Source organism: Meles meles, chromosome 17 (assembly GCF_922984935.1).
Source record: "Meles meles chromosome 17, mMelMel3.1 paternal haplotype, whole genome shotgun sequence".
NCBI classification, from domain to species: Eukaryota; Metazoa; Chordata; class Mammalia; order Carnivora; family Mustelidae; genus Meles; species Meles meles.
This window is the reverse complement of record NC_060082.1, coordinates 29,512,882-29,651,701: the sequence shown is the minus strand read 5'-3', so window position 1 is coordinate 29,651,701 and position 138,820 is coordinate 29,512,882. Positions and strand designations below refer to the sequence as shown.

The following is a 138,820-nucleotide window of genomic DNA, read 5'->3' as shown; positions in this document are numbered from 1 at the left end:
AAGAAATAACAAGCGTTGGTGAGGATGTGGTAGACGGGCAACCTCTGGGTTCTGCTGGCGGGAACAGAAATAGACGTAACCACTGTGGAAAGCAGTATGGAGGTTTCTCAATAAAAACAGAAATATTGGGGCGCCTAGGTGGCTCCACCTAGGTTAAGCCTCTGCCTTCGGCTCTGGTATCGAGCCTCAAATCGGCTCTCTGCTCAGTAGGGGTCTGCGTCCCTCTCTCTCTGCCTGTCTCTCTGCCTAATTGTGATCTCTGGCTACCAAATAAATAAAATTTAAAACAAACAAACAAATATCATACATTTGGGTATCTACCCAAAGAAAATGAAAACACTAATTCAAAAACACATCTGCCCCCCTATGTTCGTTACAGAATTTTTTTTTAAAGATTTTATTTATTTGAGAGAAAGACAAAGATAACAAGAGAGAGCAGGAGTTGGGAGAAGAGAGAGAAGCAGGCTCCCCACCGAATAGGGAGCCGGATTCCAGGATCCTGGGGTCATGACCTTAGCCGAAGGCAGACGCTTAACTGACTGTGCCACGCAGGTGCCCCCATTACATCATTATTTACAATAGCCGAGATATGGACACAACCTGTGTTCACTGATAGACAAACAGACAAAGGAAATGTGGTGTGTCTATGTGTTCTCTACATATTCTATATATGCTCTAACTATATATATATGAAATGAAATATTAATCAGTCATATAAAAGAACCAAGATCCTGCCAAATGAAATTTTCAGAAAAAGGCAAATGCCATTTGATTTCACTCATATACATAAAACCTAAAAATGGGGCACCTGGGTGGTTCAGTGGGTTGAGCCTCTGCCTTCAGCTCAAGTCATGATCTCAAGGTCCTGGGATTGAGCCCCTCATAGGGCTCTCTGCTCAGCACGGAGCCTGCTTCCACACACCAGCCCCCACCGCCGCCTCTCTGCCTACTTGTGATCTCTGTCTGTCAAATACATAAATAAAATCTTTAAAAAAAAATAAAAACCTAAAAAAAATGAACAAATAAACAACAAAAATAGAGTCATAAATACAGAGACCTGGTAGTTGCCAGAGAGGAGGAGAGTTGGAGGGTGGGCAAAATAGGTGTAGGGGATTAAGAGGGACCAACTTCCAGCTATAAAATAAGGAATATAGTAATACTGTAGCAACATTGCCCAGTATCATGCAGACGGCAACTACACTTAACAGTGGTAAGCACTGCGTAATGTGTAGAATTGTCAAATCCCTATTTAATACACCTGAAACTAATATAATATTGTACGTCAGTACTTTAATATGTAACATTTTTTAAAAATTAAAAAAAAAAAAAAAGGATCTGGACCTAACTAGAGTTGCCCAGAATCCTTGCTGAAGAAACAGCACACCAAACTAAAAGGCTTTTGCACAGCAATGGAAACCATCGACACAACGAAAAGGCAACCTACCGAATGCGAGAAGAAAGGATACCTCCTGCAGAAAGGGCAAGCTTTCCTTCACCTCCCATTTTCTCCTCCTGGGGGGCCACCACCCCCTTCAAGGTCAGGCGTCATTCCCACCCTTTCATCAGTCCTCCCCTGACTCCGACCATGAGGGCTCTCACCCTCCTATAAACTTCTGAGTCCTAATCTGCTGCTACATTAGGTACCATCTTGAGTCATCTTTTGTCCTAAATTTACATCTGTGTTTGGCTTAATAGGGAGATTTGACCAGATGACGGCAGATACAGATAAACAAGGGCTGGGATTAAATCCCAGGCCCCTCTCCTTTTCTGTCTGGATACCTCTTCCTTTCTAGCTTAAAACCTTCCCGTGTGGCTCCATAAGGAGCTGATTTGGTCGGAAAAAGCCACTCTTTGAGTTAGGACATTTAGCCTGGTGCCTCAGGAGGCTAAAAACAGCTGGAGAGCTCTGGTGGCCAATTCCTGATTAGGAGGTGGGCTCCCAAGTGGAGGCCTCCCTTCACCCCGACCCCATTGTGCACCAGACACCAGAACCCCTTTTTCCTAGAGAACACATGAACCCGCAGCAGACTGCCGCAACGCCGCCCCCTTACAAAACCGTCAGCCGGGGTTCTAGCCCCTCACCTCTAATAAAACTAGAGGAAACCACAGAGCCGAGCACCGACGGGAACGAAGTGGGAGATGAAAACAGATGAGGGCTCTCCGGCACCCGCCAACTCTTGCAAGCTGACGTCAGACCAGAGGGCTCCCACTGGGAGGGACCTTTCCTCCAAGAACCCTCTCGAAGTCTCCTCTGCCGGGTTCCCTGCACTTCCCCTGGGGGCAGCCCCAAATCGTAGGCCTCTACCCAGGAGCCTGCCCCTCCCACGCCCCCCCCCCTCCTCCCTCACCTTCCTGCCCACCCACCTGCCTCGGTCTGGGTGGCAGGAAGGGAGGTGCTGGGCACCGGCCGTGAAGAACAACCCCCCCCCCCCCCACACACACACACACAACCTCTCGCTCAGAGCTGCCGCCGCCCACACCCAGGCTGCATCCCCCACGGGCCTAGCGGTCCTCCCCGCTATGCCGTTCACCGAGCCCTGGATCTCCAGCCCGGGGACGCCGTCCTGGGACTACTCGGGGTCGGGCGACCTGGAGGACCTGGAGCCGTGCCGGTTCCGGGACCTGCCCTACAGCTACGCCTACGTGCCCGTGCTCTACCTGGCGGCCTTCGTGGTGGGCCTGCTGGGCAACTCCTTCGTGGTGTGGCTGCTGGCCGGGCGGCGTGGCCCGCGGCGGCTCGTGGACACCTTCGTGCTGCACCTGGCCGCCGCCGACCTGGGCCTCGTGCTCACGCTGCCGCTGTGGGCGGTGGCGACGGCGCGCGGCGGCCGCTGGCCCTTCGGCGAGGGCCTGTGCAAGCTCAGCGGCTTCGCGCTGGCCTGCACGCGCTGCGCAGGCGCGCTGCTGCTGGCGGGGCTCAGCGTGGACCGCTACCTGGCGGTGGTGAAGCTGCTCGACGCGCGGCCGCTGCGCACCCCGCGCTGCGCGCTGACCGCCTGCTGTGGCGTCTGGGCCACGGCGCTCCTGGCCGGCCTGCCCTCCCTGGCCTACCGCGAGCTGCAGCCCCTCCGCGGCGGCCCGGGCAGCCAGTGCGGGGAGGAGCCCTCCGACGCCTTCCAGGCGCTGAGCCTGCTGCTGCTGCTGCTCACCTGCGCGCTGCCCCTGGGCGTCAGCCTGGCCTGCTACTGCCTCATCTCACGCCGCCTGCGCCGGCCGCCGCACCTGGGCCGGGCCCGGAGGAACTCGCTGCGCATCATCTTCGCCGTCGAGGGCGCGTTCGTGGGCTCCTGGCTGCCCTTCGGCGCCCTGCGGGCCGTCTTCCATCTGGCGCGCCTGGGGGCGCTGCCGCTGCCCTGCGGCCTGCTGCTGGCGCTGCGCTGGGGCCTCAGCATCGCCACCTGCCTGGCCTTCGTCAACAGCTGCGCCAACCCGCTCATCTACCTGCTGCTGGACCGCTCGTTCCGCGCCCGCGCCTGGCGCGGGGTCTGCGGGCGCCCCGACCGCCCGGCGCGCGGGGGCAGCTCGGCGTCCTCGCTCTCCAGGGACGACAGCTCGGTGTTCCGGAGCCCGGCCGGCAGCTGGGAGCGAGCGCGGACGGCGAACGCTGGCCCGGCCCTGCTGTAGCTTGTCCCCCGCCGGGCGGAGGTGGCGGCCCCGGAGCCCGCAGGGGAGGGAGGCCCGGGGGACCGAGGGGGAGAGACTCCCCAGACGAGCCTTCTCTGCTGCCGGCAGCGCGCTCGGACCAGCACTGCCTGGACTCCCAGGGCCTCCTTCATCAGCTTTCTCAAGACCTCAGCGCTTTTGGAACTCCCGCCCCCAAGCCAGCCTGCTGAGAGCAGCCGTTCTCTCAGCCCGGTGGGCAATGGGGCTGACTTTCTTCAGTCCAATAAAGGGCTAAGGAGATGAAGCAGTCTGGACACCCACAGGTTCGCCAAGTAGAAGAAAGGGAAGTGGTTTCCTTCTCTGCCCCATTGGGAATGGCGCTGGCCAGAATACCAGACACAGCCCACCAACCCCCAAAAGCTACTGCTGTCTCCGGCTATGCTTTCTCTGAACCCCTACAATAGCCACTGCCCTCTGAGAAATACCTTCTGGAAGTCAGATCCTCTGGCCCTCTCACTCTCCAAAAATTTCTATAGAATATGGGAATTGACAGCCCTTTTGCCTTTAGTCATTTTTGTAGCTGTCTATGCTGTATCATTAGTCACTATCAGTTCAGGTTTGCATTTTCAAAGCTCACCAAAGCCGTGGGGACCAGCCTCAGTGTGCACTGTTCACTTAATTCTTCCTGACAATTTCCCCGAAAGTGCTAGTGCTGCCCTAGTTTTGTATCCTCTCCCCATCCCCATGAAGCAGATGGACCTACCCTGGAAATTATCTTGGCCCTTCCTTCTGGACAGAAGATTCTGAAATCTTTCACCAGACATTCAAATTCTCTATCACTCAGCCTGGGACACCAGAATCATCCGCGTCAGTTACCTTTCTCAATAAAAACTCGCTTGCCTGAGCTTGACAGTCGTGTCTTTCTTTACTTGAGCAGTGGGAGTGAAATGAGTGTCAGGAGGAAAATCCAATCCCGGGTCAGACAAAATTCAACCCAGTAGTTGAGGTTAACCTCAGATGATCAGGATTTAGTGCAATGTCAGGAACCTAGACAGTTAGCTGCACCATTGCGGGTGCAGTAATCCTACAGAAAGGCAGCAAATCCTTTGCTTTTATCATTTTAAAGGACGTTTCACATTTTGAAGGTTACCAAAAAAAGATGTGAGGGCATCTGCTAGCCAGGTGTCACTTCAAAGAGGAAATGAGTCACTGTGATTTTTTTTGAATGTGTACTGGGCATTTTTCCCTATCCTTTTTGAGACCGTCTATCCATTTTCTGACTCCGACCTACCCTTTGAGGTTTCTGGAGGGTTTGGGAATTCGGTGTTTATACTTTTGATTTAAGAGGATTTGACCTGGGGCGCCTGGGTGGCTCAATGGATTAAGCCGCTGCCTTCGGCTCAGGTCATGATCTCAGGGTCCTGGGATTGAGCCCCACATCGGGCTCTCTGCTCCGTGGGGATCCTGCTTCCTCATCTCTCTCTGCCTGCTTGTGATCTCTCTCTCTCTGTCAAATAAATTAAAAAAAAAAAAAAAGGATTTGACCTAAAGGAATGTCAGTGCAGGGCAAGGAAGGTAATTCTTGAGAACCGCCTCCCACCCAGCTCTCCATCAGGCCAGATCATAAAGCTGCAGGCTTCCGGGGCGGCACCCCCTGAGATCAGTGCTAGGTTGGGTCTGAATCCTGGGCATTCATTCTCAAGCTACCTAATACCACTGCATTTGTCTTTAGCATTTAGGGGTGTTGGGTTAAAATGAATTGAACGTCACAGCCCACCGTGACCCCACCTGTCAGCTGCCCCTCAGTAGGTGAGGCTGTTAAGAAGGATTAAGCACATTCTTCCCACACACCCAGAGCAAGTCTGTGGGGTCCCTGGTGCCAGTAGGACAAATTCAGACACTCTCACAGTTTAAGAGCTGAAGTCTCCCATGGATGGGTCTTCTATGCTCCCCATTGCTCTCAGAGGCAAGAAATTATTGTTCGTCCGGGTGTCTGGCTGGCTCAGTCCAAGAAGCATGGGACTCCTGTTCTCAGGATCATGGGCTCAAGCCCCACCTTGGGTGTAGAGATTACTTAAGTAAATAAATAAATCTTCAAAAGAAAGAAAGAAATTATTCTATGCCATACGGTGGGCTTGCAGGATAGGGAAAGTAGCTCTCATGTGCGTTGGGATGTGGCGAAACCTCAGCTCACAGCCTTGGCTGTTCTAAGGTTCCACTTCTACTCCTACCAATTTACTTCTCCTGACTTCCTGACTCATTGAGCTCCCTCAACATTTCCCTCCCAATGCAGAACTCCAGCTGAGGGGGGTGCAGGGTAGGGGGGCTGGGGAACACAGACACACACGATACAGATATGACATGGAAAGTTCCCTCCCTTTGTTTGCGAAGGTCACTGAATTAGCCTGCCTTGGGGGCCCTTGGAAATTTTCTTTTATACTCACACAAGAGTGAAAGAGGACCAGTAAACTTCCAGTTTTCACAGAGGAAGACAAGGTGCTGGTTCAGGAAAGAGCTGGTTCGATGAGCACTCTTGTATATATTGCCAACAGGAATGCTAAAGGGCAGATTCTTTTATTTTCTTTATCTTTTTAAGATTTTATTTATTTATTTGACAGAGAGAGAGAGAAAAAGTGTGTGCACAAGCAGGCGGAGCTGCAGGCAAAGGGAGAGGAAGAAGCAGGCTCCCCGCTGAGCAGGGAGCCTGAGGCGGGGCTTGATCCCAAGACCTGAGCCCCAGGCAGACACTTAAGGGACTGAGCCAGCCAGGCACCCAAAGGGCAGATTCTTTTAGAAAGCAATTGGTTGGGGCACTGGGTGGCTCAGTGGGTTAAAGCCGCTGCCTTCAGCTCAGGTCATGATCTCAGGGTCCTGGGATCCAGCCCCACATCAGGCTCTCAGCTCAGCAGGGAGCCTGCTTCCTCCTCTCTCTCTGCCTGCCTCTCTGCCTACTTATGATCTCTATTTGTCAAATAAATAAATAAAATCTTAAAAAAAAAAAAAGAAAGCAATTTGTCAATCAATATGCAGAGCTTTAAAAAATATTCATTATCTCATCCCTCCAAAATCTTCATTCTCTGTGACCCTGTGATTTCATGTTCACCATTCTCTACTAAGACAATAATACTAAATAAGAAAATTTGATGCACTAAGTTCTAAAACATTCTTAAAGACTGAGCCTGAAAGGGAACAACTTCAATGTCTGGTGGTGTGAGGCCCTCCTTAAAGTAACTGTTATGCAGATTTTTAAGATGGTGCTTAAAGGAGAGATCGGAAAATGTGGACCATAGAAGAAAAGAAGGCAACAAGGTTTCGTGTGTTGAACACCCACTCACTTCAAGTTCAATAACTGTTCAAGGGGTTTGGGTAAAGCAAAACATTACATGCCACGAAATCAAAGTCGCGTGGACAAAAACTACCTTTTGCTTTTTGCTTTCTCTCCCGCAAGTCTGAAGCATCCCAGGTATGTTGCTTTTCTTGTGGTGCTAAGGAAGGAAATGCCATCTGTCTTACTTCTTTGTTCATTGTTTGTCTCTCCCATCAGAATAAGGGCTCCCTAAGTGAAGGGAGTTTGCTTTATTCAGTGCCGTGTCCCCATTGCCGGGCACACTGCCAGCATGCTGGGGGCACTCGGGAACCCCCTGTCGAAGGAATGATCATCAGAACCACACCACAATATAAAATAAGAGGATATATTGTGAAGAGCAGGAGGAATGTATGTCATTTTATGTATGTGTGATAAAAGGACACAGAAGAAAGTCTAGAGGAAACTCAATAAATGTTAGCAGTGATTGTGTTAGAGTACGGGGATTACGGATCCCTCCCTCCATCTCTTTATTCCTGAAATTTGTATAACTTTTCTTTTAAGGGCAATTCTCCAAGGGCTGTGAAACTGCCAAACTTGGGGGGGGGGGAGGCTAACATCGTCCTGGGTCCTGCCTCCCACTGCCACAATGAGCTGCCTGCCCTGGGGTGTCTCCCTGCCTGTGAGCCTCACTTTCTTCATCTTGAAGGATGGAGATGATTATGTCTGCTTGGGCTGCCTGGTAGATCAAAGCAAATCATGTTCTTGAAAGTACTTTGTGAGCTGTGGTGTTTTAGACAAACAAACCACAGGAGCCCCACCTCAGGATTATCTGGTTCCCAGCCTGGCTGCACACCCCCCCCCCCCCCCGCCCCATCATCCCCATCCCCACCCCCTCCCCTCCCTGCCCTGGCCTTCCGTGTGCCCTTCCCACCCTGCCCTCACAGCAGTGGAGGTGAGAAGGGTGGAGCAGCTCTGGGGTTTGAAAAGGTCAGCATCCACTCGACTCAAATTAAAAAAATAGATTAAAAAAGAAAAAAAGGTCAGTGCCTGGTCAAAGCCTGGGCACATTTGCCATGTGTGACTCTGACTTCATTCTTGTGACTAATTCTGGGCCTTTTTTCTCACCTCCCTTGACCTCCAGGGTTCTTTCTCAGGGCACAGTGTGGGAACCCAGGGCCCCCCCCCGGGGGTGATGAGTGATCTGAGGAGTTCAGAAGAATGGCAGAGCTGGCAAAGTTGCCCTTGATGATATGACTCAGTCCCCGTGTCGCTCTGGGGGTAAAGTGAAGACTGTGGACACTCGTGAGGGCTTCTGATGTGGCAGACCTTACCACGTCTAAATCCCTCCCTTACTGGGGTGGAGAGACCCAAAGGAAGCTCCTGACCACCCCCTGCCTGGTTCGAGCCCCCCAGCCTCAGGAGAAAGGGGCAAATGATGGAAAGACCCATAGCCAACAGACCAGGGGATGCTTGGAAAGGGAGAGGAAAAGAGGAATATGCCATCGCTCTTCCTCTTCATGATCACCAAAGTTAAAAGTGTGTCCTGGTGTGTGATGGTATCTTGCATGAAAGCAGACACCGCTCGAGATTCACTACCTCACAGATTTACTACCTCGCAGCACTTGTGAGAGCTAGAAACCCATTCTGACTGTTCTAAGAGGACCCCGAGCATCAGAGATGGGAGGTCACTTGTTTGAGGTCATAACAACACCACTTGTGTCCGTGTAACACACCACAAATATTTAAAGAGCACACACACATAATTTAATCAATTCTCATGACCCTGCAGTAGGCAGGAATGATTAGCTTCATTTTAGGGATGTTGAAACTGACAGATAAAGAGTTCACAGAGAAGCAAACAATGCTGATCAAACCTTGGTGGAACCCTCCTGCCCTCTCTTCCCCTGCTGCTCCTCCCATGTGATACCCAAAGAGGTGCTCGCTCGCTCCATTCTGAACCCAGCTCACACTCAGCGACTCCCTGACCCAGGCTCTCTCTTTAAAATGTTAAGAACTTCTGGGGCGCCTGGGTGGCTCAGCGGGTTAAAGCCTCTGCCTTCGGCTCAGGTCATGGTCCCAGGGTCCTGGGATCGAGCCCCGCATCGGGCTCTCTGCTTGGCTGGGAGCCTGCTTCCTCCTCTCTCTCTCTCTGCCTGCCTTTCTGCCTACTTGCCTACTTGTAATCTCTATCTGTCAAATAAATAAATCTTTAAAAAAAAAAAAAAAGAACTTCTAAGGCACAAACTGTATAATCTCGCTTATATGTGGAATCTAAAAAAAAAAAAAAACAAAAAAAAAACAACAAGACAAATGAATAAACAGACAAAAAGCGGACTCAGACCGAGAAGTACAGAGAACAAACTGGTGGGTGCCTGAGGGAAGGGCGGGGGATGGGCAAAATGGGGGAGATCCAGGCCTCCAGTTATGGAATGAATATGCGAATAAGTCATGTGAATAAAACGTACAGTACAGGGAATCTGTCTGGAGCCAGATGGCAGCTACACCCGTGCTGGGCACAGCATAACGTAGGGTTGTTGAATCACTACGTTGTGCACCTGGAACTAAGGTCACACTCTGTGTCAACTATACTCAAATAAAAAAATTTTTTTAGTTTTTAAGAGTTTTCTTCTGATTATTAAAATAACACTGGTTGGGGTGCCTGGCTGGCTCAGTGGGTTAAAGCCTCTGCCTTCGGCTCAGGTCATGATTCCAGGGTCTTGGGATCGAGCCCCGCATCAGGCTCTCTGCTCAGCAGGGAGCCTGCTTCCTCCTCTCTCTCTGCCTGTCTCTCTGCCTAGTTGTGATCTCTGTTTGTCAAATAAACAAATAAAATCTTTTAAAAAAAAGATTCTCTCTCTCCCTCTGCCCCTTCCTGTCCTCTAAAAAAATAAAATAAATTAAATTAAAAAATTAAAAAATTAAAAAATTAAATAACGCTGGTTCTTTATTAATAAAAAGTGTAAAAAGTGAAATTAGAGGAAAATACAAAAGAAAATATGAAAAACACCCATCATTGCACCATGAAAAGATACCTTAAAATATTTTTCTATCTATAGAACAATAAACATGTGTACATTTTTTCCCCCACTAAATTGGGAATAACCTACCTGAGACCACAGACTGAGTCTGTTGTGTTCCTAATTGTATACACAGTGCCTGGCACAAAATTGGTACTCGGTAACTGTATGTTGAATAGTATATACATTATATACATTATTTTGGCACTCACTTTTTTTTTTAATTAAGTAGGCTCTGTACCCAACATGAGGCTTGAACCCGTGGCCCAAGATCAAGAGTCCCATGCTCGACCAACTGAGCCAGCCAGGTGCCCCTACATACATCATTTTGTAGCCTGCTTTCTTCATTAAGCAATATGCCATATTTTATCATATCATTAGATACTTTTCTAAAACATGTTTTTAAGGTTACAATACATCATTATATGAAATATAATCTCATTTATGAAACCAAGCCCCTAATCTTTTTTTTTAAAAGACTTTATTTATTTATTTGACAGAGAGAGATCACAAGTAGGCAGGGAGGCAGGCGGAGAGAGAGGAGGAAGCAGGCTCCCTGTTGAGCAGAGAACCTGATGTGGGGCTCGATCCCAGGATCCTGAGATCATGACCTGAGCCAAAGGCAGAGGCTTAACCCAATGAGCCATCCAGGCGCCCCCCTAAGCTTTTTTTTAAAAGCTTATTTATTTTTTAAAGTAGTCTTTATACCCAACATGGGATGTGAACTTGACCCCGAGATCAAGAACTGCACACTCTTCCAACACAGCCAGAGTCCCTAACCTTTTTCAATTTTTCCCCTTGTAAACAATTCTTTTTTTTTTTTTTAGGTTTTTATTTATTTATTTGACACAGAGAGAGAGATCACAAGTAGGCAGAGAGGCAGGTAGAGAGACAGGAGGAAGTAGGCTCCCTGCTGAGCAGAGAGTCCCTTGCGGGGCTTGATCCCAGGACCCTGAGATCATGACCTGAGCTGAAGGCAGAGGCTTAACCCGCTGAGCCACCCAGGTGCCCCCCCCTTGTAAACAATTCTATGATGAACATCCTTGTACAAAGATTTTTGTAACCATTCCTAATTCATTTTTAGGGCAAATTCCTAGTAGTGAAAATATTCATCAAAAATTATAAACGGTTGAAGACTTTTGGTACATTGTGCCAAATTGTTGGAAAATCTGTATTCTCTCTAGAGGTGTATGTGAGTGCCCATTCACCACACTCTTAACAAACACCACCAGGCATTATTATTTTTAAAAATATTAATCAATTTGGTATCTGCCCAACTTAAAAAGAATGCAAGATTACCACCTTATTATATTATTCCAAAGACTTGTAACTTGTGTGAAGATATTCACTAAAGAACTTGTATTATTATCCCCATTTTATGGATGAAGGAGCTAAAATACCTCCCAAGAGCTCTACTGACTTGCCAGAGGTCACACACACATGTGGCAGAATTTAAAACCTGCACACCCTGGCCCACGGCTCAAGCCAGCTTCCATCTCCCATCAGTTTCTAGCACCTGCCTTACCCTGTGTATCACTCATTAGTCCTAAACCCAGTCGCACACTGAGATCAAGACCATTACTGGCCCTGCCTAGAATTACTGTACTTCTGTTCTCAAAAGATCAATAATTAAATAATGGCTAATTTTTTGTGTCCACTTGATGGAGGGTAGGGGACACAGGGTGCCTAGATACTTGATCAGATGTTATTTTGAGTGTGTCCATAGGCGCACATGAGATTCACATGTCAATCAGTAGACTGAGGAAAGAACTCACGTGGCGGGTTGTGGAGAGAGGGGAGGGAGGCAGGGGCTCGTCCAAACCATCAGAGGCCTGAACACAACCAAAGGCTGTGTAAGAGGGAATCTGCTCTCAACCTGACTGTCTGAGCTGTGACATCAGTCTTCTTCCTTTGGACTCAGACTGGAACTGGAATTTCCAACCTCAACTCTCTCCTGGGTCTCCAGCTTACCAACTGGAGATTTGGGGACTTTTCAACTTCCATAATGGTGTGGGCCAATTTCTTATAATACATGTCTTTAGATAGAGAGATGGTTGGATTTAGATGGGTATATAAATATATAATAATCTATATAATATATATATTTATAAAATAGATATATTTATCTCTATTCTATTGGTTCTGTTTCTTTGGAGAACCCAGACTAATACAATCAGGGTCTCCTCACTGAGGAGAGCTTGGGCATCAGAATGAGACGATGAATGGGGCACATTGCAGGTGTGTTAAACTAAGGGATCAAAATGGGGAGAACTGGTGCAAACCACGCCCCCTCCCCCACACTGCCTGGCTAGTCCTAACTGGCAACTTAGGCAGTGAAAGCAGAGGCGCTTGGCTTTGGTGGGCAGCAAAGCCTGAAGTACAGATCTGAGACAACGCCTGCTCATGTCTGGGTGGAGGCTGTGGTTTGCCCCAGGGAGATGTGCTAGACACAGGGTGATTAATCTCGCGCACCCCGCTCTGAAAATGACTGTCTTCGTGATGCACAAACTTGCATCGCAGCTCTAATCCAGTATGTCTCTGCCTCAGCCCTCAGCCGGCCGAAAACAAGGTTTGTGCTGTCCCCATACTGGATCCTATGCCCAAGAAGCCACAGTAGAGTAGGGGACACAAGACTTGCTGAATTCTTTCTATCTCTTTAAGCAAAATCTTGGGTCCTTTCCTTTCCTTTTTTCTTTTCTTTTCTTTTCTTCTTCCTTCCTTCCTTCCTTTCCTTCTTTCTTTCTAACAAATTGTTCCAAATCTTCACAGGTTTCATTTTTTAAAATTCTGATTACCATGAAGAGAGAAAAATGTCACTATAAGAGTAAACTAACTCCAGACCCTCCACCCTAATAGCACTAATTGTCACGTTGGCACATTCTCTTTCCAACCCTTCTCTATCATGGTCACATCTTACACCGCTGTCATTAGGAGATGTTCTCTTTTGTCTTGTTCGGTTTTCTGGAATATACCAGAAACATTTTTCTTTGCCACTATATAGATTTCCTAACGGTCACTTCTGAAGGCTTCCCTCTCCCTGTGGATGAACCAGAATGTAGGTAAGCGATCTCCCTGTTAGACACTCAGCTTGCTCCGGAGCTTTCGCTGTGATAAACACGCAGCAGTAAGCATTCTTTTTTTTTTTTTTTTTAAGATTTTGTTTTTTATTTGTCAGAGAGAGAGAGAGAGGGAGAGAGGGATCACAGGCAGACAGAGTGGCAGCAGAGTCAGAGGGAGAAGCAGGCTCCCCGCTGAGCAAGGAGCCCGATGTGGGACTCGATCCCAGGACGCTGGGATCATGACCTGAGCCGAAGGCAGCGGCTTAACCAACTGAGCCACCCAGGCGTCCCGCAGCAGTAAGCATTCTTCCCGCAGGCCTGGTTTGGGATGCCCGTTCCAAACCGAACAGCACCCCTGCCACCTGTTTCCCCTCCTGTGCGCTCTTCTCCTTCGCAGCCCTGCGTCATTCTATCACCTCTGATGCTGTCTCCTTCGAAACACCAACCCCCAGCCCCCACCTCAAAAGCAGGAGCCGTGGACTCACAAACAATGCATTTTGGAAGCACGTGAATGTCCGTAGTTATTATTATTTTAGACCCTAAGGACGGACTGTGAAAACCGCTGTAACACAGGAAGGACCTTAGTGCATAAGCTGGGGCTGTGCCCGGGTTAAGTCCCAGCTCTGCTTCTCACTTTCTCTTTCCGCTTCAAAATCCTCATCTGTAAAATGGGAATAATGCTTCTTACCTCAGGGGGCGCGTGAAAAAGTTAAATGTGAGACCACGTCAGGTGCTTTCAACTACCCGACACACAGCAAGCATTCGATGTTTGCTATAATCCTCGTGAGGACAATAAACAGACAAACTTTGTTAAGTGGAATTGGCTTATACCACGGCTTGCGATTTCTCTTCTCTGATTCCCTGATTCACCACATTTTTATTTTGCATTTGCTATGTGTCACTTAGTCAGCAGGGCCGTGGGGCTACAGAAATGAAAAAGACTCCCCGTTTGCCTGAGGAACAACCACTGACAACTTGAGACTCCATCCCCCACACACACGAAAGACGGAAAGTGTGGGTTCACGGGCATAAAAGAAATAAAAGCCACACAGATTTGGGGTAAAATGCGATTTTTCTTTTCTTCTTTTTTGAAACTCAAAATTATACAAAGAATTCTGTACTGTGTGAATAAATTACTTTTAAAATCATTGATTTCCAGAGAACTGGTTGATCACAGTGCCCCTTGAAAGTCAGGGAGTAGACCCTGGCCATTCTGTTTCTCAGTGGGGACACTGCCTTGCTGAGCCCAGAGCATTCCCTGACACGAGTGGGGCAGGCAGCCGTCCACACACAGCCTTCCAGCCGAGGGGCCGAGCCCAGCAGTGGGTGGCTGGGCTGCTGCCCCTAAAGGCCCAACAGGGTGGGGTGGGATGAGGGAACTCCTCTGGTCCACAGTCCCACGATCACAGGCCCAACCTGTTCTTCAGAGACTTATCTCATGTCTTGCTTTCAAAAATATTTTCAATATTTTATTTTTTTTAAAGATTTTATTTATGTATTTGACAGACAGAGATCACAAGTAGGCAGAGAGGTAGGCAGAGAGGGGGGGAAGCAGGCTCCCTGCTGAGCAGAGAGCCCGATAGGGGCCTCGATCCCAGGACCCTGAGATTATGACCTGAGCCGAAGGCAGAGGCTTTAACCCACTGAGCAACCCAGGCGCCCCTATTTTAAATATTTTATAAAATGCACCCACCAAAAGGCTGGAAGCATATAACCATCAATTAAAAATCAAACAATCAAGGCAAAACAATCCGCACACACGCAAAGGCAACAACTCAACCACGCTACCCATTACCACAAACGAGGCAAGACAACTAAGTAACGTCAAGTCGGAAAGTAAAATTCATTTCTCAGCCCACTTAATAAATGCTTTTTGACATTTCAGAATCTGTTTGTGGTCCGGTATCAAGAGAGACCCACGCATACAGGGTCTAGGTACTCTCGGCAGTTCAAGTCTCGAAAGACACCTGAGCAAAGCCTGTCGGGGAACCCCAGCAGGCTCTATAAACAGGGAAGTTATTTTTAAAATATAATAAATCAACAGGGACATCTTTTAGGGGGTTTTCTTATATCATAACCTGAATTTGGAAGATAGGTTAGTAAGAAGGCGATTGCCCACATCCTATGAAGTTTACTGCTTTTTAAGAAAAATTTATTTTTTAAAAAAGATTTTATTATTTATTTGACAGACAGAGATCACAAGTAGGCAGAGAGGCAGGCAGAGAGAAAGGGGAAGCAGGCTCCCCACTGAGCAGAGAGCCCGATGCAGGGCTCGACCCCAGGACCCTGACACCATGACCTGAGCCGAAAGCAGAGGCTTTAACCCACTGAGCCACACAGGTGCCCCCAAGAAAAAATTATTTTAAATAGAAACAAAAAAATCACCTTTTGCAACCTCAAAGAAAATAATTGATTCAGGCAACGGTCACTAGTGGATGCCAAAGCCACAGGGCGGGAGATGGACTATTACAAGATGCGCCCCTATTGCCCCAGGGATGAGTTCCCAGTGAGAAGGGAGAAAACACAATGTGACAAATACAAGGGTCAGGAGCAAGTTCAGGGACAATGCGAGGAGGCAAGCAGATAAAACACAGAATGTAGGTCATTTCATGAGACAGCTGACCTGATTTCAACAAGACTTGATTAAAAAAAAAAAAATCGGGTGGGGAAAGGGGACCCACCACACAAGAAAAAAGAGCCAATTTCAATGTGTAGACCTTCGTTGGATCCGATAAACACAGACCACCTTTATTTTTTTATTTTTTATTTTTTTTAAAGATTTTATTTATTTATTTGACAGAGAGAGATCACAAGCAGATGGAGAGGCAGGCAGAGAGAGAGAGGGAGCAGGCTCGCTGCTGAGCAGAGAGCCCGATGTGGGACTCGATCCCAGGACCCTGAGATCATGACCTGAGCCGAAGGCAGCGGCTTAACCCACTGAGCCACCCAGGCGCCCCCACAGACCACCTTTAAAAGACAATGGTGAGGGCACCCGGGTGGCTCAGTGGGTTGGAGCCTCTGCCTTCGGCTCAGGTCCTGGGATCAAGCCCCGCATCGGGCTCTCTGCTCAGCAGGGAGCCTGCTTCCCTTCCCCTCTCTCTGCCTGCCGCCATGCCTACTTGTGATCTCTGTCTGGCAAATAAATAAATAAAATCGTAAAAAAAAAAAAAAGACAATGGTAGAACAACTGGGAAACTTTGAACGTGACTTGGTATTAGGCAATATTAAAGGGCTATTGTGATAATGATCAAATGATTCTGTAAGAAAAGCGCCCAGTTTTGTTTTTTTTTTCCAGAGATGAGCTCTGAAACATTTTGAAGTGAGATGTCGCCATGTCTGGGACTTTCTTTAAAATATTTTGCTAAAAAAAAAAATAAACTAAGGAAAGAGAGGGAAGTGTTGACAATCATTAAGTCTAGGTGATGGCTAAATGAGGGCTCATTATACTAGACTCTCTCATTTATGTTGGAAAGTATTCATAATAAAAAGTTTTAAACTATTAACGTTAACTATTAATTTTCAATTGTAGGAATTGCATATGAATAAAGAATACACTTTCACAGCAAAGAGTCCACACGGAAATGATAAACAAAGCTCAACTCTAAACAAAGCTCAACTCCTCTTTGTCCCCAGTCCCTAGGCCAGCTGCACCCCCCCCACCCCGGAGTAAATACCATTAGCATTTGGGTGTGTAGAGATTATTTTTCAATTTCTTAGCTGCACCTGCTGGAATCCCAGCTCTTAGCAGTGGGCAAGGACAGAAAGTAGACATCGCCCAGTTGCCAGCATCCAACACATATTTGAAGTTTCTTGGGCAAACTGAGTGGCTTCTCCTCCCCGATTTCAGCTTAGGGGACTTTTGACCATCAGGAACACCCAGCTAAACTTCGCTTCAAGATCCTGCCTTGACCCTGCCTGCTGCCTTTCAGCCACTTTACAGAACTGACTCCAATCGCCAGGACCCCTCTCTCTGCCTACCCCCCACCCTGAGCTATCAAAGCACTTAGAACACTTTAGTGCATGAATTTATGAACGAACAGATGGAAAATGCCCTGACCAGTCACAGAGGGATTGGGACAAGAGCTTTGGGGTGGGAGGTGTGAAGAGGTCACACATGGCTGCGTTTATGAACCATTTCAATGGATTTTAAGAGCATCGTACCTCAAGGTAAACCATTCTCCTTTCTCTTCCTTTCTCATCACGCTGAGTATTGTAGGAGACAGAAGTGTGAGGTATGAATTTGATTCTAGTTAGCACATGCCAAGGCCCCAGACCCAGGGCTGGCCACGGGAGGAGGGCGGCCTTTCGAAGCCTCGAGCTGCTAAACCACAGGAAGTGAAACTTGGTCACCAGTAAACAGGTTTGGACCACTGAAGTCTTAATTATCATGCAGAAGTTTCTTTTTCTTTTCTTTTTTTTTTTCTTCCTGAGAGTTGGGTGTGAGGAAGAACTTATTTTTCTTTTAAGATTAGGAATGTGGAAAAAAAAGTCTTTTAAAAAAAAATCACTACCAGGGGCGCCTGGGTGGTTCAGTGGGTTAAGCCGCTGCCTTCGGCTCAGGTCATGATCTCAGGGTCCTGGGATCGAGTCCCGCATTGGGCTCTCTGCTCAGCAGGGAGCCTGCTTCCCTCTCTCTCTCTCTCTGCCTGCCTCTCCATCTGCTTGTGATCTCTCTCTGTCAAATAAATAAATAAAATCTTTTTTAAAAAAAATCACTACCAGGATGTCTGGATGGCTCAGTAAGTTAAGTGTCTGCCTTCAGCTCAAGTCATGATGTCAAAGTCCTGGGATCGAGCCCCGGATGGGGCTCCTTGCTCAGCGGGAAGCCCGCTTCTCCCTCTGTCCGATGCTCCTCCTGCTTGTCCTCTCTCTTTCTGGCACATAAGTAAATAAAATATTTTAAAAATAAATAAAAATTTTTGAAAAATCACTACACCTTTCCCAGGTGCCTGGCTGGCTCAGTCCGTGGAGCATGTGACTCTTGTTCTCGAGGTTATGAGGTTGGAGTCCAACTTTGGGTCGAGAGGGTCCTTGATAATTACATAATGCTAAAAACTATCTTATCTACATGATTTCGCTATCCTCCCCACAGCCACACCAGTGCGTCCACCATCCCCATTTTACATAGGAAGAAACTGAGGCTAGTTTGTCTGAGTCCAAAACACATACTTTTAATATCTCTCCTAAATTATGTCCCTGAGCTGCCCAATAACCACCTGCCAGGTAAAGTGAGGAAAGGCCCCAGTAGGACAGGTGCTACTTTGGAGGGCACCTCTATCTCCAGGTACTTGAGAAAAGCAAGCAGTCATCAGATTTCTAATAATCCAGCCCTGATCAGAGCAGCAGACACCCCTACCCTCACCCTCCATCTTTCCCGCCACCTCCCTTGCCAGCCCCTCGGACTCATACCTGAGGTGCAGCTCAGACAGGGACTTGGGGGCCCAGGCTCTGCTCCCAGGGACCTGGGGCTTCTCCACCACACACAACCCTGACAGGGAAGAAATGCAGTGGGGATCAGGCTGACAAAGTCTTACTACGTATGCCATCTGACTTCAAGCAGATACGGGCTTTCTCTGTGGGCACTGGGGGGGCGGGCAGGTAAGGAGAGCTGGGAGCAGAGGCGCCCTCAGGACCCACATGTCCTGTCTGTCAGAATGCTGGTCTCCACCATATCTGAAAGCCCCACAATAATCACTGCTTTCTCTGCTCTGTGGTATTTAGCTTTTAATCTTTGTAGTTGTATTGTTTTTAAACGTAATGCACTATCTTTTCTTAAAGTTTCAAAATCTCAGGGCGCCTGGGTGGCTCAGCGGGTTAAGCATTTGCCTTCGGCTCAGACTGAGATCCTAGGGGTCCTGGGATGGAGCCCCATGTGGGGCTCCCTGCTCGGCAGGGTGTCTGCTTCTTCCTCTCCCTCTGCACCTACCCCCGCCCCCAACCACCGCCTTGCTTGCCCTCTTGCTCTCTTGCTCAAATAAATAAACACATGAATAAATAATCTCTTAAAATTTTTTTTAAAAGTTTCAAATTCTCTGGGTCTCTAGACACAGAAGAGAATCCTCAGGGCCCGAGGGCATGCTAGGCAGTGATCCCAGAGCAAGGGAAGGCAGGCTGGGAGCTTGGGGCTTGCAGTGAGGGAGGGGTCCGTTCACCCGTCAGGAGAGGAAGGATCCGCGTCCTCCATCAGCTGCTCTATAGGAAGCAAGGAATTCTCAGTCTAGACCAGAAACTAGGACAACTCCACTCCACTCTCGTCACTTTCACTCTCCGGCTTTTTTCCTCCAAGGCACAGGAAGAAAGACCAGAGCATCATTGGTCCAGATCCAAGAGCGATCGACTCTCGCCCCCTGGTGGTCCCACCAGGGAGAGCACGCTATAACTGAGGCCGGCGCAATAGGGAAGAGGAGAGGATGGCGTCTCAGGGGCCAGTGCTCTGGGCAGGAGGCGCTCAGACACAGGTCTGTGGCCCCTGGAATCGGATGGGAGCCCTGGTGGCTCGGATGGAGGAGATGGAGAGGAAGGGGTAGGAAGAATGAGAGAAAGGGGAAGGAAACATGCAACGGAAGAGAGAGAAGGTGGGAAGGGTAAGCACCGTGGAGAGGATCTGATGGCATCCAGAAACCAGCTGAGAATTGCTGGCCTGCAGGATGCTGCTGTGTCTTGGCAAGGTGGGCTCCTTTTCCATCTCATGCAACTCAGGAGTCAGAGCCCCACGGATGGCTCTGTCCTGCCTTCCAAGCAGCTCTCTAAATGCAATGTCTTGGCCCTAGTTGCCCTTCCTTTGGGGCAGTTGAGTGAAACCCCCAGCCTTGGCCCCCTAAGGTGGTCGTATGCATTTCCCATAGCTACTTACCTCCTGCCGCCAGCCTGTGCCCCGTCGAGAGGGTTCTGTGCCACAGAGGCAGATGCCAACGGGCAGTGCCCCTCCTGCACCTGCCCCCCGCTTCGAGCTGCAGGATGCGGTCAGGAGAGGAAACAGGGCCTCGGGCTCCGAGTCATTCTGGGGTTTCCAAAAGGCTTCTTGCTGAGGGCATCGACAGGGCACTGTCTGCACCACTGAGAATCGACTCATTCTTTTAACCCAGCCCACGGGGGGGCGGGTAGGGTGGGCAAGGCGAGAGAGCCCAAGGACCTAGGTGAGGACACCTGAGTCAGCAGGACCAGGGCAGCTCCCATGGGCAGGGAGAGTTCTGGGGCACCCCCTCCCCACTGTATGTGGGGAAAGGCTGTTCCCAGCACAGACGGGCAACTGCTCAGCCACCACGAGGCCTTCAGAAGCTACGGAGTTTCCAGCTTGTTCCCCCTTCTCCTCTCTGGCAGGAACTCAGAAAACTTTTCTCAAGACCCCTCCACAACTTCCCAGGACTAACCATCTGATGGAAAAGAACTGTGGCCCCCTTCAGCCAGAGTGAGAAGGACAGAAACCTGTCGGGTGCTTGGTGGACTTTCCCAATGAGCACTGCCCCCCCCCCCCCCCTTCCATAGTCTGGGCTAGTCAGTTCCCTTTAAGGGCTCTGTTTTCTGCTTCCAGAACACCTGCTTCCCCAGCTCTGGCTTCTTCAGACCCTGCTCAAACCAGTCCCAGGCTCTGTGCTCAGAGCTGTGCAGCAGCAAATCAAGCTACGGCCCAAGGACTGCAGACACATTTTGCTTGACTGCTTTTAAATTTTTAATAAAAGAATCGAATACGTACGAATTAGGAGATCTCACATTTCACATAAAATCTGGATTTCCAGATTTTGTTTTAAAAATAGAAGCCCTTGGGGCGCCTGGGTGGCTCAGTGGGTTAAAGCCTCTGCCTTTGGCTCAGGTCATGATCCCAGGGTCCTGGGATGGAGTCCTGCATCAGGCTCTCTGCTCAGCAGGGAGCCTGCTTCCTCCTCTCTCTCTCTCTGCCTGCCTCTCTGCCCACTTGCGATCTCTGTCTGTCAAATAAATGAATAAAAAATCTTAAAGAAAAAAATAGAAGCCCTTTTCTTGTGACATTTGCAGTGACGGCTGCCCTGAGACAGAGCCTCAGTGTAGGAATTTGCCACAGTCTCCACCATGCCCTTCTGTTACCCCCTCCCCCACATATGCCAAGGTCAGGTCCATAAATCACTTTGATTCTGTTCTGGGCCTCTGGGGTGGCAAATACTGCTATTTTCTCAAGCAGAATCCTGAAGGTTTAGGGGAGCATCAGAGAACAGGGTAAGGGCTGGCACCTAGCTGCTCTAGCCCCCTGGGGTCTCTTGTAGCCTGAGCTCCTGCTTCCTGGGTATGTGCAGTGCACGGTTATGTTGAGGCCAGAAATTTGGGCCCGGGCACCCCACCTCCCAGCCCTGCTGAGGCCCCGCTACCACTTCCGGGCACTACATGAAGTAGTGTCCAGGGTCCTGGCTGCCCAGGCCACACACTATTTTTCTTCACATTCCCAGGTCATCACACCTCTTCTTCCTGGCCTCCAAAAGCCACATCTCTGCCCTTGAACCTCAGGACCCCTGGCATTATCTCAGGAGCCTTGGGGCTAAGGCCTTCAGGAAGGTTCTGCTTTCCTCCTAGAGAAAGGCAGTGGTGAATGGGAAGGGAGAAGGAATGCAAATCAATATTTCAACAAACTGTCCCATTCCATGAGTAATATAATAATGCTTACCTTTAAAGGCACTTTACCCTCTATCCCTAAACATTCCCAGAATTCCACGCCCCCCCCCCATGTCCTTTCTCATTTTACTCACCCTACCTCGGTGATTTCACCCACTTCCAGAGCTCCAGCTCTCTAGTGGCTCCCAAGCCTCTCTCTCCAACCTTCCTTGTGGTTTAGAGCTCTGCCCCCTGCCAACACTACTGGGCTGCTCACTAGACAACCTTCAACGTCCTCAGGTGAATACATCTTACGCTGAACCCTCAAGCTGGAAATCTGGGAAACCCTCGACTCTTCCCTCTTCCTACCTGCCATGTGTCAGTCAGTTGTGAAGTCAAGCAAGATCTACCATCCTATATGGCTGTTTCTAAACTCTCCCCAGTCCATTTGCACATTGATCTAACAATGAGTCTCCCTAGGTTCTGGATTGACAGTTTTCAATATCGTGATGGAGAATTTTACGTGTCAACTTGGCTAGGCCTGTGGTTTCCAGATATTTGGTCAAATATCCCGGATGTTTCTGGGAAGGTATTTTATTTATTTATTTATTTTTTACTTTTAAGTAGTCTCTCTACCCAACATGGAGCTCAAACTCACAAGCCAAAAGTTGCACCTGGCACCCCTCTGCAAAGGTATTTTTAAAAGGGATTAACATTTAAGGGAACAGTGGACTCTGAGTAAAATAGATTATCCTCCACAATACGTAATATGGGTGGACCTCATCCAATCAGTTGAAGGCCTTAATAGGAAAAAGACCGACCTCCTCTGATGAAGAAGGAATTCTGTAAGCAGAGTGCCTTTGGACTTGAACTGCAGTCCTCTCTGGGTCTTTGGCATGTCAGGCCACCCTGCAGATTTTGGACTTGTCAGCAATTCCCATGGCATTCCTTAAAATAAATCTCTTTTTCTCTGCATCTCTCTCTTTCTATCTATCTACACACACACACACACACACACACACACACACACACACACACACACACACACTTATACCTATTGATTATTGATTCTGTTTTTCTGGAAAACCTTGACTAGTACAAGCAGCCTCTCTTCGACTTCAGGATAAAAATGTTAAGCCTTAGCTACCACACAGCTCTTCAGTCAACTTAGTTCATATAGTGCTTTTGTACCAATGAGAGAAAGTCGCCCTCTCTAGGCAGAACAAGGACACACAGTTTGGTGGGTGGAACACGGGTGAGCCCTCCTTATTAGCATGGTGCACAACCTGGACAACTGCACAGAGCTACCCTTCTTCCTGATGAGCCTCTGCCTGCCACTTTAGGCTTGTCTTTCTTTGTTCTCATTTTTCCCCTCCGCCTCATCCTACACCCTAAGTTCCCTGTAGCTCCTAGAACCTACTGTGCTTCTTTGCCATTATGCTTTTGTATGTCCCGTCATTTCTGCCTCAAAATCCTCCTTATACCTCCCAAATTCCCCTGGCGCTGCCTTCTCCCGCTTTTGCGACCCTCCTTCTGGCCCAGCCTCTTCCCCTCTCCTCTCTGTCTCTGTCTCTCTCGACCCTGTGGATTCTAGCCCTTACTTCATTCATACTATTGCTCCTTGATTTCTCGCCTCCACTGGGGAATCATCCAGGGAAGAATTTGGACTGTGATCCACCGTGCTGAGCACTAGTAAGTGCTCAGTAAGATTCTTGGACAGACGAAAGCAGGGAAGAGTGAATGAATGATGGCTGGAGGGGCACGAGGCTAGCGGGAACAGTAGGAGGCGCTCACCAGGAGTGGGCTCCTCTCCTGGCCCGGCCGGAGTGCGGCCAGACGGCGCCCAGGAGGACTCCGTGGGGCCGGAGGAGGGGGAGGCAATTCCCGCGGCGCCAGCGCGCGGTGGCTCCGCAGCCAGCGCAGTGCACCGCGAGGGAGAAGGGGACCGGCGAGGAGGGGGAGGGGGCCTGCGAGGGAGGGACGCGGCGCCCTCTTGCCGGCTTCTCTCATTCTTTCACCCCGGGGTCTCGGGGAATGGAAACGGCCCCTGGCCAGGCCGGAGCGCGCGGATGAAAGGCAGCCTTCGGCCGGAGAGCAGAGCCTCCTCCCGCCCGGGCGGAGGAAACTGGCAGCGCTAGGGGTGTCCCGCCACGCCCGCGTCCCAAAGCGGGAGAAGGGGGCAGCCTCGCCCCCTCGAACGGGGGTCCCTCAAGAAAACCCATTCCAGCTGGCATCTTGCCACCCCGACAGAGGGCCCCGCCCCGACTCTTGGCTCGGAATCTCGAATCCCTTCTTGCGTCTTTCCCCTCTTTCCTATGGGCCTTGGTATGCCCCAGGGGACAGATGTCTTGGGATCTTTAACATTTGGGATGCTGCAAATGCCGAAGTTAAATGAAATACCTCCCGGGAGGGAAGGCCGGGGGGAGACTCGGGGAGAGAGGAGATGGCCTGGACAAGCAGGTCCTGAAGCTGCGAGGCAGGAACTGGGGGCGCGGGGACAGGCGGGCGGCGCCAGAGCTCCATGGGACAGGTAAGGGGGAAAACTTAGGGGGAAGCAGCGCGCGTGAACTGGGGGGGTTCAAGCTCCTAAACCCATGGTCTTCGGCCTTAACGGAGCTGGCCCTAAAAGGAATGGAGTAATTTACAAAAGGGGTGGGAATTTCAAGGTCCTACCCAAAGTGCACATTTCCGACTCCTCAACCCTTCTTCGACCTTCCCCATGCCTGTGGATCCCCTGGCCAGGTTCCGGGAAGCCAGAAAACAGCCAAACAAAAGGAGCAAAGTCTGGGGCCGCCTGGATGCGGAGGGCGCGGTGGGGGAGGGGAGCAGGGTGGACCGGACAAAGGGGCTTTTTAAGGAAAGCCTAGAGGTCTGATTTCAGGGCGCATTCCAGGCTAGAATGGAGTTCTCCTGTCCTAGCCCACTCCACCATCGGCTGCTGGAGGAGAACACCTTTCCCAGTGGGAAGAGAGAAGAGTACAGTAAGAAAACGGTTCAGGAGCCCTCCTCCCACCCGCCTTCGCCTAGAGGGTCCCGGGCTCCTTGGCTTTTTTCTGCTCTGTTGACTCCGGCAGCTGACCACTGCTTTGTTAATTCATTAAGTGGGATTTTCGGAGCGCCCGAGGCCGTGCTCGGCTGGGCGCTGGTGGCAATGGGAGGGTGGTAGGAGGAGGCCCTTGCTTTAACAACTTCCAATCTCATGTATTAGAAGCAACTTAAAGAAGGGACTTCAAAACAATGTTGGAGTGGATGGCTACAGAGTGTGGAAGTTTCCTGATTTGGGACTTGTCCTTGGGAACTGAAAACCAAAGGAGATGCAGTTTTTCTCCTTTCAACAATCAGATTCCAAGTCCTTTGACTCTGCTCAGGGAAACCACTTAATCCACCGCCAAGTGGTGGTCCTGGTGTGGATGCTCTGGGGCTTGGGGCAGGGCATTGATTAGTCAGTCCCCCAATCCCCTAGGCTGACTGGGAAGGTAGGCACTGAACCCCCAAATTCCCAGCCAGTTTCTGGGGTGCCCACCTCCCTTTTGGTATTTTGAGTTGACAGGCATGGCCGACAGTGAGATCTGACCCGTTGAATCTGGTGTTCTTGGGAGAGTTGGTTTGCTAGTCCCATCCCAAACCTCACGTTTTGCTGGTCAGGAAATGCTGCATGTGAATTTGAGGGAGCAAGGGGGTTTTCGAGAGTTCCAGGGGATCAGTGCAGTGAGTGGATTATCTGTGTTTTTCTCCTCTGAGCTCAGAGATGGGAGGGTCCCTGATGGTGGGGTTCTTAACTGGGTCCTGGGCACCAAAGCATCTGTGGATAGAATTCAGATGGTTTATAAACTTAGATGGGAAAAAAAAATTTTTATTTCATGCCAACCTTTAACAAAATTTAGCATTGCCTTCAATTACAAAGGCAAGAAACCACAGGCAGTACCTGTGACTTTGCCATTGATAGAATTCACAGACAGTTTTATACCCATTACAGTTGTTGTAACTGTCTTGAAGCATTGTTCATGTTCATCTACTCTATGAAATTATCCACTGCTGGATCCTGTTTAATGTTAATAAAGAAGCATATATATTACCATGTTTTTCTGTTTTTAGAACTATATTTCCATATAATTGGTTCTCTTAGTGATTCTCTTAATTTCATTTTGTAAGTTAAAATACATGCTATCAGCTAGTTCTAGAAACTTCTATCACCCCCCACCTGGAGCTGGGGGATGGGCAAGGTGGAGGAAAGGGACTGGTTACAATGAGCCAATCTCTCTCTGTTTGTCATTGAAAGAATGTGACAAGTCTATGGGGGATGGGGAGGACTAGGAGGAGAGAAGGGCTGTGGGCTCTTTGGGAGACTGAAAGCTGGCCCCACGTCACAGGAGGGGTCTGTGCCCACCCCCCCACCCCCGTTGGGGGTCCTCAGCCTCAGCCTGGAGAGAGGGAGGTGGTCAGCCTGGAGGACTCTGGGGCTAGCATTGTTTGGAAAGAAGGTGTGTATAGGAAGAGGCAGAGCAGGGTATGTGTGTAGGGACTCTGGGGACATCAGCAACAGAGCTCAGGCCCCCAGGAGCTGCTTGGTGGAGCAGACTTCCATCATCCTGGCCCTGAGGAATGGGGAGGGGGATGGGGTTTGGAGGTGGGGATGGAGGAGGGAAGCAATCCAGAGAGAGGTAGAGGTGCTGATATCCCAGGGTTGAGGGGCACAGAAAGGAAGGCAGTGGGATGACACATTGAGGGATGCAGTCCTTAACTTACAGTGTGTCTCTGTGTGGTCCATGGTGTAGCAACAGGCGGCCTTAGCCCTTGCTTCTCTCAGTGAAATGGGCTAAGTTGTGAACAGTTTTTGGTTTGCTTGAGGCTCAGTGGGGTGGGAGACCTGGAGGCGTATTTTCTGTAGAGAGCAGGTTGCATTTTGGTCTCTGGTCCCTTGATTAGATGCTGGGGTCCCAGTGGCTCTCCTGTGGAGCAGGGGACAGGGCTGGGGTTCAGCTTAGTGTTCGTGGACCCTGCTGAGGGATGGCTATAAGTAACAAATAGGCCTTGATGATCCTGGGGGGGAAATGTCTAGGATGGAAGGAGAGAACACCCTTGCTGTGTTTGGGATCCTAGCACCTTCCCATAGGGAGTTCCATAGCTACTGCCTTGCCTGAAGCTTTTTTAAACCTGATTTGGGAGAAATGAAACTCGGGCCTTGGCTTCCCATCCAGTGTACGGAAAGAGCAACAAGCTCTTCTTGTCACTTGGTGAGTTTCTTGCTGGTATCCCCATGGACTGTAGACCTTCACCCTCCTTCTGGGGGCCTTGCAGGCCTTGATTTCTGGAAAGGGAAACTGAGAGTCAGGAGGGCAGTTGTGCATGTAACAGCTCACCCTGTTGCATTAGAGTCCACTGAGGCCATGAAGACATGACCCCTGTTGCCTTCTTCTGGGGTTCCTCTTCGGGGAGCCCCTTTCTCCCCACTCCCTGCCCCCTCCCCGCCCCCGGAAGTGCAGAGGCCCAGGAGCTGCCTGCTGGCAAGAGCCACCGCAGGATTAGTTCAGGGAAGGACTTGCTCACCTGCTCCTCCCCTCTGACTCAAGTCACAACAAGTAACCTGGTTCCCCTGGCCCGGCAGGCAGCCTAGGAGGAAAGGCAGGCGGGAGGCGGAACCAGAGGGAGGGGCGGCCATCGGCAGCGAGTCGAGCGCCAGAGCCGGGTCAGAGAAAGAGGACAGGGAGGCCTGCCTGTGTCCTGGGACACCCTGAGGCGGCATGCGACACCCCTCAGCCCCCTGACCTGGGAACAGGGGCTGTTTCCGGAATCCTGGACTAAACCCCAGAAGCAGGTGAGGGAGGGGCAGGGTGGAGCAGGTCTTCGGGGCTGAAGGGCAGACGGGCCTGGGGGGAAAGGGGCGGCAGGGAGTCCCTGCGGTGGCCGGCACCAACACCCCCTTCCTCCTTGTGTCTTGGGCACAGGTTGATGGGGGGGTGCTGGTGGGCCCAGATGAGGAGCCCCTTGTTCTGCTGTAGTTCCCAGACCTCAGTCTCTACGGGAGAAAGGGAGAGGCCCAGGAGCTGGCTTTGGGGGCACATCTGTGATGCGGGAGGGTCCTCAGTGGCTCAGCCTGAGGGACGCTGGTGTCTCCCTTCCTCCGTCTTTGCCTCTTCTTTCCTTCGCCTTTTTCCGGGGACCTTGTTTGGTCAGGTGACCTGCTTCCTAGGACCCAGGACTGGGGTTTGCTGTCGGGGTGCTGAGGGTCTGGAGCGCAGGGAGGATTCCTGCCTTGGGAAGGCGTTTGGTGTGTGCCCTGAACTGCCTTCATGGGAAAGCAACGCCTGAAACATCAGGCTCCAGAGACTTCTGTCCTGCCGGTGGAGGTGGGACCCGGGCAGGGTCCATACATCGAGGAGGGCGACGTTGTCCGAGGGGTCCAGATTCAGAGCAGGGGGCTGACAGGGCCTTTCCTACACACTGTCTAATCTTTGTGCCTATGAGGAAAGCAGGCCCGGCCAGGCCAGGTCACTCTCTTGGAACAGCATGGGCAGTGGCTGAACTTGAATCTCCCAACTTCAGGTCCTGTGCTCTTTGCTCTACTTGGAGCCGCCAGTTAGCCCCAGCTGCGCCCAGCATCAGACTGGGACCACTGTGAATGCCAGGGCCAGCCTCTTGACCCTGCCAGTGAACACTGGAGGAGGGGGGTATGCCGGGAGGTGGGGGTCTCCTCTCACATCCACCCCTCTGCCCCGGTGACCCTACTACGCACGGCAACAGTCAAGGAGGGAAGCCAGGCTGTTATCACAACTTCCCAAGGCAACGCCTTCGTGGTTAAAAATTAATTAGCAAGTATGACTAATTAATGGCTTCACTTCCACATTACCTCCTTCCTTGTCCAAAGCAAAATGCGCTCATGATCCTAGCTGTGAGGGCTTTGCTTTCTAGCTCTGGCCGGGCCCTGCCCCTGGCTGCTGGGGACATTTAGAGGCTGCCTGTGGTGGGTGGGGGCTGGGTCAGCCTCCTGCCCCTCAGGCCTGCTCTCATCTTTGGGAGGGATGGGCCGTGCACGGGTGGCCCTCCCACTGCACGTCCTGTTCTGGGTTTCCAGAGCATGGGCCATTCTCTCTCTTTGGCATGTTTGCAAAGGCCCCATATAAACTTCTTTCTTTTTTTAATCCTATCATCCGTCCTCTAGACTTTCCTGGAGAATTGGAATTCCAAAGTGCAGGTACCTGCTCTTTTCAGGGCTGTGTTTTTATTGCTGTTGCTCAACGGTCCTTCGATGGGCTGAGTGGTTGATGGAGGTCAATAAAAGAGCCCCATCATCCTTCCTGCTCTTCCAGTCTCGAGAGGCAGAGGTCCTCCTGGGGACCGGGCTGCCCGCAGCCCTCTCCCTCTCGCCTTGCTTTGCGCTCAGCTTTCCCAAGGCCTGCTTGCCTCGGCCCTGGGCTGATGGTGGAGGGCGGAGCCCACCTCCTCCACCCCATGGCCCTGTGCGGTATAAGCTCCCCATGGCCCTGGCAGGATAAGCTCCAGACAGAAACTCAGAAGGACTTTTGGACTGTTGCTCAATGGGCTGACTCAGTGAGGAGGTGGCTGGGCTCTCCTTCCAGACCGCCTGCCTGGGCTCCGCCCGCCTCTCTCCTCCCCTGCTCCAGCCAACAGCTGCCAGAACCCTGGCCGGCAGGGACCCTGAGCAGGGGTGTGAACTCAGGGAGGAGAGAGGGGGCGAGCAGCAGGTGTTGTTTTGGCGACTGGAGCCCAGGGGGACGACGCATTCTGAGATTGTACCTGCGCCACTGAGTGTGCTCAAGCCCAGGGAGGCAGAGGAGTGGATGATCTCGGCTCCTCCTTGTCCTCCAGCAGCTTCCACTCTAGTCACAAATCCCACCCGACCTATGACCCTGACACACACACACACACACACACACACACACACACACTGGGTCTCCCTGGCTGTGGGGTATAGGGGATCTTGGCCGACTCCTCCTTGAGGGGTCTCCTAGGCATAGTGGCTTGTGAATTACGTCAGGGCTACCGGGTAGCTCTCTGGCACCTGCCTTTGGATGAAGACCCTGGTCCAGAGGGCTGGGCAGCACGGGCTTTGAGGGCCCTGGAGCAAGGGCTTGGCTGAGTACCCAGTGCTGTCTGTCACCCACGGGGCAGTGGGACAAGCTCATGCCTCCTGGGTTCTCAGGCTGAGGATAGTCAGCCCCATGGGGACCGCTGTGCCCCAAGAAGATTTCTTCCCCCTTCTGCTTTCCTTTCCTCCTTGCTTCGTGTTCCCACCCATTTTTGTTATCCCTTTCCTTTCCTCCTCTTACTCTTTTCCTCATCCTTCTCCCCAGGCTCAGTGGTCCCTGTGGCCACTCAGAAGGAGGCAGCAGGAGGCTAGGGTAGGTTCGGAGAGCTCCCCCCCGCCCCCCGAGAACAGGTTTGCTGGTGAGGCCTGCCGAGCCTTCTCTGCAGCACCCCCAGCACCAAGGACCTCCTGACCCCAGACTGTCCCAGAAACCTGGTCCTCCCTTCCTCTCCCCCTGCCCTCAAATACCGGATCCTTACTTAAGGTCTGTGTAGAACCAAGGGGTTTTACCTACAGCTGGTTTTAGTTTATTTATTTATCTCTTCGAAGCTGGGGAACCTGCAGGCCATCGCCACATCCTGGCTCAGGTTGGGAACAGCGTCATCCCTCCCTACTCTGTGCCCCCTCCTCCCCGAAATCCATCATGGAGAGTAAGGATGAAGTCAGCGACACGGACAGTGGCATCATCCTGCAATCTGGTGAGCGGTTTGGGGGAATCCCGCCCTTTGCGTCCCCGGCCTGACTCTCGGAGGCCCTAAGCCCCAGGGCTGGCCAGGCTGAGTGGCTGGAAGATGAGTGGGAGAAGGTGGGAGGGGTGGGAGAGGCCTCAGCTGGGGGCTGGATACCCGAGGGGCTGCCGTTTTCCCTGACGGTCTGGCCTGCAGGTCTGATCCTATCTGGAACAGGTCTCTGCAACTCTGGCCCTAGTGATTACTAAGAAGCTGAAAAATCTTATCTGGCTACTGGTAAGGTCCTGTCTCTCTGGTTGGCCTGAGTCTGTCGTCCTGACAGAAGAGAAGAAAGAAGCACATATGTGAGAGAGAGAGAGAAAGAGAGAGAGGGAAAGAGAAGGAAGAAGTAGTAGAGGCAGAAGTAAATTGTAGGGGTGGAGGGTGGGAAGGGGAAGAACAGAGGTCAGGCCTGTAGCCCGCCCGTCACTGCAGATTGCCTTGGGGTTGGGGGGCCAGCCCTTTCCTGTGAGCTGTCCTGTTGCCACCTGGGACGGCCAGGAGATGTGTTTGTGGTTATGACACAGGCCGCAGCAGCTGACCTGTCATCTGTGGGCAGGGATGAGGCTGTGTGTGTACATGAGTGTGTGTGTGCACATGGGAGCCCACCACCCCGGGGATAGTTAACAAGTGTCTGAGAGCGTCTCCCCCAGCTTGCTGAGCTGTGCCCTGCTGCCCCCTAGGCCCCGACAGCCCCGTCTCCCCCGTGAAGGAGCTGACGCACGCGGTGCGCAAGCAGCAGAGGGCCCTGGAGGAGCGGCTGGAGGCGCGGCTGGAGGAGCTGAAGCGACTCTGCCTCCGGGAGGCGGTGAGAGCCCCGGCCAGCCCCCCACCCCCTGGCAAACCTGGGGTTAATCTGAGCCACAGTGTGGGATGCTGGGGCTGTGGAAAGGGAACCCCGCTTGTGAGGGAATTCTGGAAATCAGAAGGGGGTGTGGGGCCTGGAGTCCCGTGTGCAGCACTTGGCCTGGGCACCGGACGGCTCGGGGTGGGGGGGGTCAGGAAGGAATTAGCCGAGGTGGGACCCTCGGCACAGGGAGGGTAAGACAGAAGGGCTGGAGTGGGAGTGGACAGAGGCGTGCACACGACGGGAACCAGGGCCAGAGTAGATCTCTGAAGGAGGGGGGATCTGAAGGTTGAAGGAAAAGAGGACAGAAGGTAGGGGTGCCCTGAAGAGGCCGGTGAGGGTTATGGGGTACCCTGGGTTATGGGATAAGGTGAGGCGTGGGCAGGGGTCTCCGGGGAAGGGCAGGCACAGGCCATGCAGAGCTCGTGGGATTGGTGATTCCTGGTTGGCCAAGGGCTGTGTACGTGGAGAGGGGCCTGGCTGACTTTGTTTCCCCGCAGGAGCTGACGGGTATCTTGCCAGCCGAGTATCCCCTCAAACCAGGGGAGAAGGCCCCTAAGGTCCGCCGCAGGATCGGAGCAGCTTACAAGCTGGACGAGCGGGCCTTGCACAAAGAGGTGAGGAGCCCGAGCAGGCCATCTTGCCCCCCACAAGTGTTGCTCACTGAGCCAAGGCCACGCCGTGTGGATGCGTTAGCTCCTGAGGCACAGCCGCTCAGCCAGGACCGGGCCATCTCCGGTTCACTCCAGCACACCCCGTCAGGGAGCTTGGCTCTGTGCTGATGAGGGCACTCACTAGCCTGTAGCCCGGGTGGCCGTGGGAAGGGTGCCACCACAGGGGCTGGGAGAGCTGGGACCTGGGGAGGATGCTGGGTTTGGTCGCCAGTAGGCAGATCAGTTAAGAGCTCAACCACCAGCCCAGAGAGGCAATGGCCTGTTTAAACAGGTTATTCTGGCCCCTAGGGCTGTCCTCCTTCTCCGCCCGGCAGACAGGCAGGCAGCGGGGGTGGCTCGGGCCCTAGGATCCCTTCCCTGTGGTGTGAAAGGCAGCAAGTTTCTCTGGGCCTGCCTGACCAGCCCTTGGGGTCAGGATGGAAAGTGTCCCACTTTGGTTCCCACGCTGCCTGGCTCAGGGAGCTCAGGGGGCAGGCTAGTGGGTGGGTTCCCCTGCCCTCTTCTCAGGGCCACACGACTGCTCTCGGCCACCTCCCACTACCCCACCCTCTGCCCCGTGGCCTCAGCCACAGCTGTCTGCGTCCCTGCTTCCTAGGCTTAGGGTTAGGATCCAGGGCCGGGGGTCAGGGCCGTTCTCTGGGTCCCCAAGTGAGCCCCCTGCCTCTCCCCTCTCTCCAGGACCCCCTGAGCAGCCTGGAGCGGGAGCTGGCCCTGCAGCTGCAGATCGCCGAGGCGGCCCGGCGCCTGTGCCGGGAGGAGAACCTCAGCAGGCAGGCCCGGCGGCAGCGCAAGCACGCTATGCGGCAGGAGGAGGAGAAGCTCAGGGAGCTGGAGCGCTGCCTGGGCGAGCAGCGGCGCGCCAGCGGGCCCCCTTCCACCGCTGCCCTGCCCCTGGGCCGAGGTGAGCCAGCCGCCCCCAGAGCCCCGGGCCACGCGCGAGCTGCATACGATGGCAGGGGCCGGACTCAGGCCATTGCATTTGTCTTTGTGCCCAGCACCGTGTCTAATGTTCCAGCTTGGCTTTAGCTCCAAACCCGCTTCCTTGGTCCCCCGCTGCCCGACCCTGACCTGCTGCAGCCCCAACAGGCCGTGGCAAAGGGCTTCTCCACCACGTGAGACCCTCTCCCCCCGTCTCCTTAGGAAGCAGTCCACTCCTTCCTCATCCTACTCAACGTCTCTGCCCTCAAGAAGGCCTCCTGGGCAGAAAGGTGCTCCCCAGGTGACCTCGAGCTTAGTCCTAGGGTCTGCTCCGCAACAGTGGGCAGGGCTGCCCTCCTGCCCTCCAGGCCCGGGGCTGGCGTATATGGTTTGGGAAATGGGAGGCTTCTGTGAGCTCGGGCTCCGAGCTGAGGAACTGTCCCCTGGCCAGTGTCAGGCCGCTCAGGGGCCTACTGTTGCTACTCACAGCTGCTCCCTGAATTGTTTCAGGGGCCAGAGCTGCTCGTGGGATGTGTAGGTGGAAATCCAGCCCCACAAACGCCACACCCGACCTTTGCTTAAGTATCTAGAACCACCTAGTCACGAGGAGGCCTCCACTTCTGTTCTCCGCTCTCACAGGGCCTCTGGTCTAGTCCTGAGCCCCGTGGCCCGGAGACTTGGGGCTGTGGGGATACCTCGGAAGGTGACCCTGCCCAGGGCCTGCCATTATTGGACCCCCGTGCGTCTAACTCGGGTTACCTGCCGGCAAGTGGTTCTGAGCCCTTTGGTGTGTCTGTCGCTCTCCCTGGACTGAATCCAGCTTGTTAGGCCGACTTGCAGCCCTCCCTGCCGGTTCTCAGGGCGTCCTGCCCAAGGCTTGCCCTGACCCCGGGCCTCTCGTGGGTAGCCCAGACCTCCCCAGCTCCAGGGGAAAGAACCAGGGTCGGGTGGGGAGCAGTGGCCCAGGGCAGAACTGGATGTCAACGCCTCGGTCTGGGCACGGGGAATTGTTTACTTCTCCCACCAGCAGGCTCCTACCCCTGCACTTTGGGTTGGCTTTTTGCTGAGGTTGTTCTCCTCCCCTGGTTGGGGACACTTGTATTTAGAGTCCCCCATGCCCGGTGGCCCATGCCTTGGACTAGGGGATGCTCTTGGCCCAGATCGCGGAGGTCCCCATTGCCACACATCTCCCTCTAATGTAGGGAGAAAGGGTGGGACCCAACACCTCGCAGGTCACCTCCAGTAGAAGCAGAGAAGGCAGGAGGGGCCTCCATGGGACAGCTGGCCCAGGTGCACCTGACACAGGCTCCGTCGGCCAGACGCCTCTGGTCACCTGGTTCTGGCCTGGCCTGGCTGTAAGGCAGCACTTCATGTCTCCAAGGCACAGATGGAAAAGTTCTCCATCCTCCCTCTACTCCAACAGGGTCCGCACACTTGACAGTACCTCCCACCCTCTGCCCCCTTGAAAGGAAGCTATGGACTCAGGCAGGAAGGTCCCGAGGACTCACTTACTCCGTGTCCCTGTCCTGGTTTGTCTCAGCCCCGCCTGTGTCCCCCTCCAGCTGGTACTATCCCACAGCCCCCTCTGCTCACAAGCCTGCAGGTTGGGGGTGGCGGAGAGTGGTGGCGCTGTCCCTGTGCTGCTGCCATTGCTACCCATGACGCTCCTTGTCGGGGGCGGGGAGGAGGTCAGGACTTGCCTGGGGCTTTGGTTAACCCACTGTGGGAGGCAGGACGTTCTGAAGCCTTCTCCGGGCCCCCTGCTCAGGTGAAGACGGAGCTGTAGAGAAGAAACGGGGTGAAGCGGCTGCCTTTCAGCCTCCAGACCAGAGAAAGACCCTGTGTTCTCTACCTTCAAACTCTGCCTTGACCGTGGGCATGAGGTCCTGGGCTCTAATGTCGTCCCTTGGGAGCCCAGGAGGCGGTCGGTGGCTTGAGCAAGTAATTCCTGCTCTATGGCTCCCCTGCCCAGCCCTGCTTTCCCTGGAAGGAGGAAGTAGAAAGGGATTAATAATTAGTTAGTAGCTGAAAGGTGTTTGGAATTAAAAAGAAAAAGCAAACAAACAACAAAAAAAAAAAAAAAAAAGAAAGAAAGAAAAAGCCTGCCTCCTCCCTTGGTTTCTGCTCAAGGCTCATTCAGTTTAGGATAATTACTAATTATGCCAGGTGGGAGTAATTAGCTGGTACCCTGCAGGTGGCGGGGAGCAGTCAGGTTTTAAGCTAATTTACCACGGTGAACTGGAGGAGAAATTCCCTAGGACCCAACCTCAAGTCGTAGGTGCTCTGAATGTGTTTGTTGACTGACAACACCTGCCTTCAGCCAAGCTGCCTCCTAGAATTTCCATGATGGTGGGAATGTTCTATACCTGTGCTGGCCAATATGGTAGCCGCTCGAGGGGCTCCTGAGCATTTGAAATGTGCCCGATGTGACTGAGGACCTGAATTTTTAATTTTATTTCATTTTCATTAACACAGCCCCGTGCAGCTAGGGGCAACCTGTGGAACAGTGCAGCCTTTGAGAAGGCTCACGCTGTGGGTATGATCTCCATAGTTACCGCCCCACCTGGGGAGTCCCGCGGCCACTGCTGGACCGAGGGCAGGGCGAGGTTGCTCCAGGGCTGGGTTGGGGCAGTGTGGCCAAGACAGGGAGCAGCCTTCAGCAATGGCTTGTGCTTGCAGATAGATGTGACCTTCCTGTGCCTTACCTCTACAAAGGCAATGGGTCCCCGGGGTGACCCTTGTGCACTTTTTTTTTGGCCAGTGCACTTTTTTGGCAGTGCACTTTTTTTGGCCAGTGAATCTGGCCAATGATCTGCTTGTTTTTATGAAGATTGGGGATGATGAGACATGATGTCTTTCTTTCCAGACCGTATAGTCAAACCAAAACACACGACTAACCCCAGGGGCAGCGGGGGGCCATGATAGTAACAGTCCCCCAATTTCTTCAACTTGGCATCCATGACAAATAAAACTCTTTATTCTCCAGGGTTTTGGAAAAGATCAGAGGCAGAGAACCAGAATTCAATGAAAGGGTGTCTCCTCATTTGAACCCCAAAGCAAAGGCCAGTATGAGCCAAGTGCAGCATGGGATAGCTGGCTACTTGGGAGTCGGCCCAGCTCCTTGGGCAGTATGCTCCACAGGGTTTAAGGACGACTCTCGGTAGAGTTTTTATTTCATTTAAGTTGTGGAGCAAAGGTTGACAAACTTCTGTAGAGGCTCAGAGAGTAAATATTTTATGGGCTTCATGGGCTATAAAGTCTCTGTCACAACCACTTAACTCTGCCACTGTGGCTCAAAAGCAGCCAGACATTACATAAGCAAAGCTGTAGCTGTGTTTCAATAAAACTTTATTTAACTGGATTTGGCTCAAGGACCCCCAGTTTGCCAATCCCTGTTATAAAGGATTTCAAGATAGCTGGAATTGTTTACTTTTCTTAGAACTTTCTGGAGAATGACTTACACATCAGATGCCAGCTCACAGGAGAGCCAATAAATGGTCATGGTGACGAGCCAGAGTCTGGCCAGACTGTCTGGGTATGAATTCTGACTCAGTCACCTTTTGGTGGATTCACCTAAGCCACGTTCCTCAATTCCTCCAAGCCTTGGTTTTTTAGCTGTTACATGATGATAATAGTATTTACCCTACGTTGTGGTTTTGATGATCACATGAGTTAATATATATGAAGTACTTAGAAAATATTGACACAACAGAAATTTTAGCTATTGTTTTTATTTTTTTATTTTTTTGAAGATTTTTATTTATTCATTTGACAGAGAGAGATCACAAGTAGGCAGAGAGGCAGGCAGAGAGAGGATGGGAAGCAGGCTTCCCGCTGAGCAGAGAGCCCAATGCGGGGCTCGATCCCAGGACTCTGGGATCATGACCTGAGCCAAAGGCAGAGGCTTGAATGCACTGAGCCACCCAGGCGCCCACAGAAATTTTAGCTATTGTTAACGTCCCCTCATCATTGTTATCAGAGTTGAAAATACTTTGTGAATTCCATCCGGGTCACTTTAGGAGTATTCGCAAGGTCTGAAGTTTCAGTTTGTCCAAGGGCAATGGCAAATAGACGTTCCTTCAGATTTCTTGGGTCAAGCTGCTGCTATACCATGCAGAAATGTCATACTCCCATTTCCTTCAGGTGACCTGCCATATCACCAACTGAAGAATCTTCGGTATCCGTCCAGGCCAATATGTGAATTGATCCCACAACCCCACAGCTCAGATTCCCACTTTGCACTGCTCTTGGTGCTGGTAATGCAGGATTTCTCAGATTTCTCAGATTTGGGAAAAGTTAGGAAAATGATTTTCATCCCGAGGGCCTTGCAAAATGATCCTTTGCCTTTCCCTTCCACTGTCAGGAAACCCAGAGGAAGCTCTGGCTTTTTTTTTTTTTTTTTTTTAAGATTTTATTTATTTATTTGAGAGAGAGGCAGTCAGAGAGAGCATGAGCTAGGAGAAGGTCAGAGGGAGAAGCAGAGTCCCTATGGAGCTGGGAGCCCGATGTGGGCCTCTATCCCGGCACTCTGGGATCATGACCTGAGCCGAAGGCAGTTGCTTAACCAACTGAGCCACCCAAGCACCCCGAAAACTCTGCTTTTTTGACAGATGGGGAAACCGAGGCCCAGAGCATTGAAATCATTTATTCAAGGTTGCATAGCTAATGGCAGAGCCAGGATCAAAATCAGGTTTCTTATCTTCTTGCTCCTAACTTCTGATTCTTTTTTACTTCCAAGTAATGTATTCATTTTCAATACAGTATTTAGTACGCAGTTGGTATTTCCTGATAAGGGATGTTATCAGGAGGGGGTGAGGTCCATACTGCCTGTGAATCCAGATCTATGGGTTGATTTCCTCACCTGCTTCTCTCCCGTTTGACTTTCCCAGAGCTCAGTGCCTCAGATGACAGCTCTCTATCAGATGGGCTGCTCCTGGAGGAAGGTGAGAGGGGTCGTTTAGGGATTGTTGTTAGGGCTGGGCTCCTGCTGGAAGTCGGGGACGGGGACGGGGGTGGGGGACTTTGGCAGTTCACTAGTGAGGCCTTCAAGTGGGGAGTGGAGTTGTAGTGACCTAGTGAAGGCGGGGTGCCAGACTGGGCTCAGGGTCTGCTCTTGCTTGATGCTCATTTCTGTGTGCCCCTGCGCATGTGCATTTGAGGGTGGGAATGTGCCGACTTTTTCTCATTCTAGAAGTTCAATCAGTTTGACGGGGAAGGAAAACATGAATTCTAGCAGAGCCTATAGAGTGTGGGCGGTCCCTGCCTTTGCCCTGGGACATTAATTCAATATGCACCTGCCAGACCCTAAGAGCCATCCGGCCATAATCATTGTCCCTTTTGAACAGAGGGTAGCACTGGGGATGGAAACAACAGTCAATAGATTAAAAACCCTGTTTATAAACCCTAAGGATGCTGGGGGTCAAGGTGGACCAAGAGGGTAGCACAGCCCTGCCTAGGAGAGTGCCCAGGTCAATAAGCAAATAGCACACGTGGGCACAGCATGAACAAGAAAAATCGGTACGCAGAAAGTTAGCTGCAGACAGGGTATTGGGAGCACAGGTTAGAAGGTGGAATAATGTGAGTTAAGCAGAGTCAATCCGGGGAGGCTTCTTGAAGGAGGCAGGTGTAAAACAGCTGTGAGAGAGGCAGTCCCAAAGGAGAAGAAAACATCTTCGAGCATCTGGGCCTGGAGCCACAGCCTGGAGTAGTCAGACGAGCAGCCTCGGGAGGGAGAGCAAGGCATGGGCCATGGAGGTTCTTGGGCCAATCTGCCAGCCATTGACTTCACCATGTTCTTCTACCCCTGCAGAGGAGTCCCAGGTGCCAAAAGCTCCCCCGGAGTCCCCAGCTCCACCTTCCCGGCCTCTCCCACCCCAGAGCCTCGAGGGCTTGGAGCCCGCGGGGCCTGAGACGGGGGGCCTGGAGCGGGCCCCAATCCAGAACAGCCCCTGGAAGGAGACCAGCCTGGACCACCCCTACGAGAAGCCCAGAAAGTCTTCTGAACCCAACAGCGAGTCCAGGTCAGGACGGGGAGGAAGGAGGGCAGGGAGTAGGTGGGAACTGTGCTTGGCTGGAGGAGGGGTACAACGGGGGCAGGCCCGGGAGACTGCCCCTCTCCTTAACTGTGTGATGGTGGGAGGCGTGAGTTTGGGGGATCCCCTTCCACTGTGCCCCCCTTCCTCTGCACAACTCGAGTCCCACAGTGGAGGCATTCTTGCCACTGACCTGTCTCTAATCCTTTTTCAGCAGCCCAGCCACCACGCCCCAGGATGGGCCCAGCACCTCCAGCCTCTGGCTGCCGGAGCCTGCCTCCTACCATGTGGTTCCCATCCGTAGCCTTCCTGGCCAGCGGCAGGGCCGCACCAGCGCCCCAGCCACCCCCGAGATCCAAGGCAGGAGGGGCCAGTCACAGTCTCTGAGGTAAGAGGTCACCCCAGAGACGCAGGGGGAGGGGGACCCACTCTTGAGAGCTTACATTTGGATGTCGGTGGCTTCTAGGATGTAGGTGGGACTGCGGATGGCACATGCCTCGTGCTGTGGCTTCTCCCTAGTATCCCTTCTTGGGGCACCTCTCAATAGAGGCCGTGCCACGCACAATCAGCGCGTCATTCGTGAAGCAGGCTGTTTTCTACCCAACGCAATTCGTGTTTTGTCACCTTAGCCAGATTCTCTTATGGCAAGAGAATATGGAATTTGGTAGACACTTTTGCAATTGTTTAAGATTGTTGTATTATTGGTGGCTGGCAGTGGACGATTCACTTTCTCAACTGGTGTGCAGTCGATTCTCATTATTTGCGGTAGTTTTACATCCCATGACATCACAGCAAACACTGAATGAGCAATACTGAACCATTGCTTCTAGGGCAGATAGTGTGGTAGGCTCCTGAGAGCTTCTGGTCACAACATTGTTGTCAACTGATCAGTACATAACCTCATTTCCTGTGTGCTTCTGTCTAAAGACACCTTATTTAATATATATTATTGGCCCATTAACCTTGAATTCCTGGCCAATACCACTCTAGGTCATGCCCGAATAAAGCTCAAGTAATACTTAATATTCTGCAGAAGATATATCTAGAGCCTTCCCGCACTTGGAGCCGTGTTAAACAGTAAAGTCACCAAGAAAGAGCACAAAAATATTAAACACATCGCACTAACTAGACTGTGGAGAGGATACTCATTTATAGTATAAAAGCCACAAGAAGAACTCAGAGCATTGCCTTGTTCCGCCTCAGCGGAGAACGTGCCTAGTGGGCATCCCCAAATTTTCACCATTCTCTGCACGTCCACACATGACCACAAGTGTTGTGAGTGTCGATTGGAGGTTGCAAATACATTTTTCCTGGGGGACATTTTTGCAAAGACAGAATCCGCAAATAATGACAGTCATTCGGATGTTATTTTCCAAGTGTTTTGCGGAGCTAGGACAGGCACCACACGAACGCCCTGGGCATGACTGCTGGGGTCTTCTGTGGGTTGAAACGTGCTTGTCAGGCATTGCTAGGCGGGGTGCGGCTTGGGACAACTGCTCTCAAGTCAAGCAATGAATTTTATATTTTACATACTTCCGGGGCTAGTTTACAAACGGTGCCTTTGTGCAGAGGGGTGAGAGGCGCCCTCTGTGGGCAGACATAGCCCCACTGTAGTGCCTATTAACAGTGAGGGCTGGATTTCAGACCCTGTAGGTCCTGGGCTGCTACCCTTAGTAAGGACCACGGTGAAAGCGGCTACTCTATATTCGTTTGGTAGCCCAGCCATATGGGTGGCTTAAATGAGAGAATTTTACTGTCTCACAGTTCTGGAGGCTGGAAGACCAAGATCAGGCTGGGGTTGGTTTCTTCTAAGGCTTCTCTCCTTGGCTTATGGATGGCGGGCCATTTACTTCCTTCCCATGGTCCTTGCCCCACACAGCTTTACAGGTCCACCTTAGATACCCGGCCATGTCTCCCTGCACGCTTCTGTGGGTGTCATGCCGCTGGACACAGGGTCCCTAAAGTGGCAGAAAATAGGAGACATTGCTGGGGCATCCTTGCCTCAAACAGCACAAGTGTGAATGCAGCAGGAGGGATATGGTGCATGGCACAGGAGGGCCGGGAGTGGGGCACCTGGGTGTTTATTTTGGGGAGGCTTGACCCAAGACCCCGCCTGTGAGCCATGCCTCCTGCGAGGAAGGCCTCGGCCTTGCCGTTTTATCTTCACCACCGCCCACGACCCACGGGAAGAGCCTGGGCCTCCCAGACTCAGTGGGTCTCCCCTTCCTCCCCCAGGACGGATTCCTTCCGGGCGGGCCCCGAGGGCCGAGGTCGCAGTGCCTTCCCCCGCCGCCGCCCCACTTACTACACGGTGACGGTGCCCGACTCCTGCTTCCCCTCGACCAAGCCCCCGCTGCCCCACCCCGCCTACCACTCCTGCTCGGAGGACAGCGGCTCCGACATCTCCAGCATCTCGCACCCCACGTCGCCCGGCAGCAGCAGCCCCGACATCTTCCTGCGGCCGCTGTCCCCGCCCCAGCCGCCTCGCCACCGCGGGGCCTGGGGCCCCGCTGGCGCGCTCTTCCCGAAGCTGCTGCTGCCCCCCGGGCATTTGGCGCCCGGGCGCTACGTGCTGGTGGCCGAGAGCGCCCTGCCGCCGCCGGCCGAGTGGGAGCTGAGCCGCGCCGCCTCGGGCCCCGCCTACGAGGAGGACCTGCGCTGGCAGCGCCTGGTGGCCCCCCGCGGCCGCGTGCTGCGGACCCCCTCGCTCAAGGACAACCCCGCGGGCCGCGCGCTCAGCAAAGCAGCCGTCTCCGAGGAGCTCAAGTCGTGGCACGAGCGCGCGCGCCTCCGGAGCGGCCGCCCGCACTCGCTGGACCGCCAGGGGGCCTTCCGCGTCCGGAGCCTGCCCCCTGGGAGAGAGGGCTTTGGGCGAGCCCCGGGCCCCCGGACACAGGTACGACGGCTCCGGGCTTCCGGGGAGGGGGCCTTGCGCTGGGGGAAGGGCTGCCACTCTAGCGGGTCCGGAGTAGAGCCGCGGCATGCCTGCAGCGCCACCCCCAGCCAGGAAGGACAGACCACTAAAATGTTTCCCCCTGGCTTTGCAAGGCCCTTGGTCCTCCTCTGGGGCATCTCCTAATTTTGCCTCTGCCTCCAGAACGCATACCCACCTGCGCTGGTGGAGGTAATCCTGGAAGAGAGCAGAGACTTTTACCTTAATGGCTCCATAGATGATCCGCAAAGCAGATAAGCCTCTATTCATAATCGGAAGTCCAAGCTGAATTAACCCCCAAATTTCCTGACCTGAAGGCTCAGGACAAAGGGAGTCTGAAAACGTGTTCGCAGAAGCCAGGACCTGTGATTGCCTGTGTGTCACCTTCCTCTGACAGCACTCTACACCTGGGGGCTGAGAAGCAGGGTGGCTGAAGGTTAAGGGCACAGACTGTGAAGTTAGACTTGCAGGGTGGGAGTGATAGTGATTGGCCAGGCGTCTATCTCAGAGGGCCAGGACCTTCACATGAGTTACTGTGTGTAAAATGATCAGAATCGTGTATAGTAAGTACTAGTCAGTGGTTCTCTTATCGGCCAGGGGCCGGACTGGTAGGATAGAGCACACTGACATGAGGTAAGGGTGCCCACTGTGGATTCAGTGGCCCTGACCTTCATTCCGGAAGTGGGGGTAACACAGGAGTCCTGTCTTCTTCCTCTCTGGTACGGAGGGCTCTGCAGGGGGTGTGCTCCAGAAGTCACTAACAGGCTGCTCCTTTGAGACCCACGATTCCTAGCAGGCCCAGCTGCATGTCCCTCCCCCACCCCCCAGTTCTCTGGGTTGCAGCTGGCATCCTGGCCGGGCAGCAGCCTGGCCCGGGTCCCAGGCCGCACCCTCCAGCTGACATGCTTTTGCTTTTCCCTTCCTGCCAGCTTGAACCTGCCCTCAGCCCAGGCCCAGCCCATCCCAACCTGCCCAACAGGGAGGGTGACAAGAAGTGAGCCCAGGAAAGACAGGGAGTAGGAGGTCAGGGTGCCTGTCACACCCCTGGAGTGGAAAATAGATAAAGGGTAATCAGTGGGGGACATTGAACCTCCTGAGAGGCTGGGCCCATGTTGCTGCCGGTCAGCGTCCATAGGGACCGGGATGGTGTGCCTGCATTTGCTGTTTGGACATTTCTACCTGGTTTGCTCACGGATCTCTCCTTTCTTCCTGACCCTGGCAGGTGGCCACAGTGTACGTGCCCCGGAGATCACCTGAAGGGGCCCCTGTGCAAGTCTTTGTGCCTGAGAATGGCGAGATCGTCAGCCAGGTGTAACCAAGGCCTGGTGTTACCGTGTGCCCCTCACACCCCGGCCCGGCTACCGGAAAAGACTTGTCCACAACTGGACCGGAGCCGAGCCCTCCCACCCTTGAGTGCCTTCTTCAGCTCCTTGACCCCCATCGCAGGTCGATGAGCCAGGGCTGAGCCTTTTTTTTTTTTTTTTTAATTTTTTTTCCAGAAACCTTAACTTTAGGATTTATATTTGTGATATGTCCTCAAAATCCCTATAATATGATGGCGCATTATTCTCCAGAGCTTGGTCTACTGGACTTGAGGCCTTGCCTGTCTGACTGATGGCTTCTGTCTCCTGCAAGCGGCGGGGGATGCGTGAGGCAGAGGCCATGTGGGGATTCCTCACAGATTCGGGATTCCTCACCGCTCCAAGAACGTCCCCAGGGAACGGCTCCTGTTCCTGGGACTGCAGCTGGAGGCATACTGGTGTGCCTTCCCCTCCCCACAATTTCCTAGCTCTGTGGGTACTGTAGGGGTGTCTGAGCAGGGGGCGAATCTTCTTCCCCCTTTATAATGTGCTCTGTGATGCACACACGAAGCGGCAGGTACAAGATTCTATGTCCTGGTGGAGTATTGTCTTCCTGGATGGACCCTGTCTTTTCCTTACCCCGTAACCCCCCCAACCCCCACCCTGTAGGGGCCCCAGTCATTCGCCATGTGCTGTCTGTGCCCTCTGGGCTCCCACATCGACTCAGACCTCTGAGCCTTGAATTTGAGGCTTCGCCAGATTGTAGCATTTGGAGGCCCAGGCTGGGGGCTGGCCTGTGGCGTTTGGCGGAGGGCAGCTTATACTCTGACCACCTTCTCCGGGCGTCGTGAAGACTGGCAACCCCACCCTTCCGTCTGTCACCTTTTCATTATAGTCCTAAAAAGCAGTGCCTTCCAGGTGTTTTTGGAAAGCCCCCATGTCTGTGTGTTCTTATAGGCGGGGGGTGGGGGTCCCTGCCCTGCCGCTCCCCACCCAGCTGTGCTTCTGCTCTGAGACTGGATTTCCCTGAAGGAGGGCAAGTCCGTATTTTTACCGATCTGGGAATATTCACTCTCAAGAGCATTCATTCATTGTCCCATTGCTAAGACCTGAGCAGGCCTGGAAACGACCTGTGCTAAGACCATCCTGTAGTCCCTGGGTCCTCATCCTTGGGCCTCTTTGCCCTCAGATCTCCTGCTCCAAAGAGAAAGCACAGAGCATAGGCGAGGTGAGGGAGAGCTAAGTTCAGATTCTGCCCACACAGAGCCCTTTCCCCTCTGAGTGCCCTGGACTTGGACAGAAACTACAAATACAGCTTAAACCTCCAAGAACTTTGGTGCCTGACCCCAAAGAAACCCAGTTCATTCCCCAACCCCCCACCCCAGACAGAAGGCGGTATGGCCAACAGTGCAAGGTTGCCAAGGGAGGAGCTTAGATGGTCCGTCAGGAGTCTGGGGGAGGGGAGGAGAGCCTGGGACAAGCACCTGCATACCTGTCACGACGCTCTGACCGCATCCTGCAACTCCCCCACTTTTCGGGTGGATGCTGGCCCCATGACATTTGAATCTCCTACTTTGGATTCTGTTCTCTTTTGTCTCGAATCCCCTTTCACTAATGTACAGCCATTTCCCTTCCCCGTGTCCTTCCGGGAGCCCAGAGCTCCCTAGGCTGAGCCAGGAGACATCCAAGCACCCCCCCACACATGAGCATCCTTTATGTTAACTTATTGGTCCTGTATGATGCCTGGTACTTGGCTGCAGGGCTGGAACTGTGTGGGTTTTAGTGCCAAATATGTCAATAAATTCTGTTCTTTGTGATTGGTTGAGCCGATGATGAAGGGTTCTTTTGTGCCAAGTTGTCTGAGCAGAGGATTTGCCCCAGATGCCTGCCTGGGGAGCCTGGTCTCCAGTCGGTCTGGCCAGGTTCCTGGGGAGCGGTGCGACGGCTGCGGTGGTAGAGGGAGGCTCTCCGGGTCTTTGCCTCTCGCACAGGACGGAATGGGGAACAATCCCGGCCAAAGCTCCCTAGGTCTCCAGGGCTTGAGGAGATGGACTCTGGGAGTCGCTTTCTCAAGGGCAGGGGACTTTGTGGCAGCTTCAGGAGGTCTGAAGGCTTCCCCTGAGCCAGCCTGGGCCGTGGTTAGTGATGCGTGTGACTAGGAATCTTCTGCTCCCTGAAGCTGTTCTAGGAGTTCTTGGCTGCCCAGAGTAGATGTTCCCACGAGAAGCAGCCCCTTCTTCAAAGCAGGACAGCAGGGGAGTTTCCTTGGGGTGGGGAGGAGGGGGCATTCTCCACAAGGTGTCCTCCCCGATATGGGGCAGGATCGCCCTCAGCCCCTCGTTCTACCCAGGGACCATGGGGTGGCGCAGGGGCGGAGAGTTCCAGCTTGGACCACTTCCTGGCCTGGCCTGCAGGGGCCGCTACAGGATCCGGGAGCGCAGCGCCCCCTGGAGCCACAAGGCCCAGGAGAAGCGTGAGCCCCGGATCTGAGGTGCCCGGTGTGTCAGGTAAATGGTCCCCGCCTGCCTGTCGTCCTCCACAGCAAAGGGCCCATGGCTGCGGGTAGGGGTGACTCCAGGCTGGCCCTGGGTGCTGAGCCCTGGGGCGGTGGGAATCTGTGGGCTTCAGGGGCTTGGCTTTCTTAGGCCTGTGGGGGCGGGGGGTAGTGCTGCGTTCCTGATGGAGGTGGGCTGGTGGAGGGAAGAGGACTCCAAGGGTCTCTGGAGTACAGAGCACCCCGATCACGGACCTAAGCATCTTCAACTTGGCTGAGCTGCTGATAACGGGGTTCTTGATCCTGTGCCATAGAGAGCTTGATGCCTTAGGCCCAGGGAAGCTGATCGGGTGCTGGGGGTGCCGAGGGGACCCCCTGTCAGAGGCGGAAGCTCCCCAGAACAGGGCTGGCAGAGAACAGCTAACATGTCGGGGGACAAAAGAAAGCAGGGGGCAGGGCCGTGTGTCGAGGCTCTCCTAAGAACAGCCAGCAACAGGATACGAGAGTTTGGGGACCCAAGGTGCAGGGCACTGGTCTCCTGGCCCACAAGCAGGTGTCCCTGGGCATGGTCTGGGAGGGGCCGACATTTACAGGCTCTTAGCTCCCCTGCCAGAGGGCAGAATGGGATTCGGAATTGGAGAATGGGGACAGAAGCCTCTGGTACAAGGGAGATGAAGGATTTTAGCAGCAAGATTCCCAGAGGCAATTCAGCCCAGAGGCAGACGGAGGGACACTGCAGGTCCCTGATTCTGTATTTTAGACAGTAATGAGGTCTTGGGGAGACCCTTCTGAATCTGAAATTTTCCCGTGTGGGGAGGGCCCTGAATGGAAGACTCGTAGGCAAGTCAGGGTGAATCAGGGCCCTTCCGAGGGTCCCCTATCTTCCCATGGGGAGGGAAAGGGAAGCTGATGGTGGAGCCAGGCACTGGCATCACCCCGCCAGTTCCTTTTCTCATAAATGGCCTGCCTGCTGCAGCTTCACCCGCCGGTGGCGAGGCTGCCTCCCTAGGCAGAAGCGTCTGACAACAGTCCTTCCTTCCATCCTCACCAGGAGCTGCAGGCTGCCACCCCAAGCATGCAGATGAATCCATACCCTAACAAGCAAAAGCCAAACAGGGTAACTTTTTCACAATCGACCGGCCAAGTCTCTTGGAATCCTAACTTAACGGGTGAGCAGCTGGCCCTGGACCGGGCTGTGTTTCAACTCATTTCAGTCTCAGAGGTGACGGTGATTGCCCAGCCCTGGCTTGAGGTGTCACTTCATGGACGCGAGTCAGCTCCCTTCTGGCTGCCCCCTTCACAGGTCTAGGCTCTGGGTCCTTGTCCGCTTGCAGACCTGCCTCCATGAAAAGCCAGGAGCTAGGCAGGGAAGAGGACACTGGGGCTTTGAATTAAATCTCACCCAGCTCACAGCTATTCAGGGGAGCCAAACTCCATGCCCCCTGCCACATTCTGTTTCCATGCTTACCTTTTACCAACTGAACAGCCAGAGTGATCTTGTTAAACAAAAATCAGACCATGCCACTCTTTAACGCAAAGCCTCCCCAGGGCCCCCCTCCCATTCAGAGCAAAAGCCCGAGTCCTTACAGCAGTCCTTGCCATGGGCCCTGCAAGGCCCTCATGACCTGTCCCATCACTGCTCTGCTTTTTCTGCCATTCTCCCTGCTCCTCCTGCTCCAGGTGTATACTCCTTGCTGTTCCCTGACCATGGCGGCATGATCCTGCCTCCGGGCCTTTGCATGCGCTGTTCCTTTGGCCTAGAGTGCTCTTTCCCTAGATATCTTGTATGGTTTGGTCCTCATTTGAAGGACCGGCCCTTGAAGACTACTCAGATTTAATCAATGACATTTTCTCTGACCTCCTGAGTATGTATACTAACCTATATGAACAAATGCAAAAAGAATACCTTTAGAACAATAGTAACAGTAGTTTCTGTGAAGGAACCACTTGGTATGTAAGCTCTATGTCTGTAAGCTGGCCTTAGAAGAGTGCCTTTTACATAGAAGGTGCTCAATAAATGTATGCCCAAGTATGAAGTTATTAATTTCCTGCTATGTACCATGGATTATCCTATTTTTTTACATGAGTGAATTATTATGAATGAATTAATTATAAATGAATTAATGAATGCATTAATTCAAATTAATTAATTATGAATTAATTAACTCAAACCTCATAATAATACATACATACTGTGATTATTATCGTCCCCATATTAAGGTGATAGGACTTGAGCTAGGGGACATTTAATCTGTTCAAGATTGCTCCTGACATGCATCCAGTCATTGAATTATCACAACAATAATAGATGCTATCATCATCGCCGTTGTTGAGAGACTTTACCTTGCTGAAGCTCACAGGGCCAATAAAATAGAAGAGCTGAGCTTTGAACTCAGGCAGAAGGATTTTTAATTGCTGAGCCCTCTGCTGTCTGGATGACGTGAAGGGGCCTGAACTCAGGGCTGCTCGCTTCTGTTGCTCTGGCCCTAGCATTGCTACCATCTCCGAGGTCTTGATTCATCTGCTCCTGACAGCCGTTGGGATGGACAGGCTCTGTTCTTAGCATTACTCCCCAGCCTCTGTGTCTACACCTGGGTTCCTACTCAGGGAGGCTCTCCCAGAGACCTTTACCAGCCCAGCTGACAATGAAGCTTCCAAGGCTGATTTGACGTTTCAAGTTCATTCATATTCAGGATTTTTAAAGCCTGTCTAGGACAGCTCCAATAATGTGCGGCCCCTGGGGGTGACTTAAAGTTCTCTCTCTTTACAATTGTCCTTCCGTCCCTGGCCATTCGTGATGCAGAAGAACTCTTACCTATGTTCCCACTGATTGCCTCTCCACTCAGGCTTCAGACGTCTACACTAGGTCACAGGCCTGGAGAAGCTGGTTCTTGGAGCTGGGACACACACCCAGGCTCTGATGGTTTCTGAGCCTTCCTGGTAGAGGGTAGGGGCTAGAATGGCCCTGCTTTCCTATTGCATCTGAGATAATCAGCCAAACTCCTTCCGATTACATCCCTTTGTAGGATTGCGCCAGTCAGAAAGAGATGCCTGTGAATTCATTTTGGAATTTCTAGAACAAGGACAAGTGGTAAGGAAATCCTCTGAACCGTTTTGAGAGCTGAGGAGGAAAGTAGAAAAAAGTGTGGAAGGGAGGACTCATGCTTCCTTGGGTTTTGAATACTAGCCCTGTCTTGGAATTCACCTGAAATTCAGCTTTTTCTTTTTTTTTTTTTTTATATAGAGGAGGGAAAAGAGAGAGAGTTAAAGAAGGTGGGGAAGGGCAGAAGAAGAGGAAGAGAGAGACTCTTAGGCAGGCTCCAAGCCCAGCATGGAGTCCCATGCAGGACTCCATCTCACAACCCTGAGATCTAAGCTGAAATCAAGAGTCAGATGCTAAAAAAAAAAAAAAAAAAAGAGTCAGATGCTTAACTGACGGAGTCACCTAGGCACCCCAAAATTCAGCCCTTTTTTGCCTTCTGACCGGAACAATCTTAAGTCAAGCCAGCAGACAGGATCTGTGCAAAAGAAACTTTCTTATGGACCCCTAGCTCTATAGTCCCCAGAGGGCTCTGAGGGGGCCAGGACATTGATAAGTGTTGGTCTAGACGATGTGGGAACTGATGAGGAAATCAAGTGAGCTATCCATCCCTCCATTCCGGCTGCCCTGAGGGCTGGGCTGACAGCGAGGGGCAGGGTCTGGGGGTACAAGCTGCAGGTGCCGTCCTGTAGGAGGGACTAAGGGCTGAGGCCTGGCTCATCGGCAGGCAGTTTCTGTGTTCTTTCCTAGTCCCAGTCAGACAAGCTGAAGTTCCTGAGGGCTGTGGATACCCTGAGCAGCGCTGTTCGCTCCCAGCCAAATGGCAGTATGAATGATTACTTTCCCAAATCCATTCTGGCCAAGAAAATAGAGGTGAGAAAGACCCCGAGCTCTTCTGGAAGTTGGTCATCTGGGGAGGAGGATGACCAACTCCCAGAGCCAAGAGCTGGCATCTCTCTCTGAGGGAAATTCTTGTTTCTTCCTGGCCCTTCTAGGTACTAATCCTTGAAGAGTCCACTGAGGTCTTGGTCAGCAGCGTGCGTCAGCAAGCCATGCTCTGCATCGTGGCCCTGAGGTTCTTCCTTGCTGTTTCTTCCTCTGAGCCCCTGGGTCTCTGATGCTGAGAGCATTCGGGTTGGGAGGAATGGGAAGGTTTGGGGACTTGAGTTTTAGGCTGTGGGTGGTAGGCCCCCGTGATTACCATCTCATCTACCAGCATCCAGGGGTGGTAGAGGTACCCCCGATTTCATTATTAGAAGCCTGTTAGGACACCCAGTGTAGGGAAGTCTTCCCAAGAAGACAGGGACCTCCCTCCCCGGCAAGGAGGTCATTGACAGTTGTCTGGGGGCTCAGGTCTATACTGTTTCCTGTGCCTCAGAAAAGGTAGGAGACCAGGTTCTACCATAACGACCTAGAAGCCTAACCCAGCTTGTCACTAATATCCTCCAAAGCTCTCTTGTCTTTCCTCCTCTCTCATCCCAGCCAGGTGAATCCACCATTCTACTTATCTCAGAAACTGGACCTGGTAAATTCCTGCATCTCTAGCACATTCTCTCTGCCCCTCATTGCGCCCAGTCTAGACCGAAAGGAGAGTGCTAGTCTCTACCTCCAGGTAATCCCCAGCATCGCCTCCTGGTGGAGGACTCCTCTTCCGAGGCTTGCTCTGTCCTCTGAGCTCCTGGGCCCTTCTCCCCTCCTCTCTGGTCCCTCCTTCAGGATCGGAGCCCCACAGTCCTCACTCTGCCCAGGAGTAACCCCTTGGCCTCACCACCTGTCTCCCCAGGGAGTGAAAAAATGGTCTCCCACGTGGTGTTCCCACGCTGCCTGTGTCCTCTCTCACAAAGGCTCTCGTTTCTCTGGTTCCATGGCAGATTCTGTCTTAAGAAGAGACCGTATGGTGTCAAAACCCATAGATTTTATGGAATAACTGACCAAGCAGACTGTCAAGTCTCAAGTATTTTCAGTTTTAAAAATAGAGCTTTCCTTAATCTAACAGCATGAGTCCCCCATGGTGAGAACCTCACGGGGACTGTATTTGTTGGGGACACCTGCCTGATGCCTACATTTTACGATTTGGCTCACGATTTGGGCGGGCCCCAGTCTAGTCTCCTGTGAGGTCAACGGAGGTCAGTACTTGGGAAGATCGGACTGTGGTGGCACAGCTGGACTGGTCCCCACTCTCCTTCCTCCTGAGGAGGGGTCTAAGGACCATGGGGGAGTGCCCCAGGGAGCCCATCTGGCCTGGTGGCTGTCGGTCCTCCTACACGCCACGCCTCCTCACTTGTCAGACGATCCAAGCCTTAGATGACCTGTTACAAGCTCTCATAATGGAGGGTCTGGACCCCAGCATGGCATTACTACAGGACTTCCTGGAGGTAAGTGTCTGTCAAATCAACCACACGGGAGCCCTATATTAAATCTGGCCTTTTGGGGGAAAAGACAAGGAATATTAAGACAATCGGTGTGGAGGGGTCTTTCTAGCCCAGAGGTCCTTGGTTCTCAAACTTCAGTGGTCACCACTTGGTCACCACTTCTTGTATTGCCTTTTCTCTGCCTTTAGAGCCTTTCCAATATTCTTAGTGATGACACGCTGTCATCTCGCTGGGGGGAAGCTGAATTGGGGAAATAGCTGAGTCACTTGAAACCAACTTTCCTCAACATGATGATGATGCATGAGGATAATATAATTTTGGATAAAACGTGATGTGGGACTACCAGTATGGAGACAGGATCACCTGGGTGTCTTTAAAAAAACTTTGGAGCCCCTGGGGATAAAAATACATTATATGTTTATAAAAATAAATAAATAATTAATTAATTAAAAAACAAAAAAAACCTTGGGGGCACCTGGGTGGCTCAGTCATTAAGTGTCTGCCTTTGGCTCAGGTCATGATCCCAGGGTCCTGGAATCGAGCCTCGCATTGGGCTCCCTGCTCAGCAGGGACCCCGCTTCTCGCTCTCCCACTCCCCCTGCTTGTGTTCTCTCTCTCACTGTGTCTCTCTCTGTCAAATAAAGAAAATACTTTTAAAAAGCAACCAACCAAACAAAGAAAACCCAAAAAACAAAAAACTTTGATGAGGGCCATATCTAGAGAGGAAACCTATCCATATTGGGATTAGTGACACGGTTTTTTGGAAAGGTCTCATTTCTGGAACATTTGTTGAGAAGCATTTCTGTGCTCTGTGCGTACCTGCACGGTAAGTGGACTAGGAAACGCACTATTATAATTTGAGTTTCTAGAGAACAAAGAGGCAGAGCTTTGGTTCTTCATGAGGATGGGGTACTCAGGAAATCCACTACAGGGGTCCTCATTATTCAAAAGTAAATGGTGCTCTCCAAAGGCGCCACTTGAAATCGTTTCTAAAACTTCATTTATTGATTTATCTAGATAAGTGAAATTAAAATGATGAAAGTAAGATTTTTATATGCAACAACATTTAGATTATATTTGCTACTTTGAGGTAATTCTGAAACAAAAAAATTCAGACATAATTTTTCCCACAAAAACTATATGATCGCATAATATCTCATTTATTTCATATAGACTTTGTGCAGTGGGATCAGAAAGAGGGTTAATTTTGAAAAAAATATTTAAGGTCTATTTAGTTTTTTGAAGGATGCCTCTCTCTCTCTTTTTTGCCTTGTTTTTTTTTCCCCCATATTTTTATTAAGGCATAATTTACATACAGTATAATGCCCCCTCCTAGTCTGTAGTTCCACGGTTTTTTACAAACTCAGCCATATCTACACAACTAGATTCAAGCTACAGAGCTGTTCTACCAACCCTCACATCCCCCCACAACTCTGGAGTCAACCCCTCTGTCCACCCCAACCCCTGACAGTAGATGATCTGTTCTTCTCTTCGGCATATGAGCTGCCAGAGCGAGCACCTGTTTGTCTTTCTGGCAGTTGGGAGGTAGATTCAAAGCAAGGAGGGATGAGGGCAGTTTCCCATGGAAGACACTGGTGGTGTCCCTGTGTTGCCTTTCCAGATCATCTTGCCTTGGTTAACACTGTCAGAGAAAGTGCACGAACAGACCCGAGCCTTGGGCGCCATTGCCCGGATGCTGAGGTTTATTTGCAATTTCCCTGAGCTGTCGGTGAGTGCCTGGGGTGGTGGAGGGGGCGGGGGGCGGGGGGAGGCCGACCCATGGGCCTTGCTTCTCTGAACGTGGGTCACCTGACAGAGCCCGAGCCTCGGCAGGGCTGAGTACCTTATTTATTGGTCTATTTATTTAGCGTGAGTGCCTTTTCTGCTTCTATGGGATAGTGCCCTTAGCTAGTAAACTCTATTGTGCACACATAGCTCAGTCTCAGTGGGAGACCTTGGCCTGGAGAGCTGGGTTGGGCCTGTAGCTTTCTGTTGGCTGACATATTTGAGGTGTCTGACTGCCCCATTTCTCTGGGTGTTGATTCAGATTGTTCCCCCACTCCAGGAAGGAGTGTGGAGTTGGTGGGACGAGGGGCCACACACAAGCACGTACCTTAGTGATGTGGGAAGAAAGGGGAGTTTGGAGGGGGAAGACGGTCATGGTGGGGAGGAGCTCCTTGCAGGATGGCGGAGAGGTAAGTTTCCTCTTCCTGGCAGGACATGACGGAGTTCTCGATGAGTGGGAAGCTAATCGGCATCTTAGGCCTGTTCTGCATGAACGCCAACTATGAGATCAGCACAGGGGCCTCGGAGGCATTGCATTACTTGTTCAAAATCCTTGTGCTTCATAGAAGTAAGTGATACGAGCTGGGCCGTTGCGTGGCTGCTGCTGTGGGGACCTTCTGAGTGACAGGAGCAAACCAGGACCAGTCCCTGAGTGCCCACCTTGTGTCTGGCACACCGGAGAGCAGTTCTCTCCTGCAGGGGCACTGCACTGGAGTAGACAGGCTTTATCTAAAAGAACGCCAAGGCCATGCTGATGCAACACCCTGTTTTAAAAGATTCTAGAAAATCCTTGGAAAAAAGGTTCACAGACCCCCATGAGATCCCATCACTCCTGCTGGGTGTCTGACTGAGACAACGGGCATCCTTTCACAGGGAACAAACTTGGGAATCTTTGTTCTAGACCTTCTCTGCCCCGGAAAAAAAACAAAAAACAAAGATACAGACAGCCACACACACTTAGAGAGGTGCTAGAGGGATTGGCAAGTATGCCCTAATGGGAGTTTCGGAGACCTTGGCTTTTTATGATTCATTAAAATGTGCTTCCTGTTTTGCTCAGCTGTCGGGGTGAGGGGTGGGGACAGTCTACATGGTGGCACGGGTACAGGAACAGCAGGGCCAGTGGACCAGACCGCCTCCCCAGTGACAGTCTCCCTCCACCCATCAGCCTGGCACTAGGGAGCTCTCCCCATTCTGCTGGGGAAATGTTACTCCGCCTGTTGAACCCTGTTGATCTCTGAGGTTTGGAGGGAAAGGGAGGGAGGGTGTGTTCCTTTCTCCCTGTTAAGGCCCTGCCCTGTAATTGTTGCTTTTGGACCGCAGGTGTGAAACAGAAGACAGAGGTCATCCTGAAGGACTTGCAGAAGCATTTCCGGGGAGGATGGTTTGCCAACATACAGAGTCTCACTATGGTAACCCTTGCCTTCCACCACGTGTAGGGTGCCCGGATGGGGAGCGTCCAGAGGGGAGAGAAAGATGGCTGAGTAGTGATTACAGAGGGCCTGGCTGGGACCACAGAGGACTATCGCCCCCACACAGGGAACTGCCCCTAAGTTCAAGATGTCATGGACAGCATGCTGGAGGGATAAGGCCCACTGCCCTAGCTTCCCTTGAGTTGACTGAAGTTGGAGGGTCACTGAGAGAGTTTGTAAAATAGGGGCACAGTCAACCCCATCCCCCACCTGCAGACTGTGCTCCTGGCCCTTTACCTGTGGCCTAGCTTTAATTCTATTCATTCAGCAAAGGCGTATTGCTTGTCTTAGCAACGGTGTCTCCAAGCTTAGTCTACTTCAGCCATGGCAGTTAGATATCCAAGAATCCTTCTTCCTTCTTTCCCTCCCCTCACGTTCCACATCCAGTTCCATCCCCCGTCCGTCCATTGTCATCCTGAATGGGAAGAGATTTCATCCACTCTGCCCTGACGCCACCTGACGCAGCTCTTCTGACTCTGTCCACCATCAGTCTTGGGCCTCCTGCCGGTCTGTTTCTGACCGTGCTCCTCACCACACTATTTTCCACACTGTCCTCAGAGATTTCTCAAATGCACATATCATCCTATTATTCCCCTTCGAACTTTGCCCGGATTCTCCGTTGTTCTTATCCTAAAGGCCAGACTTCACACAGCCAGGGAGGCCCGGCCCGATGTGGCTCCTGCCCAGCAACCTCTCCTCATCTTGTCTGGATTCCCCTTCCCCACCCGGTCCAGGTTCCCTGCAGGGCACAGCGACTGGACTGAACTCTTCTCTCTCCAGGACTTTGCACAGTCTGTTCCCTGCCTGGAACTCTTTCCCCCATTTTCACCAAGTATGGACGTCAGAGGTACTTCTTCTAGGAAGACTCATCTAATCTTGCAAGTCTAGCTTCGGTGTCCCCACTATGTCCCTTACTGGCATTTCTCACATGGCACCATGAATATCTATTTACCTGCCCTGATCAGACAGTAATTTCCTTGAGGGCAAAGGCAGGGGGAGTCTTCTGTGTGGGCTTCCTCCCCAGCTCTCGGCATAGAACCAGGCACAGAGTCGGGACTCTCTTGTTTAAATGAATAAGCTTCCCTGGGGTGTGTAGATCCAGAGACACAAGGCACACCTGGTATAGACCACAGTAGTCACTATTTGCCTTGGAATGCTGTCAACTCACTACACATCAGAACTTTCCAAATGGGATCACCTAATTACATTCCAAACCCAAAATAGAAATGCCTTTTGCATTGTTCTCTGTATCGTGTTGTCTGGACCCTTGTTCTTACCTGCAGATCCTGGCCTCACACCGTAGAATAACCAGATACGGGCCAGGGGCATCTCCACTGGACCCAAGTTGACTGGTCTCTTTGGAGTCCGGGGGTTTTGTGCAGTCCCAGAGTGGAATGCTGGCATTGCAGAGACAGCTGTTGTTCCTCTTTCGTCAGTTCTTCCGGAAATACCTGACCCCTGAAGAGAGAGCAGATATGCTAATGGTGTCAATGGAGGCCATGACCAGTGCCAACAGGAAAGACGCCTTCGCGGCTTCCAAGATGCTGAAGATGATCCTGAAATACTCTATGCCAGAAATTGGGAAGGTACCAGCTCTGAAGGGCTTAATGGTTCAAGGTCAATTGAAGGATTCTTCCTCTCTTTTTTGGATCTTGTTCTGTTTTATTTCCTACTGGTTGGGGTTTAAAGAATTGAAATCCTGTAGCTCAGAGAAGAAAAAGTTAAATGAGGAGTTGTTTGCAATAGTGCGAAAGGCCCTTCCATGGGAAAGGATGCCTTTCCATGGGAAAAGATACCTCCCCATCTACCAGAAAGGGAAGAATAGAGTCAAATCTATAGCAGGAGACTACTGTGGGGTCCCAGGACCAAGAGAGAACTGTTATCCCTTCTATTTCCAAACAGTATGTTAGGTCTGTGGGTGCCTTCTTCATTCAGGCGGGAGAATGTACAGTCAAGACAGAGATCGGTCTATCAATCTATTGATCAATCTATCCATCTATCTATTGATCTATCAATCTATCTCATATATCTGTATTTCATATATACATATGAATTTATGAGACACTGACATGAATCAGAGATGGAATACAGGGGCTCTTTTGTCAGAGATGGGACTGGTTCTCCGTGAAATCAAGATAGCATAGTTTATCTTTGTCCCTTAATATCCCATTTTTAAAGGTCTTATGGATTGACAGATTCACTCTCATCTCATTGGCCTAACCCACTCCTCTATCTTGGTCATGACCTCTGTACAATAGGTCTATTTTATTATCTCAGGTCTTAGCCTTGCCACCCTCTCTGGCCTGGAGAGCCATCTGAATGCCTCAGAGCAGATCAGGAGTAAACTCTTTGAGCTGAAGGCCACCCCCCATGTCAACCACTGCAACCTCCCACTCAATGCCTGTATCCCCTTCTGGAACACTCCTGACTCTTGAGTAGCCAGACTTTCCTGAAAGCATTTTTGGGAAGCTCATGACCTTAAATGATAGCTCATTCTAATTTGTGAATCACTTTCATTATTAGAAAGTTCTACCTTATTGTGAGCTGAAATCTTCATCTCCACAGTTTCTAGTCCTTGGCCCAAGTTTGATTTTTTGGACTTATGCAGAAATCAATTAATATTCAGGTTTTATTAAAACTGGGTGCCATGCACTCTGCTAGCCCTCCTTGTTCACATGTTACTCTACCGAATTCTTACAGCAGGTCTGCAAGGAAGGACGGTTTTAAAATGGGGAAAAGGGGGTGCCTGGGTGGCTCAGTGGGTTAAAGCTCTGCCTTCAGCTCGGGTCATGATCCCAGAGTCCTGGGATCGAGCCCCGCATCGGGCTCTCTGCTCCACGGGGAGCCTGCTTCCTCCTCTCTCTCTCTGCCTGCCTCTCTGCCTAGTTGTGATTTCTCTCTGTCAAATAAATAAAATATTTTTTAAAAATGGGGAAAAGACTCAAGGAGGCTAAGAGCCTTAGTAACTGAAGTTTCTTGAACACTTCTTATGTAATAGACACTGTTCCAACCAATGTAGGTGTATTAGCCCAAAGCCACTGAGGTGGGTAAAGTTGTTCTCATTTTCTGTATGAGGAAGTAACGCACAGAGAGGATGAAAAACTTGCCCAAGGCCACACAACTGGTAAGCAAGGAAGTGAAGTTCAAATTCAGGCAGTGTGACTTCGGGGCCTGTGCTGTTCACCAGTAGGCACCCTGCTGAGTCCACATGGGTTATGGTAGACCATAAGGCCTGTGCCCTGGCCTTCCCCTTTAATAGGCTTGATGTCTCCTATCCCCACATCTCCGAATTACTCATCCCCAAACACTTGCTTCATTCCTCATGACATGGTTTCCAGGCATGACTTGAGTGACCCTTCCCTGCTGCTCTTTATTTTGTCTCTCTTAAAATATGGGGGACAGGAGACCCCCCAGCCACACAGGTGTGGTCGGACCAGAGTTGGGCACTGACGGCCGGGGACTGGTTTGCATTGATGTGCGAACATACACACACTTTATACGGAAGGTGCTTGGTTACGTGCCTCTTGATGAACTGGGGCTGGGTCCAGAATGTAACTTGCTCCTCCTTCCCCCACTTCAGGTGCCAGAAATCATCCAGTACATTTACCACAATGTGAACAACATCACTGAACCCACAGCCCAAGGGACCATAGAGAAGATCCTTTACCTGCTGGCCCAGACCTACACTGATGAAGTTATCTTGACACTATTTAAGACGGAGGATCAGTCACAAAGGTAGGTGACCATCAATTCCGCCCACCATCCATCGACAGTCTTCTAATTTGCTTACTCTTAAAATGTGCCCAATTTTCAATACAAGCAAGTTCCTTACTTATCTGGGGGCAGGGTGATTGTCAAAGTAATATGCGCTTATTGCAGCAAATTTGAAAGCATGCAAAATTTTGAAAAAGTAAAAAAAAAGTCATATTGGTTATCACCAAGTATAATTTATAATGTCTACCTTTTATTTATTTTTATTTCTTAAAGATTTATTTATTTGAGAGAGAGAGAGCATGCGTGAGTGGGGGGAGGGGCAGAAGGAGAGTGAAATAGAGAATCTCAGGCCGACTCCCCACTGAGTGCAGAGCCTGATGCAGGACTTGGTCCTGTGATCCTTAGATCATGACCTGAGCTGAAATAAGAGTTGGCCACTCGACTGAACCTCCCAGGCACTCCTAATTTAGCTACCTTTTAAAAAAAATTTTTTTTAAAGATTTATTTATTTATTTATTTCACAGAGTGTGAGAGAGATTACAAGTAGGCAGAGAGGCAGACAAAGAGAGAAGGGGGGAAGTGGGCTCCCTGCTGAGCAGAGAGCCTGATGCAGGGCTTGATCCCAAGACCCTGAGATCATGATCTCAGCCGAAGGCAGAGGCTTAACCCACTGAGCCACCCAGGCACCCTTGCCCTAATTTAATTGCAGCAAATGATGTTGAGCATGATTTCTTTTTTTTTTTTTTTTAAAGATTTTATTTATTTATTTGACAGAGAGAGATCACAAGCAGGCAGAGAGGCAGGCAGAGAGAGTGAGAGGGAAGCAGGCTCCTTGCCGCGCAGAGAGCCCGATGCGGGACTCGATCCCAGGACCCCGAGATCATGACCTGAGCCGAAGGCAGCGGCTTAAACCACTGAGCCACCCAGGCGCCCGAGCATGATTTCATGTGTTTACTTGCCATCCACATAACTTCTTTGTTCAAATATCCAAATCTCATACTCATTTCTTAATTGAGATGTTTGTCTTCTTATCATTGAGTTTTGACAGTCCTTTATATATTCTGGCTATAAGTCTTTTTGCCAGTTATATGATTTTCAAATATTTCTCTCATTTTGTGGATTATTTTTCATTCTCTTGAGTGTCTTCGGCAAAGTTCTAAATTTGATGGAGTCCATTTTATCTTTTTTTTTCCTGCTATGGATTGTGTTTAAGGTCACAAATTATCTCCCATGTTTTCTTCTGGGAGGTTTGTACTTTCATGTGTTATATGTAAGTGTGTGGTTCAGTTTTGGTTAATTTAGGTGTGAGGGGGGCGCCTGGGTGGCTCCGTGGGTTAAGCCTCTGCCTTCGGCTCAGGTCATGATCCTAGGGTTCTGGGATCGAGGCCCACATCGCGCTCTCTGCTCAGCAGGGAGCCTGCTTCCCCTTCTCTCTCTGCCTGCCTCTCTGCCTACTTGTGATCTCTGTCTGTCAAATAAATAAAGAAAATCTTAAAAAAAAATTAGGTGTGAGGATCCGAGTCTAGGTTCAGCTTATTGCATATAAATATGTGAATCTAGAGTGTCATTTTTTGGAAGTTTTTAAACTATGGATTCAATTTATTCAGCAGGCATAGGGCCATTCAGATTATCTATGTCCTCTTCAGTGAGTGTTGTTAGTTCATGTATTTCAAGGAATTGGTCTATTTCATCTAAGTTATCTTATTTATGATCAAGGAGTAGGTCATAGTATTCTTTCATTAACTTTGAATGTCACGAATGATTTCCCCTCTTTCATTACTGATATTGGTACTTTGTGTCTTCTCTTTGCTTTTTGGTCAGTCTGCTGACCAAAAGCAGTTTGCTAATGTTATGGATTATTTCTAACAATCAGCTTTTATTGATCTTTCCCTCTGTTGTTTTTCTGCTTCCATTTTATTTATTTCTGCTCTTGATTATTTCCTTTGTTCTGCTTGTTTTGAATTGAATTTGTTCATCTTTTTATAGTTTCTTAAGGTGGAAACGTAGATTACTGATTTGAGAACTTTTTCTTTTTTTCTTAAAGAGTATTTATTTGACAGGCAGATCACAACTAGGCAGAGAGGCAGGCAGAGAGAGGGGAGGAAGCAGGCTCCCCACTGAGCACAGAGCCCAATGTGGAGCTCGATCCCAGGACCCTAAGATCATGACCTGAACTGAAGGCAGAGGCTTAACCCACTGAGCCACCCAGGCGCCCTGATTTGAGAACTTTTTTAAAATAAACATCTTAATATGATGAATTTCCCTCTAAGCATAGCTTTAACTGCATCCAATAATTTTTGATATGTTGTATTTTCATTTTCATTCAGTTCAAATATCTTTTCTAAGATTCTATTTAGAAGTGTTGTTTAATTTACAAATACTTGGTAATTTTCCAGATATCTTTCTGCTATTGATTTCCAGTGTAAGTCCATTATGGCTAGAAAACATATTTTCTGTGATTTCTATTCTTTAAAATCTGCTAAGGTTGCTTTTATAGCTTAGAATGACCACATATATTTTGGTGAATGGTCCATATGTGTCCCAAAAGAATATGTATCCTCTTGTTGGGGGGAGTGTTCTATAAATTAGGTCAAATTGATTGATAGAATTGTTCAAGACTTTAATATCCTTGCTGATTTTGTCTACTTAGCCTATCAATTCCTGAGAAAGGAGTGTTGAAATCTCTATGTGTAATTATGGATTTGTCTATTTGTTCTTTCAGTCCTACCACTGTTTGCTTCATATATTTTGTTAGGTGTATACACATTAGGATTGCTACATCTTGATGAATTGACTTTTAACATTAGTTACTGTCCCTCTTCAAACTAGTAGTATTCATTGTCTTTTTTTTTTTTTAAAGATTTTATTTATTTGACAGACAGAGATCACAAGCAGGCAGAGAGGCAGACAGAGAGAGAGGAGGAAGCAGGCTCCCTGCCAAGCAGAGAGCCGGATGCGGGGCTCCATCCCAGGACCCTGAGATCATGACCTGAGCCGAAGGCAGAGGCTTTAACCCACTGAGCCACCCAGGCGCCCCAGTATTCATTGTCTTAAACTTTACTTTGTTTAACATTAATATGGCTAGTTTTTCTTTCCTTTGATTTGCCTTTGCATGGAATATCTTTTTTCAGTCTTTTATTATTTTATCTATAATGGATTTTTTGTATTCAGCATATAGTTGGGTCCTGTATTTTGATCTGATTTAACTATCTCTACCTTTCAGTTGGTATGTTTAGACAATTACTTTAAATGTAATTAATAATGTGGTTAGATTTTTTAAAGTTTTATTGAAATAGAGTTGACATATATCACTGTATGAATTTCAGTTGTACAATGTAATGGTTTGACTTACATATATTTTGAAATGATTACTGCAGTAAGTTTGGTTAGCATCATCATCTCGTACAGAAAAAAAAAGAGAAAGCAAAAAAAATTTTTTTTCCTTGTAATGAGAATGGATATATAGATAGGTTGGATTTAAGTCTACCACTTTATGGTTTGTTTTCAGTTTGTCTCCTCTGTGTTTTGTCCCAGTGTTCTGGATTTTAATGGGTCTTAGGATTCTTTTTTTTTTTTTTTAAAGATTTTATTTATTTATTTGACAGAGATCACAAGTAGGCAGAGAGGCAGGCAGAGACAGAGAGGAGGAAGCAGGCTCCCTGCCAAGCAGAGAGCCCGTCTCGATCCCACGACCCTGGGAACATGACCTGAGCCGAAGGCAGAGGCTTTAACCCACTGAGCCACCCAGGTGCCCCGGGTCTTAGATTCTTAACATGCTTAAATTTTCATAGTCTATGTAAAGTTGATATTTTACAACTTCAAGAAAATGTAGAAACTTTCAGCATACCAGTTCCTTTTCCTTTCCTACTTTGTCTCTCAGTTATGATATGTATTACATCTAGCACATTAAAGAAACACACCAAAAAATGTTACAATTTTTGCTTTTAATAATCATACTTATTTTTAAACTTGGGAGAAAAACAGTCCATTACATTTACCCCAATATTTACTATTCTTTTTGCTCTTCCTTCATTATTAAAGTTCCAAGTTTCCTTCTGATAACATTTCTCCTCAACTTGAAAAATTTCTTGTAGCTTGTCATTCAGAACAGGTCTACAGGTGACAAATTCCCTTAGTTTTTTCATCTGGGAATGTCTTTGTCTTACCTTAATTTCTAAAGAATATTTTTATTGGATATAGAATTCTCAGTTGATGGCTTTTTCCCCCCTTATCACTTTAAATATGTTATTCCATTGTCTTCTGGACTGTCTGGCCCCTGATGAGAAATCTGCGATAATTCAAACAACTTTTCTGATATGCAATGTGCTGTTTTTTTCCTGGCTGCTATCAAGGTTTTTTTTTTTTTCAATCTTGGCTTTCAGAAATTTGATTATGTTGTGTCAGGGCATGGTTCCTTTGAGCTTATCCTGTTTGAGCTTCACTGAACTTCCTGAGTCTGGTAATGTTTGTCTTACACCAAATTTGGGGGCATTTTAAACCATTATTTCTTCAGATAGAATTTCTGTACCAGTATCTTTCTTCTCTGAGATTCTAATGACATGAATATTAGACTTTTTTAAAAAAGATTTTATTTATTTATTTGACAGACAGAGATCATAAGTAGGCAGAGAAGCAGGCAGAGAGAGAGAGGAGGAAGCAGGCTCCCTGCTGAGCAGAGAGCCAGATGCGGGACTTGATTCCAGGACCCTGGGACCATGACCTGAGCCAAAGGCAGAGGCTTTAACCCACTGAACCACCCAGGCGCCCTGAATATTAAACTTTTGATGGTGTCTCACAACTACCTGAAACCCTGTTAATTTTTTTTTTCAGATTGTGTAATTTTTGTTAACATAGCTGCAAGTTCGCAAACTTTTTTCTCTATCATCTCCAATTTCCTATTGGTCCCAAACAGTTAATCTTTATTTCTGGTATTTTATTTTTCAGTTCTAAAATTTCCATTTCATACTGTTTTTTCTTAATAGCTTTTAATAGCTTTGCTGAGAACATCTATCTTTTCATTCATCCCAACAGTGTTCATCTTTACCTCATGGAGTATGTTTAAAATGTCTACATAAAGTCTTTATCTGAAAAAAAAATGTCTTCAGTTGCTAATTTCATCATCTTGGTAATCTCAGAATTGGCATCTGTTGATTATTTTTTTCCTTGAGAATTGATCACATTATCCTGTTCTTTGTATGTCAAGTAAATTTGGATTGTAGTCTGGACATTTTTAATATGAGGTTTTGAGGGGCGCCTGGGTGGCTCAGTGGGTTAAAGCCTCTGCCTTTGGCTCAGGTCATGATCTCAGGGTCCTGGGATCGAGCCCCGCATCGGGCTCTCTGCTTGGCAGGGAGCCTGCTTCCTCCTCTCTCTCTCTGCCTGCCTCTCTGCCTAGTTGTGATTTCTCTCTGTCAAATTAAAAAAAAAAAATGATGTTTTGAGGCTCTTGGTCTTTTTTTTTTTTTAAAGATTTTATTTATTTATTTGACAGACAGAGATCACAAGTAGAGAGAGAAGAGGAAGCAGGCTCCCTGCTGAGCAGAGAGCCCGATGTGGGGCTCCATCCCAGGACTCTGAGATCATGACCTGAGCCGAAGGCAGAGGCTTTAACCCACTGAGCCACCCAGATGCCCCTGAGGCTCTTGGTCTTATTAAATTCTCCTGAATATATTTTTTTAAACAATCAACCTGGTGTATGGGTTAGACTGCAGGTTCTGCCTCACCTTCTCTTGGATGTAATTTCAATGTCTATTAAGTCCTTAAAATCTTTTGCTATGCTACTTTGTTTTGGGTCTACACGTAGACCCTTGCTTCTCAAGGGTCATTTAGGTCCACCCTGTGCATGTGCAGCTCAGGAGTGATCCCAGGACTTATGTGTTGGCTCATTTACAGAATTAGGAATGCCTCTGTCTCTTGCTCTTTTCTCTTTGGATTTCTCCCACCTTCTGGCATCCAGGAACACCGTTTCCAAGTCCTCTATCTAGAAAGTTGAGTTTTCTCTTACAATTTACTGCTTGTGCCAATATAATTGTACAACTGGGTCCATGTTTAGGGCAGTAACAGGAGAACAGAGGTAGAGAGAAAAGGGATTTCTCCCTTCCACACACACACATACCCTCTGGGGCATAAGTTCCCTGTGTTCTTGCAGTTGCCACCTCCATTTCCACCCCAAAGTGGGCTTCTGGAGCCATCCTCAGGACAGGGTTGGGAGAGGAAAGAGACGAAGATTCTACCTATTCTCTCATAAAGTCACAAGTCCTAGGGTCCCGTTTTCCCAGACCTTCTGCCAGAATGAGAGAATTTTACTCAGATTTTGTGTCATGTGCCTGCTGCTTAGTTTAACACCAGGACAAGCTTCAGGTCAAAGTTGGGAGATAAAAGAGAAAAGAAATCTGGGAAACTCATCCAGTAAGAGCTGCTTTTTAAATTGTTGCTTTTTGGGGCACCTGGGTGGCTCAGTCGTTAAGTGTCTGCCTTTAGTTCAGGTCATGATCCCAGGACCCTGGGATCGAGCCCCGCATTGGGCTCCCTGCTCTTCAGGGGCCCTGCTTCTCCCTCCCCCACTCCCCCTGCTTGTGTGCCCTCTCTGGTTGTCTCTCTCTGTCAAATAAATAAAAATCTTTAAAAAATTGTTGCTTTCTTCCACAGTCCACCTGCTATTAATAATTTTCAAAAACACGTAGTTGGCTTTCATAACTGGCCAGTGGTTTTTAGCATCAGTCAGGGGAAGTGAGGGAAGGGAACGTGATTGGTCTCGGCCAGCACAGCACTGAAAGAAAATCATTTCTTTGTAAAGAGATTAAGAAAATTAAGAGAACCTTAATCTTAGGGAAATTAAGATTTTAATGTCTAATAAATACCAGGTAGGTAAGGAGAGCTTGGACAAGGCAATAGAGAGGACACCACAGGAGGCTCTTCTGACTGATCTGCAGCTTTGAAGTTGGCCTGAGAGATTCTCTGTTATCAGGCTCGCAGGTCAAGTGAACATCTCCGGGTTTAGCTCTGTGTGAGAAGATAGAGGATGGGGAGGTCTGGAGATGATGATAGTGAAAGGAGAAAAAGAGAAGGGCTAGAACACTGGGCAAAGGAGCTCAGAGTCCCTTTCCCTGGAAGCCCAGTGGAATCAATGGAAGGTGACCATGTTGGTGGTGTTCTGCCTCTACAGAGTGGTTCACAAGCCCTGGGAAATCCTGGCATCATTCCCCAAAGGCTATGAAGTGATCATGGAATTTCTGATGCAGAAACTGACTCCATACCAGAAATCAAAGGGCCGGGAGCCCAGCCACAGGATGGAGATCTCTCCGTTGATTGTATAGAGGGGCCCATGGAGGGGGCTGGGTGCTGGGTGGGGAGCCTCCTGGTGTCCTGCCCCATGCTGTCTTGAGCTCTTGGGGCCTCTCCCTTTTACATATCCATGTTTGGTTGAACATCCTAATGACAGAGTCTTCTGGTGGTTGGAGGGAGGGTTTTCTAGTTGTCTCTGCCTTATAGGGTGACAGGAGAACTGGCTTCTCAGTCTCCCTGAGTGAGTTTCGGTAAGACAAACACCCAGCACTGCCCTAACTCTCCAAGTCTATGAGAGAATAAAACAACCACCACAATGATGAGACTATTCTAACATTCTAGAAATTGCTCCTTATTTTCTTGGCTCCAAATAATTTAGTTTTGATTTGCTCTGGCAGCGTGGGCTTTTCTGGGCCAGGCCATCACGGTGATAGGTCATGGGCAGGGATTTCATGGGGACAGGACCTGAGACATAAAGACGATGATGTCCCTCCTCTCCTCCCCACCGTCAGGCCACCAGGGCCATCCAAGAGCTCCTGCTTGAACCGAGTCGGCGGATGGAGATTCATACCTTCTTCTCCTCCCTGTTTATGGCCTTGCTCTTCCGGATCTCCTTTCTCGTGCTTGAAGGGGACACGGACATCCAGGATGAGCAGCATATAACCGGATGGGTGGACCCTGTCAGGTAACTTTGGCCTCTGGGCCAGAGTTCCTAGTGACCGAGCTCCAGGACCCATCCAGCGGCCATGTCTCGTTATTCCCCTACTACTTGCCTGCCCTGGTCCCAGGCTGCTGGTTTGGGACACCCTTGTCACACCTCCCGTGTAGGGTACAGAGTGTGTTCCCCATACATCATTTCAACAAGTCTTACTGGACTTTTTAGAAAAGGCTCTTTATTTCTGACTTCCTGAGCTGATGCCAAGATTCTGTACCCAAGTGAAATAAAACAGCGCCTCTGAGCTCCACTCTCCACCTTCTGCGGGCTTTCTGCACCATCTCAGGGACCCCTACATCTCTCCTGACCTTGGTTTCTCATTTGGGAAATGTTAGCCCGGGTCTCTAAGGGCTGTGCCACTACCAGTGGTTCATGATTTGCATAGACAGGCAGGTGCAGGTGAGGGAGAGGAGCACAGATGGTGGGGAGGACTTCCGGTCTGCTTTCTGCCTTTTCTCCAGTTGCAGCATAGAGGCCCTGAAGACCCTGATGCTAAGTACTGGGTATGGAGACCACGTGTCTTATGTTCAGAAACTTGGGGGCTGGGAGCTGCTCACCAGTCCCGAAAGACACTATGAGGGGGTCACTCTGCTGGCCAGGTAGGCCTCACCCCTGTCCCTGGCCAGATGACCTCCCATCCTGTTGGCTCTCTCCTGAGGCCCAGGCCTGCTCCTGAGCTCTCTGCTCTCATCGGCAGGACCATGGTCATCAAGAACTGTTGGCACAACCGCCCCATCTTCAGTTTCATCATCAGCATGCTCCAAGACCTGAACTACACGAATCACTTAACAGCCTTCGTGTTCATGACCCAGGTGAGTGGTTCTTGGTGGGAGCAGGGCGGGTGAGAGTGGTTCCTCTGGAAGGCAGCTGTACCCAAGGAACACCTCCAGGGATGGCTGGTGGAGGAAAGGTGGCCTACTTCACTGTGGCTCCCTGTCCCACAGAAGGGCCGGGGGACACAGTTAATGACAGTTAAGTACCTGAGTCACAGACTTGGAAAGTATCTGGTGTAATTCCTCCTTGAATCTTAAGGCAGCTTCGCTCTGCCCCAACCTCATGGGAAGTCCTAGCTCTTTCCTTCAGCCACCTTGAACTTCATTAGCCTTTGAAATGAATCTTTACTCAGTATTACTGATTGACTCGATGTATTTCAGCCATTTGACAGAAAAAAAGGTGTAGAAAATTTAGAACATGTGAAAAAGAACTTTAAAAATTATAAAACCATTAATGGGCACAATACCCAGGGGAAACCACTTTTAGGTTTTGGCCTGTTTGGAGGGGGGCTTTGTGTGTGTGTATGTGTTTCTGTGTGTGTGTGTATTTCATATCTAACATCATTCTCTACTAATACTGTATCTTGCTCTCTTTAAGCATCTTCAAACATAAATTGTAACGGTAATGTAATATTTCATCACAAAGATGTTCTATAATTTATTGGACATTTTGTTTCTGGTTTTACTATTTACAATTTTACTATTTACTATTATAAATAACACTGTAGGGGACATCTCTGTGCAAAAGACTTTGCCCATATTCCAGATTATTTCTTTAAATGTTGACTATAAGTAGAAGCATTGATTGAAAAAATATGAATGTCTTCTAGGATTTTTTTACATTAATGCCAAATTACTTCCCAGTAAAATTGTACCAAATTATTCTTCCACCAGCAGTGTCTGGGAAAGTTTTGGGATTTGGGGGCTCACTGTAGCTTTAAGTAGGCTCCCTTCAAGATTCAAGCCACCTGATTTTTTTTTTTTAACATGGAGCAGAACTACATTAGACCATGACAGAAGACAATGCAGGGCTGATACTAGAATCCAAGCAGATATTGCCCTGACCTGGGTTGTAGGCCGTGGTCTTGCTGGAAGGTGCCCATGGCCGTGAGCAAGTACGCGTGCACTGGCAGGGGCTGCTGGTATATGCATTCAAGGATGTGTGTTGTGTTGGCAGAACCCCTGCTAGGGATGTGGGAATGTGGGCATAGGGTCCACAACTCTGCCTAGAAGAGGGTGCTTAGCTCAATGGGCCTCATGTCCCTAGGAAAGCTGTTTAAGTGCAGATTCCTGGGCCCTATCCCCAGAGCCGTGGATTTGGTGGCTCTGGAGCAAAGCCCAGAAGTCTTCGGTTTTCTGTCAACAGTCCAGTGGGTGTCACAGTGCAGGTTTTGAGGAACAGTGCAGGGTGCAAGCCCCGGGGCAGCGGGGAGCACGGCAAGACAGATGTCACGCTCTGTAGAGCAGTAGCTCTGACCTCTGGCTGCCTATTAGAATCCTCTGGGCAGCTTTAAAATATGCTAATCCCAAACCACAACTTCACCCCCTCTCCGGACGTCCTGCCTTGAGATTCTCCTTGGATTGGTCTGGGATGGAATCCAGGCATTGGTTTATTTTAGAAGTTCCCAAGTTTAGAGCTGCATTCTAGAAACACAGCTAGGATCGACGACCGCTCTAGAAGCTCCCCCAAACGCATAAAACCCAACTGAAGCAAGCGGGCGTGTGGATGGCAATTATTCGTCTGCCACCGTTACTGGATTTGCATGCTGAGGAGCTTGGAGGGAGGCTTTGGCAGGCGGGGGAGAAGGCTGGGACCCCACCAAAGGAGATGGGGGAGCCTCGCTCCGAGCTGTTAACCAGAGAGCCAGTTTTAAAGTGGAGAACCAATGGGGTTTTATGTAGCAGCTAAGACAGCTGAGCACAACCTATAAACAAGAGACAGGAGCAGAAAAAGCTTTCTAATATTTCACAGCCCCTTGCAACTTCCCTGTTTCCTTACCCTCGGATGACCCCGAGTAGAAACACTGAAAACAGGGCCATGTACTTTCCTTCAGGGCTCTCAAGGAACAGGGGAGTTCACTGACTCTGATTTTCACGGCACCTCTGAAAAAGATGTTAATATCTCTGTTTTGTAGAGGATGAAACTGAAGCTCAGAGTTTGAGAACCTCGCTGGGCTAGCGCATAAATTACGCGGGTCCCCCGGGGCTGTCAATCAAAGACAGGTGGAAATGCCGCTGTGTCCGTGGAAACCTTTTTGCCAGTAGAATCGCACCCACAAACACAGACATTCTTTTGTTCGTGTATGCACACACACAAAAGCAAGTTCCTCTGGTTTAAATGTATCTGATTTGCTTTTTTGTCTTTCAAAATTTTTATTTCAAATAAAGAGACCCACATAAATTTTACATAAATATATAAATGAAATCCCGTGGGCTATTTTTTTTTAATTAAAGCCTTTAGAAAAAATCTTTCCCATTTTTGCCTCTCTCCCTTCTCCTGTATCATTTCTACCTGCCACCTCTTCCTCTCCAAGGCATTTCAGAGGCAAGTAACCAAATATGTACCCTTCCATATTTTTCTCCATGGTCAAATAAGCTATACACAGCTATGGATCAATATCTGGGTGCATTTCTTACTTTTCTTCTCTACAGCTCCCCTCATCAAAGATGCCTGAGGAAAACCTGTAGAATGGATGAATGACTTCTGGAATGATGGAGTGCGAAGTTATCTCTCAAATACGCTTTGGCCTCTTTACCTGTCCTTCCAAATCCTTAAGAACATCTCTCCTTTTTTTTTTAGATTATTTATTTATTTATTTGAGAGAGAGAGAGAGAGAGAGAGAGCATGAGAAGGAAGAAGGTCAGAGAGAGAAGCAGACTCCCCATGGAGCTGGGAGCCCGATGCGGGACTCGATCCCAGGACTCTGGGATCATGACCTGAGCCGAAGGCAGTCACCCAACCAACTGAGCCACGCAGGCGCCCCAGGAACATTTCTTTATAAATCAATAGTAACCTAGATTCAAGGACACAGGGGAATTTTTGTTCTCCTTGCCCATCATTTCCGTTTTCTTGGTTTTCTTTTGCCAGTTGCTTCGGTGCCCAGGGGTGGCGGCCACAGCAAATGAAGCCATCATCCGCATCTTGGCAGACTGGTTCCAATATGAGGAGCCCGCCACTGTGAAGCTCTTGCTGCGGATGGTGGTGATCTTTGCGAAGCACAGGAACATGGTAAGATGGAGCGGGGGTCAAGGCTATACTCTCAAGAGATCTTGTCACCCAGAGAAGCAAGCGAAAGGCCCGGAGTTCCAGTGTGTCATTATAGATGAGGTGGACCACACTTGGGACCGGGTGGAGGGAACCCTCTTGAAGCTAGCCCTGGATACAGGGGTCGAGGACCTGAGCCATTCATGCTCAAAAGAGGAGGTTTTTCCACGGGTCATTTCAGAGTTAAGGCCAAGCCAATTGCAAGAGCCCAGGCCATCCCGGTGTCCCAGGGACCAGGGACGCTAAGAGCAATGGAGCTGAGAACTTCTGGGTATAGTGGGAGGAGGGCTCTCTTCTGCCTTCTCCCCTTTTCCCATGAGGACAGAAGTCCTCCTGGGCAGCTCCCTCTGATGGCCACCCATTTACCAGCCCCGTCCCCGTCCCAGGATGAAACGGGGTAGAGTGTCGCAGTTCTGGCTTTCATTTGTGGAGCCTCTTGAATAGAAATGCAAGTCCCTTGACGTGGCAAGAGTCGTTCCCTGGACGCCTCCTTTCCTGAGCAGCCGTCACTCTGCAGGTGCGACAGCTCCGTGTCCTCCAGCCCTACGTGCTGAACTGCTGCTACTCCCTGGACAGTGACATCGTCACGGAGACGTTCGAGGTGCTCAAGCGTCTTACACAGCTCCTCAGTTGGCGGCAGCACGCCTCCTTCTTCGTTCAGCTCTCCTTCACGCTTGGGCCCTTCTTTGAGGAGGTGAAGCCCTTAGCGGGGTCATTTCCCTTCTCTGGGCGTCCAAGGGAGTCGGGCAGAATTATCCGGAAAGGCCCCGGTCGCCTGAATGGGAGGCTGTTCTGGAAAGGTCTGCTCGTGTATGTCCTTATGGGTAATGGCTGTGAAAGGCAGGAGATGTATCCAGAGCGGACAGCAGTAACCAGGGAGAACGGGGATGTGGTAGGATCACAGCAGATCGCCGGGGAAGGGAGTGTGCATGGCAGCGTGCACTGGGAGCAGGATCTCGGGGGCCACCTGTCCCCACTGGGTGGACACAATTGGAGGTGTCTTCTCTGTATCTGTGTGCGTCTTCTCCCCAAGGAGTCAGAGCACCTGCGCCTGATGGCCTTTGAGACCTACGGGGCTCTCTTGACTAAGGTCAAGAGGAGAGTGCTTGTCTTCCCCTTGAAGCACCAGGTCCTCAACTTGATAGTCCCCCTCGTGCTCCACCTGGAGGATGTGAATGTCAGCGTGGTTCAGGTGAGAGGCCGTCCTGGAGCCCGGTCTTCTGTCGCCGGGTCACGGGAGGTAGATGCTAACAGGTGTTAAGCGCTAAGGAAGGGGCTGTAGTGAAATTGAAAGATGCTGGAGGGGTCGCTTTGTCTCTGACCTTGGAGAGACGCAGGGGGGGTCCAGGTGTGACCAGATGCTTGCACCAGGGGTTTCTCTCCCTCCCGGCTCTCTCCAGCTGGCCACCAGCACACCATGGAATGCCCTGGGTGGGAAGACTCCAAGGGGGGAAATGGTAGCATCTGGCACAGTGTCTCTCTCCGGTTCTCTGCCCTTGGTATCATGGCCTTCCCTCCAAGTTGCTCCCTGCATACTCCCTTGCACTGAATTGAGAACACCCCCCCCCCACCACCACCAACAACAACAGCACAGAGGTTCCCATGAGGCAGGACAGAGAGCCTGGCATTGGTCCATGTTTTGGGGGGCCAGGGATGTGAATGGCAGCTGGGGAAAGTTGAAAAGTGGATGATGTGGTAACAGGATGCTGGGTTTCCAGATGAGGCCACTTTGCCATGGCAAGGCCTCTGTTGGGCACAGGTGCGAAGCTGCTGCGAGACTTTGGGGAAATCTGTTTCAGAGTCCGTTTTGAGGTGTGGGAAGCCATGCTGTGGGTGCACGAGGCTGGGACATGGAAATTTTCCATGCAGCTGGGAAAGTCATTACAAGCAGGCACCTTGACCTTCTCGTTAGTGGGAAACAGTTGTAGGCACAGCCAAGCTGCCTAGAGGACCCTGCCTCTCTCTGCACCCCTAGGTCCATCTGGGTTCACTGGAGTCTTCCCTCCCTCCAGGACTAGACTCATTGCCACCTGTCTCCCCTCCTCGTGCCCTTCTGTGTCTTCTCCCAGCCCTGTCCCCATAGCTCCTCATGCTGGGCCTTCCTGTCTCTCCAGGTCTGCCGGCCTGCGCTCTGCCGCACGGCTGCCATACTGGGCTGGTCAAGGCTCAAAGCGATTTTTGCCGAGAAAGACGTATGGACTATCCTCAGAGCCCTGGTAAGGCAGCAGCTCCCTCACCATTCTGCTCCACTCAGGGAGGATGGGGTGGCAGGCAGTCTGTTTCCTGAGCTGTCTGGGGTTTGCTACAGTCCAACAATGAGGGGCTCAGTGAGCACCTGCTTTGTGCCCAGCACCTGGCCATGGTTTCTGCCCTCCCATTGCTCCCTGTCTAAGTTGGGGAACTCGACACCCAACTAGACAAATTCAGAATACTGTGGTGAGAACTAAAACAGAGGAACGTACTTCATAGCACAAAGGAGGGACAGACCACAGCGCAGTCTGGGAGTTGAAGGAAGGCTTCCTGGAGGAGATGTCATGTGTGAAGAAGGGAAATGAAAAGCAGGATATCATGTAGGCAAAGAGAAGGCATCAGGAGTGCAGGCTGAGGTGCTGCTGCACCCAGAGCTCAGAGCAAAGCCCTCACTATGTTCCAGGGCATTTGCATAGGTCATTTTCTGTAATTTGATTCTGAGAAATAAGGGCAGAAGAGCCCGGCATTGGGGGAGCTATCAGTGGCTTGGAATCAGGCGAGCACGGGCAGAAAACTCAAATGCCTACAAGGCCATGAAGAGAACACTAATCAGACAAACAGACTGGGTGGCCCTGGAAGGGAATCGAAGACCTTGGGGTCCAGTGAAGGCAGTGCCTCTCAGCATGGTCAGACACCGCACAACCTTGTCCTAGTACATTCTCAGTAACTCCTCCTCTACTCTTCTGAAATGAAATTCACATATATCCCGAAATGAATAGAGTGCCCTGACTCCAAAGGAGAAATGAACATAATTTTAAATCAAATAATGTGTAAGTATGCATGTAACGCAATGTAACACAAATGACATAACTACATGACATGACGTGCTATAACATGACATAACGGAATGTGACATTGTATCACATGAATAGGAGATGGGAGGACCTGGGACCCGTTCCTCTGGAGGACACGATGAAGTGGTTGACTCCTTGACCATCTCTGTGAAACCTTTGACTTGACCTCTTACAAATGTGGAATGGTACTGCGCTGCTGTTCTGGGGACTCCAATGCCAGGAGAAGTGTGGCCCTTGGTGGTGGGACTTCCAGAACGATGGACAATGTTTGGTGAAAGGCTACACGCAATGAAGTGCAGTCTATCTTTGCTTCATATTGTAGATGCATCTCCAGGAAACCCAGTGTGTGTTTGAAATGTGAAAAAAATATTCTGTGTCTATATAAGAGACAGGGTCAGGTTCTGGGCCCAGATAATTAGAGGGGGTAGAGCTCAATGGTAGAGCATTTGACTGCAGATAATTAGAAATAGAGTTTTTGCTACAAATATGCAGTGGGACATTAGAAATTAGGGTACTCCTCTCATCGTTTTGCCCACCAAAACATCCGCCCAGTTCTATAATTCCCCTGGGACGGTACAGTCCCTAGCTGAGAGGACCTATTGAGAACCAACCTAAAAAAGAAAGAAAAAGAAAGAAAGAAAGAAAGAAAGAAAGAAAGAAAGAAAGAAAGAAAACCAACCTATTGGGTCTATGATATAGAGTGGGCTCAGTGTTGCTTGATTTTCCACTTTGTTAAGACAAGCAGGAGATCCTGATTTTAGGTGAAATTTGCCACATTTTCTTGGCAAATAATTTACAATGTTTATGTGGAGCAAATGAAAAAATCTGCAGGCCGGTTTTGGCTCAGGAACTGGAGGTGTGCAGTCTTGGCATGGGAAGCAGGAAGCAGGAGCTGGGGCTGTACTGTGCAGTGAGGCCTTGGCACGATAAGGAGCAGGACTTCACGCTATAGGCAACAGGGAGCCACTGAAGTGCTCTAAGCAAGCGGTACCATGGGTAGAGAGCTGTGTGCTTTAGACAGATCAGCTGTTGCAGACTGGAGGATAAGTTCACATGGGACAGGACTGGGGTCCGTGGTTGAGAGGATCCAAGGGGAGAAGATGAGGTCATGAAGTCAAAGACATGAAGGGATTAGCCAGGACTGGAGAGCTAATTGGTGTGGAGTGTGAAGGTAAAGGTCGGCTGTTGGGTTTCTGACTTGGGCGAATGCTATGCTGGTGTCGCAGACTGGGGTCAGGTATACAGAGGAAGGAGCAGGGGTGGAGAGGAAGATAGTGGCTTGATTTTGTCCGTGTCAAGTTTGTAGAGCTTGGGAGATCTATCCCACTGGAAATAGATATGATCACCGAATCACTGAGGCTTGGAGAACAGAGCCGCACTAGAGATATGGATATGTGGACCCTGAGCTCAGGGGAATTGCTTAGCGGGAGAAGCGTATGGTTTGACATCAGGATCCCAGGAAACCTCAGTTCCAAGTTTCCCATGAAGGAGACCAGGAAAGGAAACCAGGCCAAGAAACAGAAGGAGAACAAGAAGAGAGGAGGGTGGTGGTCCCTTAGGCAGAAGACAGTTTCAGGAAGTGGTGAGAGGTCGGCGGCGGGTGGTGACTGTAGCAGAAATGGACATGTGTGTTGGCTTTGGACCATGGAAGCCAGGTCTGGACCAGTGGGGTGGTGCAAGGAGGCCAGGGTGCCAGAATCCAAGGGTTTCTCAGGGTAACCTCAAACCTGGCGGAGATGAGCAGTGGGTGGGGTTCTGTCTTAACACCCCTTTCAACTGGAGCAGTCCCCCTTCTGTTGGTTCAGAACCTGAGGTTTCCAGTTAGGATTTTTTATTTGAAGAAGAGTTGTGCTACCAAAAAGGTTTGGCAAACCATGGGTGTAGCCTCCTCATTTGAGAACTCGGGCTGCAGTGTAAAGGGGGAGTAGGAGAGTCACTGGGAAGGACGCATAGGGGATGGGATTAGGTATTTGCAAAAGGCAGAACATGTCATCCCCCAGAACCTTCAAGGGAGGGCGTCTGGATGAACGCGGAAGTGGGTGCCTGCCTAGACAGGGAAAGGAAGGTATTAAAACACTTAATTACATGTGGCCATGCTAGGCTCTGTTTAAATAGAAGGGTGTAGATATAATTGATTCTATTGTAGCCTAGAGCAGATGACCTTGAGATGAAAGATTTTAAGCCAAGACGTACATAAACAATATTGGAACAACTGGGTTCACTCCCCTATGGTTGGGAGTAGGAGGAATGTGTGAGAGAACGATTGGGGTAAATCTTTTGGAAAGAGGTCCCCCTGTCAATCCAGGAAGACTTCATGGGGGAAATAAGACTTCAGGAGCTCCTAACCCTTTCAGGTTGGGAGGGGATGGGTGATGTTGGATTTTTAAAAATAATTTCTTTTTTTAAGTCATCTCTATACTTAATGGGGGCTCAAACTCATGACCCCAAGATCAACAGTTGCATGCTCCCCCAGTGAACCAGCTAGGCACCTCTAGAACATTCCAATCAAGTTTTGCACTGAGAGGATGTCTCCGGACTGTGTGAAGGGGGCAGAACTGGCAGTGGGCACGCTACCTAAACCAGCTCGTCTTCCTACAGCTGAAGCAGAAGGCAAACGAGGCCCCCTGGTTTCTGAAGCAGTGTCTGGCCTTGTTCAAGAGCCCACAGGCCTCCATCCGCCAGACAGCAGTACGGTTTGCAGGTACCCTTCTCTCTTCTTGGAGCCACTGTGTCCTTGTCCCGGCGTCCTTCAAGCAGCCTGAGGACTTGGGGCACGAGGGTATAAGGGCCCGAGCTCACCCTGGAGGGTGGAGGGGCTCCCTGTGCAGCCCCCAGGACCGTTCTGGCAACAGTCCACATACTCCCCACCCATCCCTTCTGCCTCTCCTCTTCCTCCCCCTGCAGCAGGCTCCTGGGTGGGTTGGGTGACCTTTCCTACGGCAGAATGGGCCACATCCTGGCCGGCCAGGCCAGCAAGGCTCCCAAGGGGCAGGGCATCAGGGTGTGGGTCCTGCTCTGCTATGATGCTCGGAGGCTGATGAGGACTGCTTCCTGTCACCCCAAGGAAAAGTGTCCTTAGAGCCGAGGCGTCGCCTCCCCCTCCCCCCAGTCCCATTTGCCGATGACCCTCAGAGGAACAGGGGAATTAATTTCCCCTTGTGCGAAAAGTCTGGACAATGCCAGTTAGGGGGAGCGAGAGAAAAAAGGAGGGGTTTGTTTTGGGAGGAAACAGAAGAGCAGGTCCAGCCGGGGTCCTGTGGTCCTTTGTGGGCCCTGAGGTACTCTGTGCGCTCCTGTAGGCCAGATCATCCAAACCCTCGACAGGAAAGAGGTCGGTGATATCGAGGACGTATACGCAGGTGAGTGGGAACCCAGACGCAGCTCCTTGCAGCTTTTCAGGGCACCAGTGTTGGCGGGGAAGTCTCAGAAATGAGGGAAAATGGGCACGTGGCAGGCAAAAATGATCCCTGGAAAGAATGAAGAGGGAGGCTCGCCTTTAAGGCCTCTGGCTTTGGGGCATCAGCCAGAGTCCCCTGCCCCTCATGTTCCATCACTGACTGACCCTCACCCCCGCTGAACTCCAAGCTGTTCAGCAGCCAGAACCGTTGCTGGAACTCTCGAGAGGAGGGCCATCCAACTTTTTCTCACCTGGGGAACACAGGGGTTCCCAGCCCTTCCCAGCTATTGTCCACGTCTTCTCTGCCCATCCCTCCAAGACCTGCCACCCCTCCCACCCCCCAACGCCCTGCTCGTCCCTTTTCCTCTGTCTTGTCTCAAGCACCCTATCCCCGCACGGCTGCGTCCCCAGCTGCCACCCAAATCTCTGGCTGTAGCTCTCTGTAAAGTCAGAGGACTTTGCTCATAGCTATTCTCTGGAAAAGAGGAGGGCAGAGGGGGCAGGAGGGCATTGGTGGAGGGGGCCGAGAAGGTTGGTTGTGGAGGCAGGACAAGAACAAGCTGGCCTCACGTCTCCCTGAGCCTGGAGCAAGTATGTCCCCCTGCTTGTGACTGAGCAGGGTGGCCTTCTGGCGGGGATCCTCACTCATATTTTAAAAGCCGCCAGTCCCCGTCCCGCTGCACTGCCCCTGTCTGCCAGCCGTGAGGGGCCCAGACGTGGCGCCCAGCCCAGCAGCCTGACTTTGTTCCAAGCACCTTAGCAGTCTCCATGTTGCAGCCCTAAGGTCCATGCGGGAAGACCCCGACCCCATGGTCAGCTGCCTCGCCACTCAGACCCTCTACATCCTGGAAGCCAAGGAGAAGCAGCTGACCAACACCCCTACCTCCTGCTTCTGCAGCAGGAGGCCTTGAAAGGGCCACTCCTGAGCCTGCGTCCTTGGACCTGGCCAGGGCGGCTGTGACGGTGACAACCACGACAGGGGGGCCTGGCTCCCGAGCCCCACCCGAGAAGTGGCCGTGTGTCCCCGCAGACCCTTTGTAATAAAAGGAAGAAGCATGAACTTCTGTGGAGTTGGTGTCTCCTGGCCTTTCCACTTTGTTCTGCGGGGCAGACCATTCGCCGTGGGCTGCCTCCTTGGCGGCGACCATCCGGTCCAGGCTGGCCTCTCCCAGCTCCGCGGCCCCCACCATGCCCTTCGCCCACGTGGCCCGGTGATGGGAGGCTGGAGCGTGGAGACACTGGCCATCAGCTTGAACTGCAGACTGGGAGGAAAGGGCATGCTGGGACACGGGAGGTGTTCTAGACCTCAGTGGCGCTGGGCGGGTTCCCGGTGGCGAGCACGGAGTCCACTCTGGCAGCTTGAAGCAAGGCGGAGATTGACAGGAGGGCGTTAGTCAGCTCATAAAATATCCCGGGAGATCAGAGAGTTTGGATACCACGCGTCAGGAACAGGGCAGTTCTGCAAAAACGCCCGTGTGGTTGTCCCTTTGCACAGCCGAGACCACGGCCCGGGTGACAGCATTTGGGCAGGGACATCAGAAACTCGGTCCCGTGTGTCCGGAGAGCCAGAGGCTTACTCCTCCCATTCCTGCGGCTGAGCTGGGAGCCCACTCTCTCCCAGGGCTCCTGTGGGAATCCGTCTAACCCGGGGGCCCTCGGACAGTCCTGGAAGTTTACCCTCAGGTCTACGCAGGCTCAATTGCTACCCCAACGCCCCCATGCCCATCCCCAGCGGCCTTTGGAGTCAGCCAGGCCCCAAAGCTTGGGGGACAGGGACAGTAATCAAAGTCCTAAAAGGTAAAATGGTCAAACCTGCTCTGACTTGGGACCAAGCAAGGGCCACGGTGAAGCAGATGCTCTGGCTCACTTGGGCTCTTGTCCTGCAGTGCCCAGTCCCTGTCGCCTGCATCCAAGCCCCAGGAACGTGTGGAGTCCTCCCCTCGCTCATTCTCTCCGCCCCCACACGCCTCCCTTTCCGGGGCGGCCACGATCCTCCCAGCGTTATGTCCACTGGGGGCCGCGGCCAGCGTCTCTTGGACCCGCACACATGCACCTCACGGGAGGTGGTACTCAAGCCCACACGGAGGTCTGCATTGACTGGAAGCCGCTGCTCACACACTCCCCTCGGCCCGGTCTCTGGCAGCAGCTGGGGGCCTCACCATGGAAGTGAGTGGGGAAGAGCACAGGACAGTGGTGGGCGCATGTTCCCTTCCCTGCCCTCCGAAGCACAACCAGGTCACTATGTCGGGATTGGACCCACTTCGGAGACTGTTCTGGCTCCCCCCCACAGATCACCCCGCTCATGTTGGTCAAACCAAGTTTAAGAGGCACAATGGGAAGAGACCACGGAGGGGAAGGAATCTCTGTCCTGGAAGGAACATGGCCGAGTCTGCTGTCTTCTCTGGGCCTCTGTTCCTCTCATCTGTAAACTGAGGGGGTTGGGAAAAACCATCTTTGATGATGCCACCCAGGTTGACAGTGAAATGACTCCCATCAGATTCTGAGAGGGGCTATTACAGTCTAATTTCTCTCCTTCACACTGTGCTGTTTCTAAATTTCCCGTAATAAGCAGATATCACTGTGATAATTTGGGGAAAAAACCAAATCCCACAAAAGAACAAAAGAACAAGGTCCTTTAACCCGGTGTTCCTGCCTCCCTACCCCTCAGGGCTTTGGCATCTTCAAGACACAGGGTGACCTGAGTTTGGAAAAACCTACCTTCTCTGGCAAACCTGAGAGGCAAGGGGAGGGGCACCAGGGGTAGAACCAGCCGGCTGGAGTGCAGCCCAGGGCCCTGCTCCTGACAAGGTCAACAGCTCCTGGGACACTATTTTCTGGTTTTTACTCACACCCCCCACAGGCCTGCGGCTGGCCACGCCCAACCGTCACTTCTCACGGTCAGCCATGGGCTCTGTCCCGTAGGGTGGGATCCTATGTAAAAGAAGGGCCTGTGGGGAGCAGGCGTGGGACCAGACCAGGCGGGAGGGTGGGGCAGGGAGAGGGGCATGGGTAAGGCTCAGTCAGCCAAAAACAGCCGCCCTCAGAAGCCACCCCTGCTTCCCAGGACAGGGAAGCTTCAGCACCTGCTGGAGGGCCTCGGGGGGGATTAGGGCAACTCCGCCCACCTGTGTCCCCCTCTGCGGCTCAGGGCCCCATTTCAGTTGCTAAGACCCTTCTGTTTGAGGACCAGGAGCCTCTTGGGTGGACACTCCCTCAGAGGCCTCCCATCTCCAGCCCACGATGGTCTGCCTCCCGGATCTCACAGGCTGGGTCACCTGTCCACAGCCAAGAGCCGTAGGTCTAGCTAAACAGCAATGACTGTGCAGGCCGACAGTGAAACTTGGTGTCATATTTGGAAAACACAGCAGAGAGAGACCCTATTGTCTTCACATTACAAAAATCAGGAAGTAAATGCTTTCAAGGTGGTCCTGGCTGGTGATGATCCCCCGGAGGCCACGATGCCCAGGGATGGGCCGGAATCTCTGGGAGCTGGGGACGTGAGCTGGGGTTACCGAAAGGGAGGGTGACAGCTTCCCTACAGGAAAACTTCGTTGAGCTATTTAGTGACATTTCACAACTCACCGCCCCCAGACATGCCCGGTCTTTCCTTCCCTCACTCATGCACTAGTTCAGTGTCTGCTCAGACCCTGAGGGGATACGGAACTAGCCAGAATAAAACCATTAGTCTAAAGAACAAAAGAGGGTGGGCTTTATGGCACAGAAATTATGTCTTCATAAAACTTTTATTAAACATGTTTTCTTGAGGGGTGCCTGGGCGGCTCAGTTGCTGGGCATCTGCCTTTGGCTCAGTCCTGATCCCAGGATCCTGGGATCGAGCCCCACACTGGGCTTCCTGCTCAGTGGAGAGCCTGCTTCTTCCTCTCCTACTTCCTCTGCTCGTGTTCTCTCTCTCAATCTAAAATTATGCGGGAGGGCGCCTGGGTGGCTCAGTGGGTTAAAGCCTCTGCCTTCGGCTCGGGTCATGATCTCAGGGTCCTCGGATCGAGTCCCACATCAGGGTCTCTGCTCAGCAGGAGCCTGCTTCTCCGTATCTCTCTGCCTACCTCTCTGCCTACTTGTGATCTCTGTCTGTGAAATAAATAAATAAAGTCTTTAAAAAAGTAAAATAAAATTATGCGGGAGCCACGGATTCCTGAAAAATAGTGGGAACGGGCCAAATATACGTGGCAAGGGAAGGACCTACATCTTGAATGCATCACACACGGTGTCCTCTGGGCTCTGGAAAAGGCACTGGCTGTGTTCGTGAAAGAACACCGGTGCTGTGGCCGGGCGGGTCGGGCTTCCAGTCATGGCTCTGGCCTCCCTAGGGCTGACCCTGAACGTGTCCCTTCCTTTCTGAGACTTTGCCCATTTCTGAAAATGAGAGCACCACCGATCACACAGAGGGAGTGAAGATCCAGGGAAAGATAACTGAAATAGTGCTTGGAATACAGTGGGTGCTCATTAAGTGCTGGGGCCCTCTTCCAGCTCACGTACCTGTCCCAGGAGACAACAGAGAGTCTGCAGGGAAGGCAACACTCTCAACACGGCTTTCTTGTTGGGCAAGCCCCACACTCACAGCCCAGGAGAGTCTCCTCAGGCTGGGCCCAGCCCCAGAGGCCCGTCCCACCCGCCCCAGCACCAACCCCCCCCCCCCACCCCAGGGAGGGGCCACCAGCCCGAAGCTGGCAGCTCTCAGGGGACACACCACGACAGATAATGGTCATTCGGGTTTTATTCATGACAACTTCTTAGAACACACAGGTCCAGTCTAGGAACGGAAATGTACAGCATGAGGGCTTAAATAACTTTCATACACTATGTACAGTCATCGGCCGAGGTACAAAACATATTTACATCTTGTGCTATAGCCGCGTAGTGAGGAGGGCGTAAGCCAAACGAGACCCTGCAGCCTGGGCAGGGGTGATCCCTAGAAAAGAGCTGGTGGGCAGGGCGGGGCCCTTCAGGGGTCTTCTCTGACCCTTGGCTCTTCTTGGAGTAGTTCCCACTTCCCTACAAAGCCCTCGGGACAAGGGTTCAAAAAACTGGACTGGGTACGAGAAGGATTGGGGGCTCACTGGAGTGCTGGGGCTGGGCAGGGTGTGGGGACTAGAACGAAGATGCCATAGAAAACGTAATTTTCCTTGTCGATTCTGTCCTTGCACATAAGAGGGCAGTGAGGGATCCTGGGAGCCAGGAAAGTAGGGCCAGGCCCATGGAGGCCTGTGGGGCCACTGGCCAAGCCCCAGCTCCTGAGGCTGGGCCAGGACGCTGGGCTAAGCTAAGAGAGCGGGAAGCGGTTTCCTGTTTGGGATGGCAAACAGACAGATGCCACACGTTCAGGCCGCCGAGGGGGGAGGGGCGGGGAGAAATTCCCCCCTTCGCAGGGCAGGCCCTGCCCGCCCCCCACATGACGGTGAAGACGCTGGGCTCAGGCTAGGGCTGGACACGCCGGGGGCTGTGCCCACGCCCACCGCAGACTGGTCAGAAGATGCCCCCGGGACCTGGGCTGGTCTCCGTGAGGGGAGAGAGCGGGCCACTTCTAACTGCACAGCCGCAGCCTGCCCACGTCGCCACCACACTGGGTGGCGTGAGAAAGTCCCCACCACGGTCTTCCCTACAATGGCTTTGTGCTTTAGCTTGCCCTCTGCCCAGGTGACACCGCCCCAGGCGGGCAGCAGGGCTGGACAAGCGAGGGCTGGAGCTGTAGTGATGGGACGGGGGTAGGGAAACCACTCCCAGATCCACAGATGGCCCTTCCCAGACCCACTGGGGTACCCTGACCACCTCAAAGGCTTGGGTGTGCCTTTCCTCTTCCTTGGCAATCTCCAAAGGCAACTCCAGATGCCACCTTGGGGAACTGTGGCTGTCATGGAGGGATCGGCTACTCAAGTGACAGCAAACACTGAACTGATTAATACTTAGAATTCCGGGACTGTGCCCAGAAGGCCCACAGGCAGTCAGCTTCAAAAGCATTTGAGGGGGGGCTCAGCCCCGGGAACAGGGAATGTGGCTCTGGGCTCCTTAGGCTCAACAGGGCTGGGACCCAGCGTGGGCTCAGGCATTTAAAGACTTGGGGTGTGGGGTTGAGAGAGGGAGCTAACTCCTGGGCCGGCTGGGCCGGCATTGGCCCCGACTCAGGTCTGCAAAGTAAGGAGTAGGACAAGCCCCCTAGAAGCAAGACAAGCCCTGGGCTGAGCCCTGGCCTGAGCGAGGAAATGCCCCCACAGATGCAGACACACTCAGTCTAACTGCGGACAGAACCAAGCTGGGTGAGCCCCCTGGACCCAGGTCTGCCCAGGCCACCCACCACCAGCCCTGCTCTTTGTGCTCAAACCACAACCATTTTGTGCTTCCAACCTTTAGGGCACTGGGGGCCTGCCCCCTGACTGTGGACCTTGGACATCCCTGGAGGAGTAGACAGAGACTCCGAGCTCTTGGAGCACAGATTTCAGAAGGACTCAGGGCTCCCGAGGGACTTCAAGTTTAGAGTCAATGACAGTCGCCAGGACAGCAGAGCCGGCCTGCCATGAGGTAGCTGACCCAACAGAAACAGCAGGAAGTGGGCAACGCTGCTGAGCACCTCTCGCAGGCCCTAAGGTCACGTCTCGCGCAAGAACGGGCCTTTGCAGCTACAGTACCGTTCTGGGCTGGGGCCGCCCCAGCCATGGGGGCAGCACAGTCTTTTGTGTTTCTACGGTTTGTAAACAGTCATGCACATGGAGTCTTTCTTACAGGTTGCAAGGTTGAAGCTTTCCGATCAGGTGGGGAGAAGGATGGGAAGGGAAGAGGCGCCTGCTTCCACGTGGCCTAGGGAGCAGCCGGGGCCCCCTGCGCTGGCTGGAGGAGGGGCTTCCGTGGTGCAGGCAGACTGTCCCAGGCTCCAGGAGGCCGGTGTTCCAGGGTGGGCGCGTCTTGCACATACTAGCTTACCCGGACTCCACCACTGGGGCGGGCAGGGACCTCCCAGGACAGGGGGGAAGCAGGGCTGGGGATTCAGGCCCCGCAAGTGTTTTTCCCTTTTGCTGCTAGGATGGCCTCCTCTGCCCTGTGTACCCCACCAGGGCCGCACAGAGGGGGCTCTGATCGCCTGGCCAAATACGCAGGGTCACAGAGGACAAACACAGAGCCACCTCTGGAAGGCCTAAAAGTCACTGCATATCTCCGAACAGAGTTGGGGCTCCTGGACCCTCGGTCCTCCTAGACCGAGGACAGGAAGCACAAGACCCGTTAAACACTGGAGAATCCTCTATGGATAGGTTGGGGCGGAGGGATGTCCCAGGACTCCTCCCAAGGCCCGGTCCTGTAAATTCAGAATTTCCCCAACAGGGGGCGCTGGAACACAGATTTAACCACATCCCCAGAGCGGTGAGCCCACAGCCCCAAGGCAAAAGGAACTCAGTGAATTTCTTCTTCAACGCTAATCTAAAAGGGGAGGGCCGCTTGCCCCATGCCAGTTTTAAGGCTTGAAAACGTATCTCCTGAATAACCAGAGAGAAAGAGGCCAGAAGGACTCCCGTCCCTGTCGGGGTGAAAACAGGTGAGCTGGGGACGGGGCTGGGCCATCCTCACCATCCAAGCCACCCCCTGGTAGACACGGTCCTCTGAGCTGCTTCTTACGTGGCCCACACAGGACTCTGGGAAGGGGGGCCCCTGGCCCTGGGCCGTGGGGTGGAGCTCCCCTGCCTTCTGGGGGCAGCGGGCACGGGACCCCGCTAGTGCAGACACATGTGGTGCCGCGGGCATGGCTGGTGTAAGGCTGCCCAGCATGGGGGCCAGGCCCCGGGGTGGAGGAAGGCACTGAAGCGTCAAGCGGCCTAGAGGTCAGGGGTGCACTAGAACGGTCCCTGGGGGTAAAGATGGGGACGGGCCCGAGCTGCAAAGCAAACAGAGGAAGTGGCCCTGGAGGGCTGGTCGGGCGGATTCCCTTTGGGATTCCTGGCCCCCGAGTGCTGAGGGAAAGAACATTTGGGGGCGAAACTTCAAGTCAGTGTCCAGGAGGCAACCGCAATAAAATAAAATAAAATAAATAGCGGAATTATTTCTGACCATCTCCCCAGAGGAATTTTTCTAGCAGCTCTACCTTGGCCCCATCGGAGCGGGACCCCAAGGGATGGCTGGGGTCAATGGGAAATGGCTGTTGGTGGCCAAGGGGCTAAGGGTCAGCTGCAGGGACCAGCTGCCAACACCTGGTTTCCATGGTTACCTGAGGACTATCATTTTGGGCTCAGAGGCAGGTGCAGTGGCTGCAGAGGCTGGATTAGGGGACAGAAGGGGAGGCCTGCTCATGGGAGGGGCACGGCAGGGGCTGCTTCGCCTCCCCCTACAGGTCCCCGTGACTGGGCCAGAGGTTAAGGAAGGGCTCGGCCAGCTCAGCAGGAGAGAATGTGGCCAGAAGGAGGGCAAGGGGAGCCCGAGGGGCTGCGGGGAGAGAGATGAGACGGGGAAATGCCCTTTGGCTTCACAGCTTAAATTCCTCCTCAGCCTCTCTCTCTCCCCCGAGAGGCAAGGGGAATAGTATCCTGTAGGAAGGTCAAGGGAGAGGCAGGAGAGCAGGAGAGGGGCCATACCCGAGGCCCACACCCTCTGTCCCCAGGGCAGTTGGCCCCGTCAGACCACAGCTTCCCTTCTGTGCTGTCCAGGCTGCCGGGGCGGGGGGCCGAGGGTCTGGGGGCCGTCCTCGGAAAGGCAGCTGGGGTGAGCTCAGCTGCGTGCTCCTAGGGTGGCCCACGGGGTAACCGCCGCACGCTCCAGAACTTCACCGTCAGGTCGCTGGGGTGGAGGAGGACAGAGAGGGACTGGTCAGCTCTTGAAGCGGGCCTGGCTGGCGACCCCCCAAAATAAAGCATGGGCCGGCTTCTCCAAACTCCCCACATGTGGCTGGGGCCCGGGGGCAAGCATCGCTGAGGAGGAGGGCAGACTGCAGGGGCGGAGGGGTGGCTGCTGGGCAGAGGGAGAGGGCCTGGGGTCTCCAAGTCCCCAACAGAATTCTCCTCGTGGGCTTTCGTTGGTGTTGTTTTGTTTTGCCCAGGCCTGGGTTCTCCCCCTCTGCCTTCTGCCACCTGGCGCCCCTCTCCTGGCGTCTGCCCGGCTAGTCATGCTCGGAGGAGGGTGGGAGGAAGAGCGGCAGGCGGGGCGTTCCCTCCAGGCCAGGCAGGGCGTGAAGGGAGAGCAGGGAGGAGGAGTAAAACAATCTCATACCGTTGAGAAGCAGCTCAGACCGAAGTGGAGAAAGAGAGGGAAGAGGAAAGAGGGGCGAGTGACAGAAGAGGCGGGAGGGGAGGGTCAGGGCAGGGTGGTGGCTCGGCCCTTTATGGCCAGGACTCGGCGAGGAAGGCAGGGGGTGAGTCCGGGGACGTAATTCCACACCTTTACCCGGCAGTCACTGTTGGGGGAGAGAGGTAGAAAGGCAGAGAGGACAGACAGGAGGAGATGGGGAGGGAGAGAGGGGAGAGAAGGGACATGGTCGGACGCGAAGGAAAAAGACGAGACCCCTCTGAGGAGCTCCCCTGTGGGACAGAGGCCTGGGCAGCCCCTGGATGGGGACCAGAGCTGGGGCAGGAGAGAGGCGGCTCTGTGGTCTGACACACGTGGACGGGAGTGAAGACAGCCAGAGGGGGGCTGCCGTGGGAGGGGCAGGAAAGGCTTGCAGACAAGTGGGTAAATCCTGACCTGGGGCCCAGCACCTTCCTGCTCCCCTGCCCCCGGTGAGCACTCCTGGAGGGCTAGCAGAGGCTAGCGGGCACCGTGGGGGTCTGTTCCGGGAACCGAGTCTGTTGGGACAACCGCAGGGGCCCCGAGGCCCCCCATCTTGCCCTGCCCACGCCAGGGAGAGGGGCGGGGAACGCACACAGACCTCTCTGCCTGGCACCCACCTGGAAGCAGTGAAGATGTGCTTGGCGTTGGTGCAGATGGCATTGATGGGGCTGTCGTGGCCCCTGATCTCGCCAATGGGCGTGAAGTTGTCCACGTTCCAGACCTTGATGACGCCCGCGCGGCAGGCGCTCAGCAGCATGGGGCGGCCCGGGACAAACGCCAGGGCACACACCCAGTCCTTGTGTGCGTTGGGGATTTGCTGCGGGAGGAGCAGAGCCAGTGAGGCTTGGGGGCAGTGCTGAGTGGGGAGAAGCCAGCAGAGTGGGAAGAAGCTGGCAGAGGACACTGCGGTCACCGGGCTCCCCTCTGCCTGTGGGGTCCCCGGCCAGGCAGGTTGGCAGCCCTGTCCAGGAGGTGGGCCGGGTGGACCCACGCTGGGGATTGTAGGGGCCCCGAGATAGGTCCTTTGGCCTCCCACTCCGAGGCACACCTAAGATCCTGCAGTGGTGGAGAACCCTTCAGTCCTCTCAGGGGTAAACGCTCCAAGAAAGGGAACACAGTGAGTGGCTGAGCTTTAAGTCAAACTTAGGGACCAAGAGCAGCCCCTTTCTTAAAAGCAGCTGTACACGGGAGAGTAGAGGGGAGGCTGCAAGGGAGGCAGGGGAGTGGACACAAAGGGGAAGAGGGTGGAGAACAGGCAGGCTGGGGGAGCTCTGGCCCAAGACCCTAGGTCCCCAAGGCCGTGCCTGGACTGGGGAATGGCCTCACCCTAGCCCACCCCTTCCCTTCCACCCACTGCACCTGAATGAGCTCCTGCTGCTCCAGGTCCCACTTCTTGATGCCATTATCCCGGGAGCCACTGAATAGGACATCTCCCTGGATGGCAAGACACTCGATACCGTCATAGTGTGGGGGTTCAAAGTTGTGGGTGGGACCAATGGTGCCCGTCACACACTCACCCAACTCGAACATCTGTGGGAAGAAAGACCGGTAGGGCACGCCAGGACCACCTGCCCAATCTCACACAGCACGGCGGGCCCCAGGAGCCGGCAGACCCAGTGGCCCTGGGGGAGAGGAGCTTCCCCAGCAGGAGACGGCTGCGGGAGGGGCGCCACTTCTTCCAGGGATAGAGGACCTGAAGGCTTGGGTCTTGACCCTTCCCAAGGGGACTGGGGCAGACTGGGTTAATAGGTGAACGCAGGGGGTGACCCCACAGCTCAACAAGCCGCTCTTACAGAGAAAGGTGGGTTTGGGGTGCGAACCTCCTTTTTCGATTTCTTTTATTTTTAAGTTAATATAATATTACTTGCCCTTGGAATAAAAACATGATCATACCAACCACCCTCTGCTTCCCAGTTTCTGACTGTGTGCCCATGGTGTGCAATGACGTAATTGGCGAGTAAACAAAATTAGCGTTGTTTGCTATCCTGTGTGTTCTGTTCACATTTTCTTAGTTCAGGAGACGCACTGCAGCCTGCTCCACGGCTTGTCCCTAACCGACGTGACTGCTATTCCAGCCTTAGACATCTGGGTCACGTTCAATTCCGCACCACTTACAAAATAGCACTGCGTCTGCTTTCTGCACACACCTCCTTGCCTCTTTGGGGTGATGTCTTCAGCATAAGTCCCTAGCGGTCTCATTCTTTTTCATGAGGGCTGGCAAGGCCCCAGAGGGAGGGGGTGGGGGAGGGCAGGAGGAATTCGGAGAATGTTCCCCACCCCACACCCCCTGTCCCAGAGGGAGGCCTTCTCAGGTACCTTCACGTAGTGGTCCTTGGAGCCGGTCACCACCAGGTCGTGCTGGCTGGCGGTCTGGGTGACGGTCAGGCACATCACAGGCCCGATGTGGCCAGTCAGCTTGCCAACCGGCTGGAACCTGCAGTAGACAGAGGCCCGTCAGTGGGGGGGACACAGATCAGAGGGAACCCTGGCTTGTGGGGGCTGGTGGGAGGTCTGCCCTGGAATGAGTCTGTCCGGCCAGGGTGCTCTCCCTCCCTCAATGCAAGACCAAGAACCTAGACATCAGTTACCCGGTGTCCTGGGGGCCTCGGAGGACAAGGATCCCGTATCTCAGAGCAGAGACCCAAGCCCAGCAACTGGTAGGAATAGAGCAGCATGGGGTTCTGCCAGCCCCAGTGGGTGGCACCCACAGTGGAGACCCGGGGGCCCTCCGCGGTGCGCCCCACATCCCCCTGACCTGCTCAGCTCCCAGATGCGGACGGCGTTGCCCGAGGCGGCATACAGCATGGTGCCTGAGGGGCTGAGGGCGATCTGGTTGATCTGGTGCTCCCCCTGAGCACTGGTGATCGCACGGGTGGATGCGGCGGCACAGGCGTCCCCAGAGGTCACCTGGCCAGAGGACCTGCGGCAAGCGAGGAAGGCAAGGTCAAAGATCAAAGCGGTCCATCCACACAGGCCAGGAAAGCTCGAAGCTCTCAAACCTCACTCAGACCAGGCCTGATAGCCCAGCTCTTCCAGGAAGCCTTCCCTGGCTGACGGGGGTGGGGGGGGGCCAAACTCCTCCTGGAAGTTTCTGGTCTGACGAGGAAGAGATCAAGGATGGCAGTGCCTCTTGACGGCCAGCAGAAAAGTCCCTGTCCCTGAACGGGGCTCGTGGAAGCCACTTAATCTCTCTGAGTCCCAGTTTCCTCCTCTGCAGGGAGAGGTGATTACACCCATTCCATTTACCCTGCTTCTTTAGTTTTTTTAAAAATAAAAGACGACTTTTTTAGAGCAATTACAGGATCACAGCAAAACGGAAGGGGATGGTTTCCCCTGTCGCCCTGCCCCCCACACGAACAGCCCCCCCATCATCATCCCCAGCAGAGGGGGGCCTTTGTTACAGTGGGGAGCCCACCCTGACAGAGCATCGTCACCGCGGGACACAGGCGACATGAGGACGCGCTCGTGCCGGACGCTCCGTGAGTCCGGACCAGTGCGTGGCGACCCACATGCACCATCACAGTCTCAGGGGAGCTTCGCCGCCCTCAGAATCCCGTGTTTACTCTCTTTTAAGGATCAAGTTGCTTATAACAGCAACGCTAGGACGAAACATGGCTCCCGCTGGGACAGTTTGGTTTTGCAGGGGCCCTTGTCTCACTTCTGTCTCCCACGTGTCCATCTGCCTGACAGGTGGCCAGCGCAGCGGCGGTCAGCCAACAGCCGCCTGCTGTCCCCACGCAGGTTCCCAGCTCCCCGTCTGGGCTCACAGGGGCACCCAGCTCAGCCCAGGGCCTGGGAGGCTGAGATGGAGCATGGGGGCCAAGCAGGCCAAAGGCTCACCCAGGCTGCTGCCCCAGATGCTATTCCCCATCCCAGGGACTCCCACCTCGTCCCTCAGAGTCAGGTCGAGTCCCCTAAGGGCCTCTGTGTTCATGTGGCCCGATCAGGCTGTACTGAGTAGGTCACGCGGGCTGGGCATGGGTACCCAACCCACCACCGAGGGCCAGCTCGGGGAGTACCTACGTGAGGGTCCGGATGCATTTGGCCGAGTCCCGGATGTCCCACACCTTGATGTAGGAGGCAGACACGGAGAACACAAGCCCAGAGTGGCTACAGTACTTGAGGGACACCACATTGTTGGGGTGGCCCTTCAGGGCCGCGATCTCCTGGCCTGTGACCAAGTTCCACATCTTACAGCTGCGGTCTGCGGGAGGCAGGGAGAGAGCCACGGGGACGACGGACGCCAGTCAGCAGGGGCCTGGTAATGCACCCTCCCCACCCATGGGGGCTGTGGCGGGTGGGGGAGACGGTCCAGAGACATCGAGGGAGAGGGGCCTCATGTCCGAGGGACAGGACGATGCGCCCGGACGAGCTCAAGTGCTGTGTGTGTGTGCAGAGAGACTCAGGAGAGGAGCTGGTCGGAGCTGCAGACCCGGGTTTGTCAAGCCAACTCCGCAGACACCAGAGTTCTCTGCGTCTATTGCCAAGGTACCCGGGCTAAAATGAAATTCTTCAGCTTCTGCTGTCTGTTCCTACAACTGCTAATAGCTGACAAAATTAAGGAACAAGTGGCAAGAACCTTTGAGGGGAGAACCTGGAATCAATCAACCACACCCAGAATGACAGTCGGCGCCCCTCGCCCTGCAAATAAAGATATAGTTGTCTTTCCAGTAGCATGTCTACTGCAGAGCTGTCCTTTGTGCTGGTAAAATTTTTCTGATTTTGTTGCTGAGATTAAGTAATCATGACTTTGAGGGGTCATAGGGCTTTCTTAGCTGGAAGTGCTAGGGTAGACATCGGTGGGGGGTAGTAGTGTTGGGGCACTGGGATGAGCAGACAAGATGGGGCACCTGAAAAGACTTCCTGAAGTTTCTGAGGAAGGTTTGGAAGGACGTGCTGGATGGAGACCAGGGTCAGCTATGAGGGAAGGCTTGGTTGGGGATACCCAAGATGGGGAGCTGTGAGCCAAAGCAAGAGACATGAGACAAGGTAGTAGATAAGCCGAGCTCACATCCTCAACTCATGGGGGCTCTGGGTTTTCATCTTCACAGCCCACTCTGGCACGGGAAGCAGGGATGGATGAGACCCTAATCTTACTGGCCAGTCTGGGTTCCACCCACCTTTGGATCCTGTGAACAGTAGCTCGTCTGTGGCGTCCAGGCAGAGGATGGGCCTGGTGTGGCCCTCGGCCATGGAGACACACTGCAGTGGGGCTGTCCTCGCACCCTTGGCTCCTCCAACGGGGGTGATGACGCCCCTTCCCAGGAGAGAGGGAGAAAGGGTGCACCTGTCAGCCAGGGAGACTGAGCCAGCCAGGCTGAGCGAGGTACACAGGTAAGAGGGGGACAGAACCAACAGGGAACTAGGGCCTGACGAAGGCAACCCCAGAGACTTGAGCCCAATGCCGTTCATGTCTGAGAGTTGGGGACAGGCTGTGCAGGTGGGAAGGGCCGGTCTGTACGAGAACCTGTCAGTCACCGCCCTGAGCACGCCTAGGGGAGCGAGCTGTGGGCGGGAAGGAGGAGACATGGACACTGCCCAAGGGGAGCTCCCATCTGATGCCTGCCTGACCCAGATCCTGAGGCCTAAATGCGCCCAGGCCCTGGAGGCCCGAGGCCTCGACAGGGACCGCACACTGCTAAGGTTACCCCAGGGTGCGGCGAGGGGTGCGGGCCGCGGTGGTGCTCAGGCTGTCCACCTCCCAGCACCTTGGTGCTGGGACAGCCCTCTGTCAGCGACTTCTTCCGGGGCCGGCCCCTCCCAAGCAGAGACACACACGTTCACTCCCACCCACCCTCAAGCCCCTTTGGGACCTGCACAGTCAGACCTGTGACTGTCACTTACAAAGGCCGAAATCCCTCTAGGGGGCCCCAGCTCAGCTCTGAGTTAGGGATGCCCAGGGTCCCTAGGGAATGAGGCCGCATGCACCTGGGGAAGCAGTGCCTCGCTTCCCATGCACAGTGTGGGAAGGAGCACGAGCACCCCCTCGGCAGGCAGGAGCATTTTGTTAAAAGCCAGCCTCCCGGAGGTTCTGGAGAATGATCTTTTCTCAGTGAGTGTCTTTGGGAATGAGGCCCTGGCCGAATTAGGTGCAGGTCTGAAAATATGTTCTAGTTCCTTCCCAAAGACAATGCTGTTCCTGACAGTGACGCTGTATGGCCTATGGTCTGCTGAAATGAGCAGTGTTCCTGTCATAGTGCCTCTCACGGCCCCCATGGACGCAGCCACACCCCCTGCGAGGACGGCAGTCAGAGGGCCAGCTGCCAGACAGGTGTCACAAGTGACCGGCCCCCAAGCTGGCCCAGCTCCCTGCTTCCAACCCTGGTTTGGGCCCAGCTGTGTGGCTGTGGAAAGAGCCCAGACCGCTGTGGGAAGTATGTCACCAGGATTACCCTCGTCACTGAGAGAGGCTGGGAGGCTGGCTAGCTTTAGGTCATGGCAAAGCCTTGCCCTCCGCAGGCAGGCTTGCAGGCCAGGAGGCGTGGTGAGCAGGGGGCGCTCTGGGCGAGCTGGAGGGAGCTCAGAGCCTAGCGCTGACCACCGGCCAGTCAGGAGCTCAGGCCCACCAGGTCCCAGGAAGTGCTCCTTGTTGTGCGGTGCTGTGCTGGGGAAACTGTCCCCTGGTCACCCCAAAAGCTGGGAAGGGAGGAGGTCTCCTGGCAGTCCTGGGCCATGTGCCAGGAGGTGTGGGCAGCAGCAGGCTCCCTTGGTGCTCCTCTCAGAGGAGCTGAAAAGTGCACCTCACCAGCACAAGCTGAGCCAGTCACAGGGATGCTGGAGACAGCCACGCACACCCGGCCGGCTGGGCCCTGCAGGCCCCACGACTGTCTGCACCCCTGCCCCTCCCCCAAGCCCTCAGCAGCACTCAGTCCCAGCCCCGGCCCACCCCAGGCTCCCAGGCTTTTCCCGTGCCTGTCCAGGAGACAAGAAGAGAACAGCACCTGTGGCAAGCAGCTATGCCCCCCTCCCCAAGCCCCCAGCTCCAGCCGGGCCTGGCCAGTGTGAGGCCATGCAGCGACCCTGAGAGGGAGGGAGGAACCACGGGGGGAGGCGGGAGGGGGGAGGCAGGCCAGGGAGGAGGGCTGCATGCTGAGGACTGGGGTGTGCAGGCGGGAGGGCGGTGAGGCAAAAGGCAGACAGGGGAGAGTAGAGAGTGAGAGCTGGGGAGCCAACACGGGAGACATTCTGTGTGTACCTCAGGACCTCCGACAAAGAGGAGTCGCTGTCATCAGACCTGGGGAGGGCAGAAAATTAGCTGGATTAGGGGAGAGAGGAAAACACACGAAGGGATGGCAGAGGCAGCAGCAGCGTGGCGGGTCAGAGGGCGGGTTATTCTCTTCAAGGGCAGCGGGGAGAGGCAGGGGTCAGGGCGCTAAGGGACAGCAGGAGAGGAGGTGGGGAGGGGTGGGCCACCGGGGGTCCCTCTGTTACCAGGGCAGGGGTGAGGAGGGGACCATAGGAGCTGTGGGAGTGCCAGCCCCACACTCTGGAGAGACGTCTCAGCTTGTGGGCCATTTGCTGGTTCCAAGCCCCTGGCTGCCCCATCGTACGAGCTGGGGACTCTCTGCCTTGCCCCAGCAATGCTCCTCCATGCCTGAGGCCAGACGAAGCCATGCTTGCTGCTACCTCTCCCTGGGAGCTGGCCTCTTGCAGCGATTCCTCAGGGACTTACTAATTCACAAAGCCCACTGCCCCAGCGAACCCACTGGGGCTATATCTAGGAGCCGGGCCTGCACCACACATGGGCCCCAAGACCTGGCCCATCGGATAGGACCAAGGTCTGCAAGACCACCAGGCTGGAAGGGCCAGAGTCCCGCGTCAGTGCTTCTGGAAAAGGGACCTGTTGATTGCAAACATGTGGTGGGGAGGCGGCGCCCCGGCTGGTGTGGTCCAGGTTTGGTACCCGCCTCCCGAAATGGGAACTGAGCCAAGGTGGGTCTGGGGAAAAGGCAGTATTTTGACCCAAGAAGGGGTGTTTCTGTGGGGAAGGGCTGATGTCAGGTGCCAGGTGCAGGAAGTAGCACTTTCTAGCCTGGGCTCCCCGGAACAACAGCACTGCGCCCCTCCTCCCTGCCAGGCTACAGAAGCTTTTAGGGAGCCTCTCAGAGGCTGCAGAGATGGGAGAAGCCAGAGGGGGGTCCAGAGCGTAGGGAGCACAGAGAGGGGCACACGAAGGCTAGGATCCCCCCCAACCCAGAGCAGAGTCCCACTATTTGGAACATATGATGGAGAATGTCAGAAGCCCAGGGTTCTGGGGGTGCCTGGCCGGCTCAGTTGGTTGGACGACTGTCTTCAGCTCAGGTCATGATCCTGGAGTCCCGGGATTGAGTCCCGCATTGGGCTCTCTGCTCAGCAGTGAGTCTGCTTCTCCCGCTGACCTCTCCCCTCTCATGCCCTCTCTTGTTCCCTCTCACATAAATAAGTAAAATCTTAAAAAAAAAAAGCAGCAGCAGCAGCCCCGGGGTCTGGACCCAAGTCCTCCACTCTCTACATGAATGTCCTCAGGCCTCTCTAAGCCTCGTTTCCTCTTCTGTGAAACGGAAAACAGTTCTCACGGCTGATCTGTGGTCCACACGAATCACACATACGAAAACCCCCTAAATGCGGGACCACCCTTCGCCCCGGCCGGACTCGCCAGAGTCCCAGCGGCCCCACCGGAGCTATACTTATAGCTGGGCTGAACCGGCCTCAGGAAGGCAATTGGGAGTCCCTTTCTGCGGGTTCAGAAGAGCCCCTGGGGCCTCATCTGAGCAGGGGCAGCAGGGAGGGAGTGGCCCAAGTTCCAGGAAGGGGCTTTAGAGAAGAATGCAAGCGTCAGCGGAGGAGGACTCAAGGCGCAGTGAGTGAGTCCCCACGGAGGGCCGGACCTGTACGCACAGCCCTATCTGACTGCCCCCCATCCCCCTGGCTTCCGTCCTGCCCTCTCCTGAGGTCACAGCATGGGGGAAAGGAAGGGTCTGCGGTTAGAACAGAAAGGGCGGAGATGCCCGGAGGCGCTCCAGAGCCTCATCTCTAGGAGAGGCTGGGACAGCATGGCCAGGGGCCAACCGGCTACCCGGGAGAGCCTGTGGCAAGGGCCAGCCCACCTCCTCCACACCCTCCCGGGCCTGCCCTGGCTCTTACTTGTCCAGTGCTGAGCCTTGGCTCTGATTACTGGTGAGACGAGAGAAGACATTCCGGTCGTTACGGGGCCGAGTAGGAGGGGACGAGGGAGGCGTGAATCCCACATCTGTGGACCTGGGGAGTGGGGACAGAGCGGCATCTGTCAGGGAGCACAGCCCCAGCCCACAGCTTCCAGCACCACCTTCTGTCCAGTTTGGAAGGCCCGCAGGGCGGGGCTGGCTGTGCAGTGATCCCAGAGCCCAGCAGACCTCCCGTCGTCATTATTCATGGATGCCATACTTGGGAATTCACCTGCTCGTTACAGTGTATTTGTAACCCCAAATGAGCTCTCACACGGCTTTGAGGGTCATTCCCAGACATCAAGCAGAGCAGCAAGAAATCCAAGTCCCCACGTGTTCCCAGCGGAGGTCAAATGAGGTGCTTCTCTGCCTGCCTGTGGCCTTTCCTGTGGTCTATTTAGGGCCATGTTTTTTGCATTTTTGTGCTTTTTGTTGGTGACTCATGGTTTAAAACGCCCCCAAAGCATAGTGCTGATGGGCTGCGTGGCACGTGTCTAAGCACAGGCAGGCTGTGCTGTGTCTTACGGAGAAAATACACATGTTACACAGGCTTCATTCAGGGGGAGTTGTGATGCTGTCGGTTACAAGTTCAATGTTAAGGAACCAACAATATGCATTAACTAAGGTGCCTTTAAACAGAAACACACATAAAGCAAAGGTCTGCGCTGATTGGCTGATGAAATAGTGTGACCAGAAGCTGTCAGGAACCCAACCCTGCATTTCCCCATGAGCAGAGGCTGACTCAGTGTTCACCGTGCTTAGAAGAACCTAAGTGAATCGAGGTGAATACGGAGGATTCACTGTGTCGTCAGGGAACAGTCGAAGACTTCACTGCTCTGCCCCATTCCAGCAGCGGAACGTCCCTCTTTAGAAAGTTGTCTTTAGCTTTGGCCTAAACCCTCCCTTTCTTTAGAGAGTCTTCATGAGTTCGGCCTAAGTCCCTCGGACTGCCGCCTAAGTGTGTTCTCAGAATGCACAGGCGAAGGGATGGTCTACCACCCACCCACCTACCTGCCAAAGGCCCTACCACAAGCCACCGGCATGGGCATCTGCCCAGGCTTTGGACAGACAGGAAGGCTGGGAGCCTGAGCAAGTGCTCCTGCCACCTACCAGGTCGGGTGACAAGATGTCTTGATCCCCTGCTCTGCTACTACTTCATTGTGGGACCTGGAGAAAGCCATCAGACCTCTCCGAAAATCAGTGCATGGACCAGACGACCCTAGGAGGCAGGTGATCTGGAGATCACCCGGGGTCCTATAGAAGTCCTGAGGGTCCCGGACCAATTAGAGACTTGTCCACTGTTTTGCAATCATCTCCCAGTTTTTCTTTAAACATATACGCAACTCTGACATGACAAGACCTTAGAAAGGTCACGTGCGACCTCAGCATGACAAGACCTTAGAAAGGGCTGAGACTCCCAAGGAGCCCTGGTCATGAAAAGGAGCTGAAGCACATCAGGACGCTGACTGCGGAGGCGCCAACATTGAGCCCGCATCAGCCAACTGGCAGTGGGCTTAGCCATCCGGTTCAAGGTGCTCATGGAGATAATGTTTGCTAAGCCCACGCCTGGTAGGATGGGGAAGGGACCATTAGGGGCAGCAGAATGACTTAGTAAGATTGTCCCAGATTCAAGTATGCATGACGACCTCCAGAGTAGACCATCACAGTGACTCACGCACCCCGCGAGGGCCGTGACTCTGGTGCAGGTTCGGAAACGTGCTCTCACCTAATGGGTTGCCCTCGGTCATATGACTTCCTTCGGGTCAGAGGGGATGTCTCCGTGCCTCGAGACTGCCGGGGGCTAGAACAGAAGGGTCCCGTGAGGCCCAGACCTGACTCCCTGCCCACCCTGCTGACCCATACCCCTGGCTCCCCTCCTTACAAAGTACTGCCTCTGCTGGGCAGGCTGATGGTGCGCGAGACCTTGTCCCGGTAGTACGGGTCTCGGACGGAGAGGCCCACTCCGTCCTCTTTGATCTCAACAAGGGAGGCAAGGGACTTGGTGATGTTCTTGGTGGAGCTGTCCAGCGGGGGACCCAGGCACTCAGCTGACACAGCCTTCATTTGGGCAGACAGCTTGGGCTCACCCTGGGAACGGAAGGACTGGGGTGAACCAACTTGCCCAAACATAAAGGGGGGCTGGGAGAATTCTAACAAAGGAAATAATGCCTCTTGGCCTACGGTAGAACCACCAATGGAAGAGCCAGGTGAGTAGCACCCAGAGACCCTCTCTCAAGGCTTCTAGAGAAGCCAAAGCACTAAATGGGTTTTAGGGCCCTTATCCAGACTCTGCACACAGAATGCCCAGGATGACCTCTTTGCTCATCACCACCGAATCAGCTTATCCAAAAAACTACGCACAATTCACTGTTCTCTGTATGCAATAAATCCTGTTTCTTAGTGCAGACTAATAACTGATCCCTCGTTGGTGGGTGCTGACTCCCATACTGTTGAATCAGTTATCTGCATGCAGAATAACGGAAGGTCTAGACTTAGTCTTTGACCCAGAGCATGAGGCAGAGTCTTAGGCAGGAATGGGGAGATTGTTGAAAGCAGGGCCTCTGGCTCCGGTGACATCACTGGGCAGTGACTCCAGCCACTTCTCCCACCTTCCACCCACCTCAAAAAGAATGGGTTGTAACTGGTTACACATCTGGGGACCTCCCAATTCCTCCCCGCTGGAGGCAATACTGAGTCAGGGCTGGGGGGTGAGGACAGAGCCACAGACCAGGCCCTGAGGCAGTGGCACTCACCTTGAACTTGAAATCATCATGGCTGGTGGAGCCTTTCATGGTGAATGACTGGGAGAAGCTAAGGAAGAAGCAGAGGGAGTTCGGGATCCTGAGAGCCTTCGCACGGGCTCTCTGAGCCTTAGGCCCTGGGTTCCAAAGAGCCCCCAAACAGGCCTAGCCCTGGAACCCTATGGCAACACGCCCCCCAACCAGCCCCAGGTTCATGCTGTGAGCCGACCGCTCCCTCCCGACTTAGAAACTCACCTCCCCTCAGAGAACTCGGAGATCTCCTCATCCGTGCTGGCGTAGCCATTCTCTGTGGGAGGAGAGGAGGGTTGAGAGGCCCCAACAGAGTGAGGGGAGGGGGGATGGCCTCCCTCCCACAGCTCATCCACGGCCATCAGACTGGGGCTTCTGAGGGAGTTCTGGGGGCGGTGAGGGTCCCCCTCGGGGGTTCGAGCTAGGCAGCCCTGGGAGAATGCCGGAGCTTCTCGCCCACAGCCGCCGTACCCTGTTGCACGTTGTTGATGAGGGCCTGCAGCTCGGGATGCGCCTCCGCCTTCTCTCGCAGGGCGTCCAGGAGCAGATGGTTCTGAGAGGAGCCTGCTATGTCGGTCTGCCTCAGCCGCCCCTCCAGCAGCCGGATCTGGGCCTCCTTCTGTGCCACTTGTAGCCCCTGCAGGCAGGGAGACAGGCCTGCGTTTACCCTCCCCAGCCTGGAATCCTGGGGACCCTCATCACCACCCTCACACAATCTGCTCCCAAGACACCATGGGGGGTGCCCCGTCCCGACATCATGCCCGTGCCTGCCCCAGAGCCGGACTAACTCCCCGACATCACCCGCGTGCCTGCCCCAGACCAGAGACGCACCACCCCCCTGCTTAACTTTATTCACATCCACGGGTTGGTGGAGGTCGCCTTAGGCTACACTTCCTGGTTATGGGCTGAACTGTGTCCCCACCCTCCCAAATTCCCATGTTGACCCTCTAACCCCCAGTACCCCTGCATGTGACTGTATTTGGAGACAGGGTCCTGAGAGAGGTAATTATGTTAAAATGGGGTTTTTAGGGTGGGCCACAATCCTGTATCACTGGTGGCCTTAGAAGAAGTCAGGACGCAGGCGCACACGAGGGGACACAGCATGAAGCGGGAAGGGGGTCCTTTACAAGCCAAGGAGAAAGGCCCCAGAGGCAACTAGTCCTGCCGGCGCCCTTAACCGTGGACTTCCAGCTCAGAACCGAGAAAATCAGTCTGTGCTGTTTGGTGTCCAAGTCTGTGGTACTTCATCACGCAGCCCCCCAGAGGAACTCAGTCCCCTGTAACCCGGAGGAGAGCCGGGAGCTTCCCGCAGACAGGGGAAGTCTCCCTGGCCCCTCGCCAGAGTTACGCTGCGTGGATACTGGGCGGTGTCTGTCCCCAAAGACCACAGGCCCCAGCAGGAAGGTGGCCCATCCTCCAGCCAGCTCTCTGTCGGGGACAGAGGACAGGAGCACAGGCCATCTGATGGGAACGGGGTCTTTCTGCTTCCCGCTGCCCCAGCCCTGGCATGCACACTTCTCCCAACACGCCCGAGCTGCTGGGGACGCGCCTGGACCAGACACGAGGGTCACTTCTAAGGGAGGGCCTGCTTTGTGACCGGCATCGTGCCAAGCCCCAAGCACGCGTCACCTTGTGAAAGGCACACAGCAAGCCAGGAGCTTGGTGCTGTCCTCGCCCCAGTTTTAGAGCTTGGGAATCAGAGGCTGGGAGAGAAGCAGCTTGCTCTAACCTGTAAGTGATGGGTCAGGAGCCAGGCCTGTGTACCTCCCCACGAGGGGGGGATGACAGAGATGCTGTGACTGCAGCTCCCACCCCCCCACCCCGGCCAGGAGAGCACCTGGCCCACCTTGTCGATGGATGCCTTGAGGAAGTTGTCCAGCAGGAGGCGGGCTTCGGCCAGGGAGCAGGAGCTGATGACCACAGATGTGTCCGTGGAGTCCAGCTCCTCCTAAGATGGAGAGGCAGAGACCCCCTGTCACCGAGACTGCCCCAACCCCCCGCATCCCTCCTGCCTCCTCCCCGGCCACCGGGCCAGGCCCCGCGGACACCTTGGTCTCCTCCAGCTGTACAATGGTGGCCTGGCAGTCGGTGATGCTGTCGTTGATATAGTCGATGTTGGCTGCCAGCACCTCGATCTCCTCGGCCAGCTCCTGCAGGCCCTTCTCCTCCTCGGGGCTCTCAGCCTGCAGCCTGTCCCGCTTCCTCCGCAGCGCCTCCTGCAGGAGGAACAGCTCCTCCCTTTTCTGCAGGGAGGGTGATGGAAAAGCTTCAGGTTCGAGGCTGCCCAGCTCTGCCCACTGTCCCCTTCAGGTTGGGTCCCTGGGTCCCCCTGCACCCCTGGATTCCAGAGCAGGCACAAGGAGTGGGTGGAAAGGGGAGGAGGCGGTCTGATGAGCCAGAGACATCAGAGTGGCAGAGACATCAGAAGTGCCAGAGGACAGGCGGAGGGGAGATGGGAAGGAAGCAGAGGCAGGAGCCCCGGGCCCCCTGTGCTCAGGCCCACCTTTATGAGCCGCTCCATGTCAGCCTCTAGGTTGACAATGGTCATCCTCTGCATGACGATGTCAATGATCCTCCGTTCCAGGGACTGCCACTTGAGCCTTGCAGCCTTACTGAAGCTCTGGCTGGCCCCCTTCTTCTGGAACTTCTTTCTGGGAGACAGATGCAAAGGGAATTAGTTGGGAGGACTCCCTTTTATAAAGTTTTCTTTCTCTTTTAAGTTTTCTGTATGTATTTGGTCATTGAACACTGTTAATAACATGTTCTTTTGGGGGAAAATGCATTTTTGAAATCATTTTGTTGTATTTTATCATTTTTTTCCAGCATAATAAATGTACTCTTTAATCCCTATTCCTTATTTCCCCAACCCCCTACCCATCTGGTTAGGAGCACACTCAAGCTCTGTAAGTCCACGGGCACCCCTGCACCCCCAACCCCGTAGCTGACAGCCGTGAGGACCCATCACAGGACCCCATGTCCCCCAGGCTTGCCTCCCCCTGGCCCTGCCCGTCCACCTCACCTAGCAGGGCGGGTGCCATTGACAGCAGGTGAGGGGTGGTCCCCCAAGAAGTGGTTGATTTGGCGGTTCCACTGGCGCACGATGCTGGAGACGGAGCGGGCCCCTGATTCAGCCTCAGATGATGTGGTGCTGGCTGACACCTCAGCCCCCGAGTCCAGCATGGGCGGCTTCAGTCCCGCACGCCCCGCCACCCGCTCGGACATGGGCTTGGCCAGGCGCCTCAGTGCAGAAACCTGGGGCAGAGAACAGAGGAACCCAGTGAGGGGGGGTGACTCTGGACTGGGGGATGCCAGATAGGATGAATCCATGGGACTGCTCTGTCCTCGCCTGAGCTGGGGACTGAGAGACAGCCTAGGGCTCTCTGATGTGAAATGAACACAAGAGACTTCTACCTTTCTCAGGCCTCTGGGACCGGAGCCTGCAGCCTACCTTCATGCCTCAGCCCTCTTGTTGAGTAAGGCCTTGTGACGGGCCTCATGCAGGCTCTGCTCCCCTATGTGTGCTGAGTGACAAGGGAGAGCCAGAGCCACCGGTGGGATTGTCCCCTCCCGACTCCAGAAGAACTCAGGAGAAAGGGAGCCGTGTCTCACTCACCTCCTGGGTTTTCCTCCTCAGGACAATTTCCTGCTGCCGCTTCTGGGACTCGAGCGCTCGGATCTGAAACTGTGGGTGAGGGAAGGGGGTTGGCGTCCACACTTAGGCCCCACAGCCTGGTCTGCCTAGCTCTGTAGGTGAATGCCTGGCTTTTGGGCGGATTCTCGTGTAGCCTGAATTCATTGATCGTATGTGACCCCAAGTGTGGCCACCCCATTGCAGAGGTCACTGCATAAACCGTTCTCTGGGAGCAGGGAATTCCCTCAAGATCTCATCCACACCATGGCAGGGAACCCGTGACCAGCGGGCTCAGGGACAGGAGCTGCACAGTCCCAGCTCTGGCTTGCTGGTGACCCTGGGCAAGGGCCTGCCCTCTCTGGGGCTCGAGTCTCCCCACCCCCTACCCTGCACTAGAGGTGGTGGACCAGGAGCCCGCCATGCAGGTTTCCTCCCATGCTAGGCTGTGTCCTGCTGTGTGACTATTACTGCTCAGGGTCGTGGAACCCGAGAGGCAGTCAGGCACACAGGGAGGTAGTGGTCCCCAAGGGCTGCCCCTCACCTCCTGTCGTCGCTGTTCCTTCTTGAGCTGAGCAATCTCCCGGTTCCTCTTAGTCTCCACCAGCCGCCGCCGCTGCTGCTCCTCACGCATTTGCTTCATCAGGGCCACCTGGGACCGGCAGGGGTGGTGGGGGTGAGGCGTGCTATGTGTAGGTAGGGACCCACACCCTCCAGGGAGGCCTGGCTCTGAGGATGCTGGGCAGGGGTGACAGCTTGCCGGGCCACACTGGCTTGGGGCTCAAGGGTCTGGAGTGAGGGGTCTGCTCCCACTCCTTCATGCGAGCTGAAGCTGCCGCATGCCTGGGCACCCTGCCGGAAGGAGTGGCCTTTCTGCCAGCGCGGCTGTGCAGGTGTGGCCACTCTGCAAAGTTTAACCTTGCCCCCCACTTTCAAATGTCACGGCCCCCGGTGGCCTCCTCCCTGAGCCACCATCCTGGGTCTGGCCGTTCGAGGACCAGTCTGGGGATGCTCGAGGCAGCACTGTCCTCTGTCCCATGGACAGCTGAGCAGGAGACAGGGGTGAGGTGAGAGTCCAAGCCACATTCTAGGGCCAGGCTCGCAGTCACAATAAAAGCCACCACCATTTATCAAAAACATGCTATACACCAAGCATTGTTCTTGTGACAGTCACATGAGGGAGGCATTACCATTCTCGTTTTATAAACAAGGAAATGAACCTCAGAGAGACAAATGACTTCGAGTCATAAAGCTGGGCATGAACGGTCAGACTTTTGGCCCAGGTCATTTGAACCCTGCCCCCAGTCTAGCTCTTACTATAGCCCCACGGAAGACAGCATGCCAGTTCAGAGCAAAGCCAGGGATCAAGCATAGGAATTCTGGAACCTGGAGTCGTCGAGCTATGGCGAAGGCACAGAGAGTACCATTGGTGTAGCCTGAGACAACTCGACCAGCTAGAGAGCCGTGTACCTGGGGTCCCCTCCCGCCACGTCCTGGGGCCCGAAGCGTGACAGTGCAGTGTACACAGGGTTTTAGACACTTTCCAAGTAACAAGGAAATGAAAGTCACGCGGAGGTCGATCCTTCTGCCACTGAGGCCTCAGACATGACCAGAAATATCACCAGCCTTCCCTGCCCTGAGGACAGTCTTGAGAGGAAATGGCTTGGGAGGGAGGGAAGCAAGGCTCTAAAGGGACTGGGGGGAGGGGGGGTTGGCTTCGGTCTCAGAAAGCAGGCTCTGCAGGGGTGAATCTACAGAGAGGAGGGCGGCTTACTGCCGTGGGGTCTTCAGGGTCCAGAATGAGTATTTTCCCCAATGATGGGCACTGAGTAGGGCAGCGCAAGCCTGACCCCAGATGGTGGTATCTGCTGGGGTCAGGGGTCAGAGGCTTCCTGGAGAGGAGCTGTGTCCCCCTAGATGAAGAGCCATCCGCCCAAAGGCGCATGCCTCCCTTTCCCATGCACAAAATGGGAGTAATAACCGGACCTCCTTCATGAGGTTCTCCTCAGGGCTTTAGTACCTACGCTCCTGTACATTAGGCGACTAGCCTAGAGGCTGGTCACAGTCAGCATGCGAACAGTGGTGATTACTGTTATTCTTAGACTCAGCCCCCCTCCCCCACCCCGAGAGAAGTCTCAACAGGTCCTCGGGCGGCCTGGCCGCAACTGTAGTGCACCGTCCTACCACGGGAGGCAGTGTTGAGCAGCATCACCCCCCACCCCCACCCCCACCCCCACCCAGCTCCTCCACTGTCCCTCTACTGGGAGAGGCGGCTCCTCCTGGAGGAGGCACCTGGCTCAGAGGACAGTGTCATCCTGGACCACCCCCCACATCGCCTACCTTGGCCTTCTTCATCTCGGCCACCTCGGCCTGCAACTTCTTCAGCTCCCTCTCATAGCGGGACTGGTTCTTGAGCAGCCGCGCGTGCTCCTTCTGCGCGGCCTGGAGCTTCTGCAGGTCCCGGTTCATCTCCCGAAGCCGCTTCTCGTAATCCGCCTTGATCTTGTTGGCCTTCTCCTCCGTGTAGCACTCCATGGTGCCTGAGAGCGGCAAGAGGCGGCTGTCAGTGCCACGCGTGCCCAGGTGTTCTCAGCTTTGAGATCAGGGGGTGTGTGGCAGGAGGGGGTGCCTGGGTGCCAGTTTCCCTGCAGGACGGTGAGCAGGTCACACCCTCTGTGTGCCTGTTTCTTATTTACACAATGAGAGGATCAGGCTCCCCTTCCTGCTCTGACATTGTATTGGACTTTGAGCGGGGTGTTTTCATCTCAAGATCCACGAGCCCCCGGTCAACAGCTTCCTGCGAGCGTCCTGTGGGCCACCCCTGCTGGCTGGGTTGGGACCCATGACTGCTGGAAAGGGCCAGGCCAGCGGGAAGGAAAGAGCTGTAAGCAGACAGTGATGCAGGCCAGAGCAGAAGGAATAGGCAGATTCTCTATCCCTGACCTTTGCTATCTGAAATGCCAACAGGCGTCTCCATGGAGATGCGTGGCAGATATCTCCGACTTAACGGGCACAAAACCAGACTCCAATCGCTGTCTCCTTCACCCCAGCAGGCTCCCCTGTCTCCGTAGATGTCACCACCACGCTTCCAGAAGCTCGTAGACTGGAGACATCCTTGGCTCCCCTTATACCCTTCACCTAGTCAATCACAAAACCTTTTGTCTCTGCCTTCCAAATGTACCCGGAACGGGACCACTCCTCACCACCTCTGGCCTAAATCCTCTTTCACCAGGATCTTTTTTTTTCTTTTTAAAAACTTTTTCCCTAATCATTCACCAGGATCTTGGTTAATACTTTTCTAACCGGGCTCACGCCACCACTTGCATTCATCTCCCTACTGAGCAGCCAGTGCCCCCCCCCCACATGCTTTTAAAACCTGCATCACATCCCTCCCTCAAAACTCCACACCTTCCTGTCTCAGAGAAGAGAGTGACGTCCTTATAATGATGGGCGTGACCTGGTCCTATAGTTCTTCCATTATCCCCCATCTTGCTACTGTCCCCTTTCACTGTGTTCCAGCTGCCTGCCCCTGACCACTCCACCAACCTGTCAGGCCCACTCCTGCCTCCCAGGCTCGGCATCTTCTCTGCCTGCAGTGCTCAGCCCGTGCTCCCTCTCCCTGAGCCTTCTCTCACGTCCTTTGGGCCGGTTCACACGTCACCTTCTCCACCACAAGCTCTTTGTAAGACTTCGCACCACTCCCTGCCACACCCTGTCCACTGTCCTCCCTCCCTGCTGTTTTTTTTTTTTTTTTTCAAGGCACTGATCCCCATGGGGCATGTCACAGACTCAGCTGATTTATCTTATTTCTGTGTCTCTCTCCACCAGAGCGTCCCCATCGCGAGACAGGGTGTTTTCTTACTTCAGTGTCTAAAGCGCTGGAATAAGGTCAGCTCTGTCAGACCGAGTCGACAAATGTTTGCTAAGTCAGTGAATGAATGAAACAGTGATTGAATGGATGTGCTAAAGAGCAAGTGTAAAGAAGATCGAATGGGACGAGTTGGTTTGTAAATGGTTTTAAAGGAGAATACTCAAGGTACTGAATGTAGAAAAGCAGCGGCAGGGCATCACGCCGTGTGCCTAGGGAAATAAAGGATTCTAATACTTAAGATGCTAATAATACTTAAGATGTAAAATGTAGCATAGAAGTGGGCCTAGACATAGACATTGTTGACAGTGGGTCAGAGGGCCACAGTCCAAGGGTCAGAGGACCAGGGAGATCCCAAAGGTGCCAGCTGCCGGGGCTTGTGACAGCGGAGAGCCCTCAGGGGAAAGCGAGGGCCCGGGGAGGGCGGGGAGGAGGGGTCCTCACTGAGGTTCTGCAGCACGCGGTCGCGCTCCAGCTGTGTGTCCCGGATCTTGTTCTGAAGCAGAATCAGCTTCTCCTCGTACTGGTGCTTCAGGGTCTGCAGCCGCCGCTGGCTGTTCTCCAGCTCATCGATCAGCTTCTGCTTGATCTCGATCTCACACGTCAGGTCGGCCAGGTCGGCCTGGAAGTTCACCTCTGTGGGGCAGAGACGGGCTCAATCCAGTGCCCGGGGCTTAGGGCGGGAGTGGGGTGCTGGGGGCTTTCCGTTGGTCAGCCACAGCTGGCCTGTGACCCGAGGCTGGAGGCAATGGTAAGTCCCACGGTGGGTAAGGGCTGCCAGGTGGGGCAACACATGAGAAGACTGGCCTCAGGAACTGGAGGCTGGCCCAGGAGCTGGCAGGGGCCGTCTAGGCGTCCCACCACCACTGTTGTGCCCCAAGGCCAATGTCTACCTGTCACAGATGGCATGGGACCCAGCCTGGGGGAAAAAGGCTGTGTGTCAGAAATGGTGGCAGGACGGAAGGGACAGGGCAGGTGCCCCCCTTTAGAGGAGTGGGTTTCAGCAGCATTCAAGGCCCGGCTCTGCACCTGCCACACTGGGGAAAGTCACTAGACTTCTCTGGGCTTGGGGGAGCTCCAAACACCTATGCACAGGGTTGAAGAGAGAACGGAAAACCCCAGGCCCCGTGGCCTATGATGAGTACTGCCATCCGTATCACCACTGTTGTTGGTCGTGGTGGTGTCATGACTGGGAGTCCCGGGCCCTGGGCGTCCACATTCTCCGAGAACGCAAATAAGGCCTGACTCCAGCCGAGGGGCATGTGGCTCAGGGTCTTGTAACTGGAAGGTCTGAGCTGTTGCGCTGGGCCAGTGCTGACCGACAGCCCACCTCGGGCACCTGCCACTGGGCGTGTCACCTCCCCCTGCCCCGGCCTGGGCACACGCACCCTTCTCATCAGGGTCTGAGTCCGAGTCCACCAGGCTCTCCTCAGTGCCCGAGTCCTCGTCTTCATCCTCACGGCCCTCCTCTTCCTCACAGCCACTCTCGTCTCGCTCTTCCTCCTCCTGGGCACCAAGCACCATTAGGGGCGGCCAGTGGGCCCTCCTCACTCAGGCTGGACCTGGCCTCAGGGAGGCGAGCCCAGAAGCAGAGGGAGTCTGGGCAAGGCCTCAGGTGTGTCAAGAGGGTAGGGTACGGGGCAGTCAGGGCCCCCTGTGCCCACCCCCGTCCCAAAAGAGTACCGCCTGACTCCCCCAGGAGCCGGGGCAAAGCCGCTCTGGGAGAGCCGCCCTCCCAGCCTCACCCATTTGGGATGAGGTGGGGGAACTGAGGGGTGGACATCACGCGACCACAAGTCCGCCACACTGGAGGCAGACCTAAGTCCCTCCCCTGCCCTGCCAAGGTGGTCATAGGGCTCCCCCCACTCGGCAGGGACACGAGGTGGGGGTGGGGGAAGGTAAGCATGTAGAGGGGAGGGGACGGGGCAGTCCCTCACCTCCTCAGCCTCATTCTCGTCGGTCTCCTCACTGTTTTCCTGTTGGAGTTTTGCCCTCTTTTTGAAGGCCTCCTTCTCTGGGCTGCCAGGAGGGAAGGGTAGGCCAGGTTAGCCTTGCGCATGTGGCAGGGAGTGAAAGGGAGGGCAGGAGGATGGAGCTGGGTTCCTGTTCTGCAGAGAATCTGGCTGCCCCTCTCCACCCCCAATCTAGAACTAACCCTGGGTACGCTCCACCCTCCCTCCCCTCGGGGGAAGGAGCAGCATTAGAGAAAGGTGGGCCACTGCTGCCCAAAAGGCTGAGCAAGGGCGCCTGGGTGGCTCAGTTGGTTAAGCAACTGCCTTTGGCTCAGGTCATGATCCTGGAGTTCTGGGATCGAGTCCTGCATCGGGCACCCAGCTCCACAGGGAGTCTGCTTCTCTCTCTGACCTTCTCCCCATCTCATGCTTTCTCTTACCCTCTCTCTCTCAAATAAATAAATAAAATATTTAAAAAAAAAAAAAAAAAAAAGCTGATCAAATGGGCTGAGCTCCCGAGTAGCCCCCAGGGCAGCTCCCGGCTACAGGCAAGCTCCCAGAGAGCCCGCAGGACCACGGGCACATTCCGCTCACCTCTTTCTCCGCTGCCTGACCTCCTTCTTCTTGAGCCGCTCCAGGTCCTGCTTGGCCCGGCGGATCACCTCCGAGGCATCCTCCATAGAGTTGGCTGGGCTGCCCCCGAAGGCAGGAGCACCTGGAGACGCACCCAGGGAGTAGGGGCTCCGAGCGGAGGCCCGGGAGAGGCTGCGGCGCAGGGACTCATTCATGGCCTCGCTCTCCAGCAGCTTTGTCCTGCGTGGGGAGAGGCAGCAGTTGGGGCCAGCAGAGCCGGCACTGCCCACACTGCCCAGGGCTCTGCCCAGCCCAGGCCCTCCTCCACTGCTCCTAGATAACGGCGCTCACCGCAGCTCCTCGATCTCCCGGATGTAGTTCTGGATCAGGGCACCAATGGCCTCGTTGCCATCACCTGGAGAGGGAAGATGGCAGAGTGTAATACAGAAGGTAAAGCACTCGAGAACCTGTGGCTCAGAACTGGTGGTCCTCTACCAGGGCCCCGATAGGGTAGCACACGTGGGCCTTTCCCCAAAAGGAATCTACATCGAAGAAGCACCTGTCCACAGGACGGGTATACACCAGCCCTGCTGGAGGAACAATCAAGCTCCATTCGGAGAGGGCGGCTGTCAGACAGCGTTCTCCATCCTCCCACGGGGAACACTGTGCAGTTTAAGAGAATTAAGTGGATTTGTATGTTTTAACGTGGAAAGATCTCCAAAGCATAATGCTAAGTGAAAATGGGAAGTCACAGGGCAATACATATGGTCTCATACACAGAAAAAGAAAGGGCAGTATATATTCACACACACACACACACACACACACACACACACACACACACCCCTAATGTGCACAGGTACATATGAATATATATATAGTCACAGTCAGAGCAAAGGGACTGAGAAAGGTGTGGGAAGACGTGCACGGAGCTTCTAAGTAGAGAGGACGTGGAGTGGAGAGTTTAGCGAGAGGAGATTTCATCTTTCTACAGCCATGTAAGCAAAGAGGATATATTCATGTATTGCTTGTGGGCATAAAAAAAGGTTTAAAATCAACTGGGGGGCACCTGGGGGGCTCAGTCAGTTAAGCATCCGACTCCTGATTTTGGCTCAGGTCATGATCTCAGGGTTGTGAGACTGGGCCCTGCATGGGCTCTGTGCTCAGTCCCTCTGCTGCTCCCCCCAACCCCTGGTGTCTCTCTTTCTCTCTAAAATAAATAAATCTTTTTTAAAAAGTCAGTTGGAAAAAATTCATAAATACATTGATCTGTGAATTGATTGGCTGGTCCAGCTTGCCTAATATCCTAGGGTGGGTATGGGGAGAGGGGGTCCCAGCTCATTGCGTGTCCGAGCTGGGCTGGTGCACCCGACTCACCGGCCTTGGCCAGAAGCAGATTGGCTTCCTGGCTCATGAGATGAGTGACACGGTTGTTGATGGCATCGATGGCCTCCTGCATGGCCTTCACCCGCAGACGCAGTGCCCCGTTCTCCTTCTGCAGCATGGCGTTCTCCCGGAACAGGTCACTGTAGCCCTCAGCACCATCCTCTCCAATCACCCTCTTGCCCTGGGAAGAGGAGGGGCAGGGCAGGCAGGGAGCAGTCAGGGGCCAGAGCTCAAAGGGTGGGGAAGGTTGATGATGCTCCTGACAGCACCGCCAACTCCCTGCCTCCCAAACCCACGTCTCCTAAAACACAGCTCCTGTCTCCCAGGGCTCTCCCTGACAACCAGGAACTCCAAATTCTATCAGCAGCCATTCCAGCGCCCCCCACCCCCAATCTTACCTTGACTTACCTTTCCACCACCTACCTTCACATCACCATAAGTGTTAACCCAAGGGCCAAAACCCTAAGGGGTCCTGACAATTGGCATAAATGAGTCTGAGTACAAGACAACAGGGAGTGGTGGGGACTGGAGCTAACAGAGTCACAGACTCAGTCTCAAAGGGTCAGCAACTATGCCACTCCAGCCAGCGTAGTACTATATGTTGTTAGGTCTTCACATTTTTCAGGGAAAACTGAAATTCCTTGATTTTTAGAAAGGCAGGCAACTAAGTTGCATTCTTCTAAAACAAAGGGCAAGCCAAACCAAAACCCGTTTGTGTACCAGATTCATACCCTGGGTGACCAGCAGCCATTGACTCCTGCCCAAGCCATATGGAATTAGACACTTCGCCAGAAGCACCTGTTTTTCCCATCTTTGTTTCCAGGCGCATGGGGTGTTTGCACCCTAGAATTCCTGCCCCACTTGCTTTTGATGCTATCTCATTCATTTTTCAAAATCTATATAAAAGGCCCCCTCCTTTGTGAGGTCTCCCCTGGCTGAGCACCTGAGTGAAGAGGGCCAGCTCTCTCCTCTGCCCTGCCCCCAGACACACTGGACGATAATGTGGTCCCCATTGATTATTCTGATTCTTCACCCCAGCCTAAGCATCTCAACTGGTCCAACGCAGCATACTCAGCGGACATGAAAACACCAGGCAGGGCATTTGTCCTCTGCATCAGAGCTAAGGAACAGCTGAGTACCCTCCTTTCTCTTAGGGTGCTAAAACCCTGGGGGCTCTGACTGTGCTCAACTCACTCAGGTGAGCCCCCCATCATGGCCGACACACAGCCAATATGCAGGAAGCAGCGAATGGGAGGAGGGGAGGGGGAGGAAGTCAGGGGGCGCCGAAGAACGGGGGTCCACCGTGCCTGGGACCGTGCTCACCGCCTTATACTCCATCAGCTCCATCTGCAGGCGAGCGATCTCGGCCCGCAGGGCGCTGATCTGTTGGCTGGTCTTGTCCTGGTTCACCACCACCTTGTTCTTGATGTTGCGGGCCCGGTTGGCATACTTGAGTGTGTTGAGCGTCTCCATGAAGTCCCGGTCTGAGGGGCTCACACAGGCAATCATGATGGTCTGGCTGGAGGGGTGCGGTAGGAGAATGAGGTGCGAGGGGCTCAGCCCAGCCCCCAGAAGCATCGCTCCAGGGTACAGCTCCTGCTCCCAACCCATTCCCATACTGCCTTAATGCCCTAAGGACCTGGGCTTTCACCAGGGCAAGCACCTGGGACATGGGACTCTGGACCACCTGGCCACCGGGCTCCTTCCAACCGCGGTAACCCATAGTGAAGGCAGCCAGCAGTGTGATACGTCCCTGCTGGTCACAACTCTGTATTTTCTTAGTGGCTTCCACCCATTACCCCATTTGGGGTCTATCACTTCAAGACTATCTCTCCCTGCTATGCAGACAGGGAAACTGAGTCTGACCATACTAGCCAAAGGTCATACGGCATCTCAAGGCTCCTGTCTCCCAAGCCCATAGCCTGCAGTAGGATGGCCTCCTCTTCCACCAGGCCCTCATCAGGATTTTCCAGCAGGGTCCCGCCTCCCCCGCCCCTTCCCTGGATGTTGGCTGTAGGGTACCTGTTTCCCCCCAGCGAGTCCTGGAGGAGCCGAGTGAGCTTCGAGTCTCTGTATGGCACGTGTACCACCTTCTTGCTCTGGTCCCCCAAGGCGCTGATCACGTTGCCCAAGGCCAGCTGTGGGAGACAGACCCTGGCACTTGAGAGACATGCAGGGACAGGGAGAGTGGACACAGGACAGCCCCCGAGCCATCTGTACCTGCCTCGATGACTCAGCAGCTCTCAAGCTCCCTGAGAGGGTTTATGTGCAGATGTGATGGTTTGAGAAGTCAAGAGGTTGGGGGCAAGGGGGAGGACAGAGGACCAAATGCCTAACAATAGGGACATATGGGTGCCCTGACCAGCAGCCAGCAAGAGGCACAGGGAGGACAGGGCAGCCGTGGGCCTGGAGGGTCTGGAAAGGGTTTGAGCTGTGCAGGCCGCCAGGGCTGGTGACCTGCCGAGTGCCTACCAGGCCACAGTTGATGGAGATGCCCTCCTTGGCCCGCTCGCCGGTGGCCCCCGTCCTCTTCAGCCGCTCTGAGCCGGCCAGATCCACAAAGTGAAACTTAGCAGTGAGAGTCTCATACTCACTGGTGGGAGCATTGCCCTCAGGAAGCCCGGTCACCACCTCGTTCACCTGCAGCAGAAGTTGGCAGCTGATGTACTTGGCCCTCACTTGGCCTTGCGGCTCCTCTGCTCGCAGTCCTGGTCCCTCAGGAATGCCGTCTGGGGGGATTCGGGGCTGGGAAGGCAGGCTGCCCCGCCCCCTCCCCGGCACATGACAGCATCTGACAGTGTGCACAGTGCTTGCACATGCCCGATGCTCATGCAAGCCTCACAACCATAGCGGTATGGTTATCCCATTGTACAGGTTGAAGGACTGAGGCTTAAGAAACAAGAGAAAGAAAAATCCACAAGGGGCCGAAGCAAACCCCAACCCCCGATTTGCTAGCTTTGGATCCACGGCCCCCTCCTCTTCTTGCCCCGCTCCGAGAAGTCCCCCCACCACTACAGCAGCTCCCGAGCCTCCAAGGGCTCCTTACGGGGTCCGGCTGGGTGCACACGCGCATCTGGCACACATGGATGGTGAAGATGGCGTGTGAGCGGGAGCTCTGCACGTTCATCTGGGTGCTGGCCGTGGTGCGGGACAGGGCCCCCTGCTTTAGGCACTGGATCAGCTGCGGAAGGGGACACAAGCGAGGGCATGAGCTGCGTCTTGGACCTGGGCCCTGCCTGGCCTGGACCTCCGGTGGGTGCTCACCTCCTCCTGGGAGCTGATGAGGCGGGAAGTGACACCCGTGGTGTAGATGCCACCATTCCCATCCTCGTGAATCTTGATGTTGGACCTGCGGTGGCGGGCATCAGGGTCACGGGTGCTGTCAAACAGGTCAAGGATCTCCTCATTGTAGAGCTGTGGAGGGGCGAAAACGGCTGCTGGGTGCACGTAGCACGTGGCGCAGGGCTCCAAGGGGGCTTTCCCAGGTTTATAAACCAGCTCTGTTTTGCGGATGTGGAAACTGAGGCTCTGGGAAACGAACTTGCAGACCCTGGTCCCCTTGTGGGGCAGCTGGGTCCTGGGCGGAACTATAGTGAGGTTATGTTTCCACTCCCTCCCCAAAGAACCAGCATTCAACAGCTTTCGGTCTTGTCAGGGGACGAAGGACCTAAAGGGGCAAGGGGACTCAGATCCTAGATGTAGATGAGGAAGATCGGACCATAAATCAGGCAGACTCTATTATGTTTGTTGCTAGGCTGGGAAAGGGAGTGGGGACATAGTTTTGGATGAGGGAGGGGACAAGCTGAGCTCAGTAGAGACCACGTCTTGATCCTGATGGTCCCCGGGGGTTGAGGTGAGGACAATCTCCCAGTAGGGGAGCAACATGGGCACTGAGAGCATGCCGCTGGGGCCTGGTATCCTGGGGAAAGTCTGGAGAGATTAGTTGGATGGGAGTGGGGGTGGCTTGGCTAGGAGTAGTCACCTTATTTCACATGGCCTCAGCCTTGGAGATTCCTGTGTGGAATCACCGGCAGAGACAGCTTCACCTGCTGAAGGGCTGGGACACTCCCCAGGCAGAGAGCAGAGGCTGGGGAGTGGGGAAAAGGGACAGGGCAGCTTGGTCAGTGGCCAGCAGAATCCTGTGGGGGAGGGGCTGGCTGCAGCCCTCCGACATCCGACATCCGAGACTTTGATGCCTCAAAGGGACAGAAATACTCCACCGGAAGGGGAAGGGGAAACGGAAGGGACTGGTGCAGATGTGGGTGCCATGGTGTCTGTCTGTCTGTTGAGACAGACGCACGGGCATCATTTAACCCCTTGTGATTCACCCTTCGGCGTGAGTTTTCTAGGCACTGCCCTACTTTTTGGGGATCCCCATGGCAACAGAGAAAAGAAGAAAACAAAGGGATGGAAAAGTTTACAGAGATACACAGCAGTAGGACACATGCACGCACGCACGCGCGCACACAAACACACAAACACACACAAAGGAAGTCACTTTGTCAGAAGCAAAAGTCCAGGAGGGCAAGGAAAAACTCTCCAGTCTGAAGAAATATAGGGTCTCCTAAGGGGAAAGAAGCCACTCTGAGTGCCCAGGAAGGAGTCATAGTGGGGCAGTGGGCAGGGTGGGCCATGGAAACCCTAGAGACGGCTGGAGACACACCTCTCCCTCAGAGACACCCTGCATACAGTCAGAGCTCAGGACAGTCCCATCCCCAGCAAATGGCCCAGAACCAGGGGAGTCACTGGGTTGGGGTTTCAGATGCTGAGAACTGAAACACCTGGTTCAAGTGTCCTAAAGGAGGAGCCTGGTCAAGTCAGGCACTCATGAGAAGTAGCCAGGAAAACCTGCTTTCTTAGAGACCTTTTTGAGAGGCCTTGGGATAGGCCAAAGACTCCTTCCTCTACCCCCAAAGTCCACAGACGTCAAAAGCCTGGCCTTGGCACAAAGACACTCTCCCAGAGAGAGGCAGGACCAGTTGCTTTCTGGAGGACCTCCCTACCCTGAGGTCAGAGAAGACTCTGAGGGTCAGTAAGGACCTCAGCCAGAAAGGGGTAGGGCAGGCTGCTCTGAGGCAAACTGGCCGAGGCCAGAAGGATGGGCAGGAACCAGAGTTCTCACTGTGTGCCAGGCACGTGCTTCTGTGCCATTCTCACAACACCTGTAAGGAAATAGATAATTACAGCCACCGTGCAGTGGGGCCTGAGGACAGCTAATAAGTGTCAGAGCTGACAGTCAGTCAGGGTTTGAAGAGATCTTGACGGTTCTCTGTAACTCAAGCCCCCTCTGACACAGCAAGCCTCCTCAGAGTGTCCCACCCAGAGGTCTTCTAGCCCTTGCTTGGGTATTTCCAGCGGCAGGATACTCAGCAGCTGGAGTTGCTGGGGTTCTCCTAGGCTCATTCCACTGTCCTGGGGGTAAGCCCAGCCTCCATGGTCTTGCTGTCCCCCAAATCTCCCTCCTGCCCCCACCACAAGGCCACAGTACCTCCAGGAACTGAGCGCTGACTTTGAACTCAGGCCCGGCCACACCCTGCTCCTGTGCCCGCCGCTTGCGCTCAGCAATGCCCCCAAAGAGGTGTGCTATGGCCCTTGGAATGATGCCTTGCTCCTCCTCCGATGTCACCGTGTCGAAGCCGGTGCCCATCGTGTATGTCTTCCCGGCCCCGGTCTGCATCGGCAAGGATGGAAGGAGGGGGTCAGTACCCTCGGGGGTGGGGGGGCCCACCAGCAAGCCCGGGACTCCAGGTTGGGAGGACTTCCCTTACCATGTACCTCCCCTCCAAGGTCACCCACCCCTTCTGGTCCCAAAGCCACACCCTGGGGGAGTCTCCTGGGAGGGACAGCCTTCCTCCAATAACTAGTAGCATGACACACGTTGGGACAACAGACAGAACCGCAGCTCCATCTCAGCTGGTCTGAAAGGGGATGGGGCGCTCTCTCCCAGCAGCTGGGGAGACAAGGGTTGGAGGGGCCCCCTGTGGGAGCGGAGGCGGCTTACCTGCCCATAGGCCAGCACTGTGGCATTGTAGCCCTCGAAGCAGCCCTCGATGAGCTTGCTCACACAGGTCGAATAGATCTGTTCCTGCCAGGTGTCCAGGTCGAAGACAAAGTCATAGGTGAAGGCCTTGTCCTTCCCCAGAAGGACCTGGGGCTCCCCGGGGGTGACAGAGGTACAGATGTGACAGCCCTCAATCTTCTCCTTTGACAGCTGGGGCCGAATCCTGCCCGGCGAAGGGGAGAGCCCTGGGTCAGACCCGGCCAGCCGGGGACCGCTGCAGCCCTCCACCTCACGCTGCCTGCCAAGCTTCCACTTCCCCAGGCCCCCTCCAGCCCCCACAAGCTGGAGAGAAGGAAGGAAGCTTAGGAGCCTCCCCAGAGGACAAAGGCAACTTTTGCAACAATACAATAATAATAAGAGTAAGACTAATATCTACTCCACCCAAACATTTACTAAGTTGCCAACATTTTTCAAGTGCTCTAAGTACGGGGTATCCGGGTTAAAAGTATTTTATGTAAAGGAATTCATGTATTCTCCACTATAAATCTGTGAGGTACATATTATTTGCCCAGTTTTACAGGTGAGAGAATGGAGGCTGACAGGGTTTAAGTGACTTGCCCAAGATTGTACCGGGGGCGTGACAGAAACCACCCCCCTGTCTGACATCAGAGCGCCCCACACACCTGATTGAATGGAGAGCCCTAGAAATCAGTGTCCCAAAGATCAGGAAGAGAAGACAGCTTGCCCCCTTCTGGGAGGTAAGGCTCAACACCAGGGTGGGGTCAGGAGGGATAGGCCTGGCTGCCCCCCAGTACTGAATTAAAGAGCAGACCACAGCTTCTGCCAAGGCCTACAGGGGCAGCAAGAGTCCTCCAGCTGCGGAGCCCACTGTCAGATGCCAGAGCGTGGTAGAACATTCCAGGAGCCAAGGGGGCCAGACCAGGTCAAGCCAAAGGTCAGCTGAGAAGGGCGGGGACCCTGACAAGGGACACAAGGTCGGCCACGGGAGGGGCCCAACCCCAGCTCCTGGAGGGGTCCCTTACAAGAGGAAGGAAAGTGGCACCAGGGCTGAGTGTGAGCCGGCCATAGATAGGGCTATCTCCATCCAGCCACCTCTTCTCCCTCTTCTAAGCAGCCATTGCCATGCCAAGGTCCCCATGGCAACCAAGTGTGAGCCAGTGAGCATGCGCTGTAGGGACAGGCAGAAAAGCACTTCCCAAATGCCTAAAGTAAAAGTGGGGGGCGGGGGAGGCAACTAGGCCAGCCCTATCAGCCAGGCTCTCACAATGAGCTGCTTGTCAGGCTCCCTTTCCCAAAAGCCAACATTTACCAAGAGAAGAAAAGAGTGAGAGGGCCAGGCCAGCATGCATCCAGGGCCGAGGGGGACCTTGCCACAGAGCAAGGGCCACCAAGTCGCCATCCTGTCCCTGTCTGGGGCTGCCCCAGTCCCCAAGGCCCACTCAGAGCTTCAGGCCAGGAGAGGTGCTCCCCTCAGGCTGTTGCCTGCACTTTGCTGCGAGAAGGCCAAAGGGGACTGAGGAGGGGGGTAAGTCCCAGGGGAGCATGTGGGGGGAATTGGCTGCACCAGGCCAAGTCCACACTGTAGATGGTAGTCTGGGTTTTCTTCGCAAGTGTTTTCCCTTAGGTGTCAAAGTGTCCTCACAGGTCAGTGGCTCTCCTTCATTGAGACTGACAGGAATGGAGGGTCACCACCTTCATCCACGCTATCCAGCTGTTCTGGATCAAGTTGAAATTAGAACGCAGCCTCTCGGTGTCCCCTTGAACTGGTTTCTGACTGGGAAGGGAGCAGCTGATTCTTGTTCATCCTCTCTAGAACCTACAGACCAGAAACTTGACTCACCGGTAAGGGGTCTGGGCCAGGAGTTCTCCTACCTCGACCTCTAATAGTGGTAACTGACACAAATTCGCACTCACTACATACCCGGGGTGTCTAAGCGCTGACATATACTAACTCTTGATCCTCAAGAGAACACCTGTGGTGAATACTACGATCCCGCTTCGTAGGGGAGGAAACGAGACAGTGCCCAGCCAGTCATAGACGGTAAGGGGCAGAGTGGGGCTTGAACAGCATGTGTGCGCGACCTCTCTGCTGTTTCTATGCTACTGTGTCAGTAAGGGCAGGGCTCAGGGGACCTGGGGGACAGAACGGCTCACAGACACAGGGAGACAGCAGGCAGCAACTCCAGAGGGGGGCATGGCCCTGCACACAAGGCACCAGGTAGGAAGCTGGAGCTCTGGTCCTCGGAGCTGGCTCTGCCCCCGGGGCCTCCGGGACCCAGGACCAAATACTCACTGCCCAGGGCGTCCAGGTGCTCCCAGGTGAACCAAGGGTCTGGCCAGGGAAGGCTCTGAAGAGCTTCCAGCATTGCCGGCCAGCACCAACTCCGGAAGACACCCTCCCTACCATGTGGGCTGCTTGTGATAGGATTTCTGGATCCAATTCAAATACCATTTAATTACCCCAGGCAGATGGCAGTGCTGGTGATTGGAGGAAATCAAATCAAGATCCCTGGAGACAGTGGGAGCAGGGGAGGGGGAGCAGCAGCCCTGCCTGGCAGAGTCCGTCCGTGAGAGGGGCTGCTTCTCCTGCAACAGCCAGCCCCAAGAACACGGGGGAGCCCACCTGCTGGGAGCAAGAGAGCGGGAGACGAGCAGTCTGGGAAGGAGGATGGAGAAGAGGGGCTCCAGGGCTTTAGGGTCCGGGAATTGTGCAGTCAGTCAAGCATTCACCCCGGGGCCCTCATCCTGGGGCGTGAGGCCCAGCACATCTTGTGGCGGGGGTCCTCTGTGGGCAGAGAGAGCCAGCCCCCCACCCCACGCTGGCCCACACGAAGCACCAGGGTGCTTACTCAGAGAGAAGGGTACCCACTGGGAGACAGAGGACATGGGCTCAGCTAAGAGTCACTAATTCCCAAAGCAACTGACCTGGATGAGGGAGAGTGTTAGTCCCAGGAATGGGACTTGAATGAGTAACTGGAGGTTACTGGACGTGGAAGAAAAAGAGAATTAATATTTTATGTGTGCTTTCCATGGGCTAGCTGGGCCAGGCACCTGCCATAGACTAACTCACTTAAGTGAGTTAAGTTAGCAGTGAGCTAGGGCTTTCGATGCCCATTTTTCAGAGAGGAAAGTTGAGGCTTGAAGTGGTTAAAGTCACACACACAGGGTAAATACGGTGAAGGTGGGCATCCATTCCTGGTCTGCCTATGAAACCTACAGGCTCTTCTGCTTCTCCCGCTATCTCCCGCCCGGGACACTCTCCATCCCCACATCCACAGATAAGCTTCCTCCCACAGAACCACTGCCAGAGTCAGGGAGGCACTCTGGAAGGAATCCTGCTCTATCTGCTCAGGGTTTGCCAGACAGCAGGGGCAGACAGTGTGCCCTCGGGCTCACTACACCACACCCTGCCCAGCAGATCATTCAAACCCACACTCCACAGGTAGGAGACCAGAGGACTGGGAGATCGAGTCCAGGGTCCTGGACAAGCCTCTGCCCCCAACTCTTCTTGCTGAGGAGCTGCTGCATCCTCCTCAGTCCTCTGGATGATCTCTTCACAGTTTTAACTTTCTAAGAATTCCATCACCTTCCCCTCCAGCAGCTTCCTCTCCTGGCCCCATCCTGGGTGAGGTCATCCCTGTGGGCTGCCCTCAAAGTAGCAGAGGCCTCAGCCAGCCCAACTCCATCCCAGATAAGGGGATACGGGGAAGGTGGTTGCTTCTCCTTAGGGCAGGATGGCAGGGCATGGCAGGGGTGGGGGTGGGGGGGGCAGGGGCGGTCAGGGTTGGAAACCAGTTTCTAGGGTCTTGCAAATAAACCACAGACCCCAGGAGCCATGGACCAGACCCAGGACTACGACGAGGTGAGGTTTTTGCCACAGGTACAAAACTTCACGGGGTACGAAGAAACTCAGTAATCAAGATAAATTATAATTTAATGCAATATCGGAAAAACTCAAATCGTCAAACTATGGCCCCACGGGCCAGCTCGACCACACATTCAGTATCATTTCTGTTCAGGGACCTCCAGAATCTCACCCCAAGCCTCATGCCTGCAAAGCCACCCTCCGCCTGCAAAGCCACCCTCCGTCTCTTCGGGCCGGGAGCGAAGGAGGCGGGCCGGCCAACCCCGCGCAGAAAGGCTCCCGGAATCTCCCTGAACAGAGCCCGGTCTATTTGCCACTTGGCAACCCGCAGCCCGAGCGGCGGTGGGAGCCGGCGCGAGAGCGAGGAGAAAGGGCCCTGGGCTTTTCAGAGGCAGGATCTGGCACGGGCGCGTGGCCGCTGAGCTTCCTCTGCCCACAATTGAGCGGGAGCTGGTGTGATGTGGGTATTTTCCTATCCCTCCCCCACCGCCGGAGAAGCGGGCACCCGGGCGAGGGACACGCAGGAGGCTCGGGCCCGGCCCCCCACCCGTCGGTGCCCCGGCGGCGGCGGGACAAAGGCCGAGAACCCGAGCCGGGCGCTGCGGGAAGAGCTGAGCTCAGCGCTTCCACCGCTCTTTGGGGAGCCAGGAGGACGGGGCGGAAGGGGAGGACAGAACAGACCGGGAGGAGGCAGGCCCTGCGGGACGCTGAAGGTCTGCCAAGGAGAACAACTCCCTCTGCGAGGGTAACGTGCCCAGAGCCCCAAACCCTACCCGCGCCTGTGGGGAGTGGAGGGCAGGGGACGGAGGAGGATGGGGCTAGCTCCCTCACCCCCACCCCCTCGTCAGTGACGTCACAGAAAGCCAGCCAATCACTACCCCCGAAGGCTCTACTCAATGACCTTGGGCTCCTAAGGGTTGGTTCAGCGTCTGAGGTGAAGTTAATCCCACCCAATCAGCCGGCTAGGGCCCCTCCCGGGGCCCCTCAGTTGCCCCCCAGTTAGTTAGGAGCTCCCGGAGCTCTAAGAGTGCAACCCCAGGCCTTTCCTCTTCGAAGAGTTTTGTCACTGAGAGGTCACAAGCTGTGATATTAAAATAATGGTACCATTATACCCAAGAACTGTTCCAGAGGTCTGTGATTCCTGACGCCTTTCTTTGCTAGCACCTGGAACCCCTTTACATCTCTGCTTACTCAACTTCCCGGGTTAGTAAGTTCCCACGCATACAGAACAAGACTGCCTTTTTGCTAGACTCTACGAAGCTTTGCACGCTGCATCATTACACAAATCATTTCATTCTAGTGGGGGTGTTTTTGTTCCTAGTTTACAAAGGAGAGTTCAGAGGCAATTAACTGGGCTCAAGGTCACATAGGTAATAAATAAGAAGGTCTTCTAGGAAGACCACCTCTACTAGCCATCAGCCCTAAAAATTCAATCCGGGAGAGCTGGAGAGCACAAGCACGCACAGCTGCCCACTTGTGAGTAATCTGCACTCTGGGGACTTCCAGGCTGGGAGACAACCTCTTACCAGGCTCTCCCTCAAAGGCTTTGAGAAGAACCAGGGACTTAGGCTGGAATCATCCCTCCAATGGCCAAAACCACCATAACCTTTGGGGTGGGGGGTGGGTGGGTAGAAGCCTCTCTGCCCTTTTCTCCTACAGGACCCTTGATACCTTCCTGGAATTCTGAAAAGGAGCCCCCACAGGCTAGTGTAATGGCCCCAAGGAGAAACAGAGAAATGAGGAAGTTCATCCCCTCCCTGGTCCCTAAGTGCACTGCCCCCAAGCCTGAGGTTGGCCAGATTCCATGACCTTCCTTCTGCCCAACCCCAGGTGGTTTGCCTGGCTCCAGCCCCCCAGGCTCGACTGGAGCTGAGTTGTTGTGCGCAAGTGGGGGTGGGCAGAGGAGCAGGGGACAGAAACAGGAGCGCCGTGACCTCCAGTTCGCCTGGCACACTGAGTCACTGAGCCTCGCTGTGACCTGCCAGGGACCAGCTCTTCCTCATCAGTGACAGATCAAAGGGGAACTCAGCTACAGCAGGAGGGATTTAGATAAGCCAGCAAAAAGAACTTCCTGCCTGCAAAGCTCACTAAGCTGGGGGCAAGGGGAGCCTGGGATTCTTGGGAATCTTTTTCCTGAGAAATCATAGTCACCGATACCATTCTTGCTTCTTCTGTGCTTTTCCACCCCTGATCAGGACAACATCAAACACATTTTGAGAACCTATGTGTCAAGCTCATTTGCATACAGGAACACATGTAATGGGTTATGACAGCCCGGGGGAGCAAGGGACATTCACCTCATTTTACCGAGGCTGGGAAAGGTGAAATTTCACCAGCCCAGAGTCACGCCATTCGCCATTTGTAATGGTGGAAATGAAATGCAAGCCCAGCCTGCTCCTGCCTAATCCGGCTGCCTCCGCTGAGCACCCCGGCACCAGGGCAGGAGGAACATTGCACTGGGGAAAAATGATCCCCTCGGAGAATCCCTGTGCTGATCCTACTGACAGCTGCCAGCAGCGCCACGAGCACTCTGTTGGGAAAGCATTTCCCCCGTTTTGTAGAATTGAGAGCGGAGCCCCAGAGCATGGAGAAGCATGGAGCCAAGAGCCCAGGAGGCTGCTTGCCTGCCAGAGAAAGGCAACTCTCCCCAGCAGCAGAAAGAGGGCGTCTACACCCCCACTCTAATGAGCATCCTCTCCTCCTCCTCCCAACTGGCAGCCTGCCAGCTCTGGGGAAGGCGGCTGGAAGCAAAATCCCGGCTCTCTCAGGGGAGTCTGGCTCCCAGACACCCGGGGCCTTTTAGCTGACTTAGCCCAGAGAAGGCATCTTCCCAGAGAAGCTACTCCTCTCTAGTGGGGAGACCCAGTGTGGGGCGCTGGCTCTTTTAGTTGCAGGGGTACAGTGGGGAGACACCAGAGCCCTGGGGTAGCCAGAGGGTCTTGTCATCCTGTCACTGGACCTTCTCCTGGCCTCTAAGACACTCCCCCCAGCACAGTCCTCCTGAGACTGCCCTCAGGGAAAAGACCCCCAAACAAGGAGGCTTTGTATTGCGGGGTTGGAAAGCATGGGCTTATGAGGCCCTAGCAGATCTGGTGAAATGGATCTGTCAACCCCCTGTGCTTGACTTCTGCCCCCAAACACGTTCTTAAGTGCACAGGGCGAGGGTGTGGACACTCCAAGACAATGCCTTGGGGTGTCGATACAGGGCACCTGGGGTTCAGCCCCCACTCCTTCCTCAGATGTCCTTGACCTTCTCGTTCAGTTTATCCAAGTCGTGGCCACTAGCTTCTGCGTCACAACCAGGGACAGGCAGTCCGCCAGGGAAGGGAACCTGGGGTAGAGTCTTCTTCATGGCCCCTAGGCTATCACGATCTCAGCTGTGCCCCACGACACCCCCTGAGAGGCTGAAACAGGCACAGTGAGGAAGCAGGCCCAGCAGAGTAGGGTGAGGGGTCAGAGGCTGGGGAGCAGAGCTAGGAGAAGCTGAGGGAGGGGGCCAGGCCCCAATCTACACTGGAGAGACAGGCCGGCCCTGCTGTGAGCAGTAGCCAGGAGCTGCCTGAGCCACTGGTCTGACTCCTGTGGGTCTGACTCCTGGGCTGCAGGGGCCCGGGGAGAGGGGTGAGCATGGCTCAGGGAAGCTTGGCTCAGCTGCGTTCCGGCTTGGCTCTCCGGTCCCACTCCCTTCTCAGGGCATCTGGCAGGGGTTTCCCATGACCTCCCAGGAGAGTGGAGACTGCAGAGTGGGGGCTGAGCAGGGAGCGCCCAGAGCCCAGAGCTGTGGTGGCATGTGCTTCATGTGGAGGACAGCTCAGTGGGAACGGGCCCTGGGGACGCTCCCCTGCTGAGGAATGCAGAGCAACAGGCGGCTGGCCTCCAAGCAGCTGGCTAGGGAGGGTGGCGAGCCTCTCCCCCAGCACTCTGGCCCTGGTCCTTGGTCCTCAGTGCCCACTCCCAGGCTCTCAAGGCACCTTAACTCCAGGGTCAGGCAGGACCAGCCAGCCTAGAGAGATGACAAGTGACCTCCACCACTGCTCTGATCATGGACTTCCACCGCACAGGCGGAGGGATAGGGACTCAGGTATCTGGGGCCAGGGGACCACTCACTGCCTCCCTTCCACACCCAGAGCAGCCAGAGGTAAAGAGGGAGTATTTCAGGGCTCAGGACACTGCCACCCACAGGTCCCCCACCCGCCATGGGGCTTCACAGCCCCTCCCCACAGATCTCCACCACCCCCAGCCCATAGGGATGGAAGGGTAGCTCTCTGGAGCCGAGGCCGACCAGCCCCAGCCTGGCTCCCCTCCCAGGGCGTGGTAGTATCCTCTTCTCCCCAGCCCAGCAGCCTCTCAGTACCCCTCCAGCTTTCCCCAACGGGCAGCCATGTCTAGAGGGCAAAATGAGAGGCGAGGAGACCCAGAACACCCAGGGCTCTGCCCTGTGACTGGTGTGGGAGCTTGTAGGGATAGCAAGAGGAGACTGGGTTGCCCCCAGAATTTCCTTTCCTGGAGAGTGGCAAGACGGGACTCAGGCAGGAAAATCAATTCCAGGGACAGCAGCATGGAGCTAAGGAAAGAGAGAACAGGCGGACTTCTACCCAGTGGCAAGGGAGAAGTTCCCCAAACATAAGAGCGAACAGCATGGCTGAGAGGGGACAGGCAGCTCCATGCTAAGCAATCCCAGAAAAGGAAATTCAGACATGTTCCCCCACTGCAGAGCACTGGACGCCTTCCTAAGTACTTTTCCTACATTGCCATTACAGCAACCAGTGCAGTGTGGCATACAGAGAAACTGAGGCAAAGAGACTCACAGCAAAGGGCTAATTAAAGCCTTAGTGGGAGGGGGTTGAGGAGCAGTCTGAGGAGCATGTGCCTGGAGGGAGAGTGCCCTGGGTTCTGATCCAAACTCCTCCGTTTACTGGCTGGGAGTTTTGCTCATCCATACAATGGGAACAACATCAGTTAGCTGGTGGGGCTCCAGTGGGGTAGGGTGGGGTGGAGCAGGGCAGTGTAGACATGCTGCCTGGTACAGGGCAAGTGTTCAAGAAGTCACAGTGCTTAGCGACCCCCAAGTTCAGTCTTCTTTCCATCCTGGGATGCTTTCTGCTATAAATAAGAGGAAGGAAGGAAGGAAGGGGATGGGAGGGGAGGGAGGGAGGGAGGGAAGAAGGAGTGGAGAGGAGAGGAGAGGAGGGTAGGGAAGGAAGGAAGGAAGGAAGGAAGGAAAGGAGGGAGGGAGGGGAGGGAGGAAGGAGGGGAGGGGAGGGAAGAAGGAGCAGAGGGGAGGGAAGAAGGAGAGAAGGGGAGGGGTGGGGAAGGAAGGAAGGAGAGGGAAGAGGAGGGAGGGAGGGAGGAAGAAGTAGAGGGGAGAGGAGGGGAGGAGAGGGAAGGAAGGAAGGAAGGAAACTCTTCCCTGTACCTAACACTCACTCACTGTAGCTCAAACCAGACAGACACCGCTGAGGCACACTGTAAGTCAGGGCTCACTTTTGAAACATTTTACACATCAACTCCTCAGGAGCCAACACTTTATGGGCTGTATCCCTTCTACTCCATCCACACCACCGCTCTTCACAAACAAACGAGAACAAACCAGCTGCTCCCATTCTCCAGCCGGTAAATCCGAGGCCCAGCGGGACAAACAGAAAGGAAGCGCCATGACCCAGCCAATGGGTGAACTGCATTGGCCCCAGCCCTGCCCTTTGCCCCCAGAGCTGTAAGAGTAAGGGCCCCAGGCTCCTGTCACCCCCGCCACTTCCTCAGCCCCCGCCCCGCCCCAGTCCCACTCCGAGGGTTTCAAAAGCGGAGATCCAATCAGCTTCAGGCTAGGCGGGCAGGCTGGCTGGGTGGTGGAGGGGGGACGGTTTCCGGGGCCTGTGGTTACTACACTCCACTTCCTTGTGATGACATAAGCCCTATTTCTGCAGCAGGAGGCCACTGCTAAGATTCTCGGGTCTCCAGGCACAGGAGGTCCCGTCTGGGCCTCGGTTTCCCAGATGGCAGCATGGGCCACCGTTGGCATTGATCGGCCCTGGCTGCTCTTGGGCTACCAGAGCAGAGGAGGGACTCTGAAGGCACCCATATACCACCCTCTGTCTTCTCTGGTCTCTCTCTCCCAAGACACCAGTTCTTGGGATTCAACATGCAGACAGACATTGACCAAGATTTCAAAGTAGCTGGAAGCTCCAGAAATAACCACAGCCAGAGAGCCCAAAGGAGGGAGTGCAGGACTATGATCTAACACTGTCCCCTGGGTCCCTGGCTGGTGCCCCTCCATCACCTCCCAGCCCCTGCTCAACTCTGGAGTGTCCCTGGATGGATGTGGGACCTGTAGAGGGACCTCCCCGCCCCAGCCGAAGAAAGGAAGAAAGCTTAAGGAAACCAGGCAAAGATAATAGGGATGTGAGGGGTGTGAGCACCCATGGAAGGCTCCTTTCATGGTGGGGGCTCAGAACTAGGGGCTTGAAAGGGTCTTAAAGAAATGTACCATGTGTCTTGGCTTCCTTCCCCGATTTCCACTTTGCCAACTTGCCTTTCTTAACAGCCACCCCTTCCCCTTCTCACCCCATTAGTTGGGCCTGTGTTGCAGCCTGGTGCTGGGCACAACTCAGCCTCTAAAGCTCCTTCCCCCTACCTCCCACCCATCCCCAGGTAGAGAGAGGCTGGTTCTAGGCCAGACTTGGGCCCAGGGAGCTGAGTCCCTATCTACAGGGGATTAATGGATAAAGGGATCACAGGGCAGGCTGGAGAGGGGCTGGCCTGGGAATTTCTGTGCAAAGACAACTAGCTGGGGTTTAGGGCCAGACTTCAGGGAAGCCTAGGGTAGGGCTTTTACGGTCTGCTCACACCAAGACCTTCTCCCTTTATCCCACAGCCCCAGGTTCTGAAAGTTTCCTCCCCTGGCTCTCCCCAGCCCCAGCCTGCCCTGTGGAGATTTGCAGACAGCCAGCTTTGATCCTCTTCCCAAGGAGATTATAGGGCCAAGAGCCCTGGGCTGGCACTTCTCACCTAGTCTAGCAGTCCCCACCAGGACGTCCCCACTTACACAGGCACACACACACACACACACACACACACACACACACACCCCAAACAAAGTCCGTCTCATTCCTGGCCTCCTTTTCCCAAGAGTTGGACCCAGGGTTCGCCATGTTATTCTCATGGGAGCTCAGAGAACACTTCAGTTAGATGTAAGAAAGGACTTTCAGGAAGTCAGAAAGCTGAGCCTGACACCGTGTTGGGCCCTTGGCCATTCCAAAGCCTGGGCCTTTCCCAGCAATGCTCTACTCCAATACCCCACTCCAGCCCGCCACCCGGTCCTTGAGGTGGAACAAGTGACTTCCAGCGGTGGGGATGGGGGGTCGACAGGGATCCAAAAGCACGGGTGCTCCCTTCAGTCCTCTGTAGCACCATCTGTTCCCTGTCCCAGCCCCAGCCCTAGTCTGGTCCTGTCCTCAGCTCTTTGATTAGAAACTGGGTTCTGTCCAGGCATTGTCTGCCTTCCACGGCCGGCTGCCCATTGAGGTCTGGCGTGTGCCAGGCTAGGCGCTCAGGCTGGAGTGGGAGGGGACAAGTGGGCTGGGCCCTCACCTTCCAGAAGCCCCCTCAAGTCTGGATCTTTTGATGTTCAAATCTCCCCACCCCTCCATCCAAGATCAGCAACTGGAGGCAAGGAGTGGGGGCATCCGGACCCTGTTAGAGCAGTCTGAGTGGGAAGCAGAGATGATACCCACCACCCTCAAAGAACTGGGTGCAGTGGGCAGGCACAATCCCTTCCCTGGAAAGGGTCTCAGAAACCTTCTGTTGGTGGTGCTGGGAAGGCCACACCAGCTTCTCCTCACTGCTCTGCACAGCGTGCCAATTCCACGGGGCTTTCCCACACTTTACCATGGCCCAGTCTACCCTGGGGGGGCGCTGACCATGGTGGTAGTAGAGGGGGCTTTGTTTGGCTCGCTCCTATAAGACGGAGGCTTAAAGGAAAGCCCCCATGGGAGGAGTAAGCGCCCTAAGTCCCTTCCTTCCCAGCCCTGGTTCACAGTGAGTGGGGCCAGGGCTTCATTTCCTTTTTATGATGCACTTGGACTCTCCCAGTCTGCTGCAGATGTCATATTTACATTTCTCACTCCCCCCACCCCCCACCACTTGTACCTCCCTCCCTGGACCTCCACAGGATCCTGCTGCAATGTCAGTCTAAGCTGCAGCCTGGCCCCGCCCCGGCCAGCCCACCAGGCACCTGCAAGGCTCCTCTTTGTCTCTCAGGCTGCTGAGGGCCAGCAAGGCTGTGTTCAAGTGTTGCTGAGGCTGCCTGATGCATGAGTGGGAGGCACGTCAGTCTCCCTTCCTTGACGCCTGAGCTGCGATCAGCCATCCTCTCCTCCTCTCTGGGCTCCAGAGGACAGGCCAGATGCCTGGGGCGGGGGGGGGGGCATCTGCTTTAGGGCAGGAGGGGAAAGCTCTGCCATAGTCATCTCTGGCCCTGTCTAGAGTGACTTCCATGGACTCTTGCTTGGTATCTGGGTCACCTACAACCCAAGGAATCCAGAGACGGGTGTCAGAGACCCACCCTAGCCCTGAACGCAATCCCCCCACCCCCCAACATATAGGCCTGGGGCAGAGATGGCTGTATTTCTCCATCGTTCCTGCCTTGGGGACCAGTCTCAGATTGGCACTCTCCCAGCAAGAGACCCCTCTGAAAGAGAAAACCCAAAACAAAACCAAGGAGAGGTGATGTGGTGTAAGCGTCTCCACCCAACACAAAGGACATGTATGGATCAACTTTGCACGATTTCCTGCTTCGCACCTCTGTGTGCCCCTCCAAATAGAAGCCTCCTAGCCATGTCCTCTCCCCACCTCAATTCTGTCAGGATGTCACCGCAAATCCCAGATAAGTCCATGCACCACCCTACCTCCATTTTATCTGAGAGCCCGAAGATGGGGTATCAGTGTCACACCCTCCTGCCCTCTCAGAGGTAGAACCTCAGATACGCGGCTTTCTCCCTGCCCTAGCCCCTTGTCCTCTTGGGACAGGGCCAACACTCTCTCCAAAAGCCCTTGACTCCCCATGAAAGGCCAAGGCACCACCCCAGCCCTTCCATTCCTCCCTGCTCTCAGTCGATCTTTGTCTGCAGAACAGGTTACCAGGGCGGGTGTGCTGCCTTCCTAGCTGGACCAAGAGCACAGAACTAGACGACTGGGGTGGATGAAGGGAAAATTCCCCCCCCCCCCAATATCCCATATGAGACAGCAGCCCCAAGGGGAGGAGAAGAGGAAACACACAGACGCTCCTGCCTGGGCCAGGGCTGGGTGTGAAATACCGGATTTCCTTGTTTATTCGATTTTCTGATCATTAAGGGCTCCCAAGAGGGGCCCAAAATTACCACCCAAACAAAGCCACCTTCCAGCAGCCCGCGGGCCGCCGATCTCCTGCGACAGCCCGTCCAGCGCACGTTGCCCTCCTGCCCGGCCCATGCCGGCCCCTCCTCCCGGGGTGCGGGCTCCGGAGTGGCCCCCCAGCCACACGCCCACGCGAGACAAAGCCAGAGCCCCTCCGCGCACAGCCCCCGCCCCGCCACCGGTCCCTACCTGACGGCCACCTTGACGCAGCAGTCCCCCTGGCCGGCCATGGTCCTCCGGCTCTAGGGTTTGGGCGTGGATCAGGGGCGGGGGTCTGGGGGCCGATGCCCCAGGCAGCGGCAGCGGCTGCGGCTGCGGGAGGCGGGGGCGCGGGCACTGCTGGCGAAGTCTGCCGCGGCGGCTGGAGGTGACATGCTAGCGGGCGGCAAGCCGAGGGGCTCACCCGCGGCCGGGGGAGGCCTCACGGGGCTTGGCCCGCGCGCCTCCTCGCGCCATCGGGCGGCGGCGCGCAGCTAGCTGACAGCCCGCGGCGCGACCCGCCGCTCCCCACGGCGCGGCACACGCGCGCACACACCTCCCACCCTCGCAGCCACCTCCCGCCGCAGCGCGAACAAAGGGGGCGGGGGCCGGCCCGGCCCAGGACCCGCCCCCCAGCCCCGCCGGGCCCGCGCCGGGCCCCGCCCCGCTCCGCAGTCACCAATCGAAAGCTCAAGGCAGCAGTAGGGGCGGGACTTGAGCCTTTAAAGGGACCTCTTGGCTCACGTCCACCCGCTCACTGGGGGGCAGGCGGGATTGGAGGTTCGGGGAGGAGGAGGGCGCTGAAGCTGACCACGCCGGATCCTTGGCCCCCCGGAGTTGCAGAATCTCAGCCTCGATGCGACCTCCGTTTCGTAACTGAGGACACTGGGACGCAGAGAGGGGAACTACCCAAGGTCACACAGATTTGGTGGCTAAAAAAGGGTAAGAACCCAGGTCTCCCAGCGGAGTGCTTCACTTCAAACCATCGCACGGCGATTAGCGGTTTATATTTTGAAAGCGCCCTAAAAGCTTCCCTTCTAATTTATAATAGTGAATTTGTCAACTTTTATTGAAGGAGATTCTTGCTGGTGACTAAAATTCCCTCCACCTCCACGCTACAGCATTTTTCCTTTTTTAAAAAATTTTGTTCATTTGATAGAGTGATAGCACAGGAAGGCAGAGCAGCAGGCAGAGAGAGAGGGAGAAGCAGACTCCCCGCCATGCAGGGAGCCCGATGGCACAGGACCCTGGAATCATGACCCAAGCCAAAGGCAGCCACTTAACTGACTGAGCCACCCAGGCACACACACCCCCACCCACCCTGCAGCATTTTAAAGTTCATTTTTTGGTTGATTCCTGGCCTGGCTCCTCGACCAGATGGGCCCCTCCCTCTGCTCCATCAGGCGGTTCCACTGACCTTTATGACCCACAAGATGACCCTTCTGAGCCTAGCTTGCAGTCTATCTTGGCTGTGGGGGCAGAGGGTCAGTGTTGGAGGCCTGAACTGCTCCGGGAGACAAGGGAACAAAGGAGACACTCAACTCCAGGCACCTGGGTAGAGGCTGGAGGGGTGCAGTGGGTGGGGAAGGGGATGGAGCAGTGCAGCTGCCTTTACAGGGATATAAAGGACAAGGGGGGCCCTGGAGCCTTTAAGCACAGGGCAGACATGGAGAAGAACAGTGCTCTGAGAAGTCACAATTCCCTTTCCACTCCACCTACCCTCCCTCTGAGCCCAGACACCTTCTCCCTGCTCCCCCCTCCCCAACTCCCAACACTGGGGCCATTCACAAGGCCCTCACCAGCTGCCCTCCCTTCCCACACTTCAACCAGCTCCCTCCCCTGGAAAGAGCCCAAGGGGAGGACCCAGCTGCAGCTCCAGATGTGGATGATGCTCTCTGGGGGAGGGGGGGGGACGGGGAGTCAGACTCCAAGCCTCTTGCATCACCCTCCAGTGATGATGAAACTATGTCAGAGATTTTGGCAAGGGTGTGGGTTAGGGTCTGAGGATGTATCCGTTGGTGCCATTCTCCTCCCTTCCCTCCCCCACTCACCCGCACAGATAACTGCTCCACCCAGTAGTCCAGATCACTGTTAAAGTCAAACCAAAACAATGATAACTTCAAGGGCAAATTTCAAGGGCAAATCACACCCCTCCCCCAACCTGATGGAAAACAGGGCACCACCAGCAGTGCCCCAAGGGTGGAGAAGAGGGAGGAGGCGCTGGTGGGATCCTGCATCTTTTATTAGCATTTGCACCTAGAGGAAGCTCTCTCTGGGGCCAGTAGTTCACCCTCCCAGAGCAGCAGGCCCGCAGAGTGTTGAGTCAGATCCTGGACAGTCTCTCCCCATCTTCCCGCCAAAATAAGAGGTGGGAGGTAGCTAACATTTATGGACCATCTATGAGCACCAGGTACTTTCTATGCATATTCTCGTTTCATTCTCCTAACCTGTGCGCTGGGCTTTATTACTATTTTTCAATTTTGCAGAAGGGTTCTCCCCTTCTCACCCAACATAAAAGCAACAGACCCAGGATTTGAACCCCTGTGTCTTGTTCCAGACTTCCCAGATCACCTCCAGGCAACTGCCCAGAGGGAAGGAAGCTGAGTTGACCCAGGCTTTCGCTCCAAGTTTAGCCCTCCTGGATGACGGTGCTGAGTTTTGCAAAACTGCTCTCCCGCCCACGAGACCCTGGAGGGCTCTGGGGCTCATCTCTGGTTTCCTGCCTCTAGGAGGTCCCCTCTGACTTCCGAGAGTAGGTGACCCTTCTGACTCACCGCTCCACTGCTGGGAAATGGCGCCAGAGCTGCTGCACCAACTACCCCTCCCCCACGCCCATCCCTCCAGGCTGAAGGATGTCGGGCCTGAAGGAGCAGGGAGGCACATCAGCCTGGAAACTCGGGCCGCCTCAGCAGCTCCTTCCTGGACCACCGGGGAGCAGAGGGCATCTAGATGACCAGACCTGGACTCCTGGGCTCTGCTGCCCAGAGGTGAGGAGGGAAACTGGGCACAGAGGTCAGAGGGGGATCCCAGTGGCGGGAAGCGGCTTAAACTGTAACTTGGGGAGATTTAGATTACATGGGTCATGGGAGGCTGGGGACAATCCCTGCCCTCCTCAGTCTCTCTGCAGTTTCAGCTCAGCCTGCGCTTCCTCTCTCTGGTTGGTTCCCACCCCCACCCTTTCCCACAGCTTCTCCCTCCTCCCAGCTGCTCTTCTTTCCTTCCCTAACCCTGAAGTATCTCAAAGAGCTCCCTATATGCATATCTCCCCCAACCCCCACCCCTTTCCTCTCCCTGCCTGACAGAAACAAGCACACACACATACACACTGTCCTGGGTTTGGCCCCGAATCCCCTATTCAGACTGGGGTTTGAGCCCCAATTCTCGTCCCAAGCTGAGGCCTTTCCCTACCGGGCGTCTAGGAGCGTCCATCATTTCTCTTGACAGGAGCTGTGGGCGTCTGGGCAGATGGGAACTTGGGGGAGCTGAGGAGGACCCTCTCTGAGGCAGGAAGCTCCCACTCCTGTAGTTAAAATACTCCAGCAGCAACTTGAGGAAGCCATCTGGCCCAGATCTCTCAGGCACGGCCTAGCTCTCAACAGCAACCCTACAGTAACAAATCATTATACCTAAGAGATACCCTTAGCTCTAGAAATGTCTCCAGAGGTGGCCTGAACTTGAGTCCTGTTCCCTTTTATCTTCTTTAAGATTAGCACTAGGCATTGGCATTTGCAGAAACCGAGCTTTGTCCTAAAGAACTGGGGTGGAGAGTACAGAGTTCTGGACCTCCAGGCCTAACTGCCAGCCCCACCCCAGCAGCAGTCCTTGGTTCCACGGGAGAAGTGGCATGAGCCCATCCTGCCAGTCCAGCCACACTGACCAGTGCGACCTGGACAGAGAGCCCAGCTCCACCTGCCAACAGGATCTCAGAACCCCAGAGAGGGTCTACTGGGGTGCAGAATTGGAGGTCTTTGCTCAGGCGCAGGCTCAGCCTGATTTCCTCCGTTACAGAAGGAGAAAGACCTAGCCTTAGAGGAAACCAGAATTTGTTATAAATAGAAGGGGGGTGGGGAGAACTGCTGTGGATTAGAAACACCCTATCAGGGGCGCCTAGGTGGCTCAGTGGGTTAAGCCTCTGTCTTTGGCTTGGGTCATGATCTTAGGGTCCTGGGATCGAGCCCTGCATTGGGCTCTCTGTTCAGCAGGGAGCCTGCTTCCCCCCCTCTCTCTGCCTGCCTCTCTGCCTACTTGTGATCTCTGTCTGTCAAATAAATAAATAAAATCTTTAAAAAAAAAAAAAAACACCCTATCAGTCCTAAAACCCCAACTATTTTTGGTTTCAAATGTTAATGACAGTTTAATTAATACCCTTGACAGTTTAATTAATAGCCCATATAACCTCAGACGTCGCTTTTCATCCACTTTCAACTTTGCCACGCTGCCCATGAAGGCCAAAGGCAGGAGGAGCCAGCCAGTGGGGGCAAATTCTCAATGTCCCAGAACCCTCGAGTTGAAAAAAACCCTACGATCATCTAGTTTTACAGCTTCATTTTCAAGTGAAGAAACCGAGGCCCGGACAGGTAAAGAGACTGGTCCGCAGTTGTGCAATAAACCAGTGAGTGGGGTCCGTGGGACTAAAAGCATGGTCCCCATGGTCCCAGAGCAGGCAGCGCCCACAACAGCGGGAAAGGACCCAGAGGCTAAACACCCAGGACTGGGCTGCATGGGAGTTTACAGTCTGGATAAAAGCTAAGACTGTACAAAATAACAGACAGCTTGGAAGCCCAGGGGTGGTGCTCTGAGTTGGGAGATCTGGGTTCAGATGCCGGCTCTGCCACTCGCGAGCTATGTAACCCTTGACAAGTTACGGAGCTACTGCAGACATCCATTCCCTTGCCTCAAAATGAGGATAATGGACCTCGCCTCATGGCAGGACTGTGATGAGGTTGTGAGACAAGGCAACCTGGGCTGAGCAACCAGTACTATGCTCAGCACAAAACAGATCGTAATTTCCTTCTCGTTGCCCGTGGATTCTCGGCCCCTTCTTCAGTGGGCCTCTGTCCTCCACATGGACATAAAGAAAGACAGGGAACTTCCACAATGAGTGGGGATGAGGCTGGTTTGGACAGGGTGATGAGGTTTGGCTGGCCCAAGGGCTCCTTGGTGATCCAGGGAAGTGGGAGAGTTCCTCAGCCTCTCCCCGCTCCCGGAGGTGGGGGCTGGAAGAGGGGGCAGGGTAAGTGTTTGCAGAACGCAGGAAGGGGCCTGGCATGCTGGATCCCTTCTGTACACAAACAGTCCTCGTCTCAGCGTCGCCGGGGGTTATCTGGAGGGCATCTCAGCTTCATTTCACTGGCCCCACGTGCTACGCTGTGCCAAGGAGGTTGCACAAGCTTTCTCATTTAATGCTCCCAACAATCTCCGAGGTAAATACGGTTATTGTCCCCATTTTGCAGAAGAGGAAATGGACTCAGAGGTCACTTGGCTAGCGTGGTCGTCATTAGTGCTGTGCACCAAATATTTCCGGCCTCTGCCTTCTGCCACAAGGCAGGACTGCATGTCCTCTGGTGTTAGCTGGGGCCACGTGACTGACTTTGACCAGTGATGAGTGGGGCCAAACTGACACGTGTCCCCTCTAAGCGGAAGCGTAAGGAGCTCCCTGCGCCCTCATACCACTGAGTGTTGTATACGGAGTTTAAGTGAGAAATAAACTTCTGTTGTGTTAAACCCCTGAAATTACGGGGGCACCTGGGTGGCCCAGAGGGTTAAGCCTCTGCCTTCGGCTCAGGTCATGATCTCAGGGTCCTGGGATCGAGCCCCGCATCGGGCTCTCTGTTCAGCAGGGAGCCTGCTTCCCTCTCTCTCTGCCTGTCTCTCTGCCTACTTGTGATCTCTGTCTGTCAAATAAATAAAATCTTTAAAAAAAAAAAACAACAACAACCCTGAAATTACGGGCTTCTGTGTACATTGGCATAGCTTCGCTGGCCCTACTGTAGTTGATAAAGTCAGGAAAGGGGCAGAGCCAGAATTCAGAGCCCTGGTCTGTAAAGGTCTCGAAGAGTTCCAGTACCTCCTGGGACTCTACCTGCCTGTCCAGGACCCCCAGCAGCCCCTTTCGGATTCTGATCTAGACAACCTGTGGGGCAGTAGAAAGGAGCGGGCAGGCTTTCTGCCTCTACTCATCTTCACTCCCTATGATTTGACTAAACTTTTGCCACGTTTCCAGATCGCTGCGTCCCAAATGAGCGTGGTTCTGTGTTAACCGCTTGGGGGCTCGGGGTCTTCTGGCAGCTGTGCCAAGCCGTCCCCTGGGGGTCAGAAGCCACTCTGAGAACTAACAGAAGAAATCCAAGGGACTTCCAGGGCTGCTGCCCATCGCTTGCCTGGGAACCTGTTCTCAAGTTGAGTATCAGGATGTCCCCGTGTGAGCTCCAGCTCAGAACTCCTGCCTGGAGGAAGCGGATCGTGGAGTGGGTCAATGCAGTCAGGGCCCATGCTGGGTGATGACAGCTACCATTTCTGAACATGGTGATGGTTGTTTAAACGCTTCATGTAGTGCTCACAGCGACTCTAGGAGGAAGGAACAGCTATCATCCCCGTATTAACAAAGGACACCAAGAGTTGCACCACGAGAGAGATGCAGCAGGGTCCGAACCCACCCAAGCAAGCTGATTTCCCGTTTCATCCTGTGTTGGATTAAGGTGAAGAATAAGGATGGATCAAGGCCTTGGCGGCTGCTGAGCTAAGAAAGCAAGCGGAACACCCTGAGACGCCACCTGCTTCACAGGTCTGCACGATGACCTGCACACAGATGTTCCTAGAAGCTTTCTGTGTCATAGCCCCAGACTGGAAACAACGCAAATGTCCATCAGCAGATGAACGGATCAACAGACATAGGTCGGATAATAGAACACTATCAGCAGTAAGAAGGACAAATATTGGAGATGCCTGGGTGGCTCAGTCAGTGAAGCGTCTGCCTTCAGCACAGGTCATGATCCCAGGGTCCTGGGACCGAGTCCCGCATTGGGCTCCCTGCTCAGTGGGGAGTCTGCTTCTCCCTCTCCCTCTGCCATTCCCCCTGCTTGTACACTCTCTCTCTCTGACAAATACATTAATAAAATATTAAAGGAAAAAAATGGTACAGCATGGGTGAACCCCCAAAAAATGCTGAGTGAAAGAAGACAGACCTGGGCATTGGGGACAGTAGGGTGCAGAGAGGAGGGAGGCAGGGGCAGTGAACAGAGCATCGAGCGGCAAAGGGGGGATTACTAATGAACACCAAGAAATCTGGGGGTGGTGGAGAGATCTATTATCTTGGTGGTGATGTTGGTTCCATGGCTGTGTATACATCTTTCAGAAATAATCAAATTGGACGCATAGACTATGTGCAGTTTATTATATATTAGTTATAACTCAACAAACTTTTTAAAAAAGGTAACTTGCTCTAATTTCTTTGCTCCAACTGGGGAGCAGAGCAGCTAGTAACTTGTCTTGGGTCCCGGGGCCAATGAGTTACAGTCTTGGGTGCCTGAACGGCATTTGAGCCCTCTGCCCTGCCCTAGGTGGCCTGTGGGCTCATGGAGGGCCCCCTTTCCCCCAGAAGGCACAATGGCAGGGAATTAGAAAGCACGGGTGGGGGGGGAAGGGGGGGAAGCAGTTGCAAAAAGAGCAAGCAGGGGGCCAAGCAGGGAAAGCCAAAGAGAGAGTGGAGAAAAGAGATGGTGCCAAGGAAGGAGGAAGGAAGGGGCAGAACCCCCATCCCAAACCTAGTGGCGAGGAGGGGACCTCCGGGGCAGTCTTAGCCAGGACCCCAGAGAAGCCACTGTCCCCTTGCTTCAGATGCCACCCTTATAAGCCCCTTCCCTCTGCTTAAGTTGACAAATAAGCCCCACCCTGCCTAGGAGCTAGTGATTTCCAGTCCCCACGGTTGTAGCCTTGCCTCGGGTTTTAATAGATATTTCCTTCAGCCAGACCCTGCAGAGCAAATTGCCAGCAAACAAGCGTTTAACACTTTAAATATAGGAGGAGATGGAGGGGCGGGTGTTGGAGACTTGGAGGGAGGTGGTGGGGGAGATCACACAGGATTAGCCTCTGAAATACGCCTTTACAAAAATATACCAGGTAGCGAATTTCATGGGACCGCAATGAATGCTGGCACCCCCGGCTCTGTGTGTGTGTGTGTGTGTGTGTGTGTGTGTGTGTGCGCGCGCGCGCGCGCGTATGTACTGAATCTCATGGGATGATTTTAAGAGAATTTCAAAGGCCCTTTGACCATGACAGCCTGCACTGGCCTGAGGATAGATGCAGTAATCTCTTGAAAAATTACTCTATGTCCTCTTCCCCACCCATGCGCTTCCTGACACTTGTCCAGCTGAGGAGGAGAATTAGCCAGAACTGGGGTGGATGCAAAGAGCATAAAAAGAACTTTTTCTTCTTCTTGATCTTCCAAACTAAGTTGGAGGATCCAAAGAAGAGTTTGAAGTCATAACCCGAATTAGAATGAACTCTGAGGGAGAGGTCGTAATCTGTCTCTCCTGTCCCCCACCCTTCCCCACCCTAGGCTGACCAGTGGCCTTAGGGCTGGCCAAGGAGAGTGAGGAGGAGATGGGAGGCCCAGGCCTGGGGAGGAGGTCAAACTCCAAGACTAGAAGGCCAGACGTGGGGGTACCTGGAGAGATACTCAACCTCTGATAGTGGCTGGCGCCCACCTACAGACCCCTCCTTGCGGTTGTTATGGTGAACCCTCACCTCCCCTCTCAGGGGGGACATCTCAGCAATGATAAGTGCTGAAAGCCCCCAATGCCCCCCCGCACCATCAACGTCGGTCTGCATGCTGCCCGAGAACAGTCCCACATGGGGACACCACCTCAGTGAGCCCTTATCCATACAGATTTGTCCCAACTGCCCCAAAGCCAAAGGTGGGGTCTCTGCCCCCCACAAATGCAGTGCTGGTACTTGGGTCCTACTGGACAGGGAGGCAACCATCCTCGTTACAGTAGGTCAGGGATGATAAAATTGCTGTTTCATAGACAAAAGGGACCGAATATCAACAATTTCAAACAATCCAATCTAATACATGTCATTTAGCCAGTGACTGTGCTGTTGTTCCCTTACCAGCCCTCCCTCCCCTGCTCATCTGTCCCTCCCTCCCCTCCTTCCTTCCTCTCTTCCTTCCTTTGCTCCTTGCTGGGGATACAAACTTGATAAAGAAGCTCACTGTCCTTGAGGAACTCTCAGTAGAAAAAAACAAACTTTAAACTCCGAGTGTCACTGCAAGGTAATAAACGCCGTAATACTCCAACTTTCACTGCAAGGTGATAAATGCCGTAATAAAAGGCGTCACACAATACAAGAGAGAGAGAGTCACCTGGCTCCACAAGCTGTCAGCCCCATGGCAGGAGTGACAAGTTATTGGGATCAGATGCCAGGAAAATGGGGGTCAAGGTCAGCCCTGGGTTGGCAGTGCCTTCCATAGCGGCTTCTCCGGAGGCAGGAGCTGGCCTCTCCGTTCCCAGGCTGTCCTTGGAGCTGGCAGGGCGCGTGGGGGATGCGGTGGGATCCAGAGACCCCTGGGCTGACCATCACGTGGCCCGGCCTTCCCTAAGAGTTCCTGGACGCCCCTGAGCTCAGTGTCCCCCCAGCTTAAGGGTCTGGCTCTCTCACCAGCCAGCACTGAACAGAAAGCAACAGCTTCTTATCAAGCAGGTCTTTACCTGGTCACCGTCGTACCTCCCAGCACCCCGGAAGTAGGAATTAGTCCCATTTTACAGATGGAGGGGCAGAAGCTTAAGAGGGCTCTGTGAACTGCCTGATGCCACTGCATGAAGGTAGATGAAGGGGATTCAGGTCGAAATGGGTCTGGCTTCCTAGTCAAGGCTCTGAAACACGGCGCCAAGAGTACCTGTTTTCTTTAAGCATCACTCAGCCCCATGGAGAGCCTGGCGTCCACACCACCATGCGCATGCAGGCCAGGGCCCCAGAGCTCCTCCCTACTCTGAAGATACAGTGGAGCGGGGCCCCGCCTCACTGGCTTTCCAGAGACCGTCCATCTGAGCTTCACACCTTCCAGATGGGAGGGCTCTGCTAGTCTCCACAGCCCGCATGAGGCTTTGTGCCCGTCCCCTCCCACCAGCTGCACCCCCGCCCCTTTTGGCAGACCCGGCACCCAGCAGCTGGGCTCTGAGTCTGCAGGCAATCCGCGAGGAGAAGACAGGGCCTGTGCCCCCACCCCCGTGACAGAAGGTGGCCCCACCAGCCCCTGCGGGCGCACTGCCTCTGACAGTCCTGCTGAGTAGAGGGGCCTGTCTCCCCCCACACCAGCCTGCTCCCCGTGCTCCCACCTCAGCCCTCCCCTTTCCATACTGTTCCTTCAGGGCTTTATGGGAGCAGCCTGGCAGCTGTGCGTGTGTGTGTGTGTGTGTGTGTGTGTGTGTGTGTGTGTGTGTGTGTGTAGGGCTGAGGTGAAGTGCCGCTTGTTGCCCCTGGAGGCAGAGTGCCTCCTCCCCGCCTCCCCTGGGCAGGGACAGACAGCCAAGATGGCGGAGGCTACAGATCCCAGGCGGGGGACGCAGGG

The 138,820-nt window shown here is 53.7% G+C and overlaps 4 protein-coding genes across 11 annotated transcripts; 3 read left to right on the top strand and 1 right to left on the bottom strand.

Annotated features, from left to right (window-relative positions):
- Positions 1–2,520: 2,520 nt before the first annotated feature.
- On the top strand, positions 2,521–3,945 carry GPR25 (G protein-coupled receptor 25). The gene has a single exon (XM_045983463.1). It carries the CDS (start codon positions 2,521–2,523, stop codon positions 3,622–3,624), a length of 1,104 nt encoding a protein of 367 aa, XP_045839419.1. The 3' UTR covers positions 3,625–3,945.
- A 23,256-nt stretch (positions 3,946–27,201) lies between these two features.
- On the top strand, positions 27,202–44,849 carry INAVA (innate immunity activator). Of its 2 annotated transcripts, none has more exons than XM_045983255.1 (10): positions 27,202–27,360; positions 30,142–30,290; positions 31,004–31,128; positions 31,668–31,784; positions 32,520–32,742; positions 37,649–37,702; positions 38,569–38,779; positions 39,009–39,179; positions 41,027–41,687; positions 42,946–44,849. In XM_045983255.1, the coding sequence occupies exons 2-10, from the start codon at positions 30,236–30,238 to the stop codon at positions 43,036–43,038; spliced, it is 1,710 nt and encodes a 569-aa protein (XP_045839211.1). In that variant the 5' UTR covers positions 27,202–27,360; positions 30,142–30,235; the 3' UTR covers positions 43,039–44,849. The 2 variants fall into 2 exon arrangements, with proteins under 2 accessions (XP_045839211.1, XP_045839210.1); XM_045983254.1 differs by having other exon boundaries at positions 39,006–39,179.
- LOC123928155 (maestro heat-like repeat-containing protein family member 7) lies at positions 43,035–77,402 on the top strand. Of its 4 annotated transcripts, none has more exons than XR_006815630.1 (23): positions 43,035–43,169; positions 46,570–46,687; positions 48,545–48,609; positions 49,309–49,431; positions 49,554–49,633; positions 50,041–50,170; positions 50,847–50,933; positions 52,552–52,659; positions 53,148–53,283; positions 54,036–54,124; positions 55,621–55,770; positions 57,765–57,919; positions 65,064–65,208; positions 65,695–65,867; positions 66,359–66,496; positions 66,595–66,709; positions 69,759–69,899; positions 70,453–70,629; positions 70,969–71,127; positions 72,050–72,151; positions 73,058–73,164; positions 75,578–75,680; positions 76,279–76,313. XR_006815630.1 is itself a non-coding variant. In XM_045983251.1 (23 exons), the coding sequence occupies exons 2-23, from the start codon at positions 46,594–46,596 to the stop codon at positions 77,285–77,287; spliced, it is 2,664 nt and encodes an 887-aa protein (XP_045839207.1). In that variant the 5' UTR covers positions 43,035–43,169; positions 46,570–46,593; the 3' UTR covers positions 77,288–77,402. The 4 variants fall into 4 exon arrangements, 3 of the variants coding, with proteins under 3 accessions (XP_045839207.1, XP_045839208.1, XP_045839209.1); XM_045983251.1 differs by lacking the exon at positions 73,058–73,164 and adding an exon at positions 77,154–77,402 and having other exon boundaries at positions 76,279–76,338; XM_045983252.1 differs by lacking the exons at positions 70,969–71,127; positions 73,058–73,164 and adding an exon at positions 77,154–77,402 and having other exon boundaries at positions 76,279–76,338.
- Positions 77,403–81,093: 3,691 nt separating this feature from the next.
- On the bottom strand, positions 81,094–128,825 carry KIF21B (kinesin family member 21B). Of its 4 annotated transcripts, XR_006815555.1 has the most exons (36): positions 128,461–128,825; positions 114,996–115,218; positions 114,483–114,665; positions 112,259–112,408; positions 112,041–112,175; positions 111,467–111,634; positions 111,017–111,132; positions 110,318–110,513; positions 108,986–109,175; positions 107,960–108,023; positions 107,630–107,848; positions 107,021–107,102; positions 106,472–106,589; positions 105,528–105,719; positions 103,556–103,755; positions 101,760–101,867; positions 101,201–101,269; positions 100,607–100,839; positions 100,091–100,238; positions 99,636–99,830; positions 99,434–99,535; positions 98,059–98,224; positions 97,813–97,864; positions 97,570–97,627; positions 96,699–96,904; positions 96,543–96,617; positions 94,758–94,871; positions 92,830–92,868; positions 90,755–90,891; positions 89,658–89,838; positions 88,390–88,554; positions 87,951–88,068; positions 86,994–87,164; positions 86,252–86,451; positions 85,578–85,761; positions 81,094–85,148 (listed from the first exon to the last, which is right to left on the bottom strand). XR_006815555.1 is itself a non-coding variant. In XM_045982756.1 (35 exons), the coding sequence occupies exons 1-35, from the start codon at positions 128,499–128,501 to the stop codon at positions 85,094–85,096; spliced, it is 4,869 nt and encodes a 1,622-aa protein (XP_045838712.1). In that variant the 5' UTR covers positions 128,502–128,825; the 3' UTR covers positions 81,094–85,093. The 4 variants fall into 4 exon arrangements, 2 of the variants coding, with proteins under 2 accessions (XP_045838712.1, XP_045838713.1); XR_006815556.1 differs by lacking the exon at positions 92,830–92,868; XM_045982756.1 differs by lacking the exon at positions 85,578–85,761.
- Positions 128,826–138,820: the final 9,995 nt, after the last annotated feature.

What these genes read in the sequence shown, in the direction of transcription:
- GPR25 (XM_045983463.1), top strand. Translation starts at nt 2,521, where the DNA reads ATGCCGTTCACCGAGCCCTGGATCTCCAGCCCGGGGACGCCGTCCTGG.
- INAVA (XM_045983254.1), top strand. Translation starts at nt 30,236, where the DNA reads ATGGAGAGTAAGGATGAAGTCAGCGACACGGACAGTGGCATCATCCTG. An exon ending in TGGCATCATCCTGCAATCTG is followed by an intron (nt 30,291 to 31,003) that starts GTGAGCGGTTTG and finishes GCTGCCCCCTAG; the next exon opens with GCCCCGACAGCCCCGTCTCC. An exon ending in TGCCCTGCCCCTGGGCCGAG is followed by an intron (nt 32,743 to 37,648) that starts GTGAGCCAGCCG and finishes TGACTTTCCCAG; the next exon opens with AGCTCAGTGCCTCAGATGAC.
- KIF21B (XM_045982756.1), bottom strand. Translation starts at nt 128,501, where the DNA reads ATGGCCGGCCAGGGGGACTGCTGCGTCAAGGTGGCCGTCAG. An exon ending in TCTGCTTCTGGCCAAGGCCG is followed by an intron (nt 108,024 to 108,985) that starts GTGAGTCGGGTG and finishes TTCCCTCTCCAG; the next exon opens with GTGATGGCAACGAGGCCATT. An exon ending in AATGGCACCCGCCCTGCTAG is followed by an intron (nt 100,239 to 100,606) that starts GTGAGGTGGACG and finishes TCTGTCTCCCAG; the next exon opens with AAAGAAGTTCCAGAAGAAGG.
- LOC123928155 (XM_045983251.1), top strand. Translation starts at nt 46,594, where the DNA reads ATGCAGATGAATCCATACCCTAACAAGCAAAAGCCAAACAGGGTAACT. An exon ending in TGGAGATCTCTCCGTTGATT is followed by an intron (nt 65,209 to 65,694) that starts GTATAGAGGGGC and finishes CCCCACCGTCAG; the next exon opens with GCCACCAGGGCCATCCAAGA. An exon ending in GGGGTCACTCTGCTGGCCAG is followed by an intron (nt 66,497 to 66,594) that starts GTAGGCCTCACC and finishes TCTCATCGGCAG; the next exon opens with GACCATGGTCATCAAGAACT.